This window comes from Chenopodium album, chromosome 3 (assembly GCF_948465745.1).
Source record: "Chenopodium album chromosome 3, dcCheAlbu1.1, whole genome shotgun sequence".
Lineage (NCBI taxonomy): Eukaryota > Viridiplantae > Streptophyta > Magnoliopsida > Caryophyllales > Amaranthaceae > Chenopodium > Chenopodium album.
The window spans coordinates 21,612,007-21,756,185 of record NC_137836.1 but is presented as its reverse complement, the minus strand read 5'-3'; the positions used below and the strand labels follow the sequence as shown (position 1 = coordinate 21,756,185).

The 144,179-nt window shown below is 38.5% G+C and overlaps 1 protein-coding gene and 1 non-coding gene across 2 annotated transcripts; one reads left to right on the top strand and one right to left on the bottom strand.

The window, feature by feature from the left end:
• Window positions 1-141,156: 141,156 nt before the first annotated feature.
• Window positions 141,157-141,262, bottom strand: LOC145625686 (small nucleolar RNA R71). Its single transcript, XR_014110595.1, has one exon. It is a non-coding gene; the product is annotated as a small nucleolar RNA R71 (small nucleolar RNA).
• Window positions 141,263-142,595: 1,333 nt separating this feature from the next.
• LOC145624928 (uncharacterized) lies at window positions 142,596-143,827 on the top strand. The gene is made up of 2 exons (XM_081678014.1): window positions 142,596-143,070; window positions 143,730-143,827. The coding sequence occupies exons 1-2, from the start codon at window positions 142,596-142,598 to the stop codon at window positions 143,825-143,827; spliced, it is 573 nt and encodes a 190-aa protein (XP_081534140.1).
• Window positions 143,828-144,179: the final 352 nt, after the last annotated feature.

Sequence of the window (144,179 nt, the reverse complement as noted above, 5' to 3'; positions counted from 1 at the left end):
TCGGAATATTATTAGTATCACCTAAAGAAGAGCACGTTCCAATCTCCTGCATTAAGCTAAATTTCGACGTTACCAACAACGCTGCTGAATACAAAGCATGCGTGGTAGGCCTTGAAACAGCTTTGGCATTGGGGGTAAAGAAATTACGAATATTCAGGGACTCTTCATTGATCATCAACCTGATTTCTAAAAGATGGAAAGTAAGGAGCGAAAGTCTAGCCCCTTACCAAACTTATATGGAAACTCTCACCAATCAGTTAGAAAAGGTAGAATACACTTATCTACTTTGAGAGGAAAATCAATTTGCTAATGCTTTGGCAAGACTAGCCTCAATGGTTAGGATTCCAACGGAAATCGAGCAAATTCCACTAACTATAGAGAAAAGGCACAAGCTGGCTTATATTCAAGCCATAGAAGACGATGAAGCGATCCAAGAAGAAGAAGAAGAAGAACCGTGGTATACGGATATACTTAATTATGTCATTAAAGGAGAATACCCTCCTCATGCTGACAAAAGAGAAAAATAAGCATTAAGACTCTTGGCTTCCTAATACGTACTCATAGACAACGAGTTACATAAAAGGGTACCTAAGGGTCGAGCTCTCTTATGTGTAGGGAAAAAGGATGCCCAAAGAGATATGAGGATAGTCTACGAAGGCATATGTGGAACCCATATTAATGGCAAAATGCTAGTCCAAAAGATAATGTGAGAAAGGTACTATTGGATATCAATATGTAAAAAGATGCCCTAAATGCTAAATTTATGCTAATTTAAAACATGTTCCTCCATCTCTACTTTGTACCTACACTTCACCATGGCCATTCTCTACATGGGGAATTGATATCATTGGTAAAATTACCCCTCCAGGAACAGGAGGGCACGAATATATCCTAGTAGCAATTGATTACTTCACAAAGGGGGTTGAAGCACAATCATATTCTAAACTCACTATAAAACATGTAGCACTCTTTATCGAAAGGAATATCATTTGTCGATACGGGGTCCTACATGAGATGAAAAGTAACAATGGAACTTACTTCCAAGCTGAGTGTGAAGAATTGCTACAAAAATATGGCATTCAACACCACCATTCTTCCCCTTATAGACCTCAAGAAAATGGAGTAGTTGAGGCAGCTAATAAAAATCTAAAGACTATCATCGAGAAAATGACATAAAATTACAAGGACTGGCCTGACAAAATCCATTTCGCACTTTGGGGTTATCGCACGTCAATTCGCACATTAACAGGAAATACGCCATTCTCCTTAGTTTATGGAATGGATGCCGTACAACCCGTAGAGCTAGAAATACCATCTCTACGCATTGCACTCAAAAGTAAACTCGATGAAGTTGAATGGACTAGAGCAAGGTATGAAGAGCTAATTCTACTTCATGAAAAACGACTAGAAGCTCTACATCATACCCTATGCTATCAAACTCGTATGGTTAGACATTTTAATTAGAAGGTCAAGACGAGAAACATCAAAGTAGGAGACTTGGTGTTAAAAGCATTAAGGAAAAATGTTCTGGATCCAAGAGGAAAATTTAGGCCTAATTGGTCCGGACCATATATTGTCAAAACAATCCTATAAGGAGGTGCAGCAAAACTAACTATTAGTTTTAGGGTTTTTTTTTATTTTATTTATTTATTTAATTTTTTTTTACAAGATCATATGACCAAACATAATTTCCTTTTAAGATCGATTTTAACCATTTGTGGAAATGACCACCCTTTCAATAAAGGTAATACAAATCACTGTTAGACTCGTGCAATTCACAGAAAATTTGTCGGACTCATGCTTCGGGTGATGAATTCTTTTTTTTTTAATAGGATTTTTGAGAATTCAAACAATTTATATTGTAAGTACATTGTACAAGCTTAATGTTACATAATGGTACGTTATAATATACCACGGTTAAGTGAACTTTTTCCAAAAACTTCTCAATTTTACAATTTTGCCCTCATATAAAGTTCAAAATAGAGTCAGTTGAGAAGTTCGTATTTTAAAAAACATCCCTCCATTTTATGATTCAATTTATTAAACAAATTATTCAAAAAATTTAAAAGAATGGAAGAGTGTTACATTATTTATGAACGTATGTACCATCTTGAAATTGAGTACATTAAATGGGAAATTCTGGTCAATTATGCCACATAATAAATTGGCGCGAAGACATAGGGAAACTGAAATAGGGAGTTGAACGGTTTGTGATATTATCCCATTATCTTATAACATCCTCCACCCACGATCATATATCTTCCTCCTCCCACTATATGTATTCAACTCCCATTTTATGTTTCTTTCTCAGATTACTTTCTCTGTCTCCGATTTCTTTGTCTTTCTCGATACTCTTGTTCTCAGCTTTCACAAAATTTCTTTCTACTCCTTCCTTTAATTAAAAAAATGGTGAGACAAAACAAAGGAACAATGGTACAGTCAGACATAAATACTCAGAGTTAGAATACCTTAAGTTAAATGAGGAGATGTTAAAAGAGCAATTACACAACCATCAGTTCATATGCAACAACTTGCAGGCTCGTTTGAATGATGTTTCTACGGCCATTGCTAACATTAAAAAGCAAAAGGCACAGAGCAACGTGGCACAGAGCACAAACGTGAACAAAAGTGCTCTTAGGCTAGGGGCTAGATAGAGACCCACCAAGGTGTCAAAGTCGATGACTAATAGGGTGTCTGGTCGGGGTGGTGCAGCAGGCCAAGTACCAGGTGTTGATTGTTATGGACAAGGGGCCACTGGTGCTGGACAAGGAGCCACAGATGCTGGTGGAGCAAGTGGGGAAGGAGTGCAGCCGCCGGTGATTGTCGTGGCACAAAACAGGCCTAGGCATAGGCATAGTCAGGTAAGGCAGAGTAGTCCCGACAGCCCCAAAGACACCATTCCTTACGCTGTGTACCATGTCCGTGATCGGTGGTCTCTAGAGATTTATAGCCAGGCATGCGGTGATTACGGTAACTCAACTTCAAATTGACAAACTCAAGTGATTGATGTTAATTAATCTAAGCCAACGGAATTTGATTTATTAAGAAAAGGTTTCATCTTTTTAATTTACTTGCTTAGATTAGATTATTTGTAGTTCAGTTTCATGTGTGGTTAGATTGTTTGAAGGTTTTCAGTGTATTTATTTTTTGCTTGTGTTTTGAACAATTTGAATCATATTTTAGACATTCTACTTTTATCATAATTCTCATTCATGTGATCTTTCTAAGCCATTTTTAACTTAATTGGTACTTTCTGCGACAAAAAATGTGCCATTTTCTGCTTTGTGGTACAATATTGATACGCAAAAGTACCAATGAATAACCCCCTATTCTAGCAATCATTTTTAAACAACATATGGTAGAAAAATACAAATCTAGATTCTTCATATTAGGAAAAATACCCAAAATAATTAATATAAATCAGGGGTACAATCTTAGTACAAAATTATCGTGAAAAATACATAGTGAAATCATTATTTAAGCGAAATTATAGGATGGGATGGGAACTTGGAGTACCCATGCTGTTGTAAGTTGGAGTTACTCCTAACACACTTGCAAACACTCCTCTGGATTTCTACTCCGAGTAGTGAAGTACCCTAAGAAACCGTCAACATCTCTCATTTGAATTCCTTTAACAGATCGAATGTACTCATTACTTAACATTGACACAGTTGTTTGGCCAACCGCATCAGCTGCCGCCTTCTTTGCTCTTGCCCTTGCTAAATTTTTTTCCCGTGTGTCAGCCATTTCTTTTCCCTTTTTCTCTGTGCAAGAGGGATATTGTGCATTCGTAGTTCGATGTGACTTCTTTTTAGGCAAAGGTGGGTCTTTAATCCTCCCAGGGGCTAAACCCTCACAGCTGCCTTGGAAAGCACTACTTTGTGTGCAACTGTTTGGCAATCCTGAACCTAGAACAATAGGTGTGCTTGTGCCATCAGGTCTGTTGTTTTGTCCAACTAAGGAGGGTGTGCGAACAGTGCCAGGTTTGGTCTCAGTGTCAGCAGCGTCAGCACTATCCTTCACCGCTTGTTCACGCTTTTTGGATACCATTGCTAAAACCTCATCAACTCTCACATCCATCAATTGCAATAGCTTTGTCACAGCCTCAACACCTTCTTTACAAGTGGAAGCCTTAGAGCAAATGGGTTCATAAGTACCCATCAGTTTGTGATACTGTCTCATTTCATCTGTCTTCAATAGATCATGGTAAGCCACATTTACTCGTGTGTGCTTCTGTTGCACGTCCATTCGCTAACGACGCAGAACGTACTTCTCATGAACAAAGGAGACCCCACTAAGGTCATACACAAGGATCATGTGCCTACAAATTATCCCATGACACTCAAAGTGTTTACAATCACATACACCTTCATAATAATTAATGATAGTTTCACCTTTCTCAGCATCCCAAAAGCCTACAACAAGTCTACATAAGTTTGGAATCACACAAAACCGCCAAATATACAGCATTGACAACTTCAAATAGTTTTTCTATACCAAATCAGAATAAATTCAATATTGCATACACATCGTAGAGCAAATATAAAAGTTAACAGTACATATATCTACATGGTATAGAAAACAGAAAACAAAGTGCCAACAAATCAACAATCTCCTAATAAAACCATTATTACCTCTTAAATTTGCAGAATTAAAATAAGATGAATTTCAAAATTGCTGACAAATTTAAGCAAAATTACCAATATATTACAACACAAATCAAATTGCATAAGTATAAATTTACCCTAATTTCTTGAAGATAATGTCCAAATTCTGGGATTTTTAAAGCTCCATATTTGTAGGAAGCAAAATAGCTCCATGGACATCCCTAAAAACCAAATGCTTATTATTCTGCAAATTCAATTCTATACCCATTATTATACAGTAAAAAAAAAAACATAACCATAAAAAATTGAAATATTAAAATCCAAAACCCTTAAATACTTTAATTAGGGAATTGAAAAACGATTCTCGTATATAATCAACTATTCTATAAGTAATTAGGCAATAAAATGAGGTCATTGTCACTGCAAAAGAGACGATTACAACAAATTTTGCAATAAAATGAGGTCAAAATGAATGATATAAGATTCTATATATCCAAAAAAAAATTATATCAATTAAAACCGAGAAACCAAAGCATTTAACATGAATAATTAGACCAAATGATCAAAAACTAACGCTAAGCTAGATAAATCCGAAACCCTAATTTCAAATTTCTTATTTTTGGTTCAAAATGGATTTGAATTTGTTGTTACTGACGCAAGCACATTGAATCGATTCAGAATAAACGTACCCAAAAATCCTTAATTCCATTGTTGTAGATTAAAGAAATAGACGGCGGCGGCGATGTTGGTTGTCCACGGTTTGAACTGACGCCGGTGTAAGAAGGAGGGCAGCAGTGGTTGTTGTCCCCGGTTCTCTACTGTTGCGAAGAGAGAGAAAGAGAGAATGAATGATCGATATGGGAATAAGGAGAAAGAAGAATGAAAGAGAGAGTGTGGCAGCGGTGGATGCAGCGGCAGCACTGGATGCGGCGGCGGTGGAGTAGAGAATGAGAGTGAAAGATGTGTGAGAAAGAGGAGTCAAGAAGCCAAGAAAGAAGGAGAGAGATGAGAGATAAGAGCGAGGGAGAGCGAGAATGAAAAGAGTGAAAGCGCGTGATAATAATTAGATACTGATCAATTAATGCAATGTCATTATAACGCCATTGCAATAGGTAGAAATTTGTTGCATATGAAAGCTACTGCAACGGTTATTTTAAAACCATTGCAATAGGAAAAAATTTGTTGTTGTAGCTTTACCCGTTGCATTAGACCATTTTGTTAGCTAGGACCGTTGCATTAAACCGTTGCATTTGACTGTTGCTTTTGCTTGTTTATGTCGTAGTGAATTAACAACAAAGTTATATGTTCACACTCATTAAATCAAAGGCCTTGAACGATACATACTTGAGTTTTTGCATTAGGAGACTTTCCAAAGTTAATTCCAACACTAGATTAGGCGAATTTCTAAAGTCATTGTAATTAACGATATTGATTAGGCCATAATTAAGTCAAAATGGAAGGATAAATAAATCATACGGAAAAACTATTGGGACTATAGGTGTGAAAACAGAATCGACCAGAAACAAAGTATCCGATTTAATTCGAGAAAATCAACTCCGAATTCAACCAACAACCGCAATTAATTATCGAATTTTTAGCATTGTTGTCCTTATACTACTATATTTACTAATTAATTATAAATAAGTTAACTTATTTTACTACAAATAAATAATCCGATGTAACAACTTTACTTCATATACATACCAATTATATAAAACTACTTTCTAAGCTTTATATTAGTCTCATCGAAAAGATGACATAGAAGATTGTACAATTGAAGATTTATACTACCTCCGTTTTCAAATACTTGCTCCACTTTCCATTTTCGTCCGTTGTTAAATATTTACTTTTGTATTTTATTTATTTTCTCCAATTATTTATAAACGGAGGGAGTAATTACCTTAAAAAGATGACGTTCGTTCTTATTGAAGATTGTATAGTTAACCCGACCCGACCCGAGATAAAAGAATAATGTTGACCCGAATATATCCGATCTTAACAGACCCGACCCGAATAGACCTGACCCAAACTCCATTCAATTATCCGAATTGACACCTCTAATTGGGACATATAACATACAAAGTTGTACCATGCATTCTCAACGTCACAGTCAAGGGTACCACTGCACGTCTAGGGCACTACTCCACATCTAGGGTACTCCGCTGTCCTTAGTATATTTACCCTTACGAAAATTAAAAAGTACCCCTAGATGGTCAATGGTATATTTTACAATGTATCTTTGTGCTACTCTGTTGTTAACGGTACATAACTTAGAAAAAAATTAATAAAAGTATTGTGGCCAAATGTATTGATGGACCATTTTACATTGTTGACAACTTTTGGTTTCCTAGTTGGAATATTGCCTTCCTAAGTTAAATCAGTAAATATTGCACCACAGTGGAATATTGGTTTCCTAAACGTGATATTGGTTTCCTAAATCGACCCTGTCAATAGAGTGTTTGTTTATGTAAAGTCAATGAAGAAATGTTCAAAGCAAGATACTCTGCTAATGGTCATATTTTGCAAGCAATAGGGTTGAGCTTGGATATCATCCATCTTTCATTTGTATGTACACCCATTCAGATTCCTTCATTCATTACCCACAAAGTGGTTGGCATCTGTATTTTGTAAGTACACCAAGTGGGGTTATTAACTACAAAAGTACTTCTATAAATGATTCAAGGAAAAAAGTTTTTCTTGTCTTATTATTCCATGTGTCACCATTCAAAACGCTTCTTTAGGACATGCACTTACCCTTATATGTTTGTTTGTATATAACATAACCAACATCACCTTCACTATTGAACATTTCAGGTCCAAAATACATTAGTATTTTGTTATTTAATAAATATACCACTGACGAAATCAGTGGGATATTAAACAAATGGAAATGTACCCTAAATTATGTCTTACTTATTAGCACCAATGCACCGTATTATTATAATAAAATGTATCGCTTATATAGAATTGGTACTTACCAAGAGTCAATGGTACATATATGTGTAAGTTAGTTTAGGATGTAAATTCATTATGTTGTGTAAATGTAGGCCAGGCCTCCCCTTACAAAAATATGGCGCGTAAAGGTACTAACTTTCCCGCCATCATGCCCTACTGCACTATCCCTTATATATACCTCCCAATTAGAAGGAATGAGGGGTTACATGAAAATTAGGAACCAACACTTACAAATAATCTTAAACTAGAATTAATAATGTCAAATATGTCCTCAGCCTCTTCGGGAACCCGATTAATTCGTCGTCCATGTGCGTCTCCGAATATCTCATGGATATCAGCCAAAATTTTCAACTGCTTGGGGGATGATTCTACCCTTGTGAAATTTCGGATCTCCATGTCGGAAATGAATCCGAAGCGCCCGTATTATAAATGTCGGCACTGCACGTAATGGGAATAGGCTCTAGATCATAGACCTCGTCAATGACGGTCCACCAAACAACATCAGGGCCATTGTCCATAGGGTTGAGAAATTAGAAAAACAACACGTAAACGTCGTTAAAATTGGGCTTATAAGCTTGTTTATTGTTGTGTTGCTGTATTTGAAATTTTTGGTACAATGATCACTTTATGTAAAACGAGTGCTGCTTGTAGTATGTTTGTATGCTAATCCACAATAGTGTAATTTATGTAGTTCATACGTATCTACTTAATTGTCGCTCAGTTGTTAGTTAGACATTAATATGAAACACATACTTGGTTCCAATTTAACGAGAGAATAGGACTTTTATAATGGTACACTTATACCGTGATAAATGTGCCACTAGAAACAAAATATTACATAAGAATTAAAACCGTTCTTTGATAATGGACCATCTAATATTGGATGGTACATTAAACTCCAAAACCTGAATAACACCGAACTAATACTGAAATACAACCAAAATAATTAACTATAATTAATACTAACTAATAAAAACCAGTAGCATCTTAAAATTGAACAGGAGTAAGAGGGATATAATCAGTCGTCTTCCAAACCGAAATCATGGTAGCCTTCCCACGGATCCACATACGGGTCACCGTAATCGGGTGCATGCCTGTCCCAAAAGTCCCTGGAATCTGGATTGCACTTGTTTTCAAACCTTTTCTTTGGCACGTTTAACCGATTTACATACCACAATGGATAGTCAGCGTAATCAAATGGCTCCCTAGTAATAATATCCAAGTGTTGCATCTCATCATACCCATTTTCAGCCAACATCTTGCTTCTAAAATACATGGATTGCTCCTCACTAGAGTTGATCATATCAAAAGGATCATTGTGAGAGAAATTCAACCACTCTACAGTCACATGAACCATGTCCTGTTCGTAGTCCGATGTGAAATCATGCCCAAGTAGCAAAAGACCAAAGTTCTTACCTTCCTTACAATGATTGTTCAGCATGTATTCCACATTCGCAAACCAATCATAGTCACACATGAATAGTTCCTAAAGCCGAAGCCAATGCCTGCATACCACCCTGTTTGCATGCAATCTATCATTCTTTCATGGAATACCCGAAGGTTAACACTGACCGCAATTTTGAGAGCATCCACAAGGTAGTGCATGAAACAATATGCCTCTTTGCAAAAATGTGCGAGACATCCTATCTTAAACGACATTAAGAAAAGGTAGTCAGGGTGAAAATCATTCTCGGTTATGGGATTTTCAAGCCCAACACGAGCTATCGTCGCTGATTGGAGCGAGAACATCATCTGTTTACCTCTTTTAGGAGGTAAAAGTCTCGAATGACACCGTTTGGATCGTGATATCCGTTCTTTTTCATAAAATCCAAACGCTTCATAATTCCCTTGGGGGTCTTATTTTTTACAACCTTCTTTTCAGCCACCAGCCTCTTGCTTCTATGGCTCCCCATTATTTTTTTTTTCTAAAAGACTACAGTTGTTCACATATAGCTAACAAGGTATGTATGAAGTGAATTTACCCAATATCTATGTATTTTATACTATAAACTTGTAATAAATTATCTCCCAACTTATTTATGTTTTTGTGGGTTTGTCAACATTCCCTAGTGGTAGATTGAATGTACCCTTAGGATTAACAAATAGATAATGTAACAACAAATGTTCCATTGAATCAAATAAATTGCTTGCTCTGCCAGTCACTTAAGTGTTTCCCTTTTTAACTTTTGACCATAGGGGTCAGTCATATTTAGTTTGTTGGCTATTAAAGACAAACATAAATTCCTCTTATTGTAGGTTTGTTACCGATCTTTAAAATAGTATTTTAAAATTCCTATTGGGGGTAAAATAATGACAGTGGTTCATATATATACCATTGAAACCTAGTTGTGCTTGTTATGACGAGACATCTCAGTCTCCTAGTGTTAGTAGCTAAACCTCTTCTACGTAGGGATGGGTGGAAAGTTGACCGAAAGTCGAGGTTAATAAAGACGGGTATATACATTATATTATACTGGACTTACCACGGTACATTGCAATTTTGTCAGCTCTAAAGATGGAATGGTACATATTTATACTATTTCTTGGAACTAGGTCATCAGTGGTACATATATATACTAATTAATTGTGAGTGTGTTTGTTTTTTGAATACAACACTTGGAAGTACTCATATTTCCTGCCACTTATGGGTAAAAAAGAAACTTGAGCATGGTAAAACACTGTGAATGCAATGTTTTTAACTTTTAAGTTTTCCCTCTAGAAATTGTCATCACCTCCCTTCCCCAAAGGTGAGATTATCATATTTCACTAAGTCTCCCAAACACCTACCTAAAACCTATAAGCTCTCCAAAATCCCCTTCAATACAATGGCCTCAAACCACCACATAGTAATCCATCCACGACAACAAATTTTGTACTTCTAGAATGTTGAGAGGGATTTCAATTAAATTAACTAGAATTTGGTTAAATGCTTCTAGACCACCGAACACTTCTTGAATGATGTGCAACACCATGTGTTAAACCTTAGGGCAAGGCTACTTCAAATAATGTGTGCCACCACCGATTTCATGGCCACAGATATAGGACCCCCTAATCTATCTCATATTCCTCTATTGGAGGATTTGGTAGGATGCTATAATTAGGGGGCAATGGTTGCCATATTTTGGATGATACAAGCGTTCTACTCTTCTTCTTCCGGGGATACAATACCATCTGAATCGGCTTAGTTGATTGACATGAAGCCCACACTCAACTATGACTCTGCCCGAATCTTTAGGTTTTCACTACTACAAAAATGGTCAAAGAGACCATAGATAAGAGACCCATTAGTTAAATAAATGGTCTCTATGTTTCAGGAGACCAAATATTTTAAATAAATGGTCTCTTAAGTACAATCTTAAGAAGATGGAAATGTAGGAGTGTAGACACCCATTTGTGTCTCCCCAAAACCAAAACCAGTGATAAGTACCTTTCACGTCGAATCATAATCAAATGAAGTGAAAGTGTGGAAAGTCTAGTGTTGCGGTTAGTTTTTTTTAATTCTTTTCTTTCTCTCCTTTTTGAAAACTTATTTTAAGAAAACAACCAATCCAGTTTGGTTTAGTACATGGCAAGGGTCCAATAATGGTGTAGTTGGGTTCGGTTCAAAAAGATCTTTCCAACGATATATTATAAGCCCAATTCCGATGAATAATGAGGAAGTTATGGCAAAATTACTAAACTGATCCCGGTTTGATCTTTATATGCGGCACAATGATCTAGAGGAGGGCCTATTATTGATTTATCATTCCTAATGCAATTAGGATTGATTATAGTCTTCTAGAATCTTCTTGAAGGTTCTTTTGAATCCTAATTTGATTAGCATTAATAAATTGACTTTTAAGAGTTTTAATTGGAATAAAAGAAGTGTTTTTAAGGAAAATACAGTTTTACGCTCTCGTATGCTTAAATTTTATCAAAATAAGAAAACGAATGGAAAACTGATTTCAGCGCCATATGACACGTCTTTCGCCTGGCGACAGGCGCGTGTTTGGCGACAGCGTCGTGTTTTATTCTTTTCGAAACTGTGATTCGTTTTTAAACATATCCGGCTGATTTTCTCTATTCCTAAAACCTACGTTTTCAATCATCAATTCTCAATTATAAATTTCTCAATTCTTCTCATCTAATTACCACCAACTGTCATTAAGAAATTCTTGATTATTCTCTCTTTCTCTCTCTTTTCTAAACTAGCCTTTTCTCATACAAAATTCAGCATTCAGAAGATCTAGACACACCTAGCCCAATTCGAAGTTGCCTTCGCCCTAGACGTAAGAGGTTTAATTTCTGAGGAATTGGTTCCAAATCCTAATTTCAATTATTTAATTTAATTGTTTGTTTATATTTTCCTTGAAGTGACTAACGTGTGTATTTTGTTATTAGAAAGAGGTACAAGGCATCCAAGTAAGTGCTTTAATTGTTTGCATTGTGATTATGATATAGAAATCATGTTTAGGGAAAAGGTTATAATATCAAATATGCTTATTATGATTCCTGCTAATACTTCCTATTTTCTTTCTTAATATTCATGTTAGGGCTAAAGCTTTGGTCTTTATTGTTTAGTAACATGCTAGGGTTTGTTTTTAATTTTGTTAGTATCATGCCCAGGATCTTGCTATTATTATGCTTTATTTTTAACATGAACATGATTATTTTAATTATGATTGTTATGATTATTATGATTATTATTATGTTGCTTGATAATAATTTATTGCTTGATCACGCCTTTTATGCATGTTTAAAGGGAATTGGTACTTGTAATCACGCTTAATAAAATAATTAATAATCTGGTTTAGGATTGATTTGATTATAATTCAAGAGATCGCCAATAATAGTTTTATTTGTGCATTAATATTAAACCAACATAGACTAAATAGGTTTAGGGTTAACCTATTGATTGCATGTTAGTTAGAAAGCGCACATGAATACAATCAGAATAAAGTAGAGGCCTATTATTCGGGCAGGTTCAATATCTTTTAGGTTGGATTTGTACCTTCATCCCCGAACTTCCAGTCATGGTTCCAGACCTATTGGAGTTAACGATCTCCTGGATCGTTAAGGGGTGCAACCTTCCCCCGGTGAACGGTTTACAAGTTCCTAAAACTTGTTGGCGACTCTTTTGCTCTAGCTTCCTTCCCTTTGGACGCCACCGTACTTTAGTGTATGATTATAGTGGGGTTCAAGCTTGGGGTAATGCTTGAAATATTCCCTACAGTTTTTTGGCGACTCCACTGGGGAGGATTTCTATTTCAATTCCTAAAATTTATTTTGGCAATTATTTAGAATGAGTTAATGAGACTCAAAAAGTTCTAAGTATTTCATGTTCGTAATTTTGATTAACATTATTGTCATATGCATAAAAAAAGATTTCATTGGACAGACCATCCGTAATGAGTTAAAAACTTAGGATTTTTACATGTAGGAAATTTGAGGAATATCTTTCACAACTAGGATCGAAATAATGCTGCGAAAAACTAGAAAATTTTATCGAACACAGAAAGCTGCTGAGGCATGTAGGAACTGGTGTCTAGAAAACAGAGTTTGTCGCCAATGATATGGATCTGTCGCCAGGCGACAAAGCCATATTGCGGCGACAACCTCTGTTCGCTGGCGCCAAGTTTTTCCAATACCGAGCCAAAAATATGAGTTCTAATTTTGACTAGTTTTTAGCACTGTTTGCTCGATTCTACTTCCTGATTGAGTTTTTCTCACTTTTCTAAAACCCATATGTGTTCTACATATGGACATAACCCTCTGGGAATTCATGCTCCATCTACTTGATTGAACGCTCTATGCAACAAAGGGTACATCCGAGAATGTTGAATTCACCAAACCATGGAAGCGAGTTTTTAAACTCACGGTGTCCCATCCACTCGCCCTAACCCTTCAAAAGGTAAGGCTTCTACGCGGTGCATTCGGACAATTAACCATGGGACCTCTTTGACTAACCCATATCCCGAACTTTAGAGAACCAGAGCCATGGTTAGGTTGCAAACTCATTGCATCATATTATGCCTACTTGACTAATTGTGCATTATTTGTTGCGCATATTGTATGTGTTTTTTCCTAACCGTTTGTTTGACTTGTGTTTAAGTCTAAATAAACTGATTAATGACTAAAAGGACTTTTCCTAATTAATTAATTAATTAATTAATTCGAGTAATTAAAGTCTAATAATTTAATCGGAATGGACTTAGTACGACTTTAGGCATGTCCCGCAGAGTTAAAATACTGAAAGCAGTCCCAGATTAACGCTCTAGTAATGGCACCACGATTTGGGATGCAGTGCCATACTATGCTGTGCAACGCCTGACGACAACTCTGTCGTCTGGCGCTATACTGCAGAGTGCGGCGACAGTCCTGTTGCTTTGGCGATAGTTCGGTATTTTCCTCGATTCATCACGACGAGTCTATTTCAACAGTTTGATAATCAATTCTATTATTTTTTACTTTTGTTAAGTCCTTAATTGAGTCTAGGCACTAAATCCTATGGTGTTACACAAAAGTCAAAGCATGTCACTTGCACTCACATACAAAAGTTTAAGAAATTCTTGTATACGCGTGTTTTTCCGTCATTTTTTAGGGGGGTAAGTCGGATATTAATCCTCCAATTAAACCACTTGTTTGAACCCTTATGCTTGATTCCCAATAATGTACACCCATTTTTTTTCTTTTTCTTTATAAACCCGTAAAGTCAAAGTCAATTTGAGTCAAGTCATTAAAATAAAAATGGTTTAATTAACAGCGCATGGTCAAGAAAGGAAGGGCGTTTAATCAAAGACAACCTTTTCATTCAAGTACAACTTTTTGACAAACCAATCACTCGAAAAAGAAAAGCCAAGAAGATAATGGTGAGTAAAGAAGAAGTTAACGAGCTCAAGAAGCAAATGGCTGGTATTACTGAACTATTGAAGACCTTAACCCTCCAAATTAATGACCCTCTGAAGCAACAACAAATGGATCTCATGCAAGAAAGCTTGAGCAAGATATCTAGTGACTACAAGTTTCAAGGCATTAGTTCACAAGGGGTCTCGGTGGACAAGGAGCTTATTCCGCAGAAGTTCAATGCCAACGACATCCCAAAATTCAAGGCAACTGATATCCCTTATTTTCATTTAAGAGCCTTTGAAACAATAATAAGTAATAAGGGTATTGATAAAAAAAAGTATTTCCTTCTCTATTTTCCTTATGTCTTGAAACCATTTTCCAACAATGGTTCTTCTCCTTTGACAAAGAGAAAACCTCTACTTGGGAATCGATAGAAAACGCTTTCATTGATAGGTATAAGTGCAATATTCAAGTTGAAACTTATCATTGGGAACTTGAAATACTCAAACAGAAAGAGAATGAAGATTTCACTTCTTTCTTCAATAGATGAAGAGAAACCTCTGCTAGGATAATTGAAGTACCAAGCGAAAAAAAATATGTGAGGTTGTTCATCAAGAATCTCCAAGAAAAGTACTCCAAGCATCTAAAATATCAAAACAATCTACACACCTTCAAGGCCGTCTATGATATTGGGATTAACATTGAAGACGACCTTGTTAAACAAAAAGCTGCTAACAATAACTCCAATAGTGGCTGGAAAGGCAAGAAGAACGACAATCCTTCTTCTTCCAAAACCACCGTCTCAAACAATGTTAGCACCTTTAATTTGAGTGAAGTCCTCTCTATGAACAACCATGGAAAAAAGAAACCATTTTGGAGGAACTTTACTCCTATTGGTATGAGTTATGACACCGCATTTGACCGACTGAATGCAAAAGGTCTTATAACTCCTATTAGACCATATGGGGACCCATCAATTGAAAAGAGGACAGCTAATTGGAACCCCAATGCACACTGCAGATATCACCAAGGTAGGGGCCATCTCACTGATAATTGTTGGAACCTTAAGGAAGCTATCCAAGATTTAATTGATAAAAACAAACTACCATTGCCCCCTGCCAGTAAGAAGCCAAGCATCAACAACGCACCTCTCTCTCATTCCTTGGCCATCTCTAATGAGGAAAACAATGTTGATCCCTGTAGGGAATAATTTCAAGCCTTTAAAATCCCACTAGCTTGAACCCCACTGTGATCATACACTAAAGTACGGTGGCGTCCAAAAGGGAAGAAGATAGAGCAAAAGAGTCGCCAACAAGTTTTTAAGGAACTTGTAAACCGTTCACAGGATGAAGGTTACAACCCTTAACGATCCAAGAAATCGTCAACTCCATAAGGTCATGAACCAAATATTCATGTGCGCTTTCTGACTAACATACAATCAATAGATTAACCCTAAACCTGTTTAATCTATGCTGGTTGAATATTAATGCACAAATAAACTATTATTGGCGATCACTTGAATTTAATCACAATTAACCCTAAACAAGATTATTAATTATCTTATTAAGCGTGATTACAAGTACCAAATTCCCTTTAAGCATGCATAAAAGGCGTGATCAAGCAATAAATATAAATAATCAAGCAACACAATAAATAATTAATATCATGAATAATAATTACAATAATAATAATATCATCATAAATAAAATAATTATCATCAAAATAATAATAATAATAATAATAATAATAATAATAATAATAATATTCATAATCATAAATTATAACGATTATAATCATAATCATGTTCATGTTAATATTAAAGCATAATAATTGCAAGATCCTAGGAATGATACTAACAAGATTAATAACAAACCCTAGCATGTCACTAAGCAATAAAAATCAAATCTTTAACCCTAACATGATACTAACAAGCACAAATATAAGAAAGAACATAGGAAGCATCACAGGAATAATATTAAACATATTTGATATTATAGCGTTTTCCCTAAACATGATATTAGGAATCATAATAACAATATAAACATGATTTCTACATTATAATATCAATAAATCAATTAAAGTACTTACTTTGATGCCTCGTACCTCTTTCTAATAACAAAATACACACGTTAGTAACTTAAAAGAAAATAATAAACAAACAATTAAATTAAATAATTGAAAGAGAGATTGGGACCAAACCCTCAGAAATTAAACCTTTCACGTCTAGGGCGAAGGCAACTTCGAATATGGCTAGGTGTTTCTAGATCTTGCGAATGCGGAATTATTTATTTGAGAAAAGGCTAGTTTAGAAAAGAGAGAGAGAATAATCAAGAAAATCTTGATGAGAGTTGGTGAATTGAAATAAGAATTGATGAAATCTGGTTATCGAAAACGGAGTTTTAATACATTATTTATAGAGAAAATCAGCCAAAAAGATAAAATTAACAAAACAGAGTCTGGCGCACGCAAAACGTGGTTGGCGCCAGGCCTGGTTCCAGGCGCCAATGCCTGGAGTCAGGCGCCAAGCCCGTTTTTAACGCGTTTTTGTTTTTATCATATTTTTTGATCCGGAAGTTCAAATTAGGCATATAATATGTCGTTGGAAAGCTCTTATAGTCTAATTTCCAACCCAATTAGAATCAGATTAAAATATTTTGTAGATAAAAAGATATGGCAAAAATAGTGGAAGGGTGTCAGTTTTTGGATAATGTTTCATGTCTCATTCATATCTTTTTCGTTATAACTCGGATTTAATATTATAATATATCTTTGGAAAGATAATTTCAAGATATATCCAACCATATAAAATTTGGATAAATATTATGAGGCACGAAAATAAAATCTGAATATATTCCACTTCGTACAAAACAAGGATTCTTAAAAGGAGTAGTTTCATTCAATTTCAAACTCTTTAAAACATAATTATCAATCCTAACTCCATTAGGATTTAAAAGAACCTTCTAGAGTATTCTAAAAGACTATAATCAATCCTAATAGCTTTAGGAATGATAATTAATAATAGGCCCTCCTCTAGATCATTGGGCCGCATATTAGGCTCAAACCGGGCCTAGTTTGGTAAATTGGCCATAACTTCCTCAATATTCATCGGAATTGGGCTTATAATATATCGTTGGAAAGGTCTTTTCAAGCCCCGTCAAACTATACTACTATTGGACCCATATAATGGACCAACCAAACTGGATTGGCTGTTTTCTTAAAATAAGTTTTCAAAAACAGAGAGAAAAGAAAAGAAATTAAAACTATCCGCAACGCTAGACTTTCCACACTTTCACTTCATTCCATTATGATTCGACGCGAAAGGTACTCATCACTAGGTTTGGTTTTGGGGAGACACAAATTGGTGTCTACAATCCCTCATCTCTCATCAAACCTGTTGAAGAAATTCATGCTATCGAAGAAGAGGAGGAAATCTTTTTCGATGCCATGGATGATTTTCCGGAACCAGCAACCAAGGAATATGTGGAAATGCTTATATGGTCCATGTGGGAGAGAATAAACTTACCACGTGAGGCTATTGAATTTGCAAAGAAACAAGGGGAGGAGCTTCAGAAAAAGTACGATAAATTTCCATCTATAAAGAAGAAAACATTCCCTCTCCAGGTAATTGACACACCCAAGAAGAGTAATAAACACTATACTCCAATTGGGACTACTTATTCTAAAATATTCAAAATGCTCTCCGAGAATGGTAAGGTCAAACCTCTCGAACCAAGACCATTTGAATCCCTAAAGAGGACAGAGAGGTTCTACTGTCCATACCATCAATCTAGAGGGCATACCATTGAAAGTTGTTTTAAATTTAAAGATTTAATTCAGAAGATGATTGATGATAAGAAGCTAGTTAAAATCCAACAAGAAGAAGATATAAGCATTAATGGGGTTTGGGATAGTGATGAAGAAGACGTCTACCTAAAAGACATAGAAAAGCCTCCATTTTCTGTGTCGTATTCAGTAGGTGATTTTTGGGATGAAGAGGATTCACCTATAGACGTCCCCACAAGATCTGGGAGAATGCAATCTCCCGTCTCTACATAACCTATTCCAACTGTGCACCAAGTTCCCATACCTATCATAGAAGACAATGATATTGTCAAACAATTCAAAAAGACCAAGGTCGAGATGAATGTATGGAAACTTCTAGCTATGTCTCGAGAACATAAGCTCACATTAATGAATTCCTTGGATAAGATAGGGATAGATTGCGACACCACTCCTGAGGGGTTGGCTAACTTCCTTACGAGTGATCTCCTTAATCCTATCAACTTGGCCTGAGGGGTTGGCTAACTTCCTTACGAGTGATCTCCTTAATCCTATCAACTTGATCACTTTTTCTGATAAAGATTTACCTCCGGAAGATGACAAGCATTACAAGGCATTAAACCTCATAGTAGTCTGCAAGAGAATGAACGTCTCAATGACTCTTGTAGACAATGGATCTGCAATTACTGTCTGTGCACTCAAAACTGTGAGGATGTTGGCACTCAAAACACAAGGAATAAGATCTTCTGACAATACTTGTCTCCAAGATCTTGGTAAAATTACTATAAATATAACGGCAGGAGCAATAGAACATGTCACTACCTTCCAAGTGGTAGATATTAAGGCTTCATTCAATTTATTATTGGGACGCCCTTGGCTTCATGACCTCAAGGCCGTCCCTTCTTCTCTTCACCAACAAGTAAAAGCCATAGTTGGAGGAATCCCTATCACAATCAATGCTTCACCCATGAGGATTAAAGCTGTTGAAAATCTGATCATTAATGTGGAGCACGATGAAGATGACGAAGACTTGTGAGGCTTTAATGAAGAGGTCTCCTTAATCAAGGAGGATGAAAGGACCCCTCTCTGTCACGACCCCCACTCCAATATGATAGTAGATGCTATTCTCAAGAGACAAGGGTACTTTCCTGGAATGACTCTAGGAAAGAAGAAGAAGGAGATAGCAAAACAACTGGAACTACCTAGCCCCCCTAAATTAGATACTTTCGGACTTGGTTTTGAACCGACTTGGGAAGATCTTAAGCGAGCTCAAGAATGGTCTAAGGCGCGTAGGAACGCTCGCATCCAAAAGAAAGCAATCTCAATGCATCAGTATCCTCTTACTATCAATAGACACTTCATAAGAGAAGGAGAAAACTATCCATGCTATTAATTTCTCGAACCCTTTGTTGTAAATGGCATAAGGCAACCGGGGTTCGAAATATTTCTGGATTGCTACTTTCTAGATGAAATCCCAACTCCTATTCACAAGGGGAAAGCACCCCCATGCTTTGACTTTAATGTTATGGGATTACTATTTGGGCGAGAAAAAGATGAGCCGAGATACATAGAGGATTAGTCCTCACTTATCCAAACGGTCCTACAAAGAGAGAACTTTGACCCTTCAAAACTCACAATCCATCAGAAGGATTAGTACAAGGGTGGCGCAAGGCAGTTAAGGTGACTACTCCAAGTGGAAAGAAAATCTCTATAACAACAGGGCAAGGACCAATGTTCAAAGAGTCGTCTGAGTCAGTGTCAGAGTCAGAGTCTTTTCCTGTAGAGTCGTCCAAGTCTTTAGTTGTAGCACCCCCTACTTCTTCTATTTCTACTCCTAGGATAGTTACTAATCAAGTCCCAGAGGACATTTCCCTTTTTGATGTAATGATTTCAGAATTCAATAATATGTCTTCTTCTGCTTACTCCTCGTATTTTTCATTAACCCAAGATGACAAACATTGCTTAACTAACAATGAAAATGACAAAGAAATCATTAAAGAAATGGAAACACTTGAAAAGAATAAACTAATAATTGAGGAAACTGAGACGGTTGATATCACAAATGATTCAACCATTAAAAGAGAAGTTAAAATCGGATTAACACTTAATGAACAAGAAATAACCGATTTAATTAATCTACTTAAAGAATTTATTAGTGTATTTGCTTGGTCATATGAAGATATGCTAGACATTAATAGAGAAATATCTCAACACACTATACAACTAATTCCAGGAATGAAACCTGTAAAACAAAAGTTGCGTCGAATGAAACCCAACGTAGCTCTTAAAATAAAAGAAGAAGTTAAAAAAAAATTACAGGTTTTATTAGGGTATCCAAATACCCCGAATGGGTAGCCAACGTGGTCCCAATTCCAAAGAAGGATGGAAGGGTAAGAATGTGTGTCAACTATCGAGACTTAAATAAGGCAAGTCCAAAGGACGACTTCCCTTTACCACACATCGATATTATGGTATATAATATAACAAATCATCCACTTCTCTCGTTTATGGATGGATACGCGGGATACAATCAAAATTTCATGGCAGAAGAATACATGGAGAAAACAACATTCATAACACCATGGGGTACTTACTGTTACACAGTAATGCCATTCGGGTTGAAAAACGCGGGTGCTACTTACCAACGAGCAGCGGCTGCCTTACTCCATGACATGGTGCACAAAGAAGTTGAATTATATGTGGACAACATGATTGTGAAGTCAAAAGATCACTTAGGAAATCAAGTAGCCTTGAGAAAATTCTTCGAAAGGCTAAGAAAATACAATATGAGGTTAAATCCATCCAAGTGTGCTTTTGGAGTCACCTCAGGCAAGCTCCTGGGATATGTCATATGCTGTAGAGGAATAGAGATAGATCCAACCAAGATCAAGGAAATCATGTCAATGCCACCGCCCAAAACTGAGAAACAAATTCGAGGATTTATTGGCCGGTTGCAATATATAAGTAGGTTCATATCGAAATTAACAATGATATGCAAATCAATATTCAGAAGCTCAAAAAGAATGTACCAGTAATATGGAACGATGAGTGTCAAAAAGCCTTTAAAAATATCAAAGCCTATCTCGCAAATCCTCCCGTATTAGCTCCTGTACTTCAAGGAATATTTCTAAGGTTGTACTTAACAGTCACCAAGGAGACAATGGGAGCTATGCTCGCACAAGAAGTAGAAGGTAAAGAAAATGCAATCTACTATCAAAGCAAAAAGATGCTCGAGTGTGAAGTACGCTACACACCGCTTGAGAAATTGTGCCACAAATTTGTGTGCGCCACAACTAAGCTAAGACATTACATGCTCGAGCATACAGTCTTTGTAGTTTCCCGAATAGATCCACTTAAGTATCTATTCGAGAAGTCTACACTTAATGGGCGCATATCAAGGTGGATAGTTCATTTAGCCCAGTTTGATGTGATAAGCATGCCTCAGAAGCTGCCAAAGGATATGTGGTCTCGGATTTCCTAGCAGATTTTCCAATAGAGGATTCGACGCCTATACATGACAATGAATTTCCAGACGAAGACTTGATGGTCACAGAAGATGATACTTAGACATTATACTTTGATGGATCCTCAAACCAAAAGGGATGTGGCATCGGAATATTATTAGTATCACCTAAAGAAGAGCACGTTCCAATCTCCATTAAGCTAGATTTCGACGTTACCAACAACGCTGATGAATACGAAGCATGCTTTGTAGGCCTTGAAACAGCTTTGGCATTGGGAGTAAAGAAATTACGAATATTCAGGGACTCTTCATTGATCATCAACCTGATTTCTAAAAGATGGAAAGTAAGGAGCGAAAGTCTAGCCCCTTACCAAACTTATATGGAAACTCTCACAAATCAATTAGAAAAGGTATAATACACTTTTCTACTTAGAGAGGAAAATCAATTTGCTAATGCTTTGGCAAGACTAGCCTCAATGGTTAGGATTCCAACGGAAATCGAGCAAATGCCTCTAACTATAGAGAAAAGGCACAAGCTGGCTTATATTCAAGCCATAGAAGAGGATGAGGCAATCCAAGAAGAAGAAGAAGAAGAAGAACCCTGGTATACGGATATACTTAATTATGTCACCAAAGGAGAATACCCTCCTCATGCTGACAAAAGAGCAAAATAAGCATTAAGACTCTTGGCTTCCCAATACGTACTCATAGACAACGAGTTACATAAAAGGGTACCTAAGGGCCGAGCTCTCTTATGTGTAGGGAAAAAGGATTCCCAAAGGGCTATGAGGATAGTTTACGAAGGCATATATGGAACCTATGTTAATGGCAAAATGCTAGTCCAAAAGATAATGTGAGAAGGGTACTATTGGACTACCATGAATACGGATTAATATCAATATTTAAAAAGATGCCCTAAATGCTAAATTTATGCTAATTTAAAACATGTTCCTCCATCTCTACTTTGTACCTACACTTCACCATGGCCATTCTCTACATGGGGAATTGATATCATTGGTAAAATTACCCCTCCAGGAATAGGAGGGCACGAATATATCCTAGTAGCAATTGATTACTTCACAAAGGGGGTTGAAGCACAATCATATTCTAAACTCACTATAAAACATGTAGCACTCTTTATCGAAAGGAATATCATTTGTCGATACGGGGTCCCACATGAGATGAAAAGTAACAATGGAACTTACTTCCAAGCTGAGTGTGAAGAATTGCTACAAAAATATGGCATTCAACACCACCATTATTCCCCTTATAGACCTCAAGAAAATGGAGCAGTTGAGGCAGCTAATAAAAATCTAAAGACTATCATCGAGAAAATGACATAAAATTACAAGGATTGGCCTGACAAAATCCATTTCGCACTTTGGGGTTATCGCACGTCAATTCGCACATTAACAGGAAATACGTTATTCTCCGTAGTTTATGGAATGGATGCCGTACAACCTGTAGAGCTAGAAATACCATCTCTACGCATTGCACTCGAAAGTAAACTCGATGAAGTTGAATGGACTAGAGCAAGGTATGAAGTGCTAATTCTACTTGATGAAAAACGACTAGAAGCTCTACATCATACCCAATGCTATCAAACTCGTATGGTTAGACATTTTAATTAGAAGGTCAAGACGAGAAACATCAAAGTAGGAGACTTGGTGTTAAAAGCATTAAGGAAAAATGTTCTGGATCCAAGAGGAAAATTTAGGCCTAATTGGTCCGGACCCTATATTGTCAAAACAATCCTATCACGAGGTGCAGCAAAACTAACTAACATGGATGGCAATGAGTTCTCGAACATGACGAATATTGACCAACTTAAAAAGTACTACCCATAATTACTTGAGTAAGATACTCAAGTGAGCTACGTTTGGCCTGATTCCTTAGGAAAGGATACGTAGGCAACCCTTTACGGGTGCGGCCACTTTAATTTTCGCAAACCTCGCATCCTTGAAATAAAAAAGAGTTCGACAGAAATTTGACGGAACAGCAGCGTCCTATGAAAAATTTTGTCGCTGGCCGACAGACTGCCGCGCAAGGCGACAACGCTTGTCGCCGGCGGACAGACGACAAAGTCCGGCGACAGCCGCAAAACGGCGACGCCGCTCTTCCGGATATACCTAGGCAAATTTCGGTGCTTTTCGGTAAATTTTCTACTTCCGTACTCGAAAAAATTTCTGGGAAATAAAATTTTCTGTTTTCATTGCCTTAATAAATTAAATTTAAAGAACATGATTTAATTTAAAAGCTGAAATTTCATTAATAAAATAAAATAAAAATTACAGCTTAATAAAACAAATTAACTTTAAATTTAAAACTAAGTCTAATAAATTGGAAGTTAAGCAATGCTTCAATCTTTCTTCTCTTTCTTTGCTCTTTTCCAATTTTTATTTGAATCCTCTTCATTGTCCATGACTTTAGCTAGTAGGCATCCTTTAGAGGACCTACATTAAATTTTAGAATAAATGGTTTCTCCCTTAGCTAGGACTCCATGTTTCTTTTCTACCCAAACCTTCTTCTCTGGAGTGTCTGCTTTTCTTTTCCCTTTATCTTTTGTACAGTCTTTCTTCTCAGGCATCATAGGTGTTTTGAATTCAATCTTTTCACCCAAGCGTTCCTTAACAAGAATCACCTTGTCACCTAGACGATTATTCACATTGGAATTACTCAATTACTCTGATTTTTCTTCATGTCCTTTGAAGGTTTCTTAAGAAGCCACCTCTTTATATCATTGGGTAAGGAAGGAGGAACCTTTTGGGTAATCACTTCCCATAAAGGTCTAGCGCTCCAATATGCGTTAAATTTCTCTACTTCTTGTGAAACAGGGAATTCATAAGGATGTAGACATCTACTTTTGGCCTCCTGTCCCGACAAGAAGTGCAATGACAATAAATAAAGCCATCTTCATGTTAGATTAAAGTGAAGAATACTTATGGATAACTGGTTAAGCCACAAAACACAAAAGACTAGCCCGAATAAAAGAACAAGGCCAATACAAGGTCCAATTAACTAAACCCGATCATAATTAGGCTTAAGCCCGTGCTTAAAACCCAATAATGACGGATTTAGGAGCGTCTAGGTTAAAATTTAAACTGCCGCGAAAAATGTCGCGCGCATCCCACAAAGTCGCGCTCAGCTGTCGCGCGAAACTTATTCAGTTGCGCTCAGCACTCCGCGCAACTTCTAGAGATGCGCTCGCGAAAGATTCAGAATATCAAAATATTGGAAAATCGAATCTTACCATAGAGCTGCGCGCAAAACAAATAGTTGCGCGCGTATTCCGCGCGCAACTTATTCACTTGCGCGCGATAGCCGCGTGCAACTCATCCAGTTGCGCGCGACACCTACTGCGGCAGAATGCTCTTAACCTTAAAACCTAATCATTCCCTATAAATAAGACCCTCATCCGAGGCTTAAACACACAGAAAGTAACCTAAAACGTTGGCAGAATACTTTTGATCGAACTTGTGCTTCCTAACCCTCTTGTCCTAAACACTCACCCGTTTTGATACTTTGTTACTATGGTGGAGGTTCCCCAACAAGAAGGAATCCATAAGTGTTCTAAACGGAGATCTAGCAAAGAGAAGTGGTAAATTCCCGAGCACTTAGTTAAATCACATTTATTTTCTTGTTTAAAAGAACCTTACTTAATTAATTAGTGTTGTTTGATCACCTTTAAAATAATTAATTAATCAATTCCAGATAGTATCTTTCGTTAAATAAAGATTATAATTGAATAAAATAATTATTGGTTGATCACGTAAGCCAAGGCGAATATTGTTTATTTTCTTGTTCTTTTCACGAATTTAATTAAATAAGAATAACGACCTTACGATGTAATTCCTACGTTAATTGATGTGTGTAAATAAAATCAATTAACATAGTTTTAGGTATCACATTGCATATATTGTTTGGTGATGAAATTGTGCAAAGGAAGAGCTAGTAGAGGCCGCACTAGAGCTAGGCTTGCGATTCCCCTCTAAAAGGAACGTTATCTTGGTAACCTCTTTCCCGAACTCATTTCTGGTTTATGTAGACCAATTTGGGCATGGGTAAACTTATGATTCATGTTAAATATCCCTTGAACTCTACTTGGGAGAAAGGCATGAACGAGGTTTATGGGTTTTCCTAAAACTCATTGGCGACTCCTACTTGTTCCTTACAAAAAAGCGTGTATGATAGAATCATTTCTAATTCAAGGTCCCCGAAACAGTCAGGAATTCAAATCCTAATACACCCTAACAAGTTTAAAGTCCTAGGCTTTTAAAGGGCCATGGGCATTTAAGGAGAGTACCCCTTACGATGGGATCACCCTCCTTACAGTGGCGACTCCACTAGGGACTTAGAGGTTATATGATTGGTTCGTAGTTATGGCCCAAGGTTTTCAACACCAGGTTGCCTATAGGTTGTAACGAGAACTAACTTGGATAATCTGTAGTTAGAGAGCGAGACTTGAACGCATAATATCTTCCTTTTGCACAAAAGTAAAAACCAAACTAGCAACATTGCATCATGCATAAGTATAGCACACTTAAACATTGGGGTTTGACTCATTGACTAGGGTTTGCCAACACTTGGATTCTATCCCGAAATCAATAACAATCATCCCACCCATATCGCCAACAAAATGTTGGGAGGACGATGTCATAGGTCAACTCGTTCAGTGATTGATTTGTGCGTCCTTTCTTAAGATGTGGTACCTTGAACGTGTTAGGATAGTCTTATTTTATTTTCTTTTCAGTTTGGTCTAGGTTCCCAATTACAAAGTTGTATCTTCGTGATTTAGAGTCATATTCGAAGGGTAACATAAAACAAAAAGAACAATGCAAAAAAAAAAAGGAAAAAAAAAAAAGCGCTCGAATTAAAAAAATCATACGAGCAGGTGGCGCGCGCAACTCATTGAGTTACACGACCCCTCCCAGCGCAAGTTTTTTGTTGCATGCGACAGCTGCACGCAACTGAATCACTTGCGCACGCCCACTGTACGAATCAATTTTGATTTTATCAAAAAACAAATTAACTCGTCAAAACAATATCTTTATTCAAGAATTGTTAAGGGCGATGTTATCCGTTGAAATATGTCTTGCGTCATTTTCTTTTTTTTTTTTTTTCCTTATCTTCCTTCCCCTTCTAAGAAAGCGTATCGGTTTACTTATTCTTTCGTACTTCTGTTAGGGCCGGTTTCCAATCATAGGAAAGAAGACTCCCGGGAACTCGCCTTATACGTTTACCACCCAAAGATCAATCCCTTTCAAACAATTTTCTTTCGAAAACTAGTCCTAGTCCAACAACAATGTCAACCATTGAAGAACTTCAAGAGGAGATTCTTCGTTTGAGAGAGGAAAAGGCTCAAGAAGCAGAAGAGAAAAGAATTAAGAAAATTGAAAAGGCTAATAAGAAAAATGCTAAATCCTTAGCCTTACAAGAAAAGATGGAACAATTATCCATCAAAGAAAAGTCGTTGGAGAAGCTAGTTCTTCGTTCTACAACGGGGAACAAGTACTTCGACGCAGATTAGTTTGCTCATCCCGCAGGACTTGATTTACTAGAAAAATTCGTAGCTACGAACTTGCCAATAATCAAGGTGACCAATAATCCACAAAATCATTTAATGTGTTTTACTGGCACCATGGCATTAAAGGGAGTTGATCCTAAGATTTTGACTTTTCCTTTATCTTTAGACGCAACCGCTAGAGAGTGGTACTATGGGCTAGATCCAAAATTCAAGGCAACATGGGAAGATGTAGTTTCGTCTTTCATTACCCAATATGAGAGTAACGTAGAGTTCGAATCCACTCTACGTGAACTAAAAATGCTAAAGCAAGGCGACGATGAAGGTTTCCTTGCTTTCTATGGTAGATGGCGAGAAAAGGCAGCCCACCTTGCCCAAAGGCCACCCAAACTCGAATTAGTACAAAAATTCATTGACAACTGTCATGAAAAGTACTACAAACATCTACGTTACCTTGGTTTAGACACTTTTCAAAAGGTCTATTCCGTGGCTACTAGGATTGAAGATGATCTTGCTAAAGAAAAAGCAAATAAACCCCATCATCATTAACAACTTACAAATAACTACAAGAAGGGGAATGATAGCACATCATCCTTTATTGACGTATTTGCGACCACCACGCAATACAATAACACAAATTAATATAACGATCCTAGGAAAAGATGGACAAGAGAAACAAAATTTACTCCATTTCCTGTGAGCTATAAAGAATTGATAGAGAAATTAAATGAAAAAGGTTTACTTGCACCAGGAAGACCAACACCACCCACTCCACCAGAAAGAAGATTTTCTAATTGGGATGGTAATGCTTATTGCGCTTATCATAGAGGCAATGAACACGATACTGAACGTTGCTTTGTCTTAAAGCATAAAATACAAGATTTGGTAGACGATGGAAGAATTCCCATGCCTAAACCTAATAATAATGCATCCCCCTTAGGGGTGTTTCACATCAACGAGGACCATATATGGGAAGCGATATGTTCAATCCTTTGAACTATATCACACCTACAGGAGAACCTTTATCCACAATACTCATAGGGGCAACTAATGAAGTATGTGGACTATAGGACGACGACTTTCAAGACTTATATGTCTCTAAGTATGCCGCCGTCCCACATTCATCTCGTTTACAAAATTAAACAAATGGAGCGCTTGATTGAGATCATTTCTTGGGGATGTCACAAGACTTATCAAATCTCTCCTTGGATGAACAATAGCATCAAGCTCAACTCATGGAACATCTTGAAATGGAGGCACGCTCAAAGCCTCTAGAAGAAAGGTTGTTTATGAGTCCTACAACTAATCCAAACGAGATAGATCATCTAACTCGTTCTGGGGAGTTTACCAAGCACCACCACCAAATGGATCTTCGTCCACACAAAATCAAACTCAAGGTCAAATGCAAAATACAATACCACCTCCACTTGAGGTGGAAGATCCATTGGTAAAAAAACTTCGCCAATCCAAGGCGAATGTTAGCATTTAGGAACACCTGAGTACTTCTAAAGAACATATGAATTCCCTTATGAATACTCTGACGGCTTTGTCTGTAAGCATAAACACAACCTCTCAAGATCTCATTAGCTTGCTTACTAGCGAGAAATCTGAAAAATCAATCACTTTTACTAACTATTATTTGCCTTCAAAAGACACTACCCACAACAATATGCATTATATTTAACTGTGGGGTGCAAGGGATACAACATCCCTCTAACTTTGGTAGACAAGGAGTCAGTTGTAAACGTGTGCCCATTGCAAACTGCAAAATACTTAGGCCTTTATCTAGAAAAAGATTATTAATCAACAACACAAAGCATTAGGGCCTATGACAATTCGAGAAGATCGGTGTGTGGAACTGTTAAGCTACCAATTACCACAGACCGAATACAAAAGATGGTTGAATTCCACGTTATGGACATAAAACCTACATTCAACCTTCTACTTGGACGCCCTTTGATACATGAGCTTGGTGCAATACCATCCTCACTTCATCAAATGATTAGGTTGAACTATCAAGGGCTTCCTATGACTATACATGCTTCTCCACTTAAAATAGCAATAAATGATCAATCACTCTTAGAAATAAACCACGATAATGATGAAGAGGACATGTGGGGATTTTCCTCGGAGCCAATCTACACAATAGAAATGAAAGAAGACTTGGAAGAATCTTTCAAGCTTGATCAATATTCCACCCGGATAGTAAACAACATCTTACTCAAGAATAGTTACTTTCCTGGGATGCCTTTAGGAAGAGGAATGAAGAAATCTTTCTTACTTCCTATCCCAAAGAAAAGCTTCTCCTTTGGATTGGGATATAAACAAACCAAAGAAGAATTGATGTCTCACGATGCGAAAAACAAAGCACGTAGAGACAACAAAAAGAAAGGGATAGTCACTTTACTCCCATCCTACCAACAAACCCTTAATGGACAATTCGTTAGGGAGGAAGAAGACTACCCATGCTATGACTTTCCAGAACCACTAGTTTTGGAAGGAATCAAGAAGCCTGGTGTAGACACCTATTTGTGTCTCCCCAAAACAAAATCCGGTGATGAGTACCTTTCACGGTGAATCATAATCGAGTGAAGTGAAAGTGTGGAAAGTCTAGTGTTACGGATAGTTTTAATTTCTTTTCTTTTCTCTCTATTTTTGAAAACCTATTTTAAGAAAACAGCCATTACAATTTGGTTGGTCCATGATATGGGTCCAATAGTAGTGTAGTTGGATGGGGCTTGAAAAAAGCTTTCCAACGATATATTATAAGCTCAATTCCGATGATTATTGAGGAAGTTATGGCAAGATTACTAAACTAGGCCCAGTTTGAACATTATATGCGGCCCAATGATCTAGGGGAGGGCCTAATATGGATTTATCATTCCTAATGCAATTAGGAATGGTTTTAGTCTTTTAAATTCATCTAGGAGGTTCTTTTCATTCTTAATTCAATTAGCATTGATAAATTAACTTTTGTTGACTTTTTAGAGTTTTAATTAGAATAAAAGAATGTTTTTGTGGAAAATACGGTTTTATCCTCCTGTACGATTAAATAAATTCTATCTGATTTCAGAAAACGCGTCAAAATCCTGATTAGCGCCTAACGCCAGCATTAGCGATTGGCGCCTGGCGCTAGCATTAGCGTCTGGCGCTAACTTTCTTTTTTTACGTCAGAACTCTGGTTCGATTTTCTATCTTTTTGGCTAATTTTCTCTGTAAATAGCCTTCTAAAAACTCCGTTTCCAATCATCTACAACCATCAACTCTCTAATTCTTTCACTCTCTAAGCTAAAGCTTTTCTCTCTCTCTTTTCTAAACCTACCCCCTTTTTACAAACAAAATTCCGCACTCACAAAACCTAAATACACCTAGCATTATTCGAAGTTGCCTTCGCCCTAGACGTGAAAGGTTTTAATTTTTAAGGGTTTGGTCCCAAATCTCTCTTTCAATTATTTAATTTAATTGTTGTTTATTATTTTCCTTGAAGTTACTAACGTGTGTATTTTGTTATTAGAAAGAGGTACGAGGCATCCAAGTAAGTGCTTTAATTGATTTATTGATATTATGATGTAGAAATCATGCTTAGATTGTTATTATGATTCCTTGTATCATGATATGATGTTTTTCTTCAATTTGATGTTTAGGTTGACAACAATATAATGTCAATTATGATTTCTATGATGCCTTTTATTGTCTTTCCTAATATCATGTTAGGGCTAAATATTTGATCTTTGATGTTTAGTAACATGCTAGGGTTTGTTATTAATTTTGTTAGTATCATGCCTAGGATCTTGCTATTATTATGCTTTAACATGATTATGATTATTTTTTAATTATTATTATTAGGATTATTATAATTGTTATGATTATGATTATAATTTTTATATTATGATTATTATGTTGCTCGATGTTTATTGTTATTGCTTGATCACACCTTTTTATGGATGTTTAAAGGGAATTTGTACTTGTAATCACGCTTAATAAGATAATTAATAATCTTGTTTAGGGTTAATTTGATTAAAATTTAAGTGATCACCAATAATAGATTTGTTTGTGCATTAATATTCAACCAACATAGATAAACAGGTTTAGGGTAAACCTATTGATTACATGTTAGTCAGAAAGCGCACATGAATACGATCAGAATAAAGTAGAGGCCTATTATTAGGGCAGGTTCAATCTCTTTTAGGTTTGATTTGTACCTTCATCCCCGAACTACCAGTCATGGTTCAAGACCTATTGGAGTTAACGATCTCCTGGATCGTTAAGGGGTGTAACCTTCACCTCGTGAACGGTTTACAAGTTCCTAAAACTTGTTAGCGACTCTTTTGCTCTATCTTCTTTCCCTTTGGACGCCACCGTACTTTAATGTATGATCACAGTGGGGTTCAAGTTTGGGATAATGCTTGAAATATTCCCTACAATTTTTTGGCGACTCCGTTGGGGAGGATTTCTATTTTAATTCCTGAAATTTATTTCAGCAATGATTTAGAATGAGTGGATGAGACTCGAAAAGTTCTAAGTATTTCATGTGCGTAATTTTGATTAACATTATTGTCATATGCATAAAAAAGATCTCATTGGAAATACCATCTGTAATGAGTTAAAGCATAGGATTTTACACGTAGGAAATTTGAAGAATATCTTTCACAACTAGGATTGAAATAACGCAGCGCGAAACTGGAAAATTTTATCGAGCACAGAAAGCTGCTGAGGCATGTAGGAACTAGCGTCAGCGAACAAAGATTAGCGCCAACGTTTTGACTTTAGCGTCAGACGACATCCTCTGCCGCCAGGCGCTAAAGCCAAAAAGTGGCGTTGGCCTCTATTTGCTGGCGCCAAGTTCTTCCAATACCGAGCCAGAAATATGCGTTCTAATTTTGACTAGTTTTTAGCACTGTTTGCTCGATCCTACTTCCTGATTGAGTTTTTCTCACATTTCTGAAACCCATATGTGTTCTACATATGGACATAACCCTTTAGGAATTCATGCTCCATCTACCTGATTGAACGCTCTGAGCAACAAAGGGTACATCCGAGAATGTTGAATTCACCAAACCATGGAAGTGAGTTTTTCTAAACTTGTGGTGTCCCATTCATTGTGCCAACCCTTCACGGTTAGGCTTACGCCCGGTGCATCCGGAAAATTAACCATGAACCCTCTATTGACTAACCCATATCTCGAACTTTAGAGAACTAGAGCCATGTTTAGGTTGCAAACTCATTACATCATGATGTGTCTACTTGACTAATTCTGCATTAATGGTTGTGCATTTTCGATGTGTTTTTCCTAACCGTTTGCTTGACTTGTGCTAAACTTAAATAAATTAATTAATTAATGACTAAAAGAACTTTGCCTAATTAATTAATTTGAGTAAATAAAGTCTAATTTTTAATCAGAGTTGACTTAGTACGACTTTAGGCATACCCTTGTTAAGTAATAATACAGAAAACAGTTTCAGATCGACGCTCCAGCAATGGCGCCAAATTTTCAACTGTAGCGCTACTCTGTGGAGTGTAGCGCCTGGCGAAAATCCAGTCGTATGGCGCTACACTGCAAAGAGAGGCGTCAGTCCTGTCGTTTTGACGACAGTTCGGTTTATTGCTCGAGTCATCACCTTGTGTCTAATTAAACAGTTTGCTAATTTATTTTGTTAATTTTTACTTTTAATTATACCTTGTTAAGTCATTAATTGATTCTAGGCACTAAGTCCCATGTTCTTACACAAAAGTCAAAGCATGTCACTTACACTCACCACATAACGCACACACTAATACACACTTTTGACCATGTCTAAGAGAGTCTAGTATGCGCGTTTTTTTTCCGTCATTTTTTAGGGGGGTAAGTCGGATATTAATCCTCCAATTTAAACCATTTGATTAATTACCATACTTGATTCCCAAAAATATATACCTTATTTTTGCAAAAAATATGCACCTTTTTTTTTTCTTTTCCTTTTTAAAACCGTAAAGTCAAGGTCAATTTGGGTCAAATAATTAAAACAAAAAATGGTTTAATTTACAGCGCGTGGTCAAGATAAGAATGGCGTTTAATCAAAGACAACCTTTTTATACAAGTCCAACTTTTCGACAAACCCATCGCTCGTAAGAGGAAAGCTAGGACAATAATGACAACTCAAGAAGAAGTCAATGAGCTCAGGAACCAACTGATTACCGTGACTGAGGCGTTAAAGGTTCTAACCCTCAAGATTGATGATCCTGTGAAACAACAACAGATGGACCTAATGCAATAGAGTCTGAGCAAGCTATCTAGCGACTACAAGTTTCAAGGGATTAACTCACAAGGGGTCTCGGTAGACAAGGATCTTCTTCCGCAGAAGTTCAATGCCAACGACATCCCGAAATTTAAAGCAACTGATAACCCTTATTTTCATTTAAGAGCCTTCGAAACAATAATGAGTATTAAGGGTATCAACAAGAAAGTGTTCCACTCTCAGTTCTCACTATCTCTCGAAACCGTTTGCCAGCAATGGTTCTTTTCTCTCGAGAAAGAAAAAACCTCCACCTAGGAGTCCATAGTAAACTCTTTCACTGATAGATATAAATGCAATATTCATGTTGAGACCGACTATAGGGAACTTGAAATCCTCAAGCAGAAGGAGAATGAAGGCTTTACCTCCTTCTTTAACAAATGGAGAGAAACCTCAGCTAAGATTATTAAGGTGCCCAGTGAAAAAGAGTCTGTAAGGTTATTCATAAAAAACTGTCAAGAAAAGTACTCCAAGAATCTCAAATATAAGAATAATCTCCATACCTTCAAGGCCGTCTACGACATTGGAATTAATATTGAAGACGACCTGGCTAAGTTAAAAGCTACTAACAATAACTCCAACAGTGGATGGAAAGGCAAGAAGAACGACAATCCTTCTTCTTCTAAAACCACCCACTCAAACAATGTTAGCACTTTTAACTTAAGTGAAGTCCTATCTATGAATAATCAAGGACAAAAGAAACCATTTAGGAGGAACTTTACTTCTATTGGTATGAGTTATGACACCGCATTTGACCGATTAAATGCAAAAGGTCTCATAACTCCTATTGGACCATTTGGGGACCCACCAGTCGAGAAGAGGACGACTTATTGGAACTTCAATGCACATTGCAAGTATCACCAAGGTAGGGGCCATGTTATTGAGAATTGTTGGAAGCTTAAAGAAGCTATCCAAGACTTAATCAACAACAACAAGCTACCATTTCCCCCTGCTAGTAAGAAGCCAAGTATTGATAATGCGCCTCTCTCTCACTTCTTGGCCATCTCTGATGAGGAAAACGAGGTTGATCCCTCATCTCTCATCAAACCTGTCAAAGAAATCCATGCTATCGAAGAAGAGGAGGATATCTTTTTCGACGCCATGGATAACCTTCCAGAACTATAAATGCTTACACTGTCTATGTGGAAGGATCACACTTGTTACGTGAAGCCCTCGAAGTTGTAAAAGAACTTCAGAAGAAGTATGACGAGGTTCCACCCTCGAAAAAGAAACCTAGGAAAGAGATCACACCCATGGGAACGACTTATGATGTGAAACGCTTTCCTTTACAAGTCATCGATAAACCCAAGAAGAGTAATAGACTCTACACTCCAATCGGGATCCCATATGCACAAATGTTCAAAATGCTCTCCGAGAGTGGCGAGATCAAACCTCTCGAACCGAGACCATTTGAATCATTAAAAAGGACAGATAGATTTTGACTATCAATATCATCAATCAAGGGGTAACACTATTGAAAACTGTTTTAAATTTAAGGATTTAATTCAGAAAATGATTGATGATAAGAAGCTAGTCCAAGTTCCACAAGAAGAAGATGCAAATATTAATGGAGTTTGGGACAGCGACGAAGAAGACGTTTATTTGAAAGACATGGTAGGACTTCCACCTTCGGTGTCATATGCCATGGATGACTTTTGGTTTGAAGAAGATTCATCAATAGACGTCCCCACAAGATCCGGGAGAATGCAACCTCCTGTTTCGACACAACCCATGCCAACCACACAGCAAGTTCCCATACCTATCATAGAAGATAATGACATTGTCAAACAGTTCAAGAAAACCAAAGTTGAAATGAACGTATGGAAGCTTCTGGCAACGTCTCGAGAACATAGGTTGGCCGTAATGAATGCCTTAGATAAAATAGGGATAGATTCTGACACCACTCCTGAGGGGTTGGCTAATTTCCTCACAAGTGATCTCCCTAGTCCCATCAACTTGATCACCTTTTCCGACAAGGATTTGCCCCCATAAGGTGACAAGCATTATAAGGCATTAAACCTCACAGTGGTTTGCAAAAGAATGAACGTCCCTATGACTCTTGTAGACAATGGATCAGCCATTAATGTCTGTACACTTAGAACTGCGAGAATGTTAGGCATAAGGGATGAAGACTTAACACCGTCAACGCAAGGAATAAGAGCCTATGACAACACTCGTCGTCAAGCTCTTGGTAATATTACTATGAATGTAACGGCGGGAGCGATAGAACACGCTACTACTTTCCAAGTAGTAGATATTAAAGATTCATTCAATATATTGTTGGGACGCCCTTAGCTTCATGACCTAAAGGTCGTCCCCTTATCTCTCCACCAACAAGTGAAAGCTATAGTTGGAGGAATTCCCATTACGATCGATGCTTCGCCTATGAGAATCAAAGCTATCGAGAATCCAATAATTAATGTGGAGCATGAGAAAGACGATGAAGATTTGTGGGGCTTTAATGAAGAGGTCTCCTTAATCGAGGAGGATGAAAGGACCCCTCTCTGCCACGACCCCCACTCCAATATGATCGTGAACGCTATTCTGAAGAAGCAAGGCCATTTTCCTGGGATGACCCTAGGAAAGAAGAAAGGAATAGCAAAACCGCTAGAATCACCTGGCCTCCCTAAATTAGACACTTTCGGACTTGGTTTCGAACCGACTCGGAATCAGCAAATTAGAAAGGCACGTAGGGATGCTCGCATCCAAAAGAAAGCAATCCCAATGGATCAGTATTCTTACCCTTAATGGACAATTTATAAGAGAAGGAGAGGACTATCCATGTTACGAATTTCTCAAACCATTTGTCATAAATGGCATAAGGCAACCGGGATTCGAAATTTTCTTAGATTGCTACTTCATAGACGAAATCCCAACTGTTGTCAATAAGGAGAAAGCACCCCCAAGCTTTGACTTTAATGTCATGGGATTACTATTTGGGCGAGAAAAGAATGAGCCAACATACAAAGGGGATAACTCCTCGCTCATTCAGATAGTCCTAAAGAGCAAAAGCTTCGATCCCTCGATGCTAATCACTCCAGCGGAAGGATCACTACAAGGGTGGCGCAAAACCGTCAAAGTGACTACTCCAAGTGGAAGGAAGATCTCCATCACAACGGGGCAAGGACCGATGTTCGAAGAGTCATCTAAGTCAGAGTCATAGTCAGAGTCTCTCCCTATAGAGTCATCTAAGTCCTTAGTTGTAGCACCTCCTCCTTCTATCCCTTCCCCTAGAATAATTAGTGATCAAGTCCCTGAGGACATATCACTCTTTGATGTAATGATCTCAGAGTTTAATAATATGGCTTCTTCTCCTTACTCATTGTGTTCTTCTTTAACCGAAGATGACGAGCCATTGCTTAACTAACAAAGAAAAATACAAAGAACTTATTAAAGCAATGGAAACACATGAAAAGAAAACACCGATAATTGAAGAAATTGAGATGGTTGATATCTGAAATGATTCAACCAATAAAAGAGAAGTTAAAATCGGACTAACACTTAATGAACAAGAAAGAACCGATTTAATTAACTTGCTTAAAGAATTCATCAATGTATTCGCTTGGTTATACGAAGATATGCCAGGCATTAATAGAGAAATATTTCAATACACCATACCACTAATTTCAGGAATGAAACCTGTAAAACAAAAGTTACGTCGAATGAAACCCAACGTAGCTCTTAAAATAAAAGAGGAAGTTCAAAAACAAAAACAGCAGGTTTCATCAAGGTATCCAAATACCCCGAATGGGTCGCCAACGTCGTCGCAGTTCCGATAAAGGATGGAAGGGTAAGAATGTGTGTCGATTATCGAGATCTAAATATGGCAAGTCCAAAGGACGACTTTCCTTTACCACACATCGATATTCTGGTGGATAACATAGCAAATCATGCACTTCTCTCGTTCATGGATGGATACGCGGGCTATAATCAGATTCTCATGGCAGAAGAAGACATGGAGAAAACAACCTTCATAACATCATGGGGTACTTACTACTACACGGTAATGCCATTCGGGTTGAAAAAAGCGAGTGCTACTTACCAACGAGCAGCGACTGCCTTGCTCCATGACATGATGCATAAAGAAGTTGAAGTATACGTGGACGATATGATTTTAAAGTCAAAAGATCGCCCAGGCCATCAAGTAGCCTTAAGAAAATTCTTCGAAAGACTAAGAAAATACAATATGAGGTTGAACCCATCTGAATGTGCTTTTGGAGTCACCTCAGGCAAGCTTTTGGGTTATGTCATAAGCTCTAGAGGAATAGAGATAGACCCAACCAAGATCAAGGCAATCATGACAGTGCCACCACCCAAAACCGAGAAGCAGATTCAAGGATTTATTGGCCGGTTGCAATACATAAGCAGGTTTATATCAAAATTGACAACAATATGTGAACCAATCTTTAAAAAGCATAAAAAGAATGTACCAGTGATATGAGATGAAGAGTGTCAAAAAGCCTTTGAAAAGATAAAAGCCTATTTCGCAAATCCTCCTGTTTTAGCGCCAGCACTTCCAGGAATACCTCTTAAGCTATACTTAACAGTTACCAAAGACACAATGGGAGCCATGCTAGCGCAAGAAGTAGAAGGCAAAGAGAATGCAATATACTATCTAAGCAAGAAGATGCTTGAATATGAAGCACGCTATACACCACTTGAGAAATTGTGCCTTGCATTGGTGTGGGCCACAACCAAGTTAAGACATTACATGCTCGTGCATACAGTCTTCGTAGTTTCCCGATTAGATCCACTCAAGTATTTATTCGAAAAATCTACACTCAACGAGCGTATATCAAGATGGATAGTCAACTTAGCCCAGTTTGATGTAAGTTTCATGCCACAAAAATCCATCAAAGGATCTGTGGTATCGGATTTTCTAGCAGACTTTCCAATAGAAGACTCAACGCCAATACACGACAATGAATTTCCAGATGAAGACTTGATGGTCACTGAAGATGATACTTGGACCTTGTACTTTGATGGAGCCTCAAACCAAAAGGGATGTGGCGTTGGAGTGTTACTAGTATCACCTAAAGAAGAGCATGTTCAAATCTCTATAAAGCTTGATTTCGACGTTACCAACAACGCTGCTGAATACGAAGCATGCGTGGTAGGCCTTGAAACAGCTTTGGCATTGGGAGGAAAAAGGTTACGGATATTCGGAGACTCTTCATTAATCATCAACCAAATCTCCAAGAGGTGGAAAGTAAGGAGTGAAAGTTTAGCCCCTTACCAAACCTATCTGGAAACCCTTACTAATCAATTAGAAAAGATAGAATACACATATCTACCTAGAGAAGAAAATCAATTTGCTTATGCCTTGGAAAGACTAGCCCCAATGGTTAGGATTCCTATGGAAATCGAGCAAATGCCTCTAACTATAGAAAAAAGGCACAAACCGGCCTATATTCAAGCTATAGAAGATGGTGAAGTAATCCATGATGAAGAAGAAGAAGAACCGTGGTATACGGATATACTCAATTATGTCACCAAAAGAGAATAACCTCCCCATGTTGACAAAAGAGCAAAACGAGCATTAAGACTCTTGACTTCCCAATACGTACTTATAAACAATGAGCTACACAATAGGGTACCTAAGGGTCGAGCTCTCTTATGTGTAGGAAAAAAGGATGCCCAAAGAGCAATGAGAATAGTCCACGAAGGAATTTGTGGAACTCACGTAAATGGCAAGATGTTAGTCCAAAAGATAATGCGAGAAGGGTACTATTGGATTACAATGAATAGGGATTTCCATCAATACGTTAAAAGATGCCATAATGCCAAATCTACGCTAATTTACAACACGCTCCTCCATCTTTGCTCTACACCTACACGTCGCCATGGCCATTCTCTACATGGGAAATTGACATCATCGGCAAAATCACTCCCCTAGGAACAGGAGGCCACGAATACATCTTAGTGGCAATTGATTACTTTACAAAGTGGGTCGAAGCACAATCATACGCTAAAATCACCGCAAAACATGTAGCACTCTTTATCGAAAGAAATATTATTTGTCGATATGGAGTCCTACATGAAATGATAAGTGACAATGGAACTCACTTTCAAGCCGAATGTGAAGAATTGCTACAGAAATATGGTATTCAACATCACCATTCCTCTCCTTATAGACCTCAGGCAAACGGAGCAGTCGAAGCAGCTAATTAAAATCTAAAGACTATCATCGAGAAAATGACGGAAAAATACAAGGATTCGCCTGACAAACTTCACTTCGCATTGTGGGGTTATCGCACGTCAATTCGCACAACAACAGGAAATACGCCATTTTCCTTGGTTTATGGAATGCATGTCGTACAACCTGTCGAGCTAGAGATTCCATCTCTATGCATCGCATTAGAGAGCAAACTCGACGAAGTTGAATGGACTAGGATATGAGGAGCTATTTCTACTGTATGAAAAACGACTAGAAGCTCTACATCACACTCAATGTTACCAAACTCGTATGGCTAGGTATAGACACCCATTTGTGTCTCCCCAAAACCAAACCCGGTGATGAGTACCTTTCATGTCGAATCATAATCGAATGAAGTGAAAGTGTGGAAAGTTTAGTGTTGCGGATAGTTTTAATTTCTTTTCTTTTCTCTCTATTTTTGAAAACCTATTTTAAAAAAACAGAAAATCCAGTTTTGTTGGTCCATGATATGGGTCCAATGGTAGTTTATTTGGGTAGGGTTTGAAAAGAGCTTTCCAACGATATATTATAAGCCCAATTCCGATGAGTATTGAGGAAGTTATGGCCAATTTACTAAACTGGGCCCGGTTTGAGCCTTATATGCGGCCCAATGATCTAGAGGAGGGCTTAATATAAATTTATCATTTCTAATGCAATTAGGAATGGTTTTAGTCTCCTAGATTCTTCTAGAAGGTTCTTTTCATTCCTAATTCAATTAGCTTTGATAAATTGACTTTTGTTGACTTTTAGAGTTTTAATCGAAATAAAAGAACGTTTTTGAGGAAATTAAGATTTTGTCATCCTGTACGGAATTTTCTATCTGATTTTAAGAAAACGCGTCAATAACTTAGTCAGCGCCAAACGCCAGCATTAGCGCCTGACGCTAAGCTTGGCGCCTGGCGCTAGCGTTAGCGCCTGGTGCTAATGTCAGCGTCTGGCGCTAACCTTCGTTTTACACGTCAGAACTCTGTTTTGATTTTTTATCTTTTTGGTTGATTTTCTTTATTAATAGTCTCCTAAAAACTCCGTTTTGATTCACCAACTCTCATCAAGATTCTCTTGATTACTCTCTCTCTCTCTTTTCTAAACTAGCTTTTCACAAATACAAAATTCCGCATACATTAGCACTAGAAACACCTAGCCATATTCGAAGTTGCCTTCGCCCTAGGCGTGAAAGGTTTAATTTCTGAGTGTTTGGTCCCTAATCTCTCTTTCAATTATTTAATTTAATTGTTTTAATTATTATTTTCCTTGAAGTTACTAACGCATGTATTTCGTTATTAGAAAGAAATACGAGGCATCCAAGTAAGTGCTTTAATTGATTTATTGATATTATGATATAAGAATCATGTTTAGGTTGTTATTATGATTCTTAGTATCATGTTAGAATGCTTGATGTTTTGAATGACAACAATGATTCCTAGTATTATGTTTAGGGAAAAGGTTATAATATCAAATATGCTTATTATGATTCCTGCGATGCTTCCTATATTCTTTCCTAATATTCATGTAAGTATCATGTTAGGGTTAAAGCTTTGATCTTTATTGCTTAGTGACATGCTAGGGTTTGTTATTAATCATGTTAGTATCATGCCTAGGATCTTATTATGATTATGCTTTAACATGATTATTTTAATTATGATTATGATTTTATGATTATAATAATAATAATAATAATAATAATAATAATAATAATAATAATAATAATAATAATAATAATTATTATTATTATTATTATTATTATTATTATTATTATTATTATTATTATTATTATTATTATTATTATTATTATTATTATTATTATTATTATTATTATTATTATTATTATGTTGCTTGATTTTTATTATTATTGCTTGATCACACCTTTTATGCATGTTTAAAGGGAATTTGGTACTTGTAATCACGCTTAATAAGATGTTAATAATCTTGTTTAGGGTTAATATGATTATAATTCAAGTGATCGCCAATAATAGTTTTGTTTGTGCATTAATATTCAACCAACATAGATAAACAGGTTTAGGGTAAACCTATTGATTGCATGTTAGTCAGAAAGCGCACATGAATACGATCAGAATAAAGTAGAGGCCTATTATTAGGGCAAGTTCAATCTCTTTTAGGTTGGATTTGTACCTTCATCCCCGAACTACCAGTCATGGTTCAAGACCTATTGGAGTTAATGATCTCCTGGATCGTTAAGGGGTGTAACCTTCACCTCGTGAACGGTTTACAAGTTCCTAAAACTTGTTGGCAACTCTTTTGCTCTATCTTCTTTCCCTTTAGACGCCACCGCACTTTAGTGTATGATCACAGTGGGGTTCAAGTTTGGGATAATGCTTGAAATATTCCCTACTGTTTTTTGGCGACTCCGTTGGGGTGGATTTCTATTTTAATTCCTAAAATTTATTTCGGCAATTATTTAGAATGAGTGGATGAGACACGAAAAGTTCTAAGTATTTCATGTGCGTAATTTTGATTAACATTATTGTCATATGCATAAAAATGATCTCATTGGAAAGACCATCCGTAATGAGTTAATAACATAGGATTTTTACATGTATGAAATTTGAGGAATATCTTTCACAACTAGGACCGAAATAATGCTGCGCGAAACTGGAAAATTTTATCGAGCACAGAAAGCTGTTGAGGCATGTAGGAACTAGCGTCAGGAAACAAAGTCTAGCGCCACTAATTTGACTTTAGCGCCAGACGACAGCTTCTGTCGCCAGGCGCTAAAGCCAAATTGTGGCGCCGGCCTCTGTTTGCTGGCGCCAAATTCTTCCAATACCGAGCCAGAAATATGCGTTCTAATTTCGACCAGTTTTTAGCATTGTTTGCTCGATCCTACTTCCTGATTGAGTTTTTCTCACTTTTCTGAAACCCATATGTGTTCTACAAATGGTCATAACCCTCTAGGATTTCATGCTCCATCTACCTGATTGAACGCTCTGAGCAACAAAGGGTACATCCGAGAATGTTGAATTCACCAAACCATGGAAGCGAGTTTTTCTAAACTCGCGGTGTCCCATCCACTCGCGCCAACCCTTCACGGTAAGGCTTCCGCGCGGTGCATCCGGACAATTAACCATGGACCCTCTATTGATTAACCCATATCCCAAAATTTAGAGAACTAGAGCCATGGTAAGGTTGCAAACTCATTGCATCATATTGTGCCTACTTGACTAATTGTGCATTGTTGTTGTGCATACTCTATGTGTTTTTCCTAAACGTTTGTTTGACTTGTGCTAAGATTAAATAAATTAATGACTAAAAGAACTTTGCCTAATTAATTAATTAATTAATTAATTTGAGTAAATAATGTTTAATATTTGAATCAGAATTGACATAGTACGACTTTAGGCATACCCCTGTTGATTAATAACACCCGAAAACAGTTTCAGATTGAAGCTCCAGCAATGGTGCCAAAGTCTGAACTGTAGCGCCACTCTGTGGAGTGTGGCGCCTGGCGATAGCTCTGTCGTCTGGCGCTACACTGCAAAGAGAGGCGTCAGTCCTGTCGTTTTGACGACAGTTCGGATTATTGATCGAGTCATCACCTTGTGTCTAATTAACCAGTTTGCTAATTAATTCGGTTAAATTTTTTACTGCCAATAATACTTTGTTAAGTCGTTAGTTGAGTCTAGACACCAAGTCCCATGGTCATGACACGAGTCTTAACATGTCACCTACACTCACTAGTCTTAGCATACACTTTGAGTATATATCACCATGACCGTGTCTTAGGTTCATGCATGAGTCGGTTTTTTTTCCGTCATTTGAATTGGGGGTACCTTATATTCCTAATTTTCCACATCTCACCATTCACATGATTTCTCCATATCACCACCCTCATCTTCCTACCTTCTTCCATCCATGCATGTTGAATAGAGTTGAGTCAGACAATTAACAATGAATATCCCCAAATTCCTTTTCCACAGTACTTGGTCGAGGAGAGAAGGGCGATTAATCAAGGATAACCTCTTTATTCAAGTCTTCCTTTTTAATAAACCGATTCGTCAGAAGAGGAAGGCTAAAGAGATAATGGCAACTCAAGAGTAAGTTAATGAACTTAGGAGTCAATTGACTAACGTGACTGAGGCGTTAAAGGCTTTAACCCTCAAAATTGATGACCCTGTGAAGCAACAAGAAATGAACCTCATGCAAGAAAGCTTGAGCAAGCTATCTAGTGACTATAAATTTCAGGGCATTAGTTCACAAGGGGTCTCGCTTGACAAGGAACTTCTTCCGCATAAGTTCAATGCCAATGACATCCCAAAATTCAAGGCAACAGATAACCCTTACTTTCATCTAAGAGCTTTTGAAACCATAATGAACATTAAGGGGATTGATAAGAAAGTCTTTCATTCTTTGTTTTCTTTATCTCTTGAGACTGTTTGTCAACAATGGCTCTTTTCCCTTGACAAAGAGAAAACCTCTTCTTGGGAATCGATAACAAACGCTTTCATAGATAGATATAAGTGCAACATCCAAGAAGAAACAGACCATAGACAACTTGACATGTTAAAACAAAAAGAAAACGAAGGGTTCACTTCTTTTTTCAACAAATGGAAGGAAACCTCCGCTAACATGGTCAAAACTCCCACTGAAAAGGAATCTGTGAGGATGTTTATCAAGAATCTCCAAGGAAAGTATTCAAAGCACTTAAAATACCAACACAACTTGAATACTTTCAAGGCTGTGTACAACATAGGCATTGAAGATGACCTTCTGAAAGATAATACTGCGAGAGGAAAGAAGAACGGCCATCCTTCTTCTCCCTCTCCCATTAATGAGGTACATGCTACGAACGCCTCTAAATCACGAATGCAAAGGTCAAAAAGAGTGTTCAGTCCACTTGGTATGAGTCATGAAACAGCTTTCGAGAAACTACACCACAAAGGACTAGCCATGCCTATAGGGCCTATAAAAGATCCAGTTCCAGAAGCCAGGCCACCCAAATGGGATCCTAATAAGCACTGCAAATATCACCAAGGAAAGGGTCACGATACTGAGGAGTGTTGGAAGCTCAAAGAAGCTATTCAAGATCTGATCGACAACAATGAAACTTTTGAGAGTCTAGCCATTGAAGAAGATCAAACATCCTTCGATCCATCACTTCTTATCACACCTGTAGATGAGCCCATGATCGAGACAGCTTATATAACCCCTCTCGATGAAGTGTCCATAATTGAGGAGGATGAAAGTCTTTTCTTAGATAATACCAGGGAAGACTCGTCAAGTCTAAAAGAGGACATTCGAAAACTGCAAGATGTCATTGCCATGCTCTTAAATATGGTAGAAGGATTAGCAAATCGGGTGATGGTCATCGAACAAAATTCTCGCTAAGGGTTTAATGAAGAACTCAATGCTCCTAAGCCACGGGCAAAACGGACCATTAAAGAATACACACCTATAAGAATGACTTACAATGAATCTTTTGACTGTTTTCACGATCAAGGTCTTATTCACTCCATTGGTCCTGGTCAAGACCCTCCACCTGAAAAACGTTTTCCCAATTGGGATCCAAATTCCTATTGTCGATACCATAAAGGTCGCGGTCACACTACCGAAATGTGTCTCGCCCTCAAGGATCGTGTTAAAGACTTCATTGATTCAAATCTCCTTCATGTTCCTCCGCTCGACAAGAAGGCCAAGATTAGTAACGACAGTAACAGTGGCTGTAAAGGGAAGAAGAACGACTATCCTTCTTCTTCCGAAAACACCTACTCTAATAACAGTGTTGGTACTTTCGACCTTAATGAGATCTTCGCCATGGATAATCGAGGATTTAGAAAGCAAAAAAAAAGTATTTTACCCCTATTGGAATTAGCTACGATGATGCTTTCAATCGACTCCATGCAAAGGGACTCATTACTCCTATTGGACCTATTCGAGATCCCCCACTTGAGAAGAGATTGCCTAGTTGGAACCCAAATGTACACTGCAGGTACCATCAAGATAGGGGATATACTAATGAGAGCTGTTGGAAGCTAAAGGAAGCAATCCAATATTTGGTCGACAATAACGGGCTTCCAATACCTCCAGTCGGCAAGAGTACCAAGTGATGATAAACACAAGGCAAGAGGCGAGCTACAACGACAAGATTTCATGACCTCTTTTTTCTATTTTCTTTTTCATTTTTTTTTCTTTCTCTCCCCAATAAGTCTAGCATAGGCACCTTTCTTTTCCCTTAGATTAATTTTGTAGATTATTTCTTTTTTCCCTTTTAATAAAATGAGCATTTATTTTCTTGCATATGATCATTTCATTACATTGCAAAAACAAAAAAAAAAACAAAAAATAAAATAAAAATAAAATAAAATTTCATGTCAAACTAAGCACAAGGTATACCAATGATTTAAGGCACCCCTTGTAGCCACATCATATTGCCTTTCACCTTTCTAATTTACAATCCTTTCTTCATAAACCGCTTTGAGCCTCGTCTAACGATAGACCTTTCATTTTTCAACCTACATCTACTTAACTTTGGGATGGGATGGTGTGTAACTTATGCAATTTTAAAAGCTTGAGTGATTTCAAAAGATAAAAATAAATAAAATAAGAAAAAAATAAATAAAAGTGTACAAAAAGGGCAAGTGTTCCAATGTCTTTGATATGAACATATCTTTGATATGAACACGTCTCAGATTGCGTCTCTTATCGAGTGCTCGGTACCGTGCCTGAGAAACATGAATGCCAAGTGATTGATAGACCGCATGATCGAGATTGCCCACATTTATAAAAATAAAAAAATGCAAAAGCAAAAAAAGAGGAGAGCAAAAATAAATAAAGCAAATAAAAAGAGAGTAGAAACTCAAGCATAAAAAAATATAAAAAGATTCAAAAGCGAGGTTGCACACCTTGGGGGCTTATCGAGGGTCTTGAGCCTTTATCCCCTTCTTCTTCAAGCCTTTAGCCTAACCACGTTACAACCCTTAAAAAGACATTTTTGAGGTATAGATACACTTGTGCGAGGTTCGGCTAGAGCTACGTTCGGCCTGATTCCTAACGGATACGTAGGCAACCTCACATTGAGGTGCGGCCGTAATAAAAATGCATTTATATTCACATTCACACACTTACACCGTGATCATATCAAGGGATCTCCTATGCTCATCCCTATTCATTTAGAGCTAGACTTGGGGGCTTGATCCCTATATCATTAGCTTACCTAGCCTAAGAGTCACCACCATTTGACTCTTTTCAATAATATTTTTTCTACACACTTAGCTCTTGCGGCCTAACTTTAGAATCACTTTCACACACATCACAGATTCATGACCAAATATACTTCCCTTAGGAACCTTTTGTCATGGAATCTTAACACAACGTTGAAGCATGCCTTGTCATATCAACATCACTCATCAATCATAATTGTCATTGCATCACGAAGTATGAAGTGCTTAGCCTCCGTGCCTAAGTTACTCAAATACTTTCATCATTGAGTCAACCATTAAGATAGCCTAGGATGGATTAATCTTTGCACCTTGAGAGACAGCATCAAACGCATATATTTGACTAAGCTCATTCAACATGCACCTTCAAAAACATCGCTTCTTTCTTTTTTGCGTCTTTCTTTTTTGGGAGAAAGTCGGTACCCTCCACAAAAATGACGGAAAATTTTTTCTTTTTTGCATTTTTGAGTCAAATTGAATCAACAATATGCACACACGGGTCATGAGTCACACGTGTCATTTCACTTCGAGTCGAGTCAACCTCGAGTCAATCACTGCGAGTTAAGTTTATGCCTTGAGTCGTGTCGTGACAATGAGTCAAGCAACGCTAAGCCTTAGGTCAACCCTAAGATATTTACAGAAATTGGCAAAGTCCTATAGTAAAAAATAAATACAGGTGCAGCAGAATAGGGAAGACCCTACTCCAGCGCCAGACGAAAAAATCTAGCGTTTGGCAACAGTATTTAGCGCCTGACGCTAGATCCCAGCGTCAGGCGACAGAGCAAATTCTTAGCGCCAGAGACATTTCAGCGGCGACAGAATGTTAACCACTCGGACCGGTTATTTCAACCTCATACAATAATTTTGGGTTCCTTGGTATGCTAGTTAGCCCCTATAAGCAATTTGACATGATTAAGTAGTCGGTTTGATTACAATCGCAATATGTGATCGACCTGACAAAAGATCGTCTCACTTAGCTTAAGGCGCCTAAGCATTGGCTCATCGTAGAGACACCGACATAATGGTTCACAAGCAGCAAACCGCCGACGTACTTGCATAACGGAAACAAAGTTCAAGCGAGCTTTAAAGATTGACAAGCGTTGGTCTTCAGAAGTTTTCTTCAGAATATTATCGCAACAAACATTCAAGTATCGAAGCTCTTTTTTTCAGAGACGCGTGGACATTTCTTCGAAGCTCTTTTGTTCAGAGATGCGTGGACATATCATCAAGATCTTTTATTCAGAGACGCGTGGACATATTATCAAGCTCTTTTGTTCAGAGACGCGTGGACATATTATCAAGCTCTTTTGTTCAGTGATGCATGGACATTTCTTTCAAGCTCTTTGTTCAGAGACGCGTGAACATATCCAAAAGCTCTATTGTTCAGAGACGCGTGGACATATCATCAAGCTCTTTTGCTCCAGAGACGCGTGCGCATATCATTAAAAATCTCTTTGTTCAGAGGCGCGTGAACATATCCAAAAGCTCTTTGTTTAGAGACGAGTGAACATCAAAACAGCAAGATGGCGTTCCCTAGATTGTGGAGAGTTGTCACAAACAACTAAAGCTGATTTCAAGCAAAGGTGTCTTCGATCGTGTTCCCTAAGATGTGGAAGATGGTCACAAAGCGGTAGAGGATCATTTCAAGCGAAGCAATCTTCGATAGTGTTCCCTGGCTTGTGGAAGATTATCAAGGCGGAAATTGGAGGAAGTTACAACCGTAGCAGTCTTCAATCAGGATGGCATTCTCTAGCTTGTAAGAGGTCGTCAAAACAGAAATGCAGCAACAAATCGGTTACTTTCAGAGACGTGTGCTCGACGGTGCAAGATACGCGTTTCTTAACTCTTTTATCTGTTTAACTAACGCTAGTTTGCAGGTATCGGGGTTACAAGAGTGATTTAGGATCGCAGAATGTTCTGAATCATTCTCCGTCCCTATCGATACTTTGACTTTTGTTTTCGAAACTTGCGTTTCTCAAAACTCAGTCAAAGTGGGGGCTTCTGTAGACACCCATTTGTGTCTCCCCAAAACCAAACCCGGTGATGAGTACCTTTCAATTCAAATCATAATCGAATGAAGTGAAAGTATGGAAAGTTTAGTGTTGCGGATAGTTTAAATTTCTTTTCTTTTCAATCTGTTTTTGAAAACCTATTTTAAAAAACAGCCAATCCAGTTTGGTTGGTCCATGATATGGATCCAATGATAGTGTATTTGGGTAGGGTTTGAAAAGAGCTTTCCAACGATATATTATAATCCTAATTCCGATGAGTATTTAGGATGTTATGGCCAATTTACTAAACTGGGCCCGGTTTTAGCCTTATATACGGCCCAATGATCTAGAGGAGGGCCTAATATAGATTTATCATTCCTAATGCAATTAGGAATGGTTTTAGTCTTCTAGATTCTTCTAGAAGGTTCTTTTCATTCCTAATTCAATTAGCATTGATAAATTGACTTTTGTTGACTTTTGTTGACTTTTAGAGTTTTAATCGGAATAAAAGAACGTTTTTGATGAAAATACGATTTTATCCTCTTGTACGACAATTTATGTCTGATTTTAAGAAGACGCGTCAATAACTTAGTCAGCGCTAAACCCCAGCATTAGCGCCTGACGCTAAGCTTGGCGCCTGGCGCTAGCGTAAGCACCTGGCGCTAACCTTCGTTTTACGCGTCAGAACTCTGTTTTGATTTTTTATCGTTTTGGTTGATTTTATTTATAAATAGTCTCCTAAAAACTCCGTTTTGATTCACCAACTCTCATCAAGATTCTCTTGATTACTCTCTCTCTCTCTTTTCCAAACTAGCTTTTCACAAATACAAAATTCCGCATACATTAGCACTAGAAACACCTAGCCATATTCGAAGTTGCCTTCGCCCTAGACGTGAAAGGTTTAATTACTAAGGGTTTGGTCCCTAATCTATCTTTCTATTATTTAATTTAATTGTTTTAATTATTATTTTCCCTGAAGTTACTAACGTGTGTATTTTGTTATTAGAAAGAGATACGAGGCATCCAAGTAAGTGCTTTAATTGATTTATTGATATTATGATATAAGAATCATGTCTATGTTTTTATTATGATTCCTAGTATCATGTTAGAATGCTTGATGTTTTGAATGACAACAATGATTCCTAGTATTATGTTTAGGGAAAAGGTTATAATATCAAATATGCTTATTATGATTCATGCGATGCTTCCTATATTCTTTCCTAATATTCATGTTACTATCATGTTAAGGTTAAAGATTTGATCTTTAATGCTTAGTGACATGCTAGGGTTTGTTATTAATCTTGTTAGTATCATGCCTAGGATCTTATTATTATTATGCTTTAACATGATTATTGTAATTATGATAATAATTTTATGATTATAATTATTATAATAATAATAATAATTATTATTATTATTATTATTATTATTATTATTATTATTATTATTATTATTGTTATTGTTATTATTATTATTATTATTATTTTTATTATTATTATTATTATTATTATTATTATTATTATTATTATTATTATTATTATTATTATTATTATTATTATTATTATTATTATTATTATTATTATTATTATTATTATTATTATTATTATTATTATTATTATTATTATTATGTTGCTTGATTTTTATTGTTATTGCTTATCACACCTTTTATGCATGTTTAAAGAGAATTTGGTACTTGCAATCACGCTTAATAAGATATTAATAATCTTGTTTAGGGTTAATATGATTATAATTCAAGGGATCGCCAATAATACTTTTGTTTGTGCATTAATATTCAACCAACATATATAAACAGGTTTAGGGTAAACCTATTGATTGCATGTTAGTCAGAAAGCGCACATGAATACGATCAGAATAAAGTAGAGGCCTATTATTAGGGTAGGTTCAATCTCTTTTAGGTTGGATTTGTACCTTCATCCCCGAACTACCAGTCATGGTTCCAGACCTATTGGAGTTAACGATCTCCTGGGTCGTTAAGGGGTGTAACCTTCACCGTGTGAACGGTTTACAAGTTCCTAAAACTTGTTGGCGACTCTTTTGCTCTATCTTCTTTCCCTTTGGATGCCACCGTACTTTAGTGTACGATCACAGTGGGGTTCAAGCTTGGGGTAACACTTGAAATATTCCCTACACTAGGCTTTTTAATAAGAAGGTCAAGACAAGAAACATCAAAGTAGGAGACTTGGTGTTAAAAGCATTAAGGAAAAATGTTTTAGATCCAAGGGGAAAATTTAAACCTAATTGGTCTGGACCCTACATTGTTAAAACAATCCTATCAGGAGGTGCAGCAAAATTAACTGATATGGATGGCAATGAGTTCTCTAACATGACAAATCCTGACCAACTTAAGAAATACTACCCATAATTACTTGAGTATGACACTCAAGTGAGCTGCGTTTGACCTGATTCCTTAAGAAAGGATACGTAGGCAACCCTTTACGGGTGCGGCCACTTCTTTTTTTCAAACCTCACATCCCAGACTTAATAAAAAACTCAACAGAAGATCGACGAAACATTAGCATCACAGATAAGATCCTGGCGCTAGCCGATGAACATTAGCGCCAGACGACAGCCTCCGTCGCCTGACGCCAGACTGCCGCAGCTGGCGCCAGTCGCAGAATCGTGGCGCCAATTTACTGTAAAATATCTGGGAATATTTCAGTGTTTTTCGGAAAATTTTCGACTTCCGTACTCGAAAAATTTCTGGAAAATAAATTTTTTTCAGTTTTCATTGCTTTAATAAAATGAATTTAAAGTAAACAATTTAATTAAAAAGCTGGAATTTCATTAATAAAATAAATTACATTATTGACGGAATTTAAATAAAGCTTAAATACATTAACTTTGAATTTAAAAACTAAGTCTAATAATTGAAGGATAAGCAATGCTCTAATCTGTTTTCTCTCTCTTTGCCCTCTTCCAATTCTTATCTGCGTCTTCTTCCTCATCCATAACCTTAGCTAGTAGGCATCCTTTAGAGGACCTACATTTAATCTTTGAGTAAATAGTTTCTCCCTTAGCTAGGACCCCATGCTTCTTTTCTACCCAAGCCTTCTTCTCTATGCTGTCAGCTTTCCTTTTTCCTTTATCTTTCGCAGAACTTTTCTTCTTAGGCATTGTAGGTGTTTTGAACTCAACTCTTTCACCCAAGCGTTCCTTAACAGGAATCACCTTCTCACCTAGACGACTCTTCACATTAGTTTTACTCTGATTTTTCTTCACGTCCTTTGATGGTTTCTTCAGAAGCCAGTTTTTCACATCATTAGGCAAGGAAGGAGGAACCTTTTGGGTAATAACTTCCCATAAAGGTCTAGCGCTCCAATAAGCATCAAATTTGTCTACTTCCTAAGAGACAGGGAACTCATAGAGACGATGAAGATCACCGGAAGGAATTGTTTGAAGTAGGTCGTACTGTCTTTTTACCCTGCAGGGATAATAAAAAGTCATTCGGGATAAACTTGGAAGACGGCAGAAAGGCTGCTTGTTGACACCAACCATCTTTTCTATCTTCCACCAAGTAATGACCCACTTGATGGGAAAATTGTAAGACTTGAAGACCTTCTTCCATTCATGGCGCCCCATCTTAGAGAAGCGTTTCATCCTCCTCACGAAGCAATTTGGAGTATACTTCTCAATATTGTCTAGAGGGCTAATTAATTCCAGTCTTTCCATTATCCACATTTGTAAAAAAATTTCAATACAAATAAATTATTATTACTATACAAAAATATATTTTTGATTTCTGTAATTAAAAATATTATTTTTCTACCTGTAATAAAATTGGAGAGCCCCGGAAAGGTGCTTTTGGATTCTTCTTCAATTCATCAAGACTAAGCATAGTCTCTCCTACTATTAATGGCATTGGATTCCTCCCAGATTCAATCTGCTCTAAAACAGTAGATATAATTGCTTGACCCTCATTATTTTTACCACTAGTTAAAAAATATTGATTAAGCATGCAAAAGAGAAAAGCCCTTCTTCTATAGACATGAAAAGACTCAGAATAAGGTCTATCAAAATAATGGCGAGCAAATTTCTTCAAATTAACTATGCTACCATCTACTATTTTTGTTAGATCTTTGTCTTTTAAGTTGAAGAAGCGCTCAAAATTCTTATAATAATATTCGTTTATTTTAGGGATTACTACAAGATGTAACGCAGGGAAGCCTAAAATAGCACCGAACTCTTCCGGTAAAGGGCTAATTTCATCATACTCTAATCTAAAGCAATGAGTATCTACATCCCAATATTCTAGAGCGGTATGAATAAAATCTAAATCAAGATCTACCCCTTTGACGCCATAAATACCCCCCAGGTGAAACACATCTAACTTTTTTCTTTCCTTGGCATTAAGAGACCGACACCATTCATGAGTGAAGTTGGTAAAACTTTTAGAGACTATAGACATGATTTTTATTTTTTCAAGATCTAAGAAAATGTTTAATCTGCTGAAGTTATGAAGAAAATCGGCTAGGCAGGGGCTATTTATACACAAAACCGGCGCAGTTTTAATCCGGGAAGGATTCAGAGTAAGCGTTAATTAGCGTCAGACGCCAAACATTGGCGCCTGACGCCAGAGCCTGGCGCCGAACGCTAAGCGTAGCGCCTGGCGCTACATCAAAACGCGTGGCGCCAGGTGGCGCTAACGTGTCTTATTGTACGAGCTTTCCAAAAATCGTGTTTTTGACCTAATTCAAGTCTGACCAATGACTTTATAGTTTCTTTTTTCTTTTATATCTTTTTCTAAAATTCATTTATTTCTTCCTCTTATTTCATACAACTATTATATTAATTATATTATTTTTCGAATTTTATTTAGACTAATTCCAAGTTTTTATAAATCCAATATTTTTTTACTTTTATTTTTTCATTTTTCATTTGGGGGAGAAAGTCGGATACCCTCCATCAGTAATAAAAATAAAATGGCGGAATTTTTGCACAAAATTAATTTTCACAATTCTTTGCACACACAAACATGCACATAAAAATAAAAAATGAAAAACAACGATAAATGATGAATAAACTCATAAGTAATATGTATATACAAACATGTCTAAATAATGAGTCTAAATAAAGGCAAAGTTCTATACAAAGTCAAAATAAAATAATAAAAAACACAGGCACAAACTACGGCACCGGGGGACGTACACCCATCATCTCATAAATCTACGCCGTACGAGGAGTAACCTCCCCACTAGCTCCAACTCCAGCTCCGGTCTTCTCAGGAGCTGGAAAACTCAGCACAGGACATGTCCACCCATGATCAACCTGAGGCTGAGGCTGCGGAGGCTGCTGCGATGACGAGCAACCCTCTTACATCCCACCACCTCTAAGAGCCGAGGTAGCCTCTCCCTGGCCTACCGGGGCAGCATGTGCACTATTAGATGAAGAGCCTGAGCCCTCTACCGCCTCGGTACGGGAAACCTCAGAACATCCGCCCCGACCACCCGAACCAGTACGGCAACTTCTCGAGCTAGACCTCGCCGGTTCCCTCCGCACCTCAGGTCTCGTACGGGTACGAGAAGGAATGGGCTGACCCTGCAAAAGAAACCAAAATCAGAAATATGCAAAATAGAAGCGGTAATGCAAAACATAAGAAGGGAAGCTACCTCCTGAACAGCATCGTCTCGACGACATGTAGCCATTTTCCTCATCCGGACGGGCTGGCTCCGAAAGGCATCTATGCATCGTGCCATCGCCGAGACCACCTCGCGTGAGAACTATCAAGAAGTAAGTCAGTAAACATGCGTAACATATATGGACAAAAGTTGCAAATAAATAAGCTTACCCGAGTCTGGTGACGAGGAATCGACCGCTCCACAAAGCGCTCGTCCGCAGGAGCTGGAGGAATCATCTCCTTAATCGGCCCGTATGTCCTTTGATAGTGGATGGACATACGAGGTGGCACGAACTCAACAGGTCCACCCAGACAACGCAAGTCGAAATCAGTAAAGCATTACCTGGGGCCTACTTAACGAAAGGAAAAAGCTGAAAATCATACCGCCACCTCCTCAACAGGTACAGGAACAGTAGCGCCTCCTCATAGCACCGCCCAGGGATCGTATAAGATCGCCAAGGGGTACCAGCTACCTCTGACATGCTCACTAACCTCGCGGCATTAAACATGTGACGCGGTGAAGGAGCAGGAACGACAAAAGTATTTGAGGAATGCTGAATAGCAACCCTCTCCCAAAGATACGCGATCGCTCCATAAGTCCCCAAGAAATAGCGACGCTCAGCAGAATACTGCGCGGCTAGCCCAAGGACAGCCAAGTCGACCCATGGTCGGTATAACACGTCAGGCTCCTGCAGGATCTATCAATGGTATCACAAAATGTTTAAATATGTAAAAAAAACGTACTGAGATGATCCAATTTTGGACATAAGCAGTGGACATCCCAACACGGCGGCTTCCCTAGGAAGCACTTACTGAAAACCTGCGCGGCGACGGTCTCGCCGGCGCAGCTAAGGGAAAGTACTCGTAGAACCAGATCTACAAAAGGCAAAAATTATCAACGAGTGCTAATTAAAGCTTAGAGTTAAACTTTACAGGAAATAAAGTATACCTCTACGACCCTCCAAAAGCCGGATAGAGCAACGTTCCCCGAGAAGGACCGATGTCAACACGAGTCCCGCAACGCTCGGATGAAGTCAGCATCAGCCAAGCTGGCCCACGCGTAAGTCCCGATCCGGTGTAGATCACGGAAAGCAGGAAGGTCTTAAAGCAGCGCCCTACTACCCTTGTCATGGGAGAACGTCCCTTACAGCAAGATAAGTGCAAAAATGCGCACCCGCTGCTCTCGGGTAGTCGTGCCATCATCAAAAGCCGCAGCTAGAGTCGAGCGGCGAATCCCCTTCGCGCTGAATTGAGTCGACTCCACCTCAGCTCCAGCCCGAACAGTAATCGGACCCAACAGCTCCTCAACCTTGGGAGAAAAGACGCTGATCTCGCTGTAGAACGGCAGCGCCACAAAGCTAAACTCCAGTCCCGTGATGCGACTGAAGTCGGCCGGGGTGACCATCATCTCACCCCAAGGGAAGTGGAAAGTGTTGGTGGTGTCCCAAAAGAACTCCACCAGAGCACGAACCACATGGTGACCCCCGCTAGAGGCAATCATGGCCTCTGAGGTCTCGAAGAGTGCAGTCAGTCCGAAAGACTCCCATAGAAGTCTCGCCTCGTCGTCATTGGCGATGTACATCTTGTACAGGTCGCCCAAAGTGTCGCAACCAGAACCATGGCAGCGCGTCCTCCCAAATGTGATGCCCCGTCTCACCCTCTCAGAAATGTGGTGGACGGGAGAGAAGTACAAAGTCCGCTCATCCCACTCAGGGAGTCGCCCGAGTGAAGTGGACGGATCAGCGTCGTCCTCTACGGGCTCATGCTCCCGACAAACGTCTCGGGACCGTGAACAAGAATCTCGCTATCTAGCCATGCTACATTGCACAAAATCATCATAAATTAAGGTTCTATGGTATCTAAGGTTCGCCTAGCCGCATGATACTATGTTCGCAAAAAACAGAGTACGTAGTACTAAAATAGTGCGCAAATTCATATTAAGCATATACGACATTTTTTAAGCAGTCAAACAATTTCTTGCAATACTATACTAATTATTGTGACAAATTGGACAAGAATTGCTAGCAAAAACATCAAGAATAGGCCACATTGTCTTCCCGACCTTAAGAGGTCCAACAATGGTGATTCGTTCGTTTCTTCACCAAATTGTGTCAAACAAGTCTCAAATTACTCCCAAAGCAATATATAAACATAATCAAGCAAATTCATGGCATAAAATTTGATAAACAAAGAGAATTTAGCAATTTAAATTTCAAATTTTCAAGAAATTCGTAAACAAATGCATGCGAAATTCATTAAAAACGGCGTGAGTTTGGAGGAAACTTACATAGATCGGGAAAATGGATGGAATAAGCTTTGATTTGAAACAAATTTGAGCGAATTTTGTTGAGAAACGAGCAAGAACGTGCAAATTGAAGTTCTGAGTAAATTCTCGAGCAAAACACGAGCAGCAGCAGCAGAAATGAAGAAGAGAAGGGTATTTATGGAAAACCTGACTGTTGCGCCAAGCGACAGACTTTAGAGCCAGTCGATAAGCTTGGCGCTTGACACTAATACCAGCGTCTGGCGCTACATCCAAATATGCGACGCTAAGAAATATTTCAGCGGCGCCAGAATGTTCAGCCACTTGGCACGGTTGTTCCAACCTCTTGCAATATATTTTGGGTTCCTTGGTACGCCAGTTAGCCCCTCTAAGAAATTTGACATGTTTTTTAGTAATCGGTTTTATTACAATTACATAAAGTGATCGACCTGATGAATGATCGTCTCACTTATCTTAAAGCGCCTAAGCATTGGCTCATTACAAAGCACCGACATAATGGTTCATTCAGCAAAAAAGCACCGTCATACTAGTACATTCAGCAAAAAAGCACCCACATACTGGTTCATTCATCGAAAGGCACCGACATACAGGTTCAAAAACAGCAAAAGCGCCGACGTACAGTGACAGGATAAAGTCGTATCCCCTAATCAAAAGTAATTACCTAAGTCCTCTAACTAAAGTAGATAGGGAAGTAGGGTCAAATCCACAGGGAAACAAGTCTTTCTACTCCTAATTAATTATTATAATCTAAATTATCAAAGTAACCAATATTGTTGTAAATAAAGTCTATACTACGAAGAATAAGATCGAAGGAAATAAATTAGGGAGAAATTAAATATTAAAAGACCTAGAGCATAGGTTCACTAATAAACAATATTCCAGGGAAAATCATAATAAGAAATCATTAAGCATTGATTAATCAGATTATAAAGGGCTTTCGCTACGTATTATAATCAAAGAGTTAATTTACCGGTATTAAATCTCATCTGTCGAATCTCGACTTAACCATTTATAAATTAGTCCGCCTATTGAAACTAAGCCTAAACATCAATTCTCATCTGTCAAATCTCGAATTAATATTGCTATACTCATACAATTAAATCTGGCCAAACCTAATTGCATATCATTAAATCAATCAATAGGAAATTAACCAAGCATTGATAATCAACAATCACAAATTTACCCCTTCATAATATTTATTAGATCCCCATAAACCCTAGAAATAAAACTACTCAAGCATCATCATAACTAAACTAATCAAATAAATAAAGCAAGACATAATCAAAGAAGTAAATAAAATAACTGAAATTAAAAGAGAAGAAATTGTTACCAAAAGAAACCTGGATTAATGAAAGTAATTAAGAACAAAGTTGAGAGAGAATTTAAGAGAGAGAAAATCTAAAAGAGAAGGGTCATCCAAAATTACGTACATCATTTGTACTTAAACACTCCTAAAACAAAAACTAAAACAAAACTAATCATCTACCAAGAAAAACACGGGCCCGATCGGGCGAAGGGCCGCCCGATCAGGCTGCCTTTTACTATGCCCCTTGCTTGGCACGCTGCGCCCGATCGGGCGCGCTTCTTCCTTGAGGCTTCTATTGCGCGCATCCGCCTGATCGGGCGTATGCTTGCCCCATCGGGCCCGGCTTCTTCTTCGAGGCTTGGATTTCGATTGGGCTCGATTCCTCGGCCCAATCTGGATTTTCTCATCGGGTCTTGATTAGTTGATCCAATAGCCCCGGTATCACATACCGAGCCCTTAATCATCGGCTCTCACCGATCCTGGGCTTCAAGAATGGTCGTGTCTTTCTAGGTTCCGTAGTCGATCCATGAAAACCCGGGAAAATGCTCCAAAAGTGCAATTTCCTGTAAAACTCAAATAAAACTACGAAAGCACTAGAAAACACAAATTAGTAATAAAAGTGGCCCTAAAGAGCCAAAAACACTACTAATTATGACCACGGGACGGGGGTAAAACACTATATAAATTGGACATATCAAACTCCCCCAAGCCAAACCTTTGCTTGTCCCTAAGCAAAGAGCTCATCAATGAACATATAAAATATGCCTCATCCCAATAAACAAAATCAAGCACAAACGATTCAAGATAAATCTAATGAACATGCTTCAATGTCAATCAATCTCATTCATCTAATCATGCTTCATCCCCAACAATTGTCAAGTAAAGCAAACCACATGAGCATATAGAATTCAAGACTAGTGCTCACACACTCAACTCTCATTTATGTGGCGAGTAAAAGATGTACTCCATCGCTCTCCAACCAACCCCTTTATTTGTGATCAATGCCTTCCCATCTCACACTCTTGTGTATTTAAAACAATGAACGCTCTACCTACTAGTCGACTCGAAATATGTCAAGTCATAACTTGCATTGATAAACAACACTTTCACATTCATACAACTCTATGCACAAAGGTCATAAGGTCTTTAAAGCTTGTAGTGTAAGGCTAGGGTAAAGGGTAGGATAAATTTAGGAAAATGTGAGAGTAAAGCCATGCTTAAGGGAGCCATATCCTAATAAAACCCAAGGTCACAACAAGTGATGACCAAAACATCTCCAATCACAACTCAACTCCACAAAAGTTCACCAAACAATCATATATACAGCACAATCCCAACACTTACATATTCACTCACAAAATATGATAATATGGAATAGAGTGAATTAAAACAAACTTTGAACCACTTATTCTTTTTCTTTCTTTTTCTTTCTTTTTTATTTTCAGACTTGAACCCTTTTTTTCTTTTGAATTTTTTTTCTTTTTTTCCTTGAACAACCTTCAAATAGAACATTTGAACATATGAAATAACTTGTTTTTTCCTTTGCTCTTCTTTTTTCCTTTTTACCTCATATTGGAAAATTTAAACTTTGTAACACAAAACATCAATATTTTCCAATCATAATATCAAAGAACAATCACTCTTCTTTTATTCCCACATTGTGCAAATAATGTGCACACCACAACTCCCTCACCTCACAAACTAATAGCTCCCCCAATCCAAGCTTGGGACTAGTAACCAATGGGGCTCATATAGGCTTGTAATATGGCTAAATAAACAATAAAAGGGCACAAGCAACAACATGGGTAGCAAGAAGGGAACAAATGTATCTAATATCGTCTGAAGGCTTCCTAAAAGAACAAATGCCTTCGTCCTCCTCAATGTGCATAATATTGAGCTATATAAACATTTCTAATAGTTGCAAACCAATACTCAAATTCATTGACATATCAGGAACTAACACACATTCCTAACCAAATCAACTAGTCAAGCACTATATTCACAAATAGTTGGCAAAATTGACTCATGTTTAGGAATCAAAACAATTAAACTTCAAATCATGATCAACAAATTCACAAAGCTCATTATCATATACCAAAAATCAAAACAATATTTTCTAAGTATGGGACACAGGGAAGCACGATTTATAATTCATTGGAACGTATTTTTGTATTTTTTGTTTTTCAAATTTTTTTTGTATTTTTTTCATAAAGGAAAGCAATAAAAACTACACTAGGAAAGCAACAAATAGAGAAGAGAGAAAGAGAGTTACCATATATACAAGAAATCTCCCCCCAAGCCAAATCAAGCAATGACCTCATTGACTTGGGAAGGTAGCTAGGAGAAGCTACTCCTCATCATCATCCATCCTCTCGTACCCTCCTCCATAGCTCGAGCCGGCACCACCCTGGCTCATTCCAGCACCACCATAACCAGAACCACCTGCAAAGTAGTTAGGGTTCACATTTCCCCCCATACCCCCAAAAGGAGCATCACCCCCATATCCATGGACTGAAGAGTAGTCCACATAAGTACCAAATGCTCCGGGGGTGGAATACCCTCCTTGGGGGTATTGGAACCAGTCGGGAACTAATGCCTCGGGGAGAATAGCCCCTCGGCATGCATAGTCATCATACATGGGGTATAGACCCCACCCAAGGTTCCTCTCTATGTGACTAACCTGACTATCCAAAGTGCTTAACCTAGAATCTAGGTTTTGCATCATGCCCTCTACTTTCCCTTGCCCCATCTCTATACGATCCAGTTGGCTCCTAAAAGCCGAAAAGTCATAAGGGGCATTGGGGTCGACGTTATAATCGACCGAGGAAGTGGGTATGCCATAGGTGAAGGGTAGAGGTAGTGGGTAGTGTGGTGAATGGTGTGGGGGGGATTGGTCTTGGGGTGATTGGTGGGGTTGTGGTGAAGGATGAGGTTCTTGAACCTCGCCTTGACTGTTAATCTCAAATGTGTAAGAAGGCTTCCCCTTCTCAAATTTCGTCAAGGCGGGGTTGGGTAAGGAAAAGGCTTGGTCTCTCCTACCCGATTGTCGGTGGACTATCCACCAAGTGTCACCTCCCATGGGTTGCACCCAGTTTAGGCTCCCTAAAAAAGCTAGGTCCATGAGGGTGTATCCCACTACTTTCCTATGCCCATCCGGGTTCCAACCTAGGTGTTTGATGGAAATATGGGTCACTAACCCCCCAAAATAGATAGGTGCCCTACACCTACCCGTTTCGGCCGCATTGGCCGCCCTTTGGAAGTGATTGGCAATCCTATGGGGTATGTTTAATTTTTCAGCATTAGGGATTACATAGGATGCCAATAATTCTAATTCATCCCTCCTCACATTTGCTAGTTCATGCCTCCCAAAAATAGTGAGGCCGGCAAACCTTTGCCAAAACTTTGGGACGGGATGTTGAATCCACGTCCCTTTGGCGTGTTGGAGTTTAGCCAAACCCTCCCCAGTGAGTCTCTTGTAGACCACGACAATGTGGTCTTGGGAGGGTTCGATAGGTTTATCCGATTTTAATTCAAACAACTTCCCAAATTCTTTAAGAGTTAATCGCACATCGTTGTTCAATAATCGAAATTGCACATGAGTGATTATAGCATTCATTTTAATAACATTAAAACTAGAGATAAATTCTAATGTTAAATAGTCATATGTATCATGATGCATTTGGAAGAAACTACTCATGCCTATACCCTTAAACAATTTTTCTACATATCTATCAAGACCTAATCTAGATAACGTAGGATGATGATTAAAACGGGTTAAGATTACCTGCCTCTCGATGAGATTTAGCATCCTTGCCCGTTGTTCCGCCGAGGTGATAACAACCTCCTCCCATCCCGATACTTGAAGCTCCGGGTTGACCATTGGTTGTTGTTGCCTCAAACTTTCGCCCCTTTGTTGTCTAGAACGTTTGGAAGCCATGGTAGGAGGAAATTTTGGTATTTGAAACTTTCTCTCTCTAAGGATTAAAAGAAATTATGAGAGAAAGTGGGAGAAAGTGGGTGAAAAATTTAGAGGAAGGTGTGAGGATTGAGAATATGTAAAAAATTTAAGGTTTTGATGAGTGAATTAGAAGAGATCTTGGAAAGAAAGTGAGGTTGAAGGTTTGAAAATGGAGGTTTTAGAGAGAGAAAGTGTGAATGAGAAAGAAGAAGAAAGAAAGAAAAAGAAAAAAGAAAGGGAGAAGGAGGATTTAATCCTCCGGGTAAATAGGCGCGCCTGATCGGGCAAAGGTGGCTTTTGCTGAAATGTAAAGTGCGCGCCCAATCGGGCGACCTCCGCCTGATCGGGCGCGAACACGAACCTGGAAATCGCTAATTTGCTGCTTCGCCCGATATATCTTTTTGTGGCTCTCGATTCCTCCAAAATTCCGCCCGATCGGGAGAAGATTCCCTTGATTTTCTTCCAAGCTTGCGCGCCCGATCAGGACACCTTGCCCGATCGGGCAAAATAAACCTCCAATAAAATCAATATTTCGCGCCCGATCGGGACTCCTTGCCCGATCGAGCGAAATAAACTTCAATTTTGACCCTTAGGTGCGCGCCCGATCGGGCGAGCCTTGCCCGATCGGGCCCGTACCCAATCCTGGAGCTTCTCTTTCTTCGCCTTTTTCTCTTGAAACCTCCGTACTTTGTGATCTAAAACCTGTACAAAATACTCATGAAAGGTAAAATTTCACTCTCCTCACCTCTCTAAAAGAAATAAAAATAAAAATAAGGAAAAATTTAGTCTAGAAAGCAAGAAATATGGGTTGCCTCCCGCAAAGCGCTGGTTTATCTAGGTCCCGCACGACCCTCTTACCACATTGAAGCTCAAAGTTAATTGGAACTGCTTAGGTGAAGTAATTCAACTGCACCAATCGTAGCCCCCTTATGATATAGCTTGAGTCTTTGGCCATTAACCTTGAACTCATTACCATGTTCATCAAAAACCTCCACATAACCAAATTTATTGGCCCTTTTTACAATAAAAGGACCCGACCACCTTGACCTTAACTTTCCAGGGAATAGTTTAAGTCGAGAGTTGAACAATAACACTTTATCACCCTCTTTGAATTCTCTCAGAAGGATCATCTTGTCGTGCCACTTCTTTGTCTTCTCCTTGTAGACTCGAGCACTATCATAGGTCGTCAACCTAAACTCATTGAGTTGGTTAAGTTCAAGTAACCTCTTTTCTCCCTCTAGTTTGGTATCCAAATTGAGCTCCTTAATAGCCCAATATGCCTTATATTCCAATTCGACCGGGAGATGACATGCTTTACCGTACACGAGTCTATACGGAGTAGTACCTATAGGGGTCTTGAATGCAGTTCTGTACGCCCAAAGGGTGTCATCCAACTTGTCGCTCCAATCTTTCCTTGACTTTTCCACCATCTTCTCTAGAATGGCCTTGATCTTACGGTTAGAAACTTCAACTTGGCCACTAGTTTGGGGGTGGTAGGATAAACCTGTCCTATGGTAGACACCATACTTTTTTAGGACGGTGTCTAACTTCCGCTCATGAAAGTGAGAACCTCCATCACTTATTATTGCTCAAGGCACGCCAAATCTTGGAAAGATGGTCTTCTTAACAAGTCTGTGGACCACCTTGGCATCATTGGTAGGAGTAGCGATGGCCTCAACCCACTTGGATACAGAGTCAATGGCGACAAGAATATAACGGTTCCCTTTTGAATAAGGGAACGGTCCCATGTAATCAACACCCCAAACGTCAAAAATTTCAACTTCTAAAATTCTGGTTTGAGGCATCTCATGCCGCCGCGAGATGTTGCCAGTCCTCTGGCAAGAGTCACAAGCCTGCACAAAAATGTTAGCATCCTTAAACATTGTAGGCCAATAAAAACCCAACTCATTAATCTTGGCCACCGTTTTAGTGGGGCCATGATGTCCTCCATATGGTGAGGTGTGGCAACTAGTAAGCACACCGTGGACTTCCCATTCGGGAACACACCTGCGAAACAATCCATCTGCACACTCACGAAACAAAAAAAAGGATCATCCCAAAAATAATGTTTAACATCATAAAGGAATTTCTTTTTTTGTTGGTAGGAAAAGTCAAGAGGTAGAGTACCACCCACTAAATAATTAGCAAAATCTGCATACCATGGGTGTTGATCTACAATTGCATATAGGTTGTCATCAGGGAAAGAATCATCTATAGGAAGAGAATCCTTACCCTCATCATACCTAATACGTGACAAGTGGTCTGCCACTACGTTCTCTGCTCCCTTTTTATCTTTTATTTCGATGTTGAAATCTTGGAGCAAGAGAACCCATCGGAGTAGCCTTGGCTTTGATTCCGCCTTAGCTATCAAGTACTTCAACGCTGCATGGTCAGTAAAAACAATGACTCTAGAACCACCAAGATATGATCTAAATTTTTCTAAAGCATAAATAACAGCAAGAAACTCCTTCTCCGTAGTGGCATATTTGACTTGGGCCTCATCCAATGTTTTTCTTGCATAATAAATAGCATGCAAAACCTTGTTCTTTCTTTGTCCGAGCACGGCTCCTAGCGCAAAGTCACTTGCATCACACATGATCTCGAAAGGAAGATTCCAATCGGGAGCACATATGATGGGTGCCGATATCAAAGCCTGCTTAATCCTGTTGAAAGCCTCAAGACACTCGTCAGTAAAAATAAAAGGAGCATCCTTGAGCAAAAGCTGAGTCAGTGGCTTAGCAATTTTAGAAAAATCTTTGATAAAGCGGCGATAAAACCCCGCATGACCCAAGAAACTTCTAACTCCTTTAACATTAACTAGGAGAGGTAATTGCTCAATCACTGAAATCTTAGCTTTGTCTACTTGTATACCCTTATCAGATACAATTTTTCCTAGAACTACTCCCTCTGTCACTATAAAGTGACATTTCTCCCAATTTAGAACTAAATTGCATTCTTCACATCGTTTTAAAATTTTAGCGAGGTTAATTAGACATGAATCAAATGAAGAACCATACACGCTAAAATCATCCATAAAGACTTCCATAATAGACTCTATGAAATCAGAAAAGATGCTCATCATATAACGTTGAAAGGTAGTGGGTGCATTACATAAACCAAAAGGCATTCTACGATATGCAAAAGTGCCATAAGGGCATGTAAAAGTTATCTTTTCCTGATCTTCAGGGTGAATCGGAATTTGGAAAAATCTCGAATACCCATCCAAATAGCAAAAGAATTTACGGTTAGCTAACCTCTCAAGCATTTGATCTATAAAAGGAAGATGGAAGTGGTCCTTTTTAGTGGCGATATTTAGTCTACGATAATCAATACACATACGCCACCCTATAAAAGTTCTAGTGGGAATTAATTCATTTTTTTCATTAGTGATCACAGTCATCCCACCTTTTTTAGGCACTACCTGCACATGACTTACCCATTTGGAGTCAGAAATAGGATAGATAATACGTGCATCAAGTATTTTCATAACCTCTTTCTTGACTACTTCCTGCATGTTGGGATTTAATCTTCTTTGGGGTTGAATGCAGGGCTTATAGTTGTCCTCTAGATGTATCCTGTGCATACAAAAATAAGGGCTAATACCCTTGAGATCATCAATACTGTACCCAATAGCTTTCTTATGGGTTTGAAGAGCCCCTAGAAGTTGGGAAGTTTGTAGGTCATTAAGTGCAGTACTGATGATCACGGGGTAAAGTTCCTGTTCATCTAGAAAAATATATTTTAAATGAGAAGGGAGAGGTTTTAGTTCAGGTTTCTTACCTCTGCAGGTTTCGATTCCTGAACTAAATTACTACCTTCATTTTTTCCTTGGGGCTTAACTCTTTTAAGGAAAGAGCTTTTTCAATATTCTGTACCTCATTACCCCAAACGCTTGCATTGTCTATAGATTAATTCCCGCAAAGAACTTCCTCTAGGGGATCCCTCGCAAGAACCTGTGGCAAGCTATCATCACAAATATCATCCATTATATCAATTACATCAATATAACAACAATTTTCCTCTACCATAGGCCCTTTCAAAACTTTCTCTAGATTATAAGTAACATTATCATCACCTACAGAAAGGGTTAGTTTGCCATTTTTCACATCAATAATGGCTCCCGCAGTATGGAGAAAAGGCCTACCTAATATAATGGGTATTTGCGTATCCTCTGCCATGTCTAAAACAACAAAATCAACAGGAATAAAAAATTTACCAACTCTAACAGGGACGTCCTCTAAAATACCTAAGGGCTATTTTACGGAACGATCTGCCATTTGCAAAGTTATATTAGTAACTTTTAATTCTCCCATAATCGGGCTCTGCACATCTCCTCCCTTATCTTGAGATTTACCCTGCACATAAACATTAGTAGAGTTAGTATCTATTTGTAGCCCTGTAGGGTTAGCAGGATTAGCATTTGGTATAGAGGAATCTAGATCAGAAACTAGTCCATCTTCCTTTGGCATAGGAGGTCCATCATAATGTGAACCACTCCTTAGAGTGATTGCATTGGAATGATCTGTAGGATGGATAGGTTGTGATGGTAGAGCTCCCTGCTGACAAGATTGTAGGGTAGATGAAAGTTGTGCAATTTGATTATCCATGATTTTATTGTGGGCTAAAATAGAATCAATTTGCGCATCCCTACTCTCCATATGCTTTTGCATATTGGCAAGCATTGCTCTAATTTCTGTCATGGCAGAGTCGGAAGATGATGAGGGTGATGCTTGACTTTTCTAGGCGGAATTTGCGTGGTAATATTTTTGCTGTGGTGGAGGTTGCTGTTGTGGTTGTTGTGGAGGTGGAGGGTTTTGTACATTGGTACTCCGGTATGAAAGATATGGGTGGTTCCGATAACCGGCATTGTAAGAGTTGGAATATGGGTTATTCTGCCTATAGGTTTGAAAGGCATTAACTTGTTCCATGGAGCTCCTACAATCTTGCTCCCAATGCCCTACAATTCCACAATTTTTACAAAAAGCTTCATTGTTAGCAACACCAGAAACATTAGCTACAGAGTTAGGAGTAGCAGTAAGATTATCTAATTTTTTACAAATAGACGTTAATTGAGCTTGCAAAAAAGATACGGAATCAAAATTATGTTTTCCTTTATTTGAAAACCCTCTCGGATTCCCGTATTGGGAATTGTGTATTTCCATGTCTTCGATAACCTGCCCTGCATCGTCTACATTTAAATTCATGAACCTCCCACTGGCTGCAGAATCTAGAACTGATCTAGAAGAATTTCCAAGTCCATTGTAGAATGCTTGGATCAATTGCCATTGTGCTAGATTGTGGTGGGGCATTCTCTCTGTAGATCCTTGAACCTCTCCCTAGCCTCATATAGCGTTTCATCGGCCTCTTTAGCGAAGTTCTGAATAACACTCCTTAATACCGATGTTCTCTCCGCAGGATAATACTTATTATAGAAATTCAAAGCAAGAGTTTCCAAGTCAGTAATACCAAGTGCAGTTCTATTCAAACCATTAAACTATAATTTAGCTTTGCCACATAATGAAAAGGGAAAAAGAATCTCCCTGACTTTGTCTTGCGTGACCCCGGCTTGTCTAATGGTGTTACAATACTGGCAGAAATCTACGATGTGAAGATTAGGATCTTCACCCTTTGCACCACTAACTTGCTTCCTCTCTATCATAGTGATAAATTGGGGCTTGATTTCAAACTGAAATCCATCTAGCACCGGAGTGGGAGTAAGGTGCGAGAAATCTGTGAGCTTCGGCTGCGAGTAGTCACTGAGTTTCTTCTGGGCCGTCATCTATGATTCTAAATCTGAAGGAATTTCTGTGTCACCAGAATCAGAGGGAGGGTCTCTTCAACTGTTGTCTTCCTAAGAATCCGCCAGAATTTGTCTATAGATTTTCCTTTGCCTATGAAACGAGCGCTCGATCTCAGGATCAAATGGGATGTAACCTGATCTGGAACACCTGGGCATAAACAAGGAACTAAAAGACAAATATGAGAATTGCCTCAAAGAACTAACGTTCTCTGAGACAAAAGGGGATAATCTAGACTACAAAAAATAATCAGAAAATAAAAATAAAATCGTTTCCCCGACAACGACGCCAAATTTTGACAGGGTAAAGTCGTATCCCCTAATCAAAAGTAATTACCTAAGTCCTCTAACTAAAGCAGATAGGGAAGTAGGGTCGAATCCAAAGGGAAACAAGTCTTTCTACTCCTAATTAATTATTATAATCTAAATTATCAAAGTAACCAATATTGTTGTAAATAAAGTCTATACTACGAAGAATAGGATCGAAGGAAATAAATAAGGGAGAAATTAAATATTAAAATACCTAGGGCATAGGTTCACTAATAAAAAATATTCCAAGGAAAATCATAATAAGCAATTATTAAGCATTGATTAATCAGATTATAAAGGGCTTTCGCTACATATTATAATTACAGAGTTAATTTACCGGTATTAAATCTCATCTGTCGAATCTCGACTTAACCATTTATAAATTAGTCCACCTATCGAAACTAAGCCTAAACATCAATTCTCATATGTCGAATCTCGAATTAATATTGCTAAACTCATAAATTAAATCTGGCCAAACCTAATTGCATAGCATTAAATCAATCAATAGGAAATTAACCAAGCATTGATAATCAACAATCACAAATTTACCTCTTCATAATATTTATTAGATCCCCATAAACCCTAGAAATAAAACTACTCAAGCATCATCATAACTAAACTAATCAAATAAATAAAGCAAGACATAATCAAAGAGGTAAATAAAATGACTGAAATTACAAGAGAAGAAATTGTTACCAAAAGAAACCTGGATTAATGAAAGTAATTAAGAACAAAGTTGATAGAGAATTTAAGAGAGAGAAAATATCCTAAGTAGAGAGAGAAAATCTAAAAGAGAAGGGTCATCCAAAATTACGTACATCATTCGTACTTAAACACTCCTAAAACAAAAACTAAAACAAAACTAATCAGCTACCAAGAAAAACACGCGCCCGATCGGGCGAAGGGCCGCCCGATCGGGCCCGCCTTTTACTATGCCCCTTGCTTGGCACGCTGCGCCCGATCGAGCCTACGCTCACCCGATCGGGCGCGCTTCTTCCTTGAGGCTGCTATTGCGCGCATCCGCCCGATCGGGCATATGCTTGCCCGATCAGGCCCGGCTTCTTCTTCGAGGCTTGGATTTCGATTGGGCTCGATTCCTCGGCCCCATCCGAATTTCCTCATCGGGTCTTGATTAGTTGATCCAATAGCCCCGGTATCACATACCGAGCCCTTAATCATCGGCTCTCACCGATCCTGGGCTTCAAGAATGGTCGTGTCCTTCTAGCTTCCGTAGTTGATCCATGAAAACCCGGGAAAATGCTCCAAAAGTGCAATTTCCTGTAAAACTCAACTAAAACTACGAAAACATTAGAACACACAAATTAGTAATAAAAGTGGCCCTAAAGAGCTAAAAACACTACTAATCATGACCACGGGACGGGGGTAAAACATTATATAAATTGGATATATCATACAGGAATAACGGAAGCAAAGTTCAAGCGAGCTTTTACTGATCGACAAGCGTAGGTCTTCGGTAATTTTCTTTGGAATATTATCGCAACGAATGAGGATAGCTTCAAGCGAGGATATCTTCGGCAGCGTTCCCTAGTTTGCGGAGAGTTGTCACAAATAACTGGAGGTGATTTCAAGCAAAGTTGTCTTCGATCATGTTCCCTGGCTTGCAGAAGATGGTCACAAAGTGCTAGAAGGTCGTTTCAAGCAAAGCAATCTTCGATGGAGTTCTCTAGCTTGCAGAAGTCTATCATGGCGGAATCGGAGACAGTTACAAGTGTAGCAGTCTTTAGGAGGCATTCTCTAGCTTGCAGGAGGTTGTCAAAAATTACAGAAATACAAGAATACAGCAGCAAATCGGTTACCTTCAGAGGCGTGTACTCGACGGTGCAATATACGCGTTTCTTAACTCTTTTATCTGTTTAACTAACGCTAGTTTGCAGGTATCGGCATTACAAGAATGATTTAGAACCGCAGAACGTTTTGAATCATTCTCCGTCCCTATCGATACTTTGACTTTTGTTTTCGAAACTTGCGTTTCTCCAAACTCAGTCAAAGTGGGGGCTTCTGTAGACACCCATTTGTGTCTCCCCAAAACCAAACCCGTTGATGAGTACCTTTCACGTTGAATCATAATTGAGTGAAGTGGAAGTGTGGAAAGTCTAGTGTTGCGGATAGTTTTAATTTCTTTTCTCTTCTCTCTGTTTTTCAAAACCTATTTTAAGAAAACAGACAATCCAGTTTGGTTGGTCCATGATATGGGTCCAATAGTAGTGTAGTTGGATGGGGTTTGAAATGATCTTTTCAACGATATATTATAAGCCCAATTCCGATGAATATTGAGGAAGTTATGGCCAAATTACTAAGCTGGGCCCGGTTTGAACATTATATGCGGCCCAATGATCTAGGGGAGGGCCTAATATGGATTTATCATTCCTAATGCAATTAGGAATGGTTTTAGTCTTCTAGATTCTTCTAGAAGGTTCTTTTCATTCCTAATTCAATTAGCATTGATAAATTGACTTTTGTTGACTTTTTAGAGTTTTAATTAGAATAAAAGAATGTTTTTGAGGAAAATACGGTTTTATCCTCCTGTACGGTTAAATTCTATATGGTTTCAGAAAACGCGTCAAAATCCTGATTAGTGCCTAACGCCAGCATCAGCGCCTGGCGCTAATGTCACCGTCTGGCGCTAATTTTCTTTTTTCACGTCATAACTCTGGTTCGATTTTCTATCTTTTTGGCTGATTTTCTCTATAAATAGCCTCCTAAAAACTCCGTTTTCAATCATCTACAACCATCAAATCTCTAATTCTTTCTCTCTCTAAGCTAAAGCTTCTCTCTCTCTCTCTTTTCTAAACCTACCACCTTTTTACAAACAAAATTCCGCACTCACAAGACCTAAATACACGTAGCATTATTCAAAGTTGCCTTCGCCCTAGACGTGAAAGGTTTTAATTTCTGAGGGTTTGGTCCAAATCTCTCTTTCAATTATTTAATTTAATTGTTGTTTATTATTTTCCTTGAAGTTACTAACGTGTGTATTTTGTTATTAGAAAGAGGTACGAGGCATCCAAGTAAGTGCTTTAATTGATTTATTGATATTATGATGTAGAAATCATGCTTAAATTGTTATTATGATTCCTAGTATCATGATAGGATGTTGATGTTTAGGGTGACAACAATAAATTCTTAGTATCGTGTTTAGGATAAAGAATATAATGTCAATTATGATTTCTATGATGCCTTTTATTGTCTTTCCTAATATCATGTTTGTATCATGTTAGGGCTAAATATTTTATCTTTGATGTTTAGTAACATGATAGAGTTTGTTATTAATCTTGTTAGTATCATGCCTAGGATCTTTCTATTATTTTGCTTTAACATGATTATGATTATTTTTTAATTATTATTATTATGATTATTATAATTGTTATGATTATGATTATAATTTTTAGATTATGGTTATTATGTTTCTTGATGTTTATTGTTATTGCTTGATCACACTTTTTTATGCATGTTTAAAGGGAATTTGTACTTGTAATCACGCTTAATAAGATAATTAATAATCTTGTTTAGGGTTAATTTGATTATAATTTAAGTGATCGCCAATAATAGATTTGTTTGTGCATTAATATTCAACCAACATAGATAAACAGGTTTAGGGTAAAACTGTTGATTGCATGTTAGTCAGAAAGCGCACATGAATACGATCAGAATAAAGTAGAGGCCTATTATTAGGGCAGGTTCAATCTCTTTTAGGTTGGATTTGTACCTTCATCCCCGAACTACCAGTAATGGTTCAAGACCTATTGGAGTTGATGATATCCTGGATCGTTTATCGTTAAGGGGTGTAACCTTCACCTCATGAACGGTTTACAAGTTCCTAAAACTTGTTGGCGACTCTTTTGCTCTATCTTCTTTCCCTTTGGATGCCACCGTACTTTAGTGTATGATCACAGCGGGGTTCAAGTTTGGGATAATGCTTGAAATATTCCCTACACCTGGATTCGAAATATTTCACGATTGCTACTTCTTGGATGACGATTTTAGTATCGTTAAATCAAAATACCCAATTCTAGGGTGCTATGATAGGCAAGCATTAAACTTGCTATTTGGACTAGAACAAAATCATGTCGCTGCGATGACCAATCAAAATGCCATACAACATGAAGTTTTTGACCCAACTTCATTGATCACCCCTTCTAATGAAACCTTGGAGCATGGGTGGAGGAAATCTTTCAAGTGGACCAATCACAAAGGCGATAAGCTGGAAATCATCACAGGCGAAGGGAAGATGTTTGAAGAATCGGACGACGAATCTATTATAGACTCTAGGGAAGCTGAGAATCTAGGCCTTGTGGCCATTACTGAGTCTTTATTTTCTAGTTCTAAGGACGAAGATCCAAAAAAGGATTCTTCTCTAAAAGTACTTTCTTTTGATTCTAATAATATGAGCTCTATTTCCGAGTATATGCCTTCTATTGAATCTTTCAAAGCTATAACAATCAATCTAATGAAGATATTAATAAGTTGGTTGAACTAATGAATGAACGAGAACAAAAGAACCCTATCATTGAAGAAACTGAAACAATCAATATAGGAACTAATGAAAACAAAAGAGAAGTCAAAATTGGCTTAACTCTAAATCCGGAAGAGCGATCGACCCTCTTATCGACACTCAAAGAATTCGAAGACGTGTTCGCTTGGTCATACAAGGACATGCCTGGAATAGATAGGTAAATTGCGGAACATACCATTCCCTTGAACCCTATCTCTAAACCAGTAAAACAAAAACTTCGACGAATGAAACCTGACGTCACGTTAAAAATAAAAGAAGAAGTACAAAAACAATTGGACACAGGTTTCATTCGCGTATGTAATTATCTAGAATGGGTAGTGAACATCGTCCCAGTCCCTAAAAAGGATGGACGAGTTCACATGTGTGTCGACTTTAGGGACCTTAATAAGGCTAGCCCTAAAGACAATTTTCCTCTACCACATATTGATATATTGGTAGATAACACGACTTAACATGCGATGTTATCCTTTATGGATGGATATGCAGGTTACAACCAAATTTTAATGGCAAAAGAAGACGAAGAAAAGACATGCTTTATCACCCCTTAGGGTACGTATTGCTATACAGTCATGTCGTTTGGTTTAAAAAATGTAGGAGCTACGTACCAAAGAACACCTACAACTCTCTTGCAGGATATGATGCATAAAGAAATAGAAGTGTATGTGGATGATATGATTGTAAAGTCCAAAGATAGAATGGGAAATATAAAAGCTTTACGCAGATTTTTCACTCGCATAAATAAATACAACATGCGATTAAATCCACAAAAATGCGCCTTTTGAGTAACTTCCGGCAAGTTACTCGGATACGTATTAAGCACTCGTGGTATTGAGATCGATCCCTCTAAAATAAAGGCAATTATTGACATACCTCCCCCTGAAACAGAAAAAGAAATTAGGGGGTTCCTTGGCAAACTGCAATATATTAGTCGATTTATTAACAAATTGACTATGACTTGTGAGCCAATATTTAAAAAATTGAAAAATGAGGAAAAACATGAATGGGACGTTCAATGCCAAAAGGCCTTTAAGAAAATCAAATATTATCTCAAAAGTCCACCAATTTTAGCACCACCCGTACCTAAACTACCTCTTAGGCTATACATTATAGTTACAGACACGGCCACGGGAGCCAGTTAGCACAAGAGGTAGAAAAAGTCGAGCGTGCAATATATTACATAAGTAAAAAATTCATCCAATATGAAACGAAATATAGCGCCTTAGAAAAGACAAGTTTAGCATTAGTGTGGGCAACTAAAAAATTACGACATTATATGCTACCACACACTACTCATGTGATTTTTCAACAAAATCCGATAAAGTATTTGTTTGAACAACCACCTATACAAGGAAGAATATCCAAATGGTTGGTGATGTTGGCCGAATTTGAGTTAAAATATATTCCAGAAAAATCAATGAAGGGAAAAGTAATTTCCGACTTTCTAGCTTTACGTCCAATTCAAGCAAGTCATGCAGAAACTACTCATCTTCCGGATGAAGAGATTCTCATGACACAAGATGGCAAATGGGTAATGTACTTCGACGGTGCATCCAACCAAAAGGGATGTGGCGTAGGAGTATTACTCATGAGTCCAGAGGGAGCACATACTCCAATCTCTGTCAAACTAGACTTTGAGGTTACTAATAATGCCGCAGAATGTGAAGCGTGCATTATTGGATTAGATGTCATCGAAGGAAACAATCACAATCCTTGGTATGATCATCGAAAGACCAACGAGCCTCTCAAACACTTGCGACTCTATACAGTCTATTAAATGGTGAATTATGCAAAAAAGGACCTAATGGTCAAAGTTTATTGTGTATAGACCAACCCGAAACCACATGCCTTATAGAGAATACTCACAAAGGTGTTTGTGGACCTCACATGAATGGTAAAATACTTGCAAAAATAATTTCACGACAAGGGTACTATTGGTCCACTGTGGAACATGATTGCATACAATATGTCAAAAAATGTCCAGAGTGCCAAAAGTTTGCTAATTTACAACACCTTCCATCATCCGAACTATATAATCTCATCTCCGCTTGGCCCTTTTCAACTTGGGGAATTGACATAATTGGAAAAGTCTCTCCAACAGGAGCAGGAGGGCACGAGTACGTATTGGTAGCCATCGATTACTTCACCACGTGGATTGAGGCTGCTTCTTACGTGAATATCACTTCTAAACATGTCGTAAAGTTTCTCAAACGAAACATATTTTGTAGATATGGTGCTCCACATGAACTAATTAGTGATCAGGGATCTTAATTCAAAGCTGAAGTTCAGACCCTCTTAACTCGTTATAAAGTAAAGCATCATCACTCATCCCCATACGGACCTCAAATGAATGGAGCTGTAGAATCGGCAAATAAAAAAATAAAAGTCATCATTAAGAAAATGGCAGAAAATTATAAAGACAGGCCGAATAAACTACAATTCGCACTATGGGGTTATAGAACGTCTATATGAACATCAATAGGAGTAACTCCATACTCCTTAGATTTCAGAATGGACGTTGTTCAAACAGCCAAACTGAAAATACCTTCCCTACGCATCGTACTCGAAAGTAAGCTACCGGAAGCTGAATGGGTAAGAGCGAGGTATGAGGAGCTTTTATTGCTCGATGAACGACGATTAAGAGCTTTGCATCATGTACAAGTCTACCAAAGGCACATTGCGCTTCATTTCAATAAAAGAGTAAAACCCAGAAATATAAAAGAAGGTGACTTTGTACTAAAAGAGGTTAGGGGTCCACCTACCAATCCAAGAGGGAAATTCAAACCTAATTGGATAGGTCCCTGCCGCGTAATTGAAATCCTATCAGGAGGAGCCGTCAGATTAATGGACATTGGAGGAGATGAAATTCGCCAATTAATAAACATTGATCGACTTAAGAAATATTACATATGAAATCCGGATTAACTCGTTCATTCATACAACTAACTTTAATTAACATTCAATTGAAAGATTCTAAGTGTTATGCATTTTACCGAATGACACACGATAAAATACATAACACTTGGGGGGTAATTTAGACATGATAAACCGTTCTAAGTGTTCATATTTTTTATCGAACTTCACGAAAAAAATCTTCACACTTGGGGGGGTAATAGCGCAGAAAATAAAAACTTTTTTTTCAAAACACTCGTATTACAGGTGTCGCGCACAACTAGAATAGTTGCGCGCGGATGTCACGTGCATCTCATTTAGTTGCGCGCGACAGGTTCGCGCAACCTTAGATGTTGCACGCGCCACCTGATCGTAAACTACGAACCCGGACTTTTTTGTTTGAACGAAGTTACAACTTCTACTTACAATAAAAAGAGGGCGTTTCATGAATATAAACATGTACTCGGAAAATATAAAAATTAAAATTTGATTTAATTCTTTTTAAACAAAGTTTGATTAATTTTTTTCATTTAATTTCTAACTAAGGAATTAAAGAAAGAAAAAAAATAATAAAAAAAATATAAAAATATACATAATAAAAGAATTAGAACTCAACGCAATGACCTGATTTTGTGATACGAATACGTAGGCAATCTATATGATTTGGTCATATAAAAATATCAAAACATAAAGCTTATTTTTATTTCATTCAAATTAAAAAAAAAAGAGACATTGTTGAACTAGATCATAAATAAAAAAAGGGGCATAGTAGTGATTACATTTTATTCAAAAAAAGAGAACACAAGGAAATTGTGTAACACTCTAAGGCTTCACTATATACTCAATTGTCACGGATGATGGAGGAGTAGTTTCCATCGCAGTATTCTCAAAAACCTTAGAGCTTTCTCCTACATTCTTCTTCTTGACCCATACATTGTTCTTCAATTTAGGAATAAGAGCCTTTTCAACCCTTTTTCCCTTTTTCGAAGCTTTTGTTAGAGTCCTCTTTCGAGTTTTTTGCGAAGGTTCCTTGATTATCACACCTTTTTGTGCGGGTTTGGAGGGAGCTTTCCTTTTTGATTCCTTCGAACGTGCCTTAGGAGATGAGAAGTCCAATTTTCTTCTCACTCCTTTGTTTTGGCCACTAGGAGGGGTAGTGGTTGCCGAATGCATTAAAGTCTTAGGAGGATTGCAAGCCGTGGCAGTTTGATATTGAGATCGGGCCTTGTTTAATTTACCCTTATCCGCCGCATTCATCCAAGCTTTATAAAAAGAAGATAATACAATACTCGCAATAGGATTTTTTACTACCCACCTTGGAAGACTTGACCAATACTCTATCCAACGAAAAATTCGCTCGGGTCTAAAAGTCACATCTTTGGGTGCATCACAATCTTGCGGGGGTAGCACTCCAAGTTGTTAAGATCTCGAAGTTTTCAAGGGAGTAGTATTGCTTAGAAGCCCAAGGAACAAGTTAAAGGAGGGTGATCTTTATATGAGTTCCAATGATAATTGTCAACATATAATGTTTTTAGGAGTTTGACTAAATTGTATAAAGAGTGAACAATTCATATATTCGCTAAAAAAAAAAAAAAAAAAAAAAAAAAAAAAAAAAAAAAAAGGTGAGACTAAGGATAAGGATAAGGGATCAAACCAAAAAAGGTGGGTGAAAGATCAACAAGATGACTAAATAAATATTTTAGGAATAAGAAGAAGTAGGAAAATGGCTTAAGTAATTCTTGGAGGTTAAGAATAAAAGTGTCATATGTAAAACAAAACACATTTGTTTCCTAAAAATATAACAAAATAAGTACAAAAGGATCAGGGTGCTCTGCGACTGCTAGACGGTTCTTGTACATCCTGCAAAATCCCAAAAAGAAGATTAATACATGAAATGTAATAACTTCGTCGAAAAAGAAAAGAAATGAAACTTACCGCAATCATCCTATGATCACGGCATGACAAAGTCACGAGGGCTCTCCGATAAGCAGCTCGGAAAGCACGTATAGTCCTCACCATGTCGTTCACGGTCTCTCGCAGAACCTGTTCTAAGAATACAAGGACAATTAGTAAATAAATGTATATGAAGCAAAAAATAGAAATATTTTAAGTGCATATACAAAAAAAAGACATACCGACTCAACCGTCTCAAGAATGAACGGTATCCCCTTATCATCCTCCGCTGCTGGAAGGATCTCACGAATTACCGACTCGACAGCATCGGTATACGTGATCTCCGCTGTAGGAGGCACCCAACCGCCTAGCTCGACCTGCTAAAAAATAAAAAATAAAAAATAAAAAAAAGAGGGTCAAAGTTCCGAAAAATAAATAGAAACAAAAAAAAAGGAAAGAAGGAAAAGAGAGAATTGAGATACTAACCGGAACAAAAGCTGGTAAAGGAGTCAGCCTGGATACAATGAAAGCCGGATAAGGAGCATCCGGGAGCACCAGCTGATCCGCTGGATAACCAAGGATCGCCTGAGCTCGATCCTCGGTCGACAGCAAATCCGTACGTAGCATCCGGATCGGGGGATCCACAGGAACCACAGGCTCCTCTGACGAATGCTGCTAGAGAACGCGCTCGCCTAAAAACCAAGCGTTCGTCCTCTGAAGTACCGGGAGTCCCGAGTACAGAGCCCGGAACCGGCAATGAACCATGTCAGACCGGATATCCTCAGGGACTCCACCTATAAAACTCCAAGGACGGAGATCAATCTAATGTAATCACATGAAAATCATCAAAACAAAATAATAATATGTAAAGAAAGATACACATGTGTTGTCAAAATGCTCACCGACGCACGGGTCGCCGAAAGAATCCTCTGGCGAAAGTCGCTGGCTGAAGTAGCTCGCCTTTTCCTAATCGTAGCCAGTCAATGGCCGATAGGAAAGCAAGCAGCCCCGAGCACCGTGGAGGCTAGGAAAGGCAGGTACGAGTATCCCTAAGCCTAAACAAAGGAGAAATGGCTTAAAAAGAGAAAAATAAATAATAAAAAGTTAAAAGAAAGTTTAAAGTATGTACCTCAAGGATACGACCATGCCATGTAAGGGAGATCCGAGGCACCTTAGTAGCTGCCGCAGGATCCACTACTCGGGTCGCCTTGCCCATAGCTCTAACCATACGGGCATACGACACCTCCGCCCAGTTCAGGTTACTTACCCCGATAGGGAAACGCTCCCCCCGATCACTCAAGAGAGTGACGGAAAGAATGTGGGCAATGTATATCCGAGCCAGCTGCTCAGGTGTACACTGCCGGTCAACCTCGACAGCCGACAACTTGTCGGCAAGAATCGAGTACGGACACGACTGAGGATATACGTGAAGGATCGCCGCCAGACGATCCCCCACGAGATCCCTCAATCTCAAGTCTTGCCCCGTTACGACTTCTATAACTACAGGCTCACCTACAAAAGGAAAACCCGTAATCATAGAGAAGTCGTAAGGGGTGACCGTCATCTCTCCCCACACAAAGTGAAAAGTGTTGGTGGAATCCCACCAAAACTCCAGCAATCCACAGAGGAAAGATGACGAAGCAGACTGACTCGACAAATCTCGAAGAGCCACTAGCGCGACCGGTCCTTGAAAGCTCCACAATCTCCTTTACCTCGTCGGGTAAGCTCCCAAAACGAGTCCGTAGGTCACCAGAGCCGTATAGACGCATGCTAGACTCACTCTAAAAAAAAAAAGAGAAGAGAGAGAGCCAAAATAATAAAAAAAACGATTATTAAAAGAAAAGAGGGAAAGTAAAAAAAGAAGGCGTAAGAAACTCATGATGCCACGCCACCCTCGAACCGAGATGTGAAGGTCTGGATCCCACTTAAGGACCCTAGGGTCCCAGTTGGGAGGAGCCTCCCAGATCACATCCTCTTGGCGACGTCGATCACCAGCGGCGCGTCGCTCTCGAACCTCCTCATGAGGCCGGGTAACCCTCTTTCAAGGGCGAACTACCTCGTCAGGACCGACTAGAATCTCCTTAGCGTCGACAAATGAAGGCGAATCCATGCTATGATAGACGAGAATTCTCTATTAGTTCATTTTTTCCTAAACTAATAATCGTGTTCTAGATCCATTTCGGCAACATAACGGCTGACGATAGGACAAAAAACAAAAATTGAATGCCACCCGTACTTGGGGGCTACGATACCTGTAGTCAAACTCAGTAAATGGGTGCTTTTAACACTCACAAAAGCCATCCTATACCAGTTTCAACTAAGCATTCAAGGGATTCTGTTTCAAAATCTCAAAGAATCAACTATTCCAAGACGAATAATAGTAACGCCAACACAATTATCGTCTACCAAACAATCTTGAAGTTCGAATATGGCAAAAACAAGCTAAGTATACACTTCGCGCCATTTTTTTCAATTTTAAAATTTGCAAAATGTGAATTATGAAAGTAATACTAGTTCTAATACTACAATCTACTTCATAATCAACATGTATAACTAAAATGAGCAAGAAAAGAACCAGATTCAAGCAAAATTCGAACAAAAAGAGCAAGAACGAACTTAAACAAAGAAATGCTCATACAAGGTTCAATACTTAACCATTTTTCATGAAATTTATTGCAAAACACTCCTTAAACATAGCATAACAACATGGAACAAACAATTTCAAGAATAATGGACCTAATTAAAAATCCCCAAATTCAAAATTTGGGGTTTTACAATCCAAAAAACGCTTAAATATCAGCCAAGAATGAACGAATTTAAGCAAAAAACTTATGTTGGATTATGGAAAATGTGAATTAAGAGCGAGATTTTCTTCCTTCAGCTTCAAAAACCGCAAAAAATGGAGCTCTTTAGAGTGAAAAAGAGTCGAAAATGGAGGAAGGAAGGAGAGGGAGAGCGAAATAAAAAATCGCATTCGCGATTTTCTTTTTGCTGAACTAAGTGTCGCGCGCAACTCCATAAGTTTCGCGTCACGTAGCAGCGCAACTCAGAACGATGTGCGCGCCTGGTCAGCGCGACCCACTAAGTTGCGCGCGGATACTGGTCACTAAAATGACTGGTAACCGGATTTTGATCTGTTTGATCATTTTTTCAACGGTTTTTGCTCGTTATTAGACGTAATGGCGCGCAAATTATCAAAATCCTTTTTTATTGCTTTGCATTTGTAGTTTATTTTCTTCTTTGATAGTTTTTTGCATCATTTTGCATGCACACCGTGCTTTATGCCTTCCCCAAGCATATATTTTGAACGTTTTTCGTAAGCGAGCCTTAAGACGTTCCGTAATGGTGCTTTACGTAAAAGCACCCATAGATAGGTTTGTCATTTTAGTGTACTGACGTTATAAGTGTCCGGGTTTTCTTCTTTTTCAGGTCCGAAGCAAAAGGAAGACGTTTTCATGTAGCGTAAAAATGCAAATGGCGTAGCGTACAACGTAGAATTGTACGGTGTAGGTGTTGTGTAAAATTTCACCTCAGCCCAAGCTTTGCGAGATCTACCTCACGGAACTAAAAGGTACACTATTTATTGTAGGCGTTAGCTCACAAGTCGACAGGCACGCCGAACCTTTAGGAACAGGCACTTCTTGAATGGAAGCAAATACGGTAGTTAGTGAGCTTACTAACTTACCAGACAGTTAGGGTGTCCGTCCACCCCCTGTATAAAGAGCGACGAGACAATGCCGCACCCATGTAGTCACGTGCCCCCAGTCCTGAGACACGTGTACTCATCTTGTTGAAAAAACTGCTGAGAGAGTTGCTGACTTTCTTCCCTCTCACTGGATTTGGATATATGCCTTCAGTCTTGAGACATGTATTTCTATCTTGTGGACATCCAGTTCGAATACCGGACCCGGCTCAAATGTCGGACCCTTTTCAGTTCGAATATCGAAAACCCCTTTTTATTCTTTTTACTTTGATAAAGTCAGGCTAAAGTTTCAATGACATATCGAGGGACTTTAGACCAACGATGACATGATTGAGAGGAAATCATCCCCTTTTATTCTTTTTAAAACCGATCTCTTCTCATGACTTGACATCACTCAGAATACACTTACTTGTAAAAGTATTCTACAATTGCAAAGAATAAATCTAGATTCTTTAGCGCGTTAAGACTAGGGAAAACTTTCTCTAGCCTTAATAGCTACTTGTTTCAAACACTTAGCAAACTGAGGACTGTTTTGACATCCTTAAACATTACTAAAAGACTCTCTAAACCTTAGAGAACTTTGCAGAATGAGTCTCGGACTTTTTCCTTGACTGCTTTGATCATCATCTATCTATCCTAGACTCAATAAAAGTGGGGGCTAACTATAGACATCTACTTTTGACCTCCAGTCCCGACAGGAAGTGCAATGACGATAAATAAAGCCATCTTCGTGTTGAATCAAAGTGAAGAATACTTATGGATAACTGGTTAAGCCACAACACCCAAAAGACTAGCCCGAATAAAAGAACAAGGCCAATACAAGGTCCAATTAACTAAACCCGATCATAATTGGGCTTAAGCCCGTGCTTAAAACCCAATAATGACGGATTTAAGTGCGACTAGGTTAAAATTTAAGCTGCCGCTGAAAATGTCGCGCGCATCTCAAAAAGTCGCGCTCAGCACTCCGCGCAACTTCTGGAGATGCGCTCACGAAAGATTCAGAATATCAAAATATTGGAAAATCGAACCTTACCATAAGCTGCGCGCAAGATAAATAGTTGCGCGCGTATTCCGCGAGCGATTTATTCACTTGCGCGCGATAACCGCGTGCAACTCATCCAGTTACGCGCGACACCTGCTGCGGCAGAATGCTTTTAACCCTAAAACCAAATCGTTCCCTATAAATAAGACCCTACTCCGAGGCTTAAACACACAGAAAGTAACCTAAAATGCTGGCAGAATACTTGTAAACTTGTGCTTCCTAACCCTCTTGTCCTAAACACTCAACCCTTTTGATACTTTGTTACTACGGTGGAGGTTCCCCAACAAGAAGTAGTCCATAAGTGTTCTAAACGGAGATCAAGCAAAGAGAAGTGGTAAATTCCCGAGCACTTAGTTAAATCACATTTATTTTCTTGTTTAAAAGAACCTTAATTAATTAATTAGTGTTGTTTGATCACCTTTAAAATAATTAATTAATCAATTCCATATAGTATCTTTCATTAAATAAAGATTAGAATTGAATAAAATAATTATTGGTTGATCACTTAAGCCAAGCCGAACATTGTTTATTTTCTTGTTCTTTTCACGAATTTAATTAAATAAGAATAACGACCTTACGATGTAATTCCTACGTAGTTTGATGTGTGTAAATAAAATCAATTAACATAGTTTTAGGTATAACATTGAATATATTGTTTGGTGATGAAATTGTTCAAAGGAAGAGCTAGTAGAGGCCGCACTAGGGCTAGGATCGTGATTCCCCTCTAAAAGGAACGTTATCTTGGTACCCTCGCTCCCGAACTCATTTCTGGTTTATGTAGACCAATTTGGGCATGGGTAAACTTATGATTCATGCTAAATATCCCTTGAACTCTACTTGGAAGAAAGGCATGAACGAGGTTTATGGGTTTTCCTAAAACTCATTGGCGACTCCTACTTGTTCCTTACAAAAAGGCGTGTATGATAGAATCATTTCTAATTCAAGGTCCCCCAAAAAGTGAGGAATTCAAATCCTAATACACCCTAATAAGTGTAAAGTCCTAGGCTTTTAAAGGGGCATGGGCATTTAAGGAGAGTACCCCTTACGATGGGATCACCCTCCTTACAAAGGACGACGAAGATCCCTAAAAGGAATTGTTTGAAGTAGGTCGTACTGTCTCTTTATCCTGCAGGGATAATAAAAAGTCATCTTGGTTAAGCTTGGAAAACGGCAGAAAGGTTGCATGTTGACACCAACCATCTTCTCTATTTTCCACCAAGGGATGACCCATTTGATAGCAAAGTTGCTAGAGGAAAAGACTTTATTCCATTCATGGCGCCCCATCTTAGAGAAGCGTTTCTTTCGCCTCACAAAGAAATTTGGAGTATATTTATCAGCATTGTCAGGAGGTCTAATTAATTCTAGTCTCTCCATTAGCCTGCAAATATTCAATGCAAATAAATTAATATTACTATACAAAAATATGTTTTTGATTTCCGTAATTAAAAATATTATTTTTCTACCTGTAATAAAATTGGGGAGCCCCGAATAAGTGTTTTTGGATTTCTCTTCAATTCATCAAGACTAAGCATAGTCTCTCCAACAATTAATGGAATTGGATTTCTTCTAGATTCAATTTGCTCCAAAACAGTTAATATAACTGCTTGACCCTCATTAGTTTTACCACTAGTGAGAAGATATTGGTTAAGCATGCAAAAGAGGAAAGCCCTTTTTCTATAAACATAAAAAGATTCAGAATGGGTCTATCAAAGTAATGGCATGCAAATTCTCTTAAATTAACTACACTACCATCTACAATATTTGTTAGATCTCTGTCTCTTAAATTAAAGAAGCGCTCAAAATCTTTATAATAATATTCATTTATTCTAGGGATTACCGTAAGATCTAATGAAGGTAAGCCTAAGATGGCACCAAATTCTTCCGGTAAAGGGCTAATTTCATCACACCCTAGTCTAAAACAATGAGTATCTGTGTCCCAATATTCTAAGCCGGTATGAATAAAATCTATATCAAGATCTACCCTCTTAACACCATAAATACCTCCCATGTGAAAAAAGTCAAGTTCTTTTCTCTCTTTGGCAGTTAAAGACCGACACCATTCGCGAGTGAAATTGGTAAAACTCTTGGTAACTAAAAACATGATTAACTAAGACTATGATTAATCTGTTGGAATTATACAGAAATTCGGTAGATTAGGGGGCTATTTATGCACAAAATAAATGCAGTTTTACTCCGGAAAGGACTCGAAGTCAGCGCACTGCAGCGCCAAAAGACAAAACTATCGCCTGGCGACAGAGTCTGTCGCTTAGCGACAGAAGCAACGCTTGGCGACAATGCAAAACGCGTGTTGACACGTGGAGCTGCAGCGTTTTATCAACGAGCTATACAAACTGCGTTTTTCTTGCTATGATTCGAACTCGTACAATGACTTTACGATTTTATCCCTTTCTACAAATACCCTTACATATTAATTTCCTATATTTTCCTTCAATTTTTCTTTTTTGGATTTATTAAGACTTAATTTAATTTTAGGGTTGTTGCAAGTCCAATTTTTTTTTAATTTTTTCTTTTGGGGGAGAAAGTCGGATACCCTCCATTAATAATAAAAATGACGGAAATTTTTGCGCAAAATTAACTTTATCACAATTTTTTGCACTCACACATATGCACATAAAAATGAAAAATAAATGAAAAAATAAATACAGTCATAATAGATAATTATATGTATATACAAATATGTCTAACAAGTGAGTCAATCAGGCAAAGTCCTACAAAGGTCAAAATAAATAAACAACACAGGTACAACTACGGTGCTGGAGGACGCAGATGATGAGGGATGTTCATCATATCAAAGAACTGCGCAGAACGAGGAGTATGCTCCCCACCATCTCCAGCTCTAGTTTATCCAGGAGGAGGAAAACTCAGCTCAGGACCCGTCCACCCAAGGTCGCCCTAGTGATGAATCAACAGAGGCTGAGGTTGCTGCGACGATGGGCCGACCTCGTACGTCCAAGGACCTCTCGAAGCTGAAGTCGCCTCTCCCTGGCCTACCGACCCAACATGTACACCCTCAGATGAGGAGCCCGAGCCCTCCACCGCATCGGTCCGGGCAGCGTAAAATCGACCACCCCGACCGCAAGAAGTAGTGCAGCGACGCCTCGAGCTAGACCTAGCCGGCTCTCTCCGAACCTCAGGTCTCGTCCGGGTACGGGAAGGAATGGGCTGTCCCTGCAAGGAGAAACCAAGTCAAAAGAAATCAAAGTAGAAATATAAACAATGCAGAAATAAAGAGAAAAAGTTACCTCCTGAACAGCGTCGTCACGACGATAGGAAGCCACATTCCTCATCTGTACGAGCTGGCTACAAAAGGCGTCTATGCACCTCGCCATTGACGTAACCATCTCGCGCGAGAACTGACAAAGAAATCAAATCAGTAACAATACAAGACATATATGAAAAAATAGCGAGTAAACAACTCACCCGAGTCTGGTGACGAGGAATAGATTGCTCCACAAAGCGCTGATCCTCGAAAGCAGGAGGAATTATCTCCTCGATAGGCCCATATGTCCCCTGGTAGTGGATGGACATACGAGGGGGCACGAACTCAGTAGGCCCAGCCTAACCAAAAGCAAACTAAAGTGAATAAAATATCACTTGGGGGCTACTTAGCAAAAGATAAAAGATAAAAAACATAATGCCGCCTCCGCAGACAAAACAGGGGCTGGAGCTAATACCGGCAGCAACTCCTCCTCGTAGCACCGCCCTTGGATCGCATGAGATTTCCAAGGGGTACCAGCAGGCGACCTCTCCGACATGTTGAGCAGCCTCACGTCATTAAACATGTGACATGGTGGAGGAGCAGGGATGACAAGAATCTCCGAGGAGTGCTGAATAGCAACTCTCTCTCTTAGGTGCGCCGCTGCCCCATATGTCCCTAGGAAGTAGCGAGGCTCGGCAGTGTACTGCACAGCTAGCCCAGGGATCACCAAACCGCCCCATCACCGGTATAGCACCTCAGGCTCCTGAAAAGAATGCCTATGAGATAAAAATATACCTAAAAGCAATAAAAATATGTTAACTATGCAAAAGATCATACCGAGAGGATCAGCTCTCAAACATGGGTGGTAGTCGCCCAGCTGTAGCGGCCTCCTCAGCAGGCACCAACAGGAAACTTGCGTGGAGACGGCCTCGCCGGCGCAAGTGAAGGAAAGTACTCGTAGAACCAAATCTACAAAAGACAAAAAATATCAGCAAATGCTAACAAAAGTTTAGATCTAACTTTGTAAGAGACGAAGTATACCTCTACGACTCTCCAGAAGCCAGAAAGAGCGATGTCTCCCGTATAGGTACGGTGTCAACAGGAGTCTCGCAATGCACGAAGACAGTCGGCATAGGCCAAGCTGTCCCAGTCATAAGTCCCGATCAGATGAAGATCGAATAGCAGGAAGGTAGTAAAGCATCACCTTACTACCCTTGTCAGGGGAAAACGTCCCTGACAGCAAAATAAGCGCAAAGATGCGCACCCACTGCTCTCGGGTGGTCGCATCGTCCTCAAAAGCTGCCGCCAGAGTAGACCGGCGAATCTACTTGGTGCTGAATTGTGATGGCTCCACCTGAGCACGGGCCCGAAAAGCTTTCGGACCCAGCAGCTCATCAACCTTAGGAGAGTAGACGCTGATGGTGCTGTCCAACGGCGGCGCGGTAGAACTAAACTCCAGTCCCGAGATTAGACTAAAGTCGGTTGGGGTGACCATCATCTCATCCCAAGGAAAGTAAAAAGTGTTGGTGGTGTCCCAAAAGAACTCCACCAGGGCGCGAACCACGCGGTGACATCCGTCAAAAGAGCTCATGGCCTGCATGACCTGAAACAAGGCAGTCAGCCCACAAGACTCCTAAATAAGTCTCAATCCCTCATCGACGCTGAAGAACGTCCTGTACAGCTCAGGGTGTCGTTGCCCGAGCCGTGGCAACGCGTCCTACCAGCAGTGATCCCACGACGCACCCTCTCAGAATTGTGGTGGTCAGGGGCAAAGTACAATGTTCGCTCATCCCACTCGGGGAAGGGACCAAGAGAAGTGGACGGGTCAGCGTCCTCCTCAACGGGCTCATGCTCCCATCGCGTATCTCGGGACCGTGAACCTGAACCTCGCTGTCTAGTCATACTATATTATGCAAAATTGACAAAAATTAAGGTTCTATAGTATCTAAGTTCGCCTAGCCGCATGATACTATGTTTGCAAAAAAAAGAGTACGTAGTACTAAAACAGAGTACAATTTCAGTTCAAGCATATACGACATTTTTCAAGCAACCAAATAATTTCTTGCAATACTATGATAATTATTGTGACAAATTGGACAAGAATTACTAGCAAAAACATCAAGAACGAGCCACATTGTTTTCCCGACCTTAAGAGGTCCAACAATGGTGAATTGTTCGTCTCTTCACCAAATTGAGTCAAACAAGTCTCAAAATACTCCCAAGGCAATATACAAAAATAATCAAGCAATTTCATGGCATAAAATTTGACAAACAAAGCAAATTAAGCAATATAAGTTTTGAATTTTCAAGAAATTCGTGAACAAACATGTGCGAAATTCATCAAAAATCGAGTCAGTTTGGAAAAGACTTACACAGATCAAGAAACTAGATGCAAAAAGCATTGATTTGCATTAAATTTGAGCGAATTTAGTTGAGAAATGAGCAAGAACGGGCAAATTGAACTCTTGCGGCGAAACTCAAAGGCAGAAGAGCAGTAGCAGCGAAATGAGGAAGAAAAGGGAATTTATACGAAATTCCTGATTCTGGCGCCAAACGACAGCTCTGCAGCCTGGCGATAGAGAAAAATCTTGGCGACAGAACTCTAAGCCTTTCAGAACCAGCAATTTCGGGTTCCTTGGTACGTCAGTTAGCCCCTATAAGCAATTTGACATGATTTAGTAATCGGCTCGGTTACAATCACATTAAGTGATCGACATGATAAGTGATCGTCTCACTTAGCTTAAAGCGCCTAAACATTGGCTCACTACAAAGGCACTGACATAATGGTTCAATACAGCAAAGGCACCGACATACTAGTTCACAATTCAGAAGCACCGACATACTGGTTCACAAGCAGCAAAGCGCTGACGCCCTGGCATAGCAAAGGCAAAGGATCGACAAGCGTTGGTCTTCGATGATACTTTTCAAGGTATTGTCGCAACAAATGAAGATAGTTTCAGGTGAAGCAATCTTCGATCATGTTCCCTGGCTTGCGAAAGATGGTCACAAAGCGCTAAAAGGTCGTTTCAGGCGAAGCAATCTTCGATGGGGTTCTCTAGCTTGTAGAAGTCTATCACGGCGGAATTAAAGGCAGTTACAGGCGTAGCAGTCTTCAGGCGGTATTCTCTATCTTGCGTAAGATCGTCAAAACAAACTGCAAGATGGCGTTCCCTAGCTTGTGGAAGGTTGTCACAACGACAAATGCAACACAAATCGGTTACGCCTAGAGACGTGTGCTCGACGCTGCAAGATACGCGTTTCTTAACTCTCATATCTGTTTAACTAATGCTAGTTTGCAGGTATCGGCGTTACAAGAATGATTTAGGATCTCAGGACGTTCTGAGTAATTCTCCGTCCCTATCGATACTTTGACTTTTGTTTTCGAAACTTGCGTTTCTCCAAACTCAGTTAAAGTGGGGGCTTCTGTAGACACCCATTTGTGTCTCCCCTAAACCAAACCCAGTGATGAGTACCTTTCACGTCGAATCATAATAATCGAATGAAGTTAAATTGTGGAAAGTCTAGTGTTGTGGTTATTTATTTTAATTCTTTTCTTTCTCTCCGTTTTTGAAAACCTATTTTCAGAAAACAGCCAATCCAGTTTGTTTTGGTCCATGGCAAGGGTCCAATAATGGTGTAGTTGGGTCGGGTTCAAAAAGAGCTTTCCAACGATATATTATAAGCCCAATTCCGGTGAATAATGAGGAAGTTATGGCCAAATTACTAAATTGAGCCCGGTTTGATCTTTATATGCGGCCAATGATCTAGAGGAGGGCCTATTATTGATTTATCATTCCTAATGCAATTAGGCTTGATTATATTCTTCTAGAATCTTGTAGAAGTGTTTTTAAGGAAAATACAGTTTTACCCTCTTGTATGCTTAAATTTTATCAAAATAAGAAAACGTGTGGAAAACTGGTTGCAGCGCCATACGACACTTCTGTTGCCTGACGACAAACCTGGCATCTGGGGACAAGCGCAACGTCTTGGGACAGGCATGTGTTTGGCGACAGCGTCGTGTTTTATTCTTTTTGAAACTTTTATTCGTTTTTTTTATCATATCCGGCTGATTTTCTCTATAAATAGCCTCCTAAATCCTCTGTTTTCAATCATTAATTCTCAATTATCAATTCTCAATTCTTCTCATCTAATTATCACCAACTCTCATCGAGAAATTCTTGATTATTCTCTCTTTCTTTTCTAAACTAGCCTTTTCTCATACAAAATTCCGCATTCACTAGATCTAGACACACCTAGCCCAATTCGAAGTTGCCTGCGCCCTAGGCGTGAAAGGTTTAATTTATGAGGGTTCGGTCCCAAATCCTAATTTCAATTATTTAATTTAATTGTTTGTTTATATTTTCCTTGAAGTTACTAACGTGTGTATTTTGTTATTAGAAAGAGGTACGAGGCATCCAAGTAAGTGCTTTAATTGTTTGTATTGTTATTATGATATAGAAATCATGTTAAAATAAATGGTTATAATATCAAATATGCTTATTATGACTCCTGCAATGCTTCCTATTTTCTTTCTTACTATTCATGTCAGTATCATGTTAGGGCTAAAGATTTGATCTTTATTGTTTAGTGATATGCTAGGGTTTGTTATTACTCTTGTTAGTATCATGCCTAGGATCTTGCTATTATTATGCTTTATTTTTAACATGAACTAGATTGTTATCATGATTATGATTGTTATGATTATTATCATTATTATTATGTTGCTTGATATTTATTTATTGCTTTATCACGCCTTTTATGCATGTTTAAAGGAAATTGGTACTTGTAATCACCCTTAATAAGATGATTAATAATCTGGTTTTGGGTTAATTTGATCATAATTCAAGTGATCGCCAATAATAGTTTTATTTGTGCATTAATATTCAACCAACATATAGTACGTAAACAGGTTTAGGGTTAACCTATTGATTCCATGTTAGTCAAAAAGCGCACATGAATACGATCAAAATAAAGTAGAGGCCTATTATTAAGGAAGGTTCAATCTCTTTTAGGTTGGATTTGTATCTTCATCCCCGAACTTCCACTCATGGTTCCAGACCTATTGGAGTTAACGATCTCCTGAATTTTTAAAGGGTGTAACCTTCACTTAGTAAACGGTTTACAAGTTCCTAAAACTTGTTGGCGACTCTTTCGCTCTAGCTTCCTTCCCTTTGAACACCACCGTACTTTAGTGTGAGCAATAAACTGAAGTTTGTTAAAAGATTGCTTTCAAACCTGTAGCTGTTGAAAAAGCCTTAAAACCCCTAATCATCAATTTAACCGATTGAACTTCCCCCTTACAGCACAAAATGAGGTCATCAGTAAAACATAAATGAGTTAGACCAACTGTTCTACATTTTGGGTGGAACTTGAAACCTTCAATACCACTCACAAATTTCAAGATCCTTGACAAATACTCAATGCAAAGAACAAATAGCAAGGGAGAGAGAGAATCTCCGTGCCTGAAACCTCTCTTAGAGTTAAAGAACCCATGGAGAGATCCATTAATCATGATAGAGAACTTAGGAGTTTTAGTGCAAATCATGACAAGATCAATGAACTTCCTGGGAAAGAGAAGAGCTTCAAGCATTTCCTCAATAAAATCCCATTATACTGTATCATAGGCTTTCTTTAAATCTACTTTAATCAATTATCCAGCCGCAGCACTAGTTCTTCCATATTACATAGCCAAATCCTGGCAAACCGTGATGTTATGCACAATGTATCAGCAATGCCAAAAGCACTCTGATTTTCAGCAATAATGTTAGGGAGTACACCTCTCAATCTCTCACATAGGATTTTAGAAATTCATTTATAAATGACATTGCAGCAAGAGATTGGTTTGTAATCTTTCACACTACCAGGACACTTATTTTTGGGCACCAGAGTGATATAGGTATTGTTTATTTCCTTAAGAATCTTCTGGTTCTAAAGGAAGTTAAGAACAGCCTCACTAATATCTTTTCCTATTATCTCCCAGGAATCTTTAAAAAAAGAGCTCCCAAACCCATCTAGACCAGGGGCTTTATTGCCATCAATACTGAACATAGCTTCTTTAACTTCTTTCTTAGCGAAAGGAAATAAGAATGTCTTGCATTTCCTGAGATAAGACTAGACCTTTCCTAACCACGACATTATTAACTTTTGATCTAAATATATCATTTGTACCTAGGAGATGCTGGTAATAATCTAGGAAAGCTTGAGGGACATCTTGAGGGTTGTCCACCTAGTTTCCACGCATATCATGAAGAGCATAGACTCTACTCTGCAACTGTCTCTTTTTTAAAGCTCTGTGAAATTCAGAAGTGTTTTGATCACCATTAATAATCCACATATCTTACACTTTTTGTCTTAGAAAGTAAAGATACATGTCTTGAGCTCTCACAAACTCCTTCCTTACATCACTCTCATTTTCAATAGCTGACGTATCAGTAGGGTGCATATGAAGAAAATTCTGAACTTTGTCTAGATTAAATGTAGCCAAACTGTAAGTGGATTTCACATCCTGAACCCCATATTTGCTGAATTCATACAACTTTTTCTTCACAACTTTAAGTTTCCGAACCACTCTATACATTGGGGTACCCTGAATCAATATATCTCAGGCTTGCTTAATAATGTCATGAAACCCAAGACCCTTGCTCCACATATTAAGGTACCTAAAAGGCTTCCTATGCTGAGTAGGGTCTGGATATATATAGAGAGCACACTAAGACAATGATCAAAATCACCTTCATTCATATATGACAGGACATAATGCTCAAACTAAGTGTACCATATATCATTGATAAGGCCTCTATCAATCTTGGATAAAACTCAAGCTTAACCTTGTTGCTTATTATTCCAAGTATAGTAGTTGCAACTATAGTTAATGTTCTGCAGCTTACAAAATTCAATGCAATCACGAAATTGCTCCATTTCACTCCGCTTTACAGCTGCACCAATTCTCTCCTCCGCATCCAAAATGCAGTTAAAATCACCTGTGACAATCTTAGGTAGGTCTGTCAAAGAATAGATGCCCTTAAGATCCTTCCACAAAGCAATTCTGTCTTTTGCAGAATTAAAAGCATACACAAAAGACCAAGCAAAAGTAATGTTCCTGTTCTTAGGCTGCACTATACAATGAATTAATTGACTAGTACCTAGAAAAATATTCACATCCAAAGCCTTTTGATTCCAACCAATAGCAATCCTGCCACCAGGGTGAGTGCTATTATTGTAAGAAAAACACCGACCATCAAAGACTCTAAGGTACAAATTCCCTATTTTGGGAGATTTAACCTTAGTCTCTATAGACACCCATTTGTGTCTTCCCAAAACCAAACCCAGTGATGAATACCTTTCATGTCATTTGATTATCAAACAAAGCAAAAATGTGAAAAGTCTAGTGATGAGGATGTTTTTCTTAAAATATCTCTTCTTTCTGTTTTTGAAAATATTTCTTTTCTTACCCTATTTTTTAAAAACGTGCATTCTTGTTTATTTTGGTCCATGATAACGGTCCAATAATGGTGTAGTTGGATGGGGTTTGAAAAGAACTTTGCAACGATATATTATAAGCCCAATTCCGATGAATAATGAGGAAGTTATGGCCAAAATACCTAACTGGGCTCGAACCGGATCTTACCTACGGACCAATGATCATGTGGAGGGTCCAAAGGTCTAATCCTATTCCTAAACTAATTAGGATTAATTAGAAGCTACTATAAGTTTCTAAAAGATCTTAATTATCCTTTTTCAAATGATAATATTTAAGAATTTGAGTTAAATAAAAACTTTCCTTTTTAAAAACTTTCCTTATTTTTAATCCTAATTCTATTCGAATTTAAAGATGTTCAAAGACAGTAAGATTTTATTTTTATGCCTCATAATCTTTATCCAAATTTTATATGGTTGGATAGATCTTGAAATTATCTTTCCAATGATATATTATAATATTATATCCGAGTTATAACGAAAAAGATATGAAACTCTATGCAAAACTGACACCGTTCCACTATTTCGGCCATATTTTTTTATATGCAAAAGATTTTAATCTGATTCTAATTGGTTTAGCAAATAGACTTCAAGAGCTTTCCAACGAAATATTATATGCCTTATTTTGACTTCTGGATCAAAAGATATGATAAACACAAAATCCGCAAAAATTGTTGTCCATCGAGTTTTATTTCGATTCGAATTCGGATTCTTTTCTTTTCTTCGACTCTCTTTTTTCTCTATAAATAGAAGTCATATCTCCCCTTTTTCAATAATCAAATCTCTAATTCTCTCTCTCACCAACTCTCATCAAGAATTTCTTGTTTCTCTCTCCCACTTTTCTAAACCAACCCTTTTACAAACACAATTCGTCATACATTAGCACTAGAAACACCTAGCCAAGTTCGAAGTTGCCTTCGCCATAGGCGTGAAAGGTTTTAATTTCTGGGGGTTTGGTCCCAAATCTCTATTTCAATTATTTGATTCAATTGTTTTGTTTTATATTTTCCTTGAAGTTACTAACGTGTGTATTTTGATATTAGAAAGAGGTACGAGGCATCCAAGTAAGTACTTTAATTGATTTTATTGGTATTATGATATATAAATCATGTCTAGGTAGTTATTTTGATTCCTAGTATCATGTTAGGATGCTTTCCTTAATTTGATGTTTAGAATGCCAACAATAAGTTCCTAATATCATGTTCAGGGTAAAGAATTTAATGTCAATTATGATTTCTATGATGTCTTTTATTGTCTTTCCTAATACCATGTTAGTATCATGTTAGAGCTATGTAATACCCGAATATTTTATGATTTTATATAATATATTTTATAAAAAAAATAGTTTATTTTTATTTATTAAATAACTTTTCAAATCTCATATTTTTATTTTAGAGTTTGGAAAGGTTTAAAACCCTATGTTAATTTAAGTAGGACTCTTATTTTATCTATATTAACTATTTTAAACCCTAAAAGTTTTATGTATAGTCAGTGAAGTTGTGACTCTTATTTAAACTTTTATCCTTGCAAATCGCTTCCACTAACCTTGCCTCTTTGTTTCACGCTTAGCACCTCAATTCATGGGGATGAATTGATGACTTTTGACTTGATGATTTCAAATATATATGCAAGTGCATTAGCAAGTTGAAAAAGCCATATGTGTGTGTGTGCAGATAGTATTGTTATTCATGCAAGACCTTAGTTTCATTATTGATAAATCTTGGAGTTTTATTTTTCAGAAGGTAATCACACTATCAACCCTTAATTAGATCGTTTGTTTATAATTTGATTGTATTATTTATTTTATGTAATTACACTAAATTTTAGAGATGTTTGTATCATAATTCGTATTATTATGTGTTATATGATTTATTAATGGTACTCCTTGTATTTATGATTAATTATTATGATATTGTATGATTTTAATATCATATTATTTTTGTTGCATATATTGATTGTACAATTATTTCTAGGGTTTTAATGTTGTTTCTATAGGGAGTATTGTTTTATCAAGGTTTTAGAGTTGTTGATGCGGAGTATTATTTTTTTGGGTTGAGATTTGATTATATTTAGGTATTAGTTTAATTGCCCTAAGAGTTGAGATATTTATGAATTGAGTTGATCTTGTTGTATTATTTGGGAACTTGTGCCATTGTTGAGTTATTATTATTAGATTTTAAATTATTATTTGATCAATGTATGAGATCAAAAGGTTGAGGAATTATTTATTTTGTTATTGGTTCGAGCCTCGGCGTTATAGACCTTAGTCCTTGGCATGTTGGTAATGAGATAATGATCATGAGTTAAGAATGAGGTACAATCTTTATTATTTGTTTTTCTATGGTCCCCTATAGTGGGAATTGGCCTGTATGTGGTCTGGTTCAAGGTGTTTTCTAATTATTGGGAATATTCAAGTTTTTATACTTGTTGTTTTGTTATTCGAATTACCCATGTCCAAGGCTAGGTATAGAACAAAGAGCATGGCACATTATTGGTTATGAGTTGAGTAATGGTTCGTATTATTATTCGAGGTTGAGTTGATAAAAGTTTTTTTTTTTTTTTTTTTTTAAGAGTACAATGTGTAATGTAGTCCTAAGCTACAATGTTTAAGTGAGCTAATAATATTAATTATTATATTATTCTTTGTATTCTTATATGTGGTGATTACTCAGCTTTTACTGACGTGTGTGTTGTTTTGTTTTGCTACTTGTGTTTGCGGCCATGTCTTTTTCTTATGGCGGCCCTGCGACGATCTATTTTGGAATTTGTCCTTAATGGTGAGCAGTCAAGGTATTCTAACCAGGTTGATCAAGTGGTCGTAGCTAAAGGAGCTCAAGTGTTTCGATTAGTGTGATGTCATGAGTTTATAAAGTTGTATAAATAGCTCACCTAGTTTATTGGGTTGTAATTATTGGGATTTTTGTAAGCCTTAACACTTGACAGGTTGTTGAGTGTGGCGGTAATACCTCTGATTTAGGTGTATGCTTCCGCAATTTTATTTAAAGGTTGTTTATTTTTCTTTTATTTATTGTTTATTGTTAATAGTAAATCGTGGGTGTTACAAGCTATATATTTGATCTTTAATGTTTAGTTACATGCTAGGATTTGTTATTAATCTTGTTAGTATCATGTCTAGGATCTTGCTATTATTATTAATTTATTATTATTAATTGATATTATGATATAAGAATCATGTCTAGGTTGTTATTATGATTCCTAGTATCATGTTAGAATGCTTGATGTTTTGAATGACAACAATGATTCCTAGTATTATGTTTAGGGAAAAGGTTATATTATCAAATATACTTATTATGATTCCTGCAATGCTTCCTATATTCTTTCCTAATATTCATGTAGGTATCATGTTAGGGTTAAAGATTTGATCTTTATTGCTTAGTGACACGCTAGTGTTTGTTATTAATCTTGTTAGTATCATGCCTTGGCTCTTGCTATTATTATGATTTAACATGATTATGATAATTATGATTATTAATTTATTATTATTATGTTGCTTGATGATTTTTATTGTTATTGCTTGATCACACCTTTTATGAATGTTTAAAGGGAATTGGTACTTGTAATCACGCTTAATAAGATAATTAATAATCTTGTTTAGGGTTAATGTGATTATAATTTAAGTGATCGCCAATAATAGTTTTATTTGTGCATTAAATTCAACCAACATAGATTAAATAGGTTTAGGGTTAATCCTATTGATTGTATGTTAGTCAGAAAGCGCACATGAATACGATCAAAATAAAGTAGAGGCCTATTATTAGGGCAGGTTCAATCTCTTTTAGGTTGAATTTGTACCTTCATCCTCGAACTACCAGTCACGGTTCCTGTAGGCGTCGTTGGAAGTGCGCCTAAATTAAAAGCATGTTGTGAATATGCTTGGCACTCATAGGAAGTGGGAATTGAAATATACGATTAGGGACAAGGAAAGTAGGGAGCCGCCTACAAGTTTTTAAGGAACTTGTAAACCGTTCACGGATCATTTAAGGCAACCACGATAAGGGACAACGATAGGCGACAACGATTGACCCGTGAAGGTTACACCCCATCCATAATCCATGAGATTACTAACTCCATATGGTTCGGAACCACGAAAGGAGGATTGGGGATGATGATACGAAGTGAGTCATGGAGTCACATTCGCCCGTATTGGCCTCTACTCGATTCTTATAGTGAAAAGTGATTCCTGCGATATCAAAGGCATACAAATAAAATATTCAATTTGCTCCAGTCTATTATTAAGCTAAATTGGTTGAATATTAATGCAACATATAATTCTAAAATATTTGTGATCACTTGAATTAAACAACAAGATTAAAAAGGAACCTAAATCGGTTGTCCAAATTATCTTATTAGGCGTGATTTTCAATTACATATTCCCTTTAAACATGCAATATAGTGATCAATAAAAAATAATAAAATAAACATTAATATTGGAAGCAATTCAACAATAATATCGTTAGTCAAATTAAATATAAAATTAACCTAATTATGATACTAGCAATATTAAAATAAAATAAGAGTAATTAAATTAAATAATTACTCACATTCTGCGCGTTCCTTTAAATTGCTACATCATGAATAAACTGTTAGTAACTTCAATAAAAATATAAAGCAAATTGAAAATTAAATTAAATAAAGATAGATTTGATTTGGTCCAAACCATCAGTTAATTATACCTTTAACGCCTTGGTTTAAGTATAGAACTTTGGGTATTGTATGGACTCCTAGGAGTGCTTAAGGGAAAAATAAAATAATAGGGAGGCTAGTTGTAGACACCTAAAAATGTCTCCCCAAAACCAAACCCGATGATAAATAACCTTTCACCGCCACTATTGGCCGGGTTTAGTATTTAATACCGAGAGTGCTTAAAAAATCGTATTTTATCCATACTTTTGAACGGTCCATGGATTAGTCTTGATGTTTGGTAAAAGCATAGTTTTAATTTCAGCCCAACTTATTTTAAGTCCAAACCTTTTATTTTATTTTATTGTTTTATTACTTATTTTTGGCCCAAACTCTTTATTTATTTTTATTTAATTATTTTCTTATTTTAGCCCGAATAATAAAAGCCAGAAAAAGCCCGAAATTATCAATCGGCACTTAAAAAGCCGAAAGAAGTTAGGGTTAAAAATGAATTTAGACGGAAAATGGACTGGAAGTTCCCGCGCCTCGGCAGACTGCCACCGTGTCACGGGAATCCTTCCCGTCCGACGGTGGGACTTCCCTTGACACGGGAGGTCTGCCGTGACACGGGACATTCCGTGTCCTTTCCGCATAAACCCTTAACGCGTTTTTCATCCCGTTTTCTTAAAATTTCCCGCGTCACTCCAAAAGTCTATCGTGTCACGAGAGAGTGTACCGTCTGACGGTAGAGCTTCCCGTGTCACGGTACAGTCTGACCGTGTCACGGGATACGTTTTTAGGGTTTTTATCATTTTAGGGTTTCGTGTGCTCCCTCAGCACATTTTCCCTATAAATACCCCCTCATTTCTGATGTACGGGGCACCCAGAATTTTATTATTTTATTTTCTCTCTTCTATGCTATTAGCCTAAACACTAGCCTACCCTTTTCACTTCCAAATTCCTTCTCCAAGCACTCAAAGGAGTCCATATTTTACTCGAGGTTCTGTCCTTAAGCCAAGGCGTGAAAGGTAGAACTGTTTGAGGGTTTGGCCCCAAAATCAACTTTATTTTATTTAATTTAATTTAGTTATTGTTTTATTATTTCCTTGAAGTTACTAACTCGTTTATTATTTTGTAGTTGCAAACAAACAGAATCAAAGTAAGGATCTTGTTCCTTTTATTATTATTATTATTATTTTTCTAACGATTTTATGTTGTTGGAATTGTGATTAAATTGGTTTTAATATTAATGTTTGTTCTATTATATTTATTTTGATCACCATATTGCATGTTAAAGGGAATATGTAATTGAAAATCACGACTAATAAGATAATTTGGACAACCGGTTTAGGATCCTTTTAATCTTATTATTAATTGAAGTGATCACCAAATTTTTAGAATTATGTGTGCATTAATCTTAAACCAATTCAGTTAAATAATAGTTGGAGCGAATTGAATTATTGTTTGTATGCCTTTGAGATCACATGAATGCTTTTCAATATAAGAATCGAGTAGAGGCTAATACGGGCGAATGTGACTCCATGACTCACTTCGTACCATCATCCCCGATCATCCTTTCGTGGTTCCGAACCATATGGAGTTAGTAATCTCATGGATTATGAATGGGGTGTAACCTTCACGGGTCAATCGTTGTTGCTTTCGTTGTCCCTTTATCGTGGTTGCCTTTTATGATCCGTGAACGGTTTACAAGTTCCTTAAAAACTTGTTGGCGGCTCCCTACTTTATTTGTCCCTAATCGTTGTCCCTAATCGTAATGTCAATTCCCACTTCTTATGAATGCCAAGCATATTCACCACATGCTTTTTTGTAGGCGCACTTCGAACGACGCCTACAATTTGGCGACTCCACTAGGGAGGATTCTTAATTATTTATCGATTTGAGTGATCGGTATTTAATTAAGATGAGTGGATGAGAATTGAAAGATTCTTGAAAAAATATTCCTGTGATTAATTTGGCATTTTTGCATCTGCATAGACGTTTTAACGTCGCGTTCAGGTCTGTCCCGTAGGAAAAATTGGATAACTTGGTTGCGCGCAAAAGAAAACAGGGCACCAGTCAGATTTTCTGACTGCCGTGCCACGGCAGAATCTGCAACTGTCGAGTTCGATTTCATCACGAACTCGCGGAGCCGCCCGTTGGCATACACCCTCAAGGGAGGCTGCCTTGCTAACGCGTCCAAACTCTTAACCATGGTACCCTTTTGACACCCAAAGCTTGACCAATAGCTGAACATAGATCTCGACTCTAGGTTGCGAACTTTTTTTTTAGATCATCGTGCCTAAATGCTATGTGGTTGTTTGATGCTAACCTTTATGTGTTTGCTCTTTTGTTTAACCCATGACCGAGGGTTTTTATTCTCATATAGTAATTAGTACGGACCTAAAATCGGTTAAAATCTGGAAAAATCACAAAACTGACCTGGAACTGCGCACCGTGTCACGGCATTTTCTGCCGTGCCACGGTGAACAGTGCCGTGACACGGGGCTGCCTGCCGTCTGACGGTAGACTGCACCGTGTCACGACAATCTGTACCGTGACACGGTGCCCAGGAAAGTGTCCTGACAGTCTTTTTCTTCGATTTTTGTGTGAATGATGTGTTCAGTTTTGTGTCGTGTCTAGCTATACGATCAAAACACGCGTCTATAACCTCATTTAGTCACTCACATATCGTGTTCACACACTTTTTTTAGTCGTGCACTACTTTTTGACCGTATTTTAGGGAAGTCTCGTTTTTGTGTCGTTTTTTTTTTCGGAGTATGTCGGATGGTATCCTCCCATGTTTTTTTTTTTAAAAAAAATAATAAGTAGAGTTTCAAAATTATAGATTTTTAATAAAAAAAAGTTTTCTTTTTAATCCGGATAGGTTAAGGTTAAGTTTGGTCATTAAAGGTGTGTTTGTTTCGGTGTCACAGCACTTGGACAAGAAGCGGTAGATTGTTACGGTTCGAGTCCATACCTCAACAACCTCTTATACCAAAGAGGCGTACAAGGAAACCACCTCAATCATCTCCACAAGATCCATCTCCAGTCTACTTTCAACCAATGGCCACTAAGGAAGACATTGAGAACCTCAACAGGACAATCGAAAGATTGTCTGACATGATGCAGACACTAACCACTAGAGTCAGCACTGTAGAGCAAGACAATCAAAACAATGTCACTACTGCTGCAATGGACAAGATCAAGGAACAGATGAGCAAGATTTCTGAAGAGTTCACTTATGTGGAACAGCCTGTCACCTCTTCGTCCATAAGAGAGAAGCTTCCTGAGAAGTTTTCCACTGTTAACATTCCCAAATTCAAGCCTACTGATAATCCGCTTTTCCATTTGAAGGCTTTTTCTGCAACTATGGCTCTTAAGGGAGTAGATGTGACACTCTTCCCTACGGTGTTTCCTCTTTCCTTAGAGCATGCCTGTCAACAGTGGTTCTATTCTTTGGAATCCAAGCATTTCGCGACCTGGGAGGATGTTGCTGAAAGCTTTATGAATCGGTACGAGTGTAACATCCAGGCCAAGACTTCTGAACGTGAACTCTCTATTCTCAAACAGAAAGAGAATGAAGGCTTCACTACTTACTTAAGCAGGTGGAGAGAAACAGCTGCGCTCTTGGTGGATCCTCCCAAGGAGAAGGAAATGGTTCGCTTGTTCATTGCCAATCTGACTCATAAATACAAGCAACACTTGAAGTTTCTGCCTCTAAGTACCTTTAAAGCTGTATACGATATTGGAATCAACATCGAAGATGAACTGATGAAGTCTGTTGGTAGCAACAATAACAACATCACTTGGAAAAACAAGAAGAACGACACTCCTTCTTCTTCGTCTTCTAAGCCCAATAATGCTACCAACAATATCAACATCAATGATGTGCTGGCCCTTAATGCTCCTCCTCAAAGATTCCAAAGGCGAAGGAGGGTTTATACGCCTTTGGGAATGACTTATGATGCTGCTTATGACCGTTTGCATGGTCAAGGACTGATTATGCCAATCGGACCATTTCCAGAACCTCGACCTGAGAATAGGACCGCTAGCTATGACCCCAATGCTTATTGCAAGTTTCATCAAGGCAAGGGTCATAACACTGAGAAGTGTTGGAGGCTGAAAGATGCAATCCAAGACCTGATTGATGCTAACCAACTTCCTGTCCCTCCAGGGGGTAAGAAGCCTAACATTCAAACAGGTCCTCTTTCTGATGCTTTGGCTATCATGGGAGATGAAGTCTTCTTTGATCCGTCAATACTCATTCAACCTGTGAACGAACCTCTGCCGGAAGTTGTATTTATTTCAAGTACTGAAGAAGTGAATGGGATCTGGGATAGTGATGATGAAGACGTCTATCTCAAAGACATAGCCTGTTCATCTCTCGGCACCAGTGAAAATGTTTGGGGGGACTTTGAGGTCAAGGTTCTCACCAGAAGTGGACGGTTGCAACAACCTAACCCACCTCCACCTCCACCACAATCACATCCGATAGTTGATCCCATCGACCCTGTGAATAGCGATGTGGTCAAACAACTACAAAAGACCAAGGTGGAGATGAATGTATGGAAGCTTTTGGCCACTTCCCACGAGCATCGAAAGGCTGTGATGAATGCTCTGGTGAAAATAGGAGTCGATGATGACATGACTCCTCAAGGATTGGTCAACTTTCTCACTACTGAGCTGCCGAGTACTAGCAATCTGATTTCCTTTTCTAATAAGGATCTACCCCCGGAAGGGGACCAACATAATAAGGCCTTACACCTCACTGTAGTGTGTAGGCAGATGAATGTTCCCATGAGCCAGGTTGATAATGGATCTGCAATCAATGTGTGCCCACTCCGTACTGCAAAGAAGTTGGGTATAAAGAATGAAGAATTAACTCCCTCCACTCAAGGGATTCGAGCTTACGATAATACTCGTCGTCAAGCCGTGGATACTATCATATTGAATATAACTACTGGGGCCATTGAACGTCGCACCAAATTTCAGGTGGTGGACATTAAGGCCTCTTTCAATCTGTTGTTAGGACGCCCTTGGCTTCATGAGCTAAAGGCGATTCCGTCATCGCTTCACCAGAAAGTAAAAGCCATAGTTGGAGGGGTTCCGATTACTATCGATGCTTCCCCTATGCGCATTCAAGTTATTGATACTCCTATCGTCCATGTTGAACATGACGAAGAAGATGAAGATATTTGGGGGTTTTCACTAGATGATGTTCTCGTGATCGAAGAGGAGGAAAAGTGCCATCTCGACTTCGATCCCTATTCAAACACCAGTATCAATGCCATTCTGAAGAAGCAAGGTCACTTCCCTGGAATGACCCTTGGGCTCAAGAAGAAAATGGCTAAATCTTGGGGCCATCCTGGTGCGCTCAAGAAGGATAATTTTGGCTTGGGATTCAAGCCAACAAAAGAATATTTGAAACAAGCTGCATTGAAAATGAAGGCTCGCAACAACGCTCGAATCACGAAGACGGAAATGGCCATGGATCCATATCCGTTCACCCTCAATGGCAAGTACATCAAAGAAGGGGAAGACTTCCCATGCTATGAATTCCCTAAACCATTTGTCCATAATGGGATCCGTGAACCGGGATTCGAGGTGTTCCTCGATTGTGACTTCATCGATGAAGACGAAGAGCTCTCCACAGCCGAGAAGCCAGCTAGCCTGAACTCTGATGATCTGGGAATCAACCTTCTTTTTGGAATGGAGAAAAATGAATCCAAGCCGGTCTGCAATGATAACTCGGAGCACGTTCAAGCTGTCATAGCAAACAAGGATTTTGACCCCTCCGAGTTAATTGTCCAAGCTGACAACATTTCAAGGGGATGGCGCAAGACATTGAGGATCACTACGCCGAGTGGAGAGAAGTTGGAAATAACCGCTCGCGAGGGTCCTATGTTTGATGAGTCTGAGTCGTCTGGGTCCGAGTCCGTGTCTGAGTCTATGTCTGTAGACGAGTCCTTAGAGTCTGAGGCCGACCCTCTTTCTGCTATAGAGTTCAACCCTGAGTCTCTAGTCCTAATAATTCTGGTGAGGTCGCAGCCGACCTTGCCTCTCTTGATGTATTAGCCAGTGAATTCAATAAAATGAGTACCTTTGCTTACGATGCGTGCCATTCCCCTAGCCCTGATCAATATTGCTTTGCTAGTGATAAAAATGACAAAGAAATAATAAAAGCAATGGAAGAACACGAAAATAAAACAGCAGTTATTGAAGATACAGAAACAGTTAACATTTCCAATGATACGACTGTTAAAGAAGTAAAAATTGGATTAACACTAAGTCAAGATGAACGCAAAGAGCTAACTAATTTGCTTAGTGAATTTGTTGATGTATTTGCTTGGTCATACCAAGATATGCCAGGAATTGACAGGGATATAGCTCAGCATACGATACCACTCATTCCAGGTATGAAGCCTGTCAAACAAAAGTTGCGCCGAATGAAACCAGATGTTGCTCTCAAAATCAAGGAAGAAATCAGGAAGCAATTGGCCGCAGGTTTCATCAGAGTATCTAAGTATCCGGAATGGATAGCAAATGTGGTTCCAGTTCCAAAGAAGGATGGAATGGTTAGAATGTGTGTTGATTACAGGGATCTCAATAAAGCAAGCCCAAAAGATGGGTTCCCTCTACCTCACATTGACATTCTGGTCGATAATACATCAAACCATGCACTCCTATCATTCATGGATGGTTACGTCGGATATAATCAGGTATTGATGGCCGAAGAAGACATGGAGAAAACCACATTCATCACGCAATGGGGTACATATTGCTATACGGTAATGCCATTCGGGTTGAAAAACGCGGGTGCCACCTACCAAAGAGTAGCTACAGCATTATTACATGACATGATGCACAAAGAGGTGGAGGTCTATGTCGATGATATGATCGTTAAGTCTAAAGATTGCCCAGGCCATATTGTTGCACTTCGCAAGTTTTTTGAAAGACTCCGCAAGTACAACATGAGATTAAATCCAGCAAAATGTGCATTCGGAGTCACGTTAGGCAAATTACTTAGATACGTGATCAGTTCTCGAGGGATTGAAATAGATCCTTCGAAAGTAAAAGAGATCATGGCCATGCCACCACCCAGAAATGAGAAGGAGATTCGAGGCTTCATTGGAAGGTTGCAGTATATAAGTAGGTTCATATCAAAGCTCACAGCGATATGTGAACCTATATTCAAGAAGCTTAAGAAGAATGTCCCAGTCACATGGGATGATGATTGCCAAAAGGCTTTCGACAAAATCCAAGAGTATTTGGCAAACCCACCCGTGCTAGCGCCAGCAATACCTGACTTTCCTCTTCGACTCTACCTTACGGTCACAAGAGAAACGATGGGGGCAATGTTAGCACAAGAGATCGAAAGCAAGGAGAATGCAATCTATTACTTGAGTAAGAAACTTCAAGGATATACGACGCGATACACACCACTCAAGAAGTTGTGTCTCGCACTTGTATGGGCCGCACAAAAACTAAGACATTACATGCTCACTCATACAGTGCATGTCGTGTCCAAGAAGGATCCTCTCAAATACTTGTTCGAGAAAGCAACACTCAACGGCAGATTATCAAGGTGGATAGTCAATCTAGCTCAATTTGACTTGAGATTTGTGCCACAAAAAGCCATCAAAGGTTCTGCAGTTTCTGACTTCTTAGCAGACTTTCCGCTAGAAGAAGCTGAAAAAGAAGAAGATGAGTACGATTTCCCTGACGAAGATTTACTCATGACCGAAGATGATAGTTGGACGCTCTATTTCAATGGAGCTTCAAACCAAAAGGGATGTGGTGTAGGAGTCTTTCTTGTATCACCCAATGAAGAGCACATCCCAATTTCCATGAAGCTCGACTTTGTTGTCACCAACAATGCCGCAGAATATGAAGCATGCATTTTGGGGTTAGAAACAGATGTCGCCTTGGGAATTAAGAAACTCAGAATCTACGGTGATTCTTCACTAATCATTAACCAAATCTCCAAGATATGGAAAGTGAGAAGTGAAAGTCTCGCTACGTATCAAGCTCATTTAGAAACTCTCACGGAGCAACTAGATGAAGTGGAATATACGTATTTGCCAAGAGAAGAAAAACCAGTTCGCCGACGCACTAGCTAAATTAGCATCAATGGTGCGAATTCCAGCTGACACAATCAGAATGTCACTGACCATAGAGAGAAGATATGAGTCAGCTTATGTTCATGCACTTGACAATGAACATGAACCACAGCAAGAAGATGAAGAGCCATGGTATACGGACATCCTTAATTATGTGACAAGAGGAAAATACCCTCCTAATACTGATAAAAGGGCACGCCGTGCTTTGAGGCTCCTGGCCTCACAGTATGTGCTCATCAAGGGAGAACTCCACAAGAGAACTGCAATGGGAAGAAATCTCTTATGTATAGCCAAGAAAGAAGCACATAAAACCATGGAGAACCTTCATGCTGGTATATGTGGAACACACATGAATGCAAAGATGTTAGTCCAAAAGATTCAACGACAAGGTTACTATTGGACTACTATGGAGAGAGATTGTCACGAATACGTCAAGAAATGTATGAAGTGTCAAGTCTACGCAAACATACAACATGTTCCACCTTCGCTTCTCTACACGTATACTTCTCCATGGCCTTTCTCCACTTGGGGCATTGACATCATTGGAAAAATAACACCACCAGGACAAGGGGGGCATGAATTCATTCTAGTAGCAATCGACTACTTCACCAAATGGGTCGAGGCTGCCTCATATGCCAAGCTGACGGCAAAACACGTAGCTCAATTCATTGAGAAAAATATCATATGCCGCTATGGGGTACCACATGAGATGATCAGTGATAATGGAACACATTTCCAAGCCGAATGCGCGGAATTATTACAAAAATATCATATCAAACATCACCGATCATCACCTTACAGACCACAAACAAACGGAGCAGTCGAATCGGCCAACAAAAATGTGAAAACTATCATCGAAAAGATGACAGAAAATTACAAGGATTGGCCAAGTAAGCTACATTTCGCCCTTTGGGGTTATCGAACCTCTGTTCGTACATCGACAGGGGCTACCCCTTTCTCTTTGGTCTATGGTGTTGAAGCTGTACAACCAATCGAGCTCGAAATACCTTCTCTTCGAATCGCATTGGAAAGCCAACTAGATGAAGTCGACTGGATTAGAGCAAAATACGACGAACTGGTCTTGCTTGATGAAAAACGCTTGGCAGCTTTGCATCATGTCCAAACCTACCAACAGCGTATGGCACGACATTTTAATAAAAAAGTCAGGACCAGAAATATCAAAGAGGGTGACCTAGTGCTTAAGGCACTTCATAAAAATGTGTTAGATCCAAGAGGAAAATTCAGACCGAACTGGTCTGGCCTGTACATTGTTAAAGCCATCCTGTCTGGCGGAGCGGCACAATTGGTAGACATGGACGGTAACGGCTTCCATAATTTAACCAACTTGGATCAACTCAAGAAATTATATGCCTAGTCGCATGGGTTCATGACCCAATAGAGCTACGTTTGGCCTGATTCCTTTTTAGGATACGTAGGCAACCCCTCAAGGGGGCCCGGCCACTTTAAAATAAAAAAATCAGCATTGCGTCACGGCCAAAAAAAAAAAAATAAAAAATAAAAAATTGCCGCGACACGGGACATCCCACCGTGTCACGGTACTGTTCACCGTGACACGGTGGGCCCGAACGAAAAAAGGGGGAATGGAAATTCCCGTGACACGGGAATTTATCCCGTCTGACAGGAGAAGTTCCCGTGCCACGTCACCTTATGTCGGCGAAAAAAAAAAAATATATTGTCGTGACGCGGGAATTTTACCGTGTCATGGGACCCTTTCACCGTGACACGGTGGAATTTCAGTTTTTTCGTTTTATTTTTTGGAATATTGGCGCATTCGTTGCAAATTCATTGTTCGAGTTTTTATTTTCGTTCTTCCATTGCGTCCGACTCCTTGACTCGGATAAATAAATAATAAATAAAAGTCATTGTAATTTTTATTTTTAAGGCTGAAATAAATGTGCTATTATTAAAATAAATGCGACTACAAGTATTGGCATCATATGCCTTATTTTAAATAAAAATTAAATCATAAAAAGCAAAGCACTATTGATCTAATCTCTCTTCTCTTTAGGAACATCCTTCTCTTGGTCAATTAGGTCATCCTTCACCATTAATGTGTCTTTCGTAGCCCGAACCGTCACACCCCTAGTCGAACTTTCACCCCTTTCACCTTTCTTGAATTTTTTTGGTTGTTTCTCCCTATAGACCATCTTTTCTTTACCCTTCCCTTTCACATAATTCTTCTTTCTTGGCATTATAGGAGTCTTAAACTCAATCTCTTGTGTTCTCGGACCTAGGCGATCTTTAGGAGGAGCTTTCTTATTTCCAAGACGACTCTTCACATCAGACTTGCGTGATCCGAATCGTTCCCTCCTACTTCTAGGGTTCAACCATGCCTTGTATGCACTAGATAAAGGAGGAGGAGCTTGGTCACTTGCAAAAACGGTCCACAAAGGTCTTCCAATCCAATAAGCCTCGTACTTGTGAACGTTACTTTCATGCAACGATACTTCACGAGGACTATCGTTATAGCAAGGAATTACTTGTTCAAGTCCATACTGCCGCATCAGTCGAGAGGGACAATAAAAGGTCAGTTTGGAGATACTAGGAATACGGCTATATGGAGTTTCATTCGTGCCAACCATCGTAGTAAGCCTCCACCAAGGCACCACCCAACGAATGGAAAATTCCCTCTTTGCAAAGAAATTTTTCCAATCTTCATACCACATGTTCGCAGAGTAATTCTTTTCCTGCGGACTAGGTCGTTAGGGCCATATTTTTCAACATCGTCGGGGGCTTCGAATAGTTCCAAACGCTCCATCAACCAAATCTGCAAAAAAAAAAAAAAAAAAAAAAAAAAAAAGAAAGAAAAAATCAGTCTAAAAAAAAAACCGTGTTAAATATTCCCGTGACACGGGATTTCATCCCGTCTGACGGGAGAAGTTCCCGTGTCACGACAGCAAAAAAAAAAATTAAAAAATAAAAAAATAAAAAAATAAAAAAAAAAATAAAAATTATCAAGCAGATTCCCGTGACACGGCAGGTTTTGCCGTGTCACGGCAGACACCCACCGTGACACGGTGCCTGTTTTGTGTCACGGGGGCTACTCGGAGCGTATTTTTACCTGCAGTAGTACCAGAGAGCCCTTCCTGATGGCTTTCCGGTCAGCTTTTGCCTCGTCAAGGCCACGAAATGTCTCTCCAAGGCTCGTCGGCATAGGAGATCTTCCAGATTCGACATGTTCAAGCACATACGCTAGACAAGCATGTCCTGCCCAACCGTTTGCAAATAAGAGCTTGCTAAACATGCAAAAAATATATGCCCTTCTACGATATACATGATAAGACTCGGAGATAGGGCGATTAAAATATAAATTAGCAAGTTTTTCTAAGTCTACTTCATTACCACAAACAATTCTATTCAAATCTGGATCTGTTATATTCAGATGGCGTTCAAAATCTTGGTAATAATATTCACGTAGGGTAGGCATGGCAATAAGATTTCTAGCAGGAAATCCAAAGATTGCGCCGAATTCCTCCGGTAAGGGACAGATTTCATCATAATCAAATTTGAAACAGTGTGTTTCTAGACTCCAATAATCTAATGCTGCCCTAAGAAAATCATGTTCAATAGCTACGTGTCGCAGGGCTAGCAAACCCCTGACATGAAATAATTCTAACTCTCTTTTTTCAGCATTGGTCAAAGAATAACACCAATCGCGCAATGTATTATCAAAATTATGAGACATGATTATTTAAATATGAAATTCTAAATTATTTTGTGTTTAGTAATTATGCATATCATGAATAAACTGGTCTTATTTTATAGTAAAAGCGCTCGAAACTGCCTAGAATTTATCTTTTCATACGCGTAAAACACACCGCTATGTAATACGCGTCCCGTGACACGGGAAGTTCCACCGTGTCACGGGAACTTTTGCCGTGACACGGCATGTTCTGCCGTGACACGGTACACAGTGCCGTGTCACGGCACTTCACGCGTTTTCTTTTTTCATCTTTTCCTGTATCTATCCGGATTTTTATAGTATTTTATCTTCACCGTCTATTTTTCAGTTTTTCTGAGAGTTTTATTTCTAATAAAATTCTCACTTTTTTTTATCTATATTATTTTATTATTATTATCTTTATGTTATTTATTTATTTATTCATCACTTTAAGATTTTATTTCTTTATCACTTTATTTATTTTTTGTCTTTTTATTTCTTTTTATTTTGGGGAAGGTAATTTCACTTATTTTATTTCTTTATCATTTTATTTTTTGTCTTGGGGAAGGTAATTTCATTTATTTTATTTCTTTATCATTTTATTTCTTTTTCTTTTGGGGAAGGTAATTTTATTTTGCTTGTCTTTTTATTTCTTTTTCTTTTGGGGAAGGTCGGTACCCTCCATTACTCCCACTTATGCTTTTTCGTCGCGTCGTTAATAAATACACAATCACACACAAGGAGTTTCAAGCACACACTAACACACAATAATAAATACGTAAACCGTAAATAATGTACAAAGAGTCGTAATAAATAAACATGTCAAGTGCCTAGTATGTACAAATAAAAACCCTCGGTCAAAAGTCCCTAGAGCCAGAATCAGTATCGTCTCCACCCTGTGCATATGGGAACGGCGAACCGAAGAGTCCCTCCACCATCCGAGTACGGGGAGTAGTGTCCCTACTAGTCCTTGTAACCCCAGCGGTAGCCAAGCTCAAGGCAGGACCCGTCCAGCCAGAAAACGGTGTAGACTGGCCCAAAGACACTGGAATCGTCGGTGAAGGCATCGTCCCAAACAGCGAAACTGATAACAAGCCCGTCACCGGTGGAGGAATCCCGGACAATGGAGCTGAAAACGAACCAGGATCCAAGGGAGTCAAAACAGACCCAAACTCAGGCTGCGGAGGCTGCGAAAACGAAGGTCGCTGCCCCTGACTCTGGCCCGAAAAGCGCTGGGAGGACTGAGGCTGCTGCCACTGAGCCTCCTGAAATGGCTGAGTAGTCTGAGGCTCTCGCTGAGAATGAGAACGCCGGCGAATCTCAGGAGATTGTCTACCACGACCAAGCTCCTCCTCGTCCGAGCCTCTAGGCCTCGAGCGCGAGCGGGACCTCTGTCGCTCCTGAAAGATACAAAATCAAAAGGTGTCAACAAAGCAAAATAAAACAAATTGTAGAAGTGAAAAAATGAATGATACCTCAAGAACGTCGCTAGAGCTCCGACAACTCGCACCACGCCGAAGCTTGATGATGCAATACTTCAGGGCGTGAACCAGCTTCATGAATCCCATCATCTCCGGGCGGTTAGGCTGACGATAAAACAAAGAAAAGTCAGTAACAAGTAGTGTTAAAAGGGTCAATAATGCGTCAAAGAAAACTCACCGGCTCAAAGACCTCGGGCAGAGACTCCTGCGCCTGTCTATAACCCTCTGGCGCGTCAGCAATATGGTCCTCGGTAATACCGATCGGCCCTGGATAGCGGACAGACTGAGGAGGAATCTCGATCCTCCCCACAGGGCGGATGGTCGTCTAAAAATATGATCGAATAATTAGGTTATTCGACTATTTAAAACAGAGGCTAGTAAAGAAGATCCTCAAAAGAAATCATACCTCAGGAAGACGGGGTGGAGGAGCCAGAGAGGGAAGCAAGTCCCGCGCATAGTCACTCTCCATGTGGACAAGCTCCTGCCATGGAAAAGTATAGCGCTCTCCCCTGTTGATCAACTCTCTGATCAAGCGGGAGTCCAGGATCGACTCTGGTGGAGATGAGGGCACCACAAAACGATCGTCGCTATGCTGACGGACGACTCGCTCCCCCAAATACCAGACAAAGCGTCCGGTACCAACCAAAATGGTACGGTACGCTGAAAGATGCAAGGCCTCAGGCAAATCAGTCATCCCGGCCCAAGGACGATACTGGACATCAATGGGAACCTGGAAACTATAAAAAGTTGGCATGAAACAACGGAAACAACGTCAGAAGGAAAAACACAACAAAACTAGTCCTTACGCCGACACAAGAGGTGCCTCGGCGTAGTAGCCCACGCAGTGTAGGGACGGACTCCACCCGCGACTCTCCTCGATTACGCCAACTGGCCCCGACAGGGAAATCATGGACCGCTCCACGACGCCGACGAGGAGCCAAGCCTGGGAAGTACTCGTAGAACCATAGCTGCAATGAAAAGTAATATTTAGCACATGAGTCGAACAAGCTAAAGTGAAATAAAAAGGGAAAAGATCATCACCTCTACGACTCTCCACAGACCATAAACGGTGATGGGAGACTCGTCATTCAGATGCCGACAGCCGTGGCGCAGCGACAAAAGGAGATCCGCGTACCCAAGACTGGCCCAGCTATAGGATCCTATCTCATGGATCCTGGCCAAAGAGGGGAGGTAGCAAAGGAGTACGCGTGAACTCCTATCGGGAGAAAGGGTCATAGAGATCAGGATCAGGATGAAGATCCGCACTCGCTGCTCAGCCGTCGTATCCTCCATGTCGAAGCCACGAGCTAAAACTGAAGCCAGCTCCGATCGTCCGCTCCTAGGACCACCTCGAGACACCGGTCGGGACCTGATGTGCTGAACGATTGGACCCAACAAATCAGCTGTCTCAGCCGATCCCCAAGATAGATCAGACATCTGAGCTACAGCCCGGTCGGTGAAGCGCAGCCCGCTGACCATACTGAAGTCTAGGGGGGTCATCGTCATCTCCCCCCAAGCAAAATGAAAAGTGCTGGTAGTATCCCAGAAATACTCCAACAATGCGCGAACGACCGTCGCACAGCAACCCCGGGGGCTGCGAAACCCTACAACCGCCGTATAGAAATCTACTAAACCAGCCGATTCCCATAGGGCGCTCGTAGCAAAATCCCTCGTAATGATCTGGTGAAGTCGAGGGATCAAATCGCCGGCTCCAGAACCGTGGTGGCGAAGCGTGCCATCGACTATGCCGGAGAGTGAGCGATGAGATACATGGTTTTCACGGCAGAAAACCAACTGGTCTGGAGTCCACGGAGGTGAAACCCACCTACCTCTACTCGCGGATGCCCGAGGCTCGGACTCTAAAGCATCGTCGTCCATACCCTCAGGAATGGTGGGAGTGTCCTCCCGAAAAGCCCGACGCCGGCCGAGGGTAGAAAGATCGCAATCTCGTCGCCTAGGCATGCTATTATAAAAATCTTAATACTTAGCATCATTTCCTAAGTTATCTAGTTATTTATTTATATGCTAAATTTTTACCTCCAGGCTAAAAATTGGCAAAATTATGGTATTAGGTTTCTCCATGACAAACTAATACTACAGTTTTCCTAACCGCATGATACTATGTTCTCCATGAAGATATAGTACATACGCAAAATATGTTTCGAAGTTGCACAAAAAAAACAATAAATCAACACATCATGAAACACTTCACAAGATTTACCACCGTTTTTTCACCATTTCAAGTACAAAAGAAATAACATGAACGTCATTTCACAAAGTAGTACCCAAAAATGGTGATTTGCTCAATTCTCCATCAAATCATGCTATTTTTGTCTCAAATTCCTCACAAACACACATGCATACATATACAAGTAAAATCATGGCAAGAATTTCAACATAAAACCTCGAAATCAAAAACCCCCAAATTGATTTTTAAGGGTTTGTCATGAAATTACTTATGTGAAGCAAATGCAAGACAAAAATCAAAGGAAACTTACATGGATGCTTGTAGAGGGTCGAAAATGAGGAAGATAGCAAGAAATCACAGCAAATTGGTGAAAATTCGAACTCCAAAAGCTCGAAAAAAGCTTTGGCCACCAGCAGGACCGCCGCGACACGGTCAACAAAATCCGCGACACGGCGAAGCTGTCCCGTGTAACGGTGAGCTCACAGGCGACGGAGCTCCGGTAACTCAGACGGCAGCTCCGGTGACTCTGTCAGCAACTTCGAACAACAGCAACAGTAGTAGGCAGCACGAAACGACAACAGCAGCGGGTCGCAAAAAAAAATAATAAAAATAAAAAGGAAAGAGAAGAGGAAAACCGCCGTGACACGGTGGTAAACTCCGGCCGACGGGAAGCAAAACCGGGCACCGATGAGAACTCGACGAGACACGGCAACCCAAGGAAAATTTTTGAATTTTTTTTTTTTGGAGTGAGAATCAGATGAGAAAGAATGGCCAAAATGAAAAAAACATGTTGATATTTAAAAGCAAAAAAGTAACCGTTGCAACGGACCCCGTTCACCGTGCCACGGTTACCGTTATTGTGTAACGGTACACTGCTGACGTGGCGAGCTGGTATTCGTCGATAGAAAAGCACAATATTCACGCGTTGACTGATTCAAACAGCATAAAAAAAGGGAGGGAAAATATTCCCGTGACACGGGATTTTGTCCCGTCTGACGGGAGTTATTCCCGTGTCACGGCAAGGCTGTGACGTGGCGCGACAATTCTGTGCATTGTCAGCGAATATTCCTGACGTTTTTTGACCAGTTTGAACGATTTTTTGAGGTTATTTGGCGATTAGTTTTCGCTGGAATCACGCGGAAAATTCTAACTGATACTTAAAAGGGGCTAAAATTACCATTTTACCCCCGGCAAGCATCAAAGTCTATTTTTCGGCATTTTAAGTGTTTAATATGGTCGGATAATTGGCTTAAAATTGAGAATCATCTGCGGCCCACGAACTATCATACACTTACCAATTTCTGCAATCGTCGGCTTTCCTCAGGCTTGGAAAGCGTTATCGGTGGATTTTTATTCAAGTATAGAAAACCGCCAAATCGGCTTTCCTCAGGCATGGAAAGCATTATCGGTGGATTTTTCTTCAAGTATAGAAAACCGCCAAGTCGGCTTTCCTCAAGCATGGAAAGCATTATCGATAGATTTTTCTTCAAGTATAGAAAACCGCCAAGTCGGCTTTCCTCAGGCATGGAAAGCATTATCGGTGGATTTTTCTTCAAGTATAGAAAACCACAAAATTCCTTTGTCGGCTTTCCTCAAGCATGGAAGGCCTTATTGGTGGAATTCTTCAAGCATAGAATGACACCAAATTCATACGTCGACTTTCCTCAGGCATGGAAAGTATTATCCGGTAGCTTTCTTCAGGCTTAGAAAACTACCAAACTCTTCAGTCAGCTTTCCTCAAGCATGGAAAGCGTTTCAACAAATGTCACTCGGTGGATTCCTTCGAGCTTAGGAAGCTGCCAAATTCGTTTGTCACCGATACACTGGCGACAAATACATATTCTACCTCTTTACTATTTTATCTGTGGAATTAACATTTTTCTGCAAGTATCGGCGTATACAGAATGATTTAGGATCGCAGAACATCTTAAATCATTCTCCGTCCCTATCGGCTACTTTGACTATCGTTTTCGAAACTGACGTTTCTACAAACTCAGTCAAAGTGGGGGCTTCTGTAGACACCTAAAAATGTCTCCCCAAAACCAAACCCGATGATAAATAACCTTTCACCGCCACTATTGGTCGGGTTTAGTATTTAATCCCGAGAGTGCTTAAAAAATCGTATTTTATCCATACTTTTGAACGGTGCATGGATTAGTCTTGATGTTTGGTAAAAGCATAATTTTAATTTCAGCCCAACTTATTTTAAGTCCAAACCTTTTATTTTATTTTATTGTTTTATTACTTATTTTTGGCCCAAACTCTTTATTAATTTTTATTTAATTATTTTCTTATTTTAGCCCGAATAATAAAAGCCAGAAAAAGCCCGAAATTATCAATCGGCACTTAAAAAGCCGAAAGAGGTTAGGGTTAAAAATGAATTTAGACGGAAAATGGATTGGAAGTTCCCGCGCCACGATAGACTGCCACCGTGTCACGGGAATCCTTCCCGTCTGACGGTGGGACTTCCCGTGACATGGGAGGTCTGCCGTGACACGGGACATTCCGTGTCCTTTCCGCGTAAACCCTTAACGCGTTTTTCATCCTGTTTTCTGAAAATTTCCCGCGTCACTCCAAAAGTCTACCGTGTCACGGGAGAGTGTACCGTCTGACGGAAGTGCTTCCCGTGTCACGGTACAGTCTGACCGTGTCACGGGATACATTTTTAGGGTTTTTATCATTTTAGGGTTCCGTGTGCTCCCTAAGCACATTTTCCCTATAAATACCCCCTCATTTCTGATGTACGGGGCACCGAGAATTTTATTATTTTATTTTCTCTCTTCTATGCTATTAGTCTAAACACTAGCCTACCCTTTTCACTTCAAAATTCCTTCTCCAAGCACTTAAAGGAGTACATATTTTACTCGAGGTTCTGTCCTTAAGCCAAGGTGTGAAAGGTAGAACTGTTTGAGGGTTTGGCCCCAAAATCAAATTTATTTAATTTAATTTAATTTAGTTATTGTTTTATTATTTCCTTGAAGTTACTAACTCGTTTATTATTTTGTAGTTGCAAACAAACAGAATCAAAGTAAGGATCGTGTTCCTTTTATTATTATTATTATTTTTCTAACGATTTTATGTTGTTGGAATTGTGATTAAATTGGTTTTAATATTAATGTTTGTTCTATTATATTTATTTTGATCACCATATTGCATGTTAAAGGGAATATGTAATTGAAAATCACGACTAATAAGATAATTTGGACAACCGGTTTAGGATCCTTTTAATCTTATTATTAATTGAAGTGATCACCAAATTTTTAGAATTATGTGTGCATTAATCTTAAACCAATTTAGTTAAATAATAGTTTGGAGCGAATTGAATTATTGTTTGTATGCCTTTGAGATCACAGGAATGCTTTTCAATATAAGAATCGAGTAGAGGCCAATACGGGCAAATGTGACTCCATGACTCACTTCGTACCATTATCCCCGATCCTCCTTTCGTGGTTCCGAACCATATGGAGTTAGTAATCTCATGGATTATGAATGGAGTGTAACCTTCACGGGTCAATCGTTGTTGCTTTCGTTGTCCCTTTATCGTGGTTGCCTTTTATGATCCGTGAACGGTTCACAAGTTCCTTAAAAACTTGTTGGCGGCTCCCTACTTTATTTGTACCTAATCGTTGTCCCTAATCGTAATGTCAATTCCCACTTCTTATGAGTGCCAAGCATATTCACCACATGCTTTTATGTAGGCGCACTTTGAACGACGCCTACACTAGTGTTTAGGCTAAAGAGGGAGAAGAGAATTATTTTATGATCAAGCTTGTTCATGAATGGAAAAGGGGAGGTATGACCTCTATTTATAGAGAAAAAAGAAGGTCAAAGAATCAAGAAAAGATAAGAATTCGAATCGGATAAAACTCTTGCGAGAGACAGCAGTTTTTGCGGTTTTTGTTTTTATCATATCTTTTGATCCAAAAATCGGAATAAAATAAATAAGATATCGTTGGAAAGCTCTTGAAGTCTACTTTCTAACCCAAGTAGAATAAGATGAAAATATTTTGTAGAAAAAAAGATATGGCCGAAATAGTTAGACGGTGTTAGTTTTGGATAGAGTTTGACATTTTATTCATATCTTTTCCGTTATAGCGCGGAATTGATATTATAATATATCATTGGAAAGATAATTTCAAAGGCTATCCAACCATATAAAATTCAGATAAAAATTATTATGCACGAAATTCATATCTGTCTATTTTTGAACGTCTTTCAATTCGGATAGAAATAGGATTTTCAAAAAGAAAAGTTTTATTCAATTTCAAACACTTTAATCTTATCTTTTAAAAAAGGATACTTAAGATCTTTTAGAAACTTATAGAAGCTTCTAATTAATCCTAATTGGTTTAGGAATGGGATTAAATAATTTGGACCCTCCACATGATCATTGGGTCGTAGGTAAGGTGGGCTTAGGTTCGGTTTGGGCTCAGTTTAATATTTTGGCCATAACTTATTCGTTATAACTCGGATTTGGGCTTATAATATATTGTTGGAAATCTCTTTTCAAGCCCCATCCAACTATTAAATCATTGGGCCCTGATTATGGACCAAAATAAACAGGATTAAATGTTTTTATAAAAAGGACACGAAATGAATGATTTTAAAGACACGAAATGAATTATTTTGGGTTTAAAGGCACGAAACGAGGAAAATAAGTTATGGTTTGGGGAAATGGGCTAGGAATTGGGTTGTTTTATGAAATGGTAATATGTATTTAAGCACTCCAAGATTTAATACTCAACCCGACCAATAATGGCGGTGAAAGGTTGTTCATCATCGGGTTTGGTTTTGGGGAGACATTTTTAGGTGTCTACAGAAGCCCCCACTTTGACTGAGTTTGTAGAAACGTCAGTTTCGAAAACGATAGTCAAAGTAGTCGATAGGGACGGAGAATGATTTAAGACGTTCTGCGATCCTAAATCATTTTGTATACGCCGATACCTGCAGAAAAATGTTAGTGCTACAGATAAAAGAGTAAAGGGATAGAATGCTTATCTGACACCAGTGTATAGGTGACAAGTGAGTTTGGTAGTTTCCTATGCTTGAAGGAATCCACCGGATGACTTTTGTTGAAATGCTTTCCATGCTTGAGTAAAGCTGACATATGAGTTTGGTAGCTTTCTAAGCCTGAAGAAACCTACCGGATGACACTTTCTATGCTGGAGGAAAGTCGACGTATGAATTTGGTGTCATTCTATGCTTGAAGAATTCCACCGATAATGCCTTCGATGCTTGAAGAAAGCCGACAAAGTAATTTGGCGGTTTTCTATGCTTGAAGAAATCAACCAGATAATACTTTTCATGCTTGAGGAAAGTCGACAGATGATGAGATTGCAAGTCTCTGTGTATCGAGAACCTAACGTCATGAAATGATGGTGGTTCGATTGTCCCCGAACGTGGGCTGTAGATGGTCCGCTTGTCCCCAGACGTGGGCTGTAGTTGGTTCGCTTGTCCCCGAACGTGGGCTATAAATGGTCCCCTTTTCCCCGGACGTGGGCTGTAGATGGTCCGCTTGTCCCCGGACGTGGGCTGTAGATGGTCCGCTTGTCCCCGGACGTGGGCTGGGCTGTAGATGGTCCTCTTGTCCCCGGACGTGGGCTGTAGATGGTCCGCTTGTCCCCGGACGTGGGCTGTAGATGGTCCGCTTGTCTCCGGATGTGGGCTGTAGATGGTCCGCTTGTCCCCGAACATGGGCTGTAAATGGTCCGCTTGTCCCCGGACGTGGGCTGTAAATTGTCCGCTTGTCCCCGGACGTGGGCTGTAGATGAGACCTGTAAAATAAAATTTTCCAAGGGACTCGTATATACTATGGTTGACTTGACCAACTGACTTCACCAAGTTTGACTTGACATGACGTGACATGTGTATGGCTTGTGATTGTGTGTGTCTTGAGTGAGTGTGTGCACTAACACATGCAATTAAAAATGCAAAAGCAAAAATTTTCCGTCAATTTTGTCATGAGTGGAGGGTATCGAATTTCTCCCGAGAAAGAAAGACGTGAAAAATGAAGTTTTGTTTTTGAACATCCCCAAAATAAAAGTCATGATAAGAAAAGGAAAGAAGTTTTGAACTTCCTTGTTGAGCAAGACAAAATGAATCACATGGATTTTCTTCTTGTCATATTGAACTGCCTGTCTTGAGTATAATGTATGCATGATGTATGTTCTTGGGCTAGGAGGCTAAGGACAATTACGTCATGTGACACGATAGATGAATGAACTTAGGTCATGGAGCTAAGCATCACATATGGTGTAAAGAAACGATCTTGAACGTTACTTAGTTTTGGAAGCTAAGCACGTATATAGATGAAGTGATCGATGAGTATCGCATAATGAATGTCACATAGGTCAAGGAGCTAAGAAAAATATGCGATGTATGAAACAATGAACATTGCTTAGGTTTAGAAGCTAGGCAAGTATACAATGTCAATTTTGATGTTGTCTTGAAAGATGACAAAACATGCGCATCGTTGAAGTAAGATTTCATGATAGAAGGTTCCTAGAAGGAAAGGTGATATGGATATGTATGTGTGAGTGAAGTGTGGGAATGTGATACTAAGGATGGCTGCAAGGGTTATGGTGATGGAAATAGATGTGAGAAGAGTCAAAGATGATGACTCTTTAGGCTGGGTAGGCTAAATGATGTGGGTTCAAGCCCCCAAGTCTAGCTCTAAATGGGTAGGGGTAAGCATTGGATATTCTGTGTCTCGATCATGAATAAATATGAATATGAATGTGGATATGAATTTGAATGTGGTCGCACCTCGATGTGAGGTTGCCTACGTATCCGTTAGGAATCAGGCCGAACGTAGCTCTAACCGAACTTTGCACAAGTGTATGTACACCTCAAGGAGGTCTTTCAAGGATTCTAATGTGGTTAAGATGAATGTTTGAGGAAGAAAAGGGTAAAAGGCTCAAGACCCGAGAGAAGCCCCAAGATGTGTAATTGTGTATTTGAAAATTTGGACTTTGCAAGTTTATTTCCTTTTTTCTTTTTTTTTTGGCTTTTCGTTTCTTTTTTCATTCTTTTGAATCAATGTAGGCAATCTCACATCATGCGCTCCATCACTCACTTAGCATTCATGTTTCTCAGGCACGGTACCAAGCACACGATGAGAGACGCAATTTGAGACGTGTTCATATCAAAGACATTGGAACACTTGCCCTTAGACATTGTTTTATTGTTGCTTTTCTGCTATTTTTTTTTTACTTGCCTTTTGAATGTTATACAATTACACATCTTCCAATCCCAGGGTTAAGTGAATGTGGGTTGAATAAATGAGGCCAACCGTTAGACGAGGCTCAAAGTGGTTGATGAATAAATGGATATTTGATTGAAAATAATTTAAGGGGAATGACAGGGTTGCAAAGGTGCCTCAAGTCATCGGTGTACCTTGTGTTTAGTCAGTAATTGATTTTTTATTTTTTATTTTTTTTTTGCTAATCACATGATCGAATGTAAGAAAGAGATGCTCGTATATGAAAAAGGTAAGAAATATGACACATAGACACATGGATAAGGAGAACCTATGCTAGACTTTTTAGGGGGAAGTGTTTGAAACAAATGAAGAAGAAAACATGAAATCTTGGTGAGAAGCTTGCATTGTGCTTTGTCTTCATGGCTGTTTATGAGTTACTTCTTGCCGCCTGGTGAGGAAAAAAGTTTGTTGTTGTTGATGCTTTGATTGGAAGGAAAGAAGGAAGGAGTGACGTTCCCCTTATTCTTCCAACTATTGCCTAGTGATTTTAGACACAAGTACTGTATAATGACAAACTTATCTAATGCATTAACTCAATACTCGAATTGGGAAGGAAGAGTGTATGAAACAATTTTGAAAACTTATGGGAAATACTCCACTCATTCCTATTACGACGGAAAGCGATGCATGCATGGTCCTAGTATAGTGCATTACTCGAAGACAAAGTGTGTGCAACGACTCAACATGTGTGATTAGGAGAGTTTATTAAGACTCGTGGTATGATCGCATGGCTAGACATGAGGACGTTGTGAAAAACAAAGGACCCAATGACCAAATAGCACGGAAGACTAAAAGACAAACTAACTTGATTAATTTTGTCCAATTTTAATGTTTATGCTATTTACTAGGTGAAAACGGTCTATTGGCAATCGTTATTCATAAATAATATCAACCACAATCAAAGAGAAAGAACACATGTTAATGTTAGCACAAAAATCGATCACAAGAAACTAGGAAGAGGACTAAAATTCTAGAAGAGTTAAAACTCATGGGTATAAAAAAAATAAAAATAAAATAAAATAAAAATAAAAATCAATAATCCTATATTATACGAGTTGACACGGATTAAAGGACTTGCCTAAGACTAGCTTGACACGAAAAGTTTTAAAAAAAAAATAATAAATAAGAAAATTGCCGCTAAAAAGACACCTAAATTGGATAGGCTGTAGTAGATTGGTTATAACTTTTGACCTGTGACTCTGATTGGGACGAAACTAATTCAAAATGAAAGATAAAACTCGGGGCTACAGATCCATAGGTGCCACTACACGTAAATCTTTCTATAACTCCGGCTATGACCAAAACAAGTTGACTCTTGTGCAGTATACGGGAATTAAAATCCGGGTGACTCAAAAATTAAAAAAAAAAAAATCTATGGCTCGACCCTAATAATAAAAAAAAGGGTTTGATAAGAGAAAAAAAAATAATTAAAAAAAGGTCAATAAAAAAAATGCACACATAAGCATATAGTCACGCATGATGCAATGAAGTTCGCAACTTAAAGTCAAGTTCTATGTTCGACTATGGTCAAGCTTTTGGGTGTGAAAGGGTACCATGGTTAAGAGTTTGGACGCGTTAGCAAGGCAGCCTCCCTTGAGGGTGTATGCCAACGGGCGGCTCCGCGAGTTCATGATGAAATCGAACTCGACTCCATGGTTTGGGTGGATTTAAAAACTCGGATGAACCCTTATTGACATGAGCGTTTTCGGGTTGATAGAGCATAAATCCCCCGGGCTAGCCACATACGTAGAACACGTACTATTGTGGCAAAATAGGTAACCTAAAATGCATATGCATATGTGACAATGCCAATTAAATCACAGGAATATTCTTCAAGAATCTTTCAAGTCTCATCCACTCATCTCAATTAAATACCGATCACTCAAATCGATAAATAACCAAGAATCCTTCCCAGTGGAGTCGCCAAATTATAGGCGTCGTTCGAAGTGCGCCTACGTTAAAAACATGTTGTGAATATGATTGGCACTCATAGAAAGTGGGAATTGACATTTACGATTAGGGACAAGGAAAGTAGGGAGCCGCCAACAAGTTTTTAAGGAACTTGTAAACCGTTCATGGATCATTTAAGGCAACCACGATAAGGGACAACGATAGGCAACAACGATTGACCCGTGAACGTTACACCCCATTCATAATCCATGAGATTACTAACTCCATATGGTTCGGAACCACGAAAGGAGGATCGGGGTGATGGTACAAAGTGAGTCATGGAGTCACATTCGCCCGTATTGGCCTCTACTCGATTCTTATAGTGAAAAGTGATTCCTGCGATCTCAAAGGCATACAAATAAAATATTCAATTTGCTCTAATCTATTATTAAGCTAAATTGGTTGAATATTAATGCAACATATAATTCTAAAATATTTGTGATCACTTGAATTAAACAACAAGATTAAAAAGGAACCTAAACCGGTTGTCCAAATTATCTTATTAGGCGTGATTTTCAATTACATATTCCCTTTAAACATGCAATATAGTGATCAATAAAAAAAATAAAATAAACATTAATATTGGAAGCAATTCAACAATAATATCGTTAGTCAAATTAAATATAAAATTAAGCTAATTATGATACTAACAATATTAAAATAAAATAAGAGTAATTAAATTAATTTATTACTCACATTCTGCGCGTTCCTTTAAATTGCTACATCATGAATAAACTGTTAGTAACTTCAATAAAAATATAAAGCAAATTGAAAATTAAATTAAATAAATATAGATTTGATTTCGTCCAAACCCTCAGTTAATTATACCTTTCACGCCTTGGTTTAAGTATAGAACTTTGGGTATTGTATGGACTCCTAGGAGTGCTTAAGGGAAGAATAAGAGAATAGGGAGGCTAGTGTTTAGGCTAAAGAGGGAGAAGAGAATTATTTGATGATCAAGCTTGTTCATGAATGGAAAAGGGGAGGTATGACCTCTATTTATAGAGAAAAAAGAAGGTCGAAGAATCAAGAAAAGATAAGAATTCGAATCGGATAAAACTCTTGCGATAGACAGCAATTTTTGCGGTTTTTTTTTTATCATATCTTTTGATCCAAAAATCGGAATAAGATCAATAAGATATCTTTGGAAAGCTCTTGAAGTCTAATTTCTAACCCAATTAAAATCATATTAAAATATTTTGTAGAAAAAAAGATATGGCCGAAATAGTGAGACGGTGTCAGTTTTGGATAGAGTTTGACATTTTATTCATATCTTTTCCGTTATAGCTCGGAATTGATATTATAATATATCATTCGAAAGATAATTTCAAGGGATATCCAACCATATAAAATTAAGATAAAAAATATTAGTCACGAAATTCATATCTGTCTATTTTTGAACGTCTTTCAATTCGGTTAGAAATAGGATTTTCAAAAAGAAAAGTTTTATTCAATTTCAAACTCTTTAATCTTATATTTTCAAAAAGGATACTTAAGATCTTTTAGAAACTTATAGAAGCTTCCAATTAATCCTAATTTGTTTAGGAATGAGATTAAATAATTTGGACCCTCCACATGATCATTGGGTCGTAGGTAAGGTGGGCTTAGGTTCGGTTTGGGCTTAGTTTAATATTTTGGCCATAACTTATTCGTTATAACTCGGATTTGGGCTTATAATATATAGTTGGAAAGCTCTTTTCAAACCCCATCCAACTATGAAATCATTGGGTCCTTATTATGGACTGAAATAAACTGGATTAAATGTTTTTATAAAAAGGACACGAAATGAATGATTTTAAAGGACACGAATTGAATTATTTTGGGTTTAAAGGCACGAAACGAGGAAAATAAGTTATGGTTTGGGGAAATGGGCTAGAAATTGGGTTGGTTTATGAAATTGATATATGGATTTAAGCACTCCAAGATTTAATACTCTACCCGACCAATAATGGCGGTGAAAGGTTGTTCATCATCGGGTTTGGTTTTAGGGAGACATTTTTAGGTGTCTACAGTTCCAGACCTATTGGAGTTGACGATCTCTTGGATCGTTAAGGGGTGTAACCTTCACCTCGTAAACGGTTTACAAGTTCCTAAAACTTGTTGGCGACTTTTTTGCTCTAGCTTCCTTCCTTTTGGAAGCCACCGTACTTTAGTGTATGATCACAGTGGGGTTCAAGTTTGGGGTAATGCTTGAAATATTCCCTACAGTTTTTTGGCGACTCCACTGGGGAGGATTTCTATTTTAATTCCTAAACTATATTTTGGCAATGATTTAGAATGAGTGGATGAGACTCGAAAAGTTCTAAGTATTTCATGTGCGTAATTTTGATTAACATTATTGTCATATGCATAATATAGGATTTTTACACGTACGAAATTTGAGGAATATCTTTCACAACTAGGACAAAAATAATGCTGCGTGAAACTGGAAAATTTTATCGAGCACAGAAAGCTGCTGAGGCATGTGGGAACTAGTGTAAAAAATCAGAGTTTAGCGCCATTAATTTGACTCTGGCGCCAAGCGACAGTTTCTGCCGTCATGCGCCAAAGCCAAATTGTTAGCGCCAGCCTCTGTTTGCTGGCGCCAAATTCTTCCAATACCAAGCCAGAAATATGCGTTCTAATTTCGACTAGTTTTTAGCACTGTTTGCTCGATCCTACTTCCTGATTGAGTTTTCCTCACTTTTCTGAACCCATATGTGTTCTACATATGGACATAACCCTCTGGGAATTCATGCTCCATCTACCTGATTGAACGCTCCGTGCAACAAAGGGTACATCCGAGAATGTTGAATTACCAAACCATGGAAGCGGGTTTTCAACTCGCGGTGTCCCATCCACTCGCGCCAAACCTTCATGATAAGGCTTCCGCGCGGTGCATTCGGATAATTAACCATGGACCCTCTTTGACTAACCCATATCCCGAACATTAGAGAACTAGAGCCATGGTTAGGTTGCAAACTCATTGCATCATGTTGTGACTACTTGACTACTTGTGCATCTCTTACTTGTGCATACTTATTATGTGGCTAAGCTAACCGTTTGGTTTGACTTGTGTTTGTAAATAAGTCTTAATAAACTAATTAATGACTAAAGGACTTTGCTTAATTAATTAATTAATTTGAGCTAATAAATATGTCTAAAATCGAGTCATAGTCCCTTTAAGTCAACCCGAATTTTTGTTCTCGTATACTGCACAAACGTCAACTGGTTTTGTTCATAGAAGGAATTCTAGGAAGAACTACGAGTCGTACAACCAATGGATCTATAGCCCCGAGTTTTATCTTTAATTTGGCGTAGGTTTCATCCCAATCAGAGTCACAGATAAAAGTTATGACTAAAATACCACAGCCTGTCCAGTTTAATGCATATACATGAATTTTTAACTTAGTCTTTGCTTGAGTCTAGTCACATAGTCTAGCCACATGGTCATGACACGAGTCTTAACATGTCACCTACACTCACATACACTCACTAGTCTTAGCACACACTATATATATGTCACCATGATCATGTCTTAGGTTCATGCATGAGTCGTTCTTTCCGTCACTTGAGTTGAGGGTACATTTTATTCCTATTTTTTTCATATATCTCCATGTACATCACCTTTTCCTTCTCTACATGATTTCTCCATATCATAACCTTCATTCTTTCTACCTTCTTTCATCCATGCATGTTGAATCGAGTTTGAGTCATGTGATTGACAAACAAAATTAAAAAATGAGGGTAATGATGAAACAAATGCACAAGGAAAGCTTCTCATTAAGATTTCATGCTTTTTTCTTCTTTTTTTTCAAACCCTTTACGCAATAAGTCTAGCATAGGCACCTCTCTTTTCCCTTAGATTAATTTTGTAGATTCTTTCTTTTTCCTTTTAATAAAATGAGCATTTATTTCCTTACATATGATCATTACATTGCATTAAAAAAAATATATTCTAGAATTAAGCACAAGGTATACCAATGGTTTGAGGCCCCCCTTGTAGCCACATCATATCTCCTTTCACCCTTCAAATGTACAATCCTTTTTTGATAAACCACTTTGAGACTCGTCTAACGATAGACCTTTCTTCTTTAACCCATATCTACCTAACCTTGGGATGGGATGGTGTGTAACTTATGCAATTTTAAAAGCTTGAGTTATTTCAAAAGATCAGAATAAAAATAATAATAAATAAAAGTGTACAAAAAGGGCAAGTGTTCCAATGTATTTGATATGAAAATGTCTTTGATAAGAACACATCTCAGATTACGTCTCTTATCGAGTGCTCGGTACCGTGCCTGAGAAACATGAATGCCAAGTGAGTGATAGACCGCATGATCGAGATTGCCCAGACTTATAAAATAAGATAAATGCTAAAGCAAAAGAGAAAAGAGAAAGCTAAAAAAAAAAAAAGTAGAAAAACTTAAGCATAAAAAATATAATGATTCAAGAGCAAGGTTGCACACCTTGGGGGCTTATCTAGGGTGTTGAGCCTTTATCCCCTTATTTTCTAACCTTTAGCCTAACCACGTTACAACCCTTCAAAAGACCTTTTTGAGTTATACACACACTTGTGCGAGGTTCGGCTAGAGCTACGTTCGGCCTGATTCCTAACGGATACGTAGGCAACCTCACATCAAGGTGCGGCCGTAATAAAAATGCATTCACATTCACATTCACACATCATGATCATATCAAAGGATCTCCTATGCACATCCCTATATACTTAGAGCTAGACTTGGGGGCTTGATCCTTATATAATTAGCTTACCTAGCCTAAGAGTCACCACCATTTGACTCTTTTAAAAAATAATATCTTTCCACACACTTAACTCTTGCGACCTAACTTTAGTGTCACTATCACACACATCACGGATACATGACCAAATATACTTCCCTTAGGAACCCTTTGTCATGAAATCTTAAGACAACATTGAAGCATACTTTGTCATAACAAAATCACTCATCAATCATAATCGTCATTGCATCACGAAGTATGAAGTGCTTAGCCTCCGTGACTAAGTTACCCAAATACTTTCACCATTGAGTCAACCATTGAGATAGCCTAGGATGGATTAATCCTTGCACCTTGAGAGATAGAATCAAACAACATTTGACTAAGCTCATTCAACATGCACCTCAAACGCTTTGATTCTTTTTCGCGTCTTTCTTTTTCGGGATAAAGTCGGTACCCTCCACAAAAATGACGGAAAATTTTTGCTTTTTTGAATTTTCGAGTCACACGATCACATTACAGTGCACAAACGAGTCATGTACACCTTGAGTCATGTGGTGTCATATCACCTTGATTTGAGTCTAACACATGTGTCAAACACTTTGAGTCGAGTCAACCTCGAGTCAATCATAGTGAGTCAAGTTTATACTTTGAGTCATGTCAAGTTAATGAGTCAAGCAACACTAAGTCTTAGGTCAACCCTAAAGAAGGATAAGCAAAGTCCTATAGTCAAAGATATAAATGCAGGTGCGTCCCAGCAAGCGAGGACATTCCTGGATTATTTTTCGAAAAAACCGCGAAATATGACACATGAGATTCCTCCAAGATAAGAGGACTTACATTGATCAGTAATTAGAGATGAAGAGCTTTAATTTACAAAATATTTGAGCGGATTTGGTTGAATGGAAACGACCAAGTTCAAAGTTCGAAGCGAAACCGAGCAACAGCGGCAGCAAGAGCAGGATAGGAAAGACTCGACTCCAGTGCCAGACAACAACATCCGGCGTTTAGCAACAGATTTCAGCGCCTGGCGCTAGATCTCAGCGTCTGGCGACAGAGCCATTTCTTGACGCCAGAGATATTTCAGTAGCGAAAGAGCTCGAAGCCTCTCAGAATGGTTATTTCGACTTCATACAACAATTTCGGGTTCCTTTGTACGCCAGTTAGCCCCTATAAGAAAATTGACATGATTAGTAGTCGGCTCGATTACAATCGTAGTAAGTGATTGACCTGACAAAAAATCGTCTCACTTAGCTTAAGCGCCTAAAACACTGGCTCATTACAAGCACCAACGTATCGGTTCAAAAGCAAGCGCATCACTTATACGACAATTTTTCCAAGATTGGATTGTCATCTCCAACTGACAATATTTCAAAAATATGGATTGTCATGCATCTTCTTCTACGACAATTTTTCCAAGATTGGATTGTCATCTCTGGCAAAGTTCCCAAGCGTGGATTGTCATGCTCCTTCATTGTTTGGCAAGTTTTTCCAAGTTCGAATTGTCATACATTAATGGATCTTTGGCAAGTTTTCCGAGATCGGATTGTCATACACTCAGTTCCCTATGGCAAAATTTCCCAAGGGATTGTAGTAGGTCTCTACTCATCATAAATTTCGGCAAAAGTTCCTCAACGTGGATTGTCATTCAACCCAGTAAGTGGCAAATTTTCCCGAAGTGGATTGTCGGTCGACTCTTTTTTACAAATGTTCCAAGGCACAGATTGTCAATTGCGGCAATATTTTCCTAGAAGGATAGTCGCATAGCATTGGCAAATTTCCAAGGTGGATTGCTTTCCAGAATTATATTCCAAGATGTGGATTGTCGATCGTAGCAAGGTTCTTATGACAGATTGTTACGAAGCATTGGCAACTTTTCCCAAAAAATGGATTATTGGCAAATTTTTCGAGATACAGATTGTCGCTTCATCGTAGCAACATTTCCAGGGATGGATTGTTACGTGGCATTGACAACTTTCCCTAAATCCGGTTGTCATACATCATACAAGAGTTGTGTTGGCAACTATTCCCAAAGAAAAGAGGATTGTCATCACCATAATCATCACAGCAAAATTCAAGCAGCATTAAGGATCAACAAGCAGTGGTCTTTTCGAAGACTATAACAGCGGAAATTGGAGGCAGTTACAGGCGTAGCAGTCTTCAGGCGGTATTCTCTAGCTTGCGGAAGATCGTCACAACAAATCGGTTACCTCCAGAGACGTGTGCTCAACGGTGCAAGATACGCGTTTCTTAACTCTCTTATCTGTTTTCACTAACGCTAGTTTGCAGGTATCGGCGTTATAAGAATGATTTAAGATTGCAGAACGTTCTGAATCATTCTTCGTCCCTATCGCTACTTTGACTTTCGTTTTCAAAATTTGCGTTTCTTCAAACTTAGTCAAAGTGGGGGCTTCTGCGGACACCCATTTGTGTTTCCCCTAAACTAAACCTAGTGATGAATACCTTTCATGGCATTTGATTATCGAACAAAGAGAAAGTGTGAAAAGTCTAGTGATGAGGATGTTTTTATATAATATCTTTTCTTTCTGTTTTTGAAAATATTTCTTTTCTTACCCTATTTTTTAAAAACGTGCATTCCAGTTTAGTTTGGTCCATGATAAGGGTCCAATAATGGTGTAATTGGATGGCGTTTGAATAGACTTTTCCAACGATACATTATAATCCCAATTCCGATGACTAATGATGAAGTTATGGCCAAAATTCTAAACTAGGCTCGAACCGGATCTTACCTACGGCCCAATGATCATGTGGAGGGTCCAAAGGTCTAATCCTATTCCTAAACTAATTAGGATTAATTAGAAGATTCTATTAGTTTCTAAATGATATTAATTATCCTTTTTGAAAAGATAAGATTAAAGAATTTGAGTTAAATAAAAACTTTCCTTTTTTAAAACTTTCCTTATTTTTAATCCTAATTCTATTCGAATTTAAAGATGTTCAAAGACAGTCAGATTTTATTTTTTTTCCTCATAATCATTATCCAAAATTTATATTATTGGATAGATCTTGAAATTATCTTTCCAATGATATATTATAATATTAAATCCGAGTTATAACGAAAAAGATATGAATGAGATATGAAACTCTATCTAAAACTGACACCGTTCCACTATTTCGGCCATATTTTTTTATCTACAAAATATTTTAATCTTATTCTAATTGCTTTAGCAAATAGACTTCAAGAGCTTTCAAACGACATATTATATGCCTTATTTGGAATTCTGGATCAAAAGATATGATAAAAACAAAATCCGCAAAAACTGTTGTTCATCGAGTTTTATTTCGATTCGAATTCAGATTCTTTTCTTATTCTTCGACTCTCTTTTTTCTCTATAAATAGAGGTCATATCTCCCCTTTTTCAATCATCAACTCTCTAATTCTCTCTCTCACCAACTCTCATCAAGAATTTCTTGATTCTCTCTCTCTCTTTTCTAAACGACCCCTTTTACAACACACAATTCCTCATACATTAGCACTAGAAACACCTAGCCAAGTTCGAAGTTGCCTTCGCCCTAGACGTGAAAGGTTTTAATTTCTGAGGGTTTGGTCCCAAATCTCTATTTCAATTATTTGATTAATTGTTTTGTTTTATATTTTCCTTGAAGTTACTAATGTGTGTATTTTGTTATTAGAAAGAGTTACAAGGCATCCAAGTAAGTACTTTAATTGATTTTATTGGTATTATGATATAGAAATCATGTCTAGGTTGTTATTTTGATTCGTAGTATCATGTTAGGATGCTTTCCATAATTTTATGTTTAGAATGACAACAATAAGTTCCTAGTATCATGTTTAGGGTAAAGAATATAATGTCAATTATGATTTCGATGATGCCTTTTATTGTCTTTCCTAATACCATGTTAGTATCATGTTAGGGATATATATTTGATCTTTGATGTTTAGTGACATGCTAGGGTTTGTTATTAATCTTGTTAGTATCATGCCTAGGATCTTGCTATTATTATGATTTAACATGATTATGATAATTATGATTATTAATTTATTATTATTATGTTGCTTGATGATTTTTATTGTTATTGCTTGATCACACCTTTTATGCATGTTTAAAGGGAATTGGTACTTGTAATCACGCTTAATAAGATAATTAATAATCTTGTTTAGGGTTAAAGTGATGATAATTTAAGTGATCACCAATAATAGTTTTATTTGTGCATTAATTTCAACCAACATAGATTAAACGGGTTTAGGGTTAATCCTATTGATTGTATGTTAGTCAGAAAGCGCACACGAATACGATTAGAATAAAGTAGAGGCCTATTATTAGGGCAGGTTCAATCTCTTTTAGGTTGAATTTTTACCTTCATCCTTGAACTACCAGTCATGGTTCCAAACCTATTGGAGTTGACGATCTCCTGGATCGTTAAGGGGTGTAACCTTCACCTCGTGAACGGTTTACAAGTTCCTAAAACTTGTTTGCGACTCTTTTGCTCTAGCTTCCTTCCCTTTGGACGCCACCATACTTTAGTGTATGATCACAGTGGGGTTCATGTTTGGGGTAATGCTTGAAATATTCCCTACAGTCTCAAGGAGAGCAACTAACCCACAATTATAGAGTTGAATAACTCTTTTGATTTGACCTTGCTTATTAAGTTTGTTTGCTCCCCTTACATTCCAGCATAGGATATTATCCATGCTAGTCAGAGGGAGTTCCACCCTCTGCAGCATGATCAATTTTACCCTTTTCATCACCTTCTAGCATCTGATCTGAGTGAGTATCTCCAGCCTCAGCATCGAATCCATCTTGCAGTACACTAAAAGTTTTCTGTATCTTGACTTCACTTGTCACCTTAGGTGACCATTTCACACTTTTCCCAGTCAGAAATCTATCTCTCTTGTCCTCAGCTACATCACTAGGTACTTTAGGAGGTTCAATATCATGCTTAACTGTAGGTTGAATTACCTGATCCCTCTGAGCCCCTTTCAGAACCCATTGTTTCTTAGGCTTCCTACTCTTGTTCCTGCATTTCTCCTAAGAGTGCCCCAAGAGCTTGCATGTATTACAGATTATAAGCTTCCAGTCATACTTTAGTTTAATTTCCACCCTATAACCCTGCTCATTAACAAATTTAATCATTTCAGGGAAATCTTGAGAAACTCCCACCTAAATTAGAGCTCTGGCAAACTGAAGTTTCTCACAATTACCAATTGCTTGATCCACTATAATAAAATTACCAAGCTTACGCAAAATCTTCCTCAAGGATTTTTCTCCCCTATATTTCAAGTCTAAGTTCTAGATTTGGACTAAAATAGATAAGAATTTAAAATCCTCCCTTGAAATGGCCATATCTTGTTCCCATGACTTAACAAACATAGGTTTCTTTTCAAAGAAAATCCTACCCCCATTAATGACCTTATCTCTGTTCTCCAAAGTATAAAATCGGACCAAGAAAATCCCCTTTTCAAGCAGTGAAACCTTATCAACCCCCATTGAGTTCCAAATGCGTCGAAAAAAACCCTAAATTACATTCAAAGGGGGGTTTTCTCCACACACATAACACACTATGGCAGAATTCCACTATTCAATTTCATCCTGAATATCCTCAAGTTCAATCCTAACACAATCATTATCACTAGACGGCATCGAATCAAGAATATTTTTCCAGTCAACATTCAATTCAACATCGGCATTTAATTCAGTATTTAGTTCCACATTGTTCGCATTTGCAAGATCAGATTGCAAATTCTTGGCAATATTAGCATGCAAAACAGGGGTATTGAGATCATGGGTTTGAACATCAATACCTGGGTGTTTTCTTCGCTTCTAAGAACTAGTTTTAATAGTACCAATCCAGTCCGAAAATGTTCGTCGGAGCTCAAATTGCTACTGCAGGTCCACCATTGATTCCTTTGGAGAAAGAATTTGTTCTTCCACAAAAGCCTCAATTTCTGGGTTAAAACTCAATTCCATCGATTCAGATAATTCCTTCAATTTTACCTTTGAGTTCTTTGCTTTTCTACTTTTTTGTGTGTTTTTCTGTTGATTTTTCACAATTTCCGAAGAAGATTGAGCTCTGGTGCCCACTGCCATGGCGGCTTAAGCTGACGCTCGAGAGGTACCCACACACTCTTTCTCTCTCTAGAAATTTTTTATTATTTTATTTTCTATCATGTTTGACTTTCGTTACTTGTAAATTTCTAATTTCCATGATTATTGTTATAAAGTTTTTATTTAATTTTTTGGGAAATTCTCAATGGTGCTCACAAGTTTTTTAATTTTCTCTTTAGTAAACAACAAAAATTTCAATTATCGTTTGTACTCATGAAATTTCGTTATCTATTCAATGGTAATATTAGCTAATCAATTTAATCATTTATTAACCATGGTTAGTATTTTGTATTTTTTAATAATTAATTATTTTAAAATAAATTGAAAAAAAATCACCCCAACATCCACGGCCACTCCCCTGTCACTCTATCAGCCCCTACCCCCGCAGCCCAACCACCCTGCCGCCCCCGTTGCCGGTCGTGATAGACCACCCTACTCCGGCGTCGGCGCCGACTCTCCTCCCTTGTTCCCATGTTGCGTCTCTCCCTCCCCATGAACCACGAAACCCCTTAAAAAAGCCCACGCCGGTGCTGCCCACCGATCCTAATCACCCAATCCCCCTTCCCTGTCGCGCGACCCAACAACCCAATGCCCTTACCCCTGGCCACCTTCCCCTTCCCATTCCCCTCCTTTTCCACTCCATTATCCGACCAATCCCCCACCGACTAAAACTGGCTAATGCGAAAACCCACAATCCCCTACCTGAAACCATCTCGCAATCGCCTCCTACCTCAAACGTTACCAATCCCAAAACCGCGTTGTCGTTCAACTCAATTGCTCCAAACCTGATCATCTCGCTACTTGACTTACTTCCTCTAATTACCTTCAAATTTGGCACATAAATTCAGATTCTAACTCTTTTTAGCTCAAATCTCTTTTTAGTTCAATTTAGGCTGATGGGTTTATAAGGTTTCGGCCGAGAGCAGGGGAATTGGGTGGTGGTTTTGGCTAAGCGGGGAGGGTGGTGATAATGACGTCGATGCCGCGAAAAAGAGAGGGAATGACTGGTGAAGTCAGTGCCAGTGCCAGGGTTGTGGGTAGGCATGGGCTGGGTTGGGTCGCGGGAGGGGGGAAGAAGTGTGGCGGTTTTTTTTTAAAAAAATAGGGGTATTTTAGGCATTTCACTTCTCTCCATTTTAAAACATTAACCATAGTTAATATTTTCTAAAACTACTTAACTAATGTTACTAGTGGATTAGCTTTACAAATTATTGTTTTTTGTTTGAGTTTTTCTTCGAATTTTTTTTATTATTTCCTGTTTGATTTCAAGTTTCTGTGGACTTCATTCGAATATTCGTGAACTTCGTTCATATAGGGTTAGAGTTTCGTGAACTTTGTTCATATCACGTTCGAATTTCGTCGAATTTGCTTTATATTTCTAATTTTCGTTGATTTTTTTTTTAAAATTTCGTCAATTTTGTTCGTGTTTTCTATCATTTGGTTTATATGTTTAGTTATTTTCTTCATATTTTCATTGAATTTGTTTACTTTTTGTTAATATTGTTCATATATTTTTTTTTTATTTTAGTTTGATTTTCATTAATTTTGTGGATTTTTGTTAATTTGTGGGTTGTTTTAGGGTCTTTTTTTTAATAAATTCAAATGTTTTTTAAGGGTTGTTTTCGGTGGGCAATGGTGGTGGGTAGAGGTGGTTTGTGTGGGAAGTAGGTGGTGTGTGGGAAGTGGCGGTCGGTGGGTTGTGAATAGTGGTGGGGCTGGCTGCTTAGTACAAACAGTGAGTGCATTTAATGGGCAATCGCTATTTTGAGTTTTTCGACCATTGTAAAAACCGGTTGTAATTTAAATAATTAGCGACCGTTTTCCTTGCAGACGTTCAAAATAATTAAAACGATCGCAATTCTTAATGCGACCGTCAACCAGTCGTAATAAATATTTTTTGCAACCACGTGAATTACGACCAACCGTTACGACCATTGATAGTCGCAATTAATATTTGCGACCATTTTTATGTTTTTAGCCACCGTTAGAGGCGGTCGCAATTTAACTAAATTTTAGTAGTGGTCCTCATTTTTCCGAGCAGCCTTATCGGACAAGGCATTGAGGTCGTCTCAAAATGAAGATTCAGGAGGGCGACATTGACAGTGTTTGCGTCTTCTGCCCTTTTTATTTGGGCCCAGGCCTTCTTGATCTTCTCATTCTCCTTGTCCTTCCACTCTTGGAAGGCGCCAAGACGAAGGAAGAGCTACATTCGGATGAGTAAAAGTTAGCAAGCATGAAAAGAGAAAAATGTTCTAAGTAAAAACCAAACGCGGCCACAAAAGCTGAAAATTAAACTATCTCGGCACTTACAGTTGCCATAGGGCAGAGGAAGCCCTCGTTAATCCTGCGGAACTTGTCCCCTGCTCCTAAGGGACGTCCCGATGCATAGCCTTCCTCATAGCTTTCCGGTGCGAGCCTGTAAGCGACTGGCGGCCGGTTAGTTTCATATTCATCTCCTTGGCAATATCTGCACACGACCAAGAAAAAGGTTAGAGCGAACAAAATAAGTTCGCAAAACAAAAAAAGTAAAAAAAACTATGTCAAGAACCTTACCATCCAAGAATAGTGGTGGGGTGGGACTGAGAGGTAGCCGTCTGCCAATCAATTTTTTCACTAAACTTGACATGCAAAGTTGATATTGGGCCAGTCGGATTTGCCGCGGTCAACTTACTTCCATCGTCCGCGACTTTTTCTTGGCCTCCTGAATGGAAGGCGTCCCTTTAAAAGCAGTGTTCTTGCAGGTTTTGGACGCCTTCCCATCCTTCAAAGTGAAGGCCAGCTGCTTCCTCTTCAACCTTGGAGTATGAGTGACCAATTCAAAGGAAGCAATTTAAAGTTAGGAAAATTCAAAATAATGCGTCCGAGCCTGAGTAAGAAGGAAGCCCCTTCCAGAGTCAAAAGTCAGACAAAGGGCTAAATTTGAGTCGTCCATGTTAAATCAGGATGGACACCTCTTCCAATCTACCAGCTCGACAAGAAAAAAAAAAAAGAAGAGATAAGCAAGCAGACGACCAATACCTCCTTGGTCTACTTGTACAGCTGCTGGCGAGCCTTGTACCAAGCAAAGTTATTCTCAGACATGTCCACATCCTCCTTTTGCTCTGGTCCAACATGGAAAGTTATTATCGACAACCGAGTATTCGCTACCACTGACCGTGGCAGTGTTTGTGGTATAAGGAGTCCCCCTGTCCGTGTTACTCGGAAAATAGAGGACCCTGGGGTTTACCAGACTGTCGTCTCGATTTCTTACAGCGTACTTGTCGTACGATTGCATGGTCCGAGCCATTTGCGACTGCAGCGATAAAGAAAAATAGGTGGATGTGAGCTGGTGCACACTAGAAATGGACCAACTCCACGAGTTAGACGACTTGTCCCTATTAACTTTAGACTCCTCAGTCCCAAGCAAACGGCAAGCCTCATGTGGAGAAATGGATGAAGCCGAGTATTGAGCTATATTTAAAAATAAAAATAAAGGACAATACAAAGTATAAGAGGAAGAAAAAGGGGTAGGCGATTACCTTCGTCCGTGTAGAAAACATGGGAAAGTCTCGAAGGTTGATCGGAAAATTCAAAGACTCTGACAAGAAGCCTCAAACGTACGGAAGAGCTCTTAAAGATAAGGGAAGAAATCCCTTTCTCTCTGTAAAACGTTCTGACTTCTCTCTATCATTCTCTAAGTTCAAAATTAACAAAATGAAGTCAAACATCCTATATTTATGGGGGAAATATGGTTGTAGGGAATATTTGAACCATTACCCCAAACTTGAACCCCACTGTGATCATACACTAAAGTACGGTGGCGTCCAAAGGGATGGAAGCTAGAGCAAAAGAGTCGCTAACAATTTTTAGGAACTTGTAAACCGTTCACGAGGTGAAGGTTACACCCCTTAACGATCCAGGAGATCGTCAACCCCAATAGGTCTGGAACAATGACTGGTATTTCGGGGATGAAGGTACAAATCCAACCTAAAAGAAATTGAACCTGCCTTAATAATAGGCCTCTACTTTATCCTGATTGTATTCATGTGCGCTTTCTGACTAACATGCAATCAATAGATTGACCCTAAACCTGTTTATCTATGTTTGTTGAATATTAAAGCACAAAAAAAACTATTATTGGCGATCACTTAAATTATAATCAAATCCACCCTAAACAAGATTATTAATTATCTTATTAAGCGTGATTACAAGTACCAAATTCCCTTTAAACATGCGTAAAAGGTGTGATCAAGCAATAACAATAATAAAATATCAAGCAAAATAATAATCATCATAAATTATAACAATTATAATCAATAATCATGATAATAATAATCATAATAATCATGATAATAATAATCTCTAATAATTAAAATAATAATCATAAAAATAATAATAATTATAATTATCATAATCATGTTAACAATAAAGCATAATAATAGCAAGATCCTAGGCATGATACTAAGAAGATTAATAACAAACCCTAGCATGTCACAAAAAAATAAAAATCAAAGCTTTAACCTTAACATGATACTAACATGAATATTAGGAAAAGAATAGGAAGCATCGAAGGAATCACAATTGATATAAGCAAATCACCCTAAATATCATAATGAGAAAAACATCCTAACATGATACTAGGAAAAAAATCCTAAACATGATACTAGGAATCAAAATAACAATCTAAACATGATTTCTATATCATAATATCAATTAAAAAATTAAAGCACTTCCTTGGATGCCTCGTACCTCTTTCTAATAACAAAATACACACATTAGTAACTTCAAGGAAAATATAAAATCAAAGAATTTAATTGAATAATTGAAATAGAGATTAGGGACCAAACCCTTGGAAATATCAAACCTTTCACGTCTAGGGCAAAGGCAACATCGAACTTGGATATGTGTGTCTAGTGCTAATGTATGAGGAATTGTGTTTGTAAAAAGCTAGGCTTAGAAAGAGAGAGAGAATCAAGAAATTCTTGATGGGAATTGGTAAGAAGAATTGATGATAAAAAACGGAGGTCTAAGGACGCTATTTATAAAGAAAATCAGCCAGATATGATAAAAAAAAAAAATCAGAGTTTCAAAAATAATAAAACACGACGCTGTCGCCAAATACGCGTGTGGCGCCAAACGCTGGAGCTGTCGCCAGACGCTAGGCCTGGCGTCCGGCGTTGCAAGACAGTTTTTGCGGATTTTGTTTTTATCATATCTATTGATCCAGAAGCCCAAAAAAGTCATATAATATGTCTTTGAAAAGCTCTTGAAGTCTACTTTCCAACCCAACTATAATCTGATTAAAATAATTCATAGATAAAAAGATATGACCGAAATAGTGGAACGGTGTCAGTTTTGGATAGTGTTTCATATTCCATTCATATCTTTTTCATTATAGCTCGGATTTAATATTATAAAATATCATTGGAAAGATAATTTCAGGATCTATCCAATCATGTAAAATTTGGATAAATATTATGAGGCATGAAAATAAAATCAGAATATATTCCACTTCGTACAAAACAATGATTCTAAAAGAAGTAGTTTTATTCAATTTCAAACTCTTTGAAATATAATTATCAATCCTAACCCCATTAGGATTTAAGAGAACCTTCTAGAATATTCTAGAAGACTAAAATCTATAATAATAGCTTTAGGAATGATAATTAATAATAGGCCCTTCTCTAGATCATTGGGCCGCATATAAAAAACAAACCGGACCCATTTTAGTATTTTTGCCATAACTTCCTCATTAATCATCGGAATTGGGCTTATAATATATCGTTGGAAAGGTCATTTCAAACCATATCCAACTACACTATTATTGGACCCTTATCATGGACCAAAATAAATTGGAATGCTGATGAGTGTCATTTATGACACTCATTTGGCTTCTTTTAGGATGAATTTCATGCTATTTCATAGCTCTTTTCTTTAGTTTTCCTTAGTTTTGTTCTTTATTTCTTTAGTTTGTGCTTTCCTTAGTTAGTTTTCTTTTATTGTGCATTTCTTTGTTTATTTGGTCTCTTTCCCTTTTATTTGCTTGTTTTTGTGTATTTTCAAGTTATGATCGTGTTCCTAGGATTCCCGAGTCTTCCTCTCATATTTCCCATCACTTTGGATTCCACTTGCTTGTCATTTGGAGCTCAAGTTTGAAGGAATGCAACGAGCCAGTTCATGAGATCGGTGTAGCTCAAGTTTGAAGGAATACAAGGAGCAAGTTCATGAGATCGGTGCATGCATGCGATGGGGGCATTATCTTTGGCATGAACCCACCAAAATGGCCATTTCAAGACTGCCTACCTTAGTGTTCATCATCATCACCAAGACGAGCGCACGAAGATGAGCTAGGACGAAGCAGAGGATTGCTCCCCTGCTGCTAGGCGCGGGCGCGCATGAGGGTGGTGAGGCCGCGAACCTGGGTGGCGCGGGCGCGCCTGCCTGGGTCCCTATTCCGTAACCATTTTCTCGCGGTTGCACCTCCCCCTTGGTTCGACCGCACCTTCCGGGGTTTCTTTTGGGACGATCTAACTAACTCTTCTTTTGTATCTTTCCTTTATATAGTATTTCCTTCTATTTTTGGGGAGGAGGGAGATTAAAGAATAGAATTAGATCAGAATTAGAGGACAATTAGAGAGATTTTAGAGAGAGAAACTCTAGGTTTTTAGAGAGAGAAATTCATGGTGTATTGTTGATGATTGAAGATTTCTTCATTTTCTTTGATTTTTGATCAAGTTTGTAAGGATTCCTTTTCTATAATTCAATCTATAGTTTGATCTTTAGTTTTATTTCATTTTTTTTGTTGATTATTCTAATTTGATTGATTTGTGTTTGATTTTAGCTTGTTTGATTTGATCATGATGAATTTGTTGCTTAGTGTTGTTTTTATCTTAATTTCAATGGCTAGTGAGTAGATTGTTTTCTAGGGTAATGGTGAAGCATGCATAAGTAATGGATTAATGCTAATTGGGGAAAATTGATGGAGTTTACTATGTGATTAAATTGGTTGATGATCATGAGCATGTGTGTGATTAATTAAAGAGTAGCTAACTTTGATTCTTACACTAGATTGCATTGTAAGTTCACATTGATACGGACCATTTATTTGTGGCTTGCATTTAACGATTGAGGTGTCTTGTGACGTTCCTAGCTAGAGTTTATCGTAGTTGATGCTAGTTAGACCTCCAGGAAAATAGCTTGATACACTCTTTTGGTTGCATGATTGGTCTTCCCTTACATTGTTTGACTTAGTCACCTGGACCTTCAAATTAGTTGAATCCGTTATGATTACATGTGGATCCTAGCCCTAGTGTTTTACATACTTGATTTCAAGTCGTTGTTTAGTCATCCTTGTCTTAGTTTACATACCTACGCCCTACCATTTCAGAGTAGCTTGACTTAGGCAATAGATAATTGCCCTCCGTTCCTTAGTGGTTCGACCCTTAACTTACCAATATACTTGTGTAAGGGTGTGTTGAGATATTACAAATTTTTTTGGCCTAGGGTAGGGGTTAGTTTCAACGACCTAGTTTCGACCCTTGTCAAAATGGCGCTGTTGCTGGGGAGCGATGTTGTTATTGTGTATTGTTGTTGAGTCTATTCCATCTTATTAAAAAATAGAAAAAGATTTTTCTTCTTTCTTTTCGGCTACACTTGTAGCCGCGTTACTAACAATTTCTTTTGAGTTTTTGCATGCATAGTAGAACTCGTGATAGGTCCTTAGTTCCTTTGGATCCGGAAATTGAAAGAACCCTTTCACGAAGAAGGATAGCCAACCGATCTTTGAGCCTAAGTTCCTCAAGTGAAGAAGAGTTTGAGGAAGAAGAAGAGCAAGGCATGGGAGAGAATCCAAAATTAGCTTTGAAGGAGTTGGGTATTCCCGATGCTTATAGGTTTGATAGCGGCATTGCTCCACCTACAACACCGGCGAACGATATTGAAATAAGACCGGCCATGATTACTTTGATAGAACGGAGGCAATTGCGTGGAGCCAAGAGTGAGAGCCCGTTGAATCACCTAAATGAATTTGAGAAGTATTGTAATACTGTCAAGGTGAATGATATTTCTCAAGAGTTCATTCGGCTAAAGTTGTTTCCCTTTTCTCTTATCGGTCGTGCCTTAGAGTGGTTGGATAAGGAGGTTAAGCCAAATTCCCTTAGGACATGGGATGAAGTCACAAAGGCTTTCTTGTCTCGCTTTTACCCACAAAAGAAGACGGCGGAGGCTAGAGCCTTGATCAAAGGATTCAAACAAAGGCCTAATGAGAATATCTATGAAGCATGGGAGAGGTACAAGGAGTACCAAAGAGAGTGCCCACATCATGGAATTCCTACCTATTAAGTGATACAAATTTTCTCCGGAGGCTTGAGTACCCAAGGCAAGTCATGCCTTTATGGAGGAGCCGGAGGTCCTATAATGAATAGGACGGAAGAAGAGGTAGTCGACATAATTGAGGATGTGGTGAGATACTATAGAGATTGGCAAGAAGGAGCGAGAAAGTCTACGAGCAAGAGTTGCTCGACGGTTTATTTGGTGGATCATCTCAACGCGATTAACAACTTGTCCTCCCAAATTTCAAATATAGGGAAGGGAATGACATCGATTAAAGCAAGGCTTGAGAGTGTTTCTAGGAATTCATTGAGTATTCCCTCCCAATCCAAATGGAGAGGTACACTTTCTAACTCTTCTCCTTTTACTTCCAATAACATGCCATGTGGTTGTCTATTTTATGATTCTTGTGGATCTTATGATCATGAATCTTCCATGTGTTCTCAAACTTTTGTTGATGGATGTGATGATGTTGAAACTAATGAATGTGAACATGTGAACTTTGTGTCTAATGCTAATGGTGGTTAAAGGTTTGATGGACCTAAGAATTTTGGCAATAGGAATTCTCACCCCCAAGGTGGTTTCGATAACTACAACAATGGAGGCTATAGGAACCAAGGAAACCAAGGTTTCCGAGGTAACTATAACAACCAAGGTTATAGTAATCAAAACCCAAGACATGGGTATGGAAACCAAAGTCAATCTCAAGGCTTTGGTAACCATTACCATAACGGTGGCAATAGCCAAGGCCGAGGCAATTGGAACAATAACTAAAATCGGAGAAGTTTTCAAAATAACAACCAAAGGGGACCCGCACCCGGTTTTGCTTCAAAGCCTCAAGCCAATGGTGAAAATTCTTATTCCCAACCATCATCATTTAAGACAAATTTGGAAGAAATGATTGATAACCAAACCAAGATCATAAACACCTATATGGCGGTGAGTGACAAGAAAATTAATGAGATGATGACTCATAACAAAATGCTCGAGACACAAATAACCCCACTAGCCAACACTCAAAAGGATTATGCTAGTCCATCCTCTTTGCCTTCTCAAGGAGTGAAACCTAAGAAACCCGTGTATTCTATCACCACTAGGAGTGGGAGAGTTCTTAATGAGGAAGTTTTATGGTCCATTGAGGAGGATGAGGAGAGGAGTGACCCAAGAGAGGAAGTTGAGAAGGTTGCGTCTTAGAGTGTGAGTTATGAGGAGTTGCAAGAGAAAAAGAGGAGAAGTGAGAAAGAGCATGAGGAAGTGTGGAGACCCGACCTTCCATACTGACAAAAATTCTTGAGGCACAAAATAGATGAGCAATTTGGAAAGTTTCTTGCTATGCTCAAGGAAGTTCACCTTTCTATCCCCTTCACCGATGCAATTACCCAATTGCCTAGGTACTCTAAGTTCCTTAAGGAGATTTTGAGTGGGAAGAGAAAGTGTAATGAGGTTGATTTGGTTGAAGTTGGGAATTGTTATAGTGCTTTCATTCATAATGAGTTGCCCAAGAAGATGGAGGATCCGGGTATTTTCTCTTTAACATGTGAGATCAAAGGGAAAATGTTTGATAATGCTTTTTGTGATCTTGGAGCTAGTGTGAGCGTCATGCCTTATTCAATTTTCAAGAAACTCAATCTAGGTGAGCTCCTCCCATCTAACATAACCCTTCAATTGGTCGATCGGACTATTATGATTCCAAAGGGGAGAGTTGAGGATGTTCCTCTTAAGATAGGAGGGTTCGCTATTCCCGTTGATTTCATTGTGCTTAAGATTGCGGAAGATGTGAAAGGAGGTCGTATTACCTTGAGAGTTGGTAAGAAAGAGTAAAGTTTTGAGTTGAAACCAATGCATGAGTCTTTGTCTCTTGTGCAAGGAATTATGTGTGCTAATTCCCATCGCTCTATTGATAATGTGCGCATGATTGATTCTTCAGCTAATGATGTTCTTGAGAATTGTGATGATGCTTTTTTTAAGTTTTGATGGCAAGAAGGTTAATAAAGAGAAATTGATGATTCCCAAGCTTATGGACGAGGAGGAAGTCGAAATTCCTCATTGGTTTGAGCTCTATCCTCAAGATGAAGGGGATGTTTCCATGAGTATGGATGGTGAGGAACCATCTACCATGAACTACAAGCCAAAGAAAAAAGCTCGTGATTCTAAGAAGAAGAGAGAGAGAAAGAAGTTACGGAAAGAAAAATTTGCAATTGAAAAGTCTTTGAAGGAAGTTTCATCAAGCAACAACAAGAGGTTGCTAGAATTGAAAAGGAATTTGCTCTTTCCGCTACCTTGAAGAAGGTGGTGTTCTTTGACCCTCCATGATTTAGAGGAAGGGTTGAGCTTAGGACCATAAGCAAGCGCTTCCCGGGAGGCAACCCGGAGAATTCTAACTTTTCTTTTTTATTTTTGATTTTTTCTTATTTTTCCTTCTTTTAGTTTCTTTTCTTTCACTTTTCTACTTGTTTGGATTTGTAGGTTGCATTTTTGGGATTGGATTTCATCAAGTAAGCATTAGGAATGAGAAGGTGTTTGCGGTTTTTGATGTGATCATATTCGATATCATCGGAATTTGAGGTAAAAGGGTAAGAATTTTAGTGAGGTAAGATAAGGAATTTTGTGCTTTAAAGTTGAAGGAATTGTGCACTTTGTGGGTTCATGTGGTGCTACCATTATTTTGGGATTTCGAACCCACTAAAGTCTTGATTTGAATCTGCCACTTTCAGTGGGTTCAAGAGCCCAAATGTTGATCTTGATCGATAAACCCACCGATGAACGCACCAAAAATAAAAAAAGAAGAAGAAGAATCGAGCTAGGCACAGGTGCGGGCGCACACGTGGTTGGTACGGCTGCGCACCTGGCTGGTGCGGGCGCGCACGTAGCCGTGCCCCCATTATCTTCCCTTTCTTCCTTCTTTCTTTCATTTCC

Coding starts and splice junctions, on each gene's coding strand:
- LOC145624928 (XM_081678014.1), top strand. CDS start 142,596: ATGCTCAAGGAAGTTCACCTTTCTATCCCCTTCACCGATGCAATTACC. Junction 143,071..143,729: donor TCGTATTACCTTGAGAGTTG/GTAAGAAAGAGT, acceptor TTGGATTTGTAG/GTTGCATTTTTGGGATTGGA.